This window comes from Muntiacus reevesi, chromosome 2 (assembly GCF_963930625.1).
Source record: "Muntiacus reevesi chromosome 2, mMunRee1.1, whole genome shotgun sequence".
Classification (NCBI taxonomy): Eukaryota; Metazoa; Chordata; class Mammalia; order Artiodactyla; family Cervidae; genus Muntiacus; species Muntiacus reevesi.
Window position 1 is genome coordinate 214292974 of NC_089250.1, and position 127165 is coordinate 214420138.

The window sequence follows — 127165 nt, forward strand, 5'->3', positions numbered from 1 at the left end:
GGGCCATCTCGGGGAGCCGCTGACCCGGGTACTTTTCTGGGGTTGAAGCCCCAGAAGCCTTTGCTGCAGTCCCAGGACATAGTGGGATTTGAGGTTGGGCCACCAGACCCCCACCCTGGCTTTCCACCTGGCGTTGCTCAGCCAGACCTGCAGGGCCAGGACCGCCACCCCTACCCCTGCCGGGGTGGGGCAGAGGAGAGGTCCCCATGCTGACGCCCCCTCCCCTCCAGTCCTAACCTGGCCTCTGCCTCCCAGGGGTTGAAACTCTGCTGAGCTCTTACAAACCTGCCCCCACCCCCCCAAAGAAGAAAAGGCCCAGGTCAGAGAAACCATTTTTGCTGACAGTTATTGCCCTCACCTGGGGGGCTGAGGACTTGAAAACAGGAAACCAGCGGGGATGGGGTTTTGTCACCTCACACATACACCGCGTGCCCAGACTTGAACATGTGCTGCCCACATCCGGAGCCCGCGGGGTCTGTGTGGAGATGCTGGTTGGAAGCCTAAGGATAAAACAAGCTGTGCAAAGACGGTGGCCCCCAGAACGCAGACATCCAACAGAGGGGGGGTCCCAGAGGCCCGGAGAGAAGGGCAGAGTGACCTGGGGTCCCTCTCATCGCACTCCTGAAGGCCCCAAAGCGGCTCTGCGCCCCAGAGGGTCCGGGAGCAGGATGCGGTCGGTGCGGGCGTGGAGCGGCCGCTTTTCTGCCTGAGCGTAGAGTCGGTTCTCGACCGAGATGAAGCTGCTGCGCGTGGAGGCCGGCGGGGGTGCCCAGGGGCCGGGGCTCTGGGGTTGGCGCGTGGCGTGGGTGGGGAGCGGCACCCACCCGGGCAGTGGCTGAGGTGGGGGGACCCGGTTCAGGGTTGCCGGGCTGAAGTAGTTGGCGGTCGTGGCGGTGGCGGTGGCATAGGGGACGTGGAAGGAGGTCAGGGAGGCTTGGCCGGCTGCCTGCAGGGGTGATGGGGACGGAGGCCCGAGTGAGGCTCCCTCTCCTGGCCCCCAAGCTGCAGCCCCCTCCGTTCCCCTCTGAAACCAGCCCCCATCCTCACACTGGCTCCCCAGTCTGTCTGGGCGCTACTGTGTCTGCGCGGCTGAAGCTTCATGATGGCCCTGGGGAGAGAGAGGAGGGTCAGAGGCAAAGCGTGTGGCCAACCTGGGAGGGGGGAGGTGGGGGGGTGGACTGGGCCCATCGGAGGCTGCATCTCACCAGTGCCTCTGCCGACGCAGGAGGTAGAGAAGGTAGATGCAGCCAGAGAGGAGGACCCCCGAGACCCCCAGGATCCCGGCCAGGTCGGCCCGCAGCACGGGGGCTGGACTGGCAGCAGGGAGCCCTGTGCACAGAGAGACATACCAGTCAGGTGGCCGGCGGCCCGAGTCCCCCCTGTCCCCCCGGACCCCCTCCTCACACGCCCCACCTGGGTCTGCGCGGAGGGACAGGTTCCCACAGGCCTCCTGGGAGCCCTCAGGGAAGGAGGTGAACTTGCAGCAGAACGTGGTGTTGGGACCGGAGCCCCTCCCTGCGGTGGGAGCGCTTTCCAAGGTGAGGGAGACGCTGGTGCTGGTTTCCCAGCGGGCCCGGCAGGCGGCTGTCCAGTTCTTGGTGCCGAGTGTGGGGTGCAGCACGGCCAGCGTGGTCCCCCCAGCACCGTCGGGGCCCCCGTAGCTCACAGTCACCAGGGAGATGGAGCCTGAGCCCAGGAATCCACAGCGGATGGTGACGGAGGCCTCGGTGGCCTCCCTCTGAACCTGCAGCCACACCTCCGGAGTCCCTGCGGGAGAAGGTGCAGGGACGAGGTCCGGGCCTGGGTCTCCACCCGGTCCCGGGGCCTCTGCTCCTCTGCGGCCCCCACTCACCGGCAGTGAGGCAGAGAGTCAGCAGCACCCAGAGCAGGCCCAGGGCCCGGGGCCTGTCCATGGCTCCCCTCTGGCCCGGGCTCCAGGGGGCTGTGGTCGTGGGGATAGCACTTGTATTTCCGGTGTCATCGCAGGAAGTTTTACGTATGAGGATGAGCTGGCCCTGGGAGCAGCTGCTGGGTACTCTGCAAACCTGCCCCACTTCCTTCTCTGAATCTGGGGTCGAGGAGCCCCCCTCCCCCCAAGAAATTTAAAGTGACAGTGACAAGGTTTTCCGTGTCCCCACGCTGCGCTCCAGTGTGAGCGGGATGGTGGCTCAGGTTCCCAGCCCTGCCCTGCCTAAGGGTACCAGCCCTGGGGGGGCTGGCTCTGAGGGGAGATACACTGCAGGGGGACCTCAGAAGATGTCCTTCCCTGGAGAGGGAGGGACCCCCTGGTTTGTCTTTAGGAAGAAGGCTGAGACACCCCCCGCCCAAGCTCACTGAAGGGAATGTGGCAGACCTTGGGGAGAGGAAGCGGAGCCCGCCAGGCCCAGCTGGGCTGTGACCTGCCTGCGGAGCTCCGCTCCATCTGCGCCTTCCTGCCCACAGCTGAGGGCAACTGGCTTCCAGCTGCTGAGGCCAGAGGCCTTAGCAACCCTTCACTCACCTCCAGCCTGTCACGAAATTCTGAAGGCTTCCCATCCTGACCACCTGGCTTCTTTTTAACCACCCTCACCCCCACCTCTTGGGCTCGCACCGTCTCTCCCCCTAAGAATCGCTCTGAATTGCTTTCCTGTGCACCTTCGTTTACAGAACACACACTGCCCAGAGTGCTGCTGTCAGCAGTGACGAGTGATCAGAATGTCTTGTCTTTCACTGAACTTGCATCTGGGCTGAGAGTGGCTTGTTGAGCTTAAGGAATAGAGCCACAGGCCTGTGTCAAGGACTCCTGTCCAGGGTGTGGAGAGAACTCAGAAGGCAGTGGTGCCAAGGCCTGTCCTGCCCACACGCCCCTGATTCAGCATCTCTTCAGATTCCGTGGTGCCAGCCATCAGCCCGCCGGTCTCAAGTGAACTGTCAGGCCATCCACACCCAAGAGCCAGAATAAGCAGGGCCTCCGGGCGCTTCATGGCCCCCAGCCCAGGTGGCGTGCATTCTCTTACCCTTTGACCTTCCCTCCAACCTGACTCAGACCTGCTCTCACCCGCTTTCTCCCCTCGTTCCCCTGAGGTGAGGGAGCCCTGCGCAGAGCTCGCCCGATTTAAGGAGGCCCAGCCCAGCGCGGGTGCCGAGCACCAGGGTGCACGGGGCCGCCGACTTCAGCCTCTAGCCTGGAGGACCCTTTCCTTCTCCCCGCTTGGCGAGGCCCAGGTCAAACGCCACCCACTCTAGGAAGCTGTCTCGAGAGCGCCTTTCCTTCATGGATAACCTCTTGCCCAGATGGTGGACCCTGCGTGATGGCTCTTTTATTAACCTCCACACAGTCCAAGTACGTAGAGGAGCTAATACTGGGTGACCGACGAGTGAGAACACAGTTAACTGTTCACCAGCAGTTTCCGTTTATTTCAGTCTTTAAGCCACGCTGTCCCCAGTAAGCTCTCATTGTAGGAGATTCAAACACCACGGTGGTGTTTTGTTCGTTGTTGTGTTTGAAGAGTAGAAAACATTACTGTTCTTCACCAGCATGCCTGCTCCCTTTTCCCTCTGCATTTTAATTTTCAGTAAGGTTAAGAATGTCCATCTTTTATTGTTTCTGGATTTTGTGTATTGCTTAGGAGGGCCAAATTACAACTTCATAGTTTTGTTTTTATGCTTAACTCTTATGAGGGTTTACTTGAATTCACGAAGAATTTTAATTTGGAGGTGGTGTTATTTTACAATTTAGGTGGCCAGCCAATGTCCCCAAGCCCCTTGTTGAATAGTCACTTGCCATCTTTTAAAATTATTATTGATAGTTGAGTTATAACATAGTTTCAGGTATACAGCATAGTGATTTAAATTTTTTATAGATTATACTCCATTTAAAGTTACAAAACATTGGCTATATTCCCTGTGCTGTACAAACCTTGCAGCCTTATTTTGTTAAATTGAGGTATAGTTTATGTACAACATTATATGTTTCAGGTGTACAACATAGTGATTCACAATTTTAAAGGTTATATTCCATTTATAATTATAAAATATTGGCTATATTCCCTGTATTACATACTAATATCATCCTGGCTTATTTAATACATAGCAGTTTGTACCTCTTAATCACCCACCCCTATCTTGCCCGTCTACCATTCCCTCTCCCCACTGGTAACCACTAATTTTTTCTCCATGAGTGCTTTTTTGTTATATTCACTAGTCTGTTGTATTTTTTAAAATTCCATTTATAAGTGATAATGTACAGTATTTGACCTTCTCTGACTTATTTCACTAAGCATTAATACCCTCCAGGTCCATCTATTGTGTTACTGTCAACTTCCCCCTTTATGTCGGTTAATATTAGTTTATGTATTTAGGTGTTCCTATGTTGGGAACACCTATCTTTAATTATTGTTCTTGGAGTGATCCCTTGATCCTTACATAATGTCCTCCTTTGTCTCCTGTTCGGTCTTTGTTGTAAAGTTGGTTTTGTCTGATGTAAGTATTGGGGCCTCAGCTTTCTTTTGATTTCCATTTGCACGGATACCTTTTCCCATCCCCTCCCTTGGTCTTTGTCTCTTCAGATTAGAAGTGAGTCTCTTGTAGGCAGCACAGGTCTTGTATCCATTTCGCCACTCTGTGTCTTTTGATTCAAACATTTAGTCTATTGACATTAAAGTAATTACTGATAGGTATGCACTTATGGCTGTTTTATTAACACATCACTGACTGGGGAATTTCTGCAGAAACGAACACCTGTGGTGTTAATGTTGACTGGGGGATTTTTGCAGAAACTAACACCTGTGGCATTACTGTGTCTCCAGTCCAAGTGGTGTTTTCTGCTTGTTTTTGTAGTTCTTTTGTTCTTTTTTTGCCTTATTCCCTTGTGAACTGATGACTATCTTTAGTATTTGAATTTGTGTGTGTGTGTATTACAGATTTTTGGTTTGTTGTTACCATGCGGTTTACACATAGCAGTCTGTATATATGTGTGTGATTAAGTTGCTGATCTCTTGATTTCAAACACATTTTAATGTCTTTTTGTTGTGCATCTCAACTGCTTGTGAGTATAGATGATTTTTACTACTTTTGACTTTTAATCTTACTAATAGCTTTGTATGTGGTTCACTTACTACTTTTCCTGTATACTTGCCTTTACATTAGTAAAGATTATATCTGAGTATATACTATGTGCTAAATTTGTAACTATGAAGCTAACATATGTGAATTGCTCATAAAACAACTACCTTAAGAGCAAATACTTTATCCAGCATCACAAAGCTAGTAGTACACAGTGAACAAAAGTTGTAGCTCCCAAACTCACTTTACTAACCACTACGCTCAGCTGCTTGTCCCAGTGAAAAATTTAAGTGGAATTATAATAGGTTTTTGTCACAAAAGCAGCAGCATCTGCCACCTCAGCGGAGAACTTGTGCTGAGTTCCCACCTCAGGCACTTTCCCCATCCTGATGGGGGAGGCCAACACACGACCCTGTTTCTCAGCTTCTACCACACCACTCAGTCCATGACTGGGTTTAATCTACTGAATTAAATGGATTGTCCTTTAGGTTTCCCTAGCATTCTGAGCTCCCGTTCTCTAGTTTCCTAGGTTCATCTTTGGTGAGTTTGCAGGCTTTCCATTTCTCTCCTGCCTGAGCACACTCTTCAGGGCCTATTTCTCAGCAATAACACTCAAGACATAGGGTTTTCAGGGAATCTGTGCTAGAGAGTGACTTGCTTTTTGGCGTCTTCTCAGGATCCTGATGTTCCCTTTTCCATGGGAAGGAACTACAGAGAAGACCTTGAAATGTATTTATGAAAATACCACCCCATTCTCTCATGTCATCCAGGCACAAATTCTCCTTTCATCCTGTAATTCCCAGGGTCAGTGTTGCCTGGAGTTCAAAGGACAAAGTGAAAACTTTAAATGTTTCTTAGCAGGCTTTTCTCAACAAACTGGAAAAACCCTCTTCACTTTAGGAGACAACACCAACTCCTCCAGGGCTTCCCAGGTGGCTCAGATAGTAAAGAATCCGTCTGCAGTGCGGGAGACCTGGGTTTGATCCCTGGGTTGGGAAGATCCCCTGGAGGAGGGAATGGCAACCCACCCCAGTATTTTTGCCTGGAGAATCCCATGGACAGAAGAGCCTGTACAGCCCATGGGGTCACAAAGAGCTAGACATGACTAAACACTTTACTTTTTTTCAACAACTCACCTTCTGGCAGAACTCATGGTTGCAAGGGAAGAAAATGTCTTAATGAAAAATATTTAAAATGATTTAAGCAGTGATTCAGCAGACAGGCCAGGCATAGCTACGCCAGTCCCCTGCAAGCATTTGGGTCACTATCAACACAGGAAGGTTCAGCCGTGCAGAGGCCTCCGCCTCTCCTGCCAGGACTGGCCTCAGCTGTGGGTCCATCCTGACCTGGGCCTGACTGACTGGAGCTGCTACTTAGGAAGCCCACAGCCCTGCCTCTGCCAGCACGGGGCTTACTGGCACAGAACCCTCCAGAGCTGCAGCTGTCAAGGTGGGGTGTCGGCAACTCAGGTGGTGCAAAATATCCACTGGTGTCATGTAGGAAAAATGAACATTTCTAATTTTCAAAGATAACTAATAAAAAGTTAACTTCATTGTATTTTCGAGTGACACAATGGTGCCCTCACTTGGTTACACATGCCATGGTTCACCGCTAACAAGATCAGTATCATAGGGCAGAGAAGCAAGCTCAGCTTGTGTGACCAGCTGCAGCTGAATGTGCTACAGGATCTAGTGGTTTTTGTCCCGAACAAAGTGTCTCTCCCTCTAAGAAGCTGTTATTTCAACTCGGAAATCACTTTCCCACCTGCTGACAAGTCTTCCAAATGAAGAGTCTCAGTGGGTTTTGACTCATCTGTTTAAAAAGTAACAAATGCAGCCAAAGAAGCACTTGTTCCATTTGGACTTAAATATGTTTGAAAGATTATTTTGATAGTTTTAAACAAACTTTTAACTAGAACTTCAGAAAATAAGCCATGATTTTAAAAATGTTTCTCAAAATAGGGGCAGAGATAAGATGGTGGAAAAGGACATGAGCTTACCTCCTCTTATAAAAATGCCAAAATCACAGTGAACTGCTAAACAACCACTGGCAAATACTGGGACCTACCAAGGAAAGATATCCTACGTCCAAAGACCAGGTCCCCACAAGGAGATGTTAGGAGGGGTGCAATCACGATAAAAATGTTTTCTCATGTTTCTCACTTTGCACTCAGTATGTTTCTTTTAGAGCAAAAAAGGGGTTTTTGTACTGTTAACCAATAAAATATTTAAGAACATTCCATCATAAATTCATCCATTACATGTGAACGCATAATAAAAGAGGTGGTAATTTTTTATTTAATATATAAATAATTTTTAAGCTGACAAATATGTTCAAAGCATCTTATGACTCTAAGGTTGTTTCAGTTACTAATGCTACATAACGAACCCCCCAAAATGGTGTAAACACCGTTGTTCAGTTACACTCTTGGATTCTGTGGGTCAGGAATCTGGAAGAGGTACTGGGGAGATGGCTTGTCTCTTAACTAGAGACAAGCCATCTTAACAAGAGGGGACCTTAACTAGAAGACTCAAAAGCTGAGCATCAGAATCACCTGATTCCTGTCAGAACCATGCCTGGTGCTCAGCACGGGCTGGGCCTTCAGCTGGGGGTGCTGGAGGGACGACGACATGTGACCTTTCCACATGGCTGCTGGGGCCCCAAGAATGAGTACCTCAAGAAACGGGATGTGGAAGCTGCCAGTTTCTTCAAGGTCTGGGCTCAGAAACTGGCCCAGCATCACTCCACCATATTCTGTTTACCTAGCACTCACAGAGCCCCTGTTCAAAGGGAAAGGACTTAGACCCAAACTCTCAATATGTGAAGAGTGGCAAAGAATTTGGGAAACATGATATAAAACATGTACAGATTCTAAGGCTGGAGCTCAACCTCCTACACTGGTCTGTTGGCTGCATAAAGATCTCCACATTTACAGAGCTTCCAACTTTCTTTTGATCTCATAAAGTACCAGCTTGACTGGTATTTAAGTAACTTGGGATTCTTTCTTCTGCTAGACCCCTAGTGACCTCTGTATCTTCACCTTGGTCTTCCCACTCGGCTCCCAGACCCCACAGAAAAGGCTCCTCTTGGGAACTGCTCCACTGAATACAGGTAAAGGTGCCCAGGGCACTCTGGCTCTCTAAAATGAAACTCACAAACCCAACTTCTATCTTTTATCTGGAGGGAGGGAGGAGGAAGAAATGAGTTTGGTTGAGTGACCTCATTACAGGAAACCATGCATCCTTCTGCAGAAACCACTAGACTGGCTGGATGCCTCTGTCCAGCCTGGGACACCACACAGCGAGAACTTGAGATTACGGCAGATGCCCAGGACGGGGAAGAACTGAAGTCGTATCTAAAAGGAGAGGCTGAAGAGTTCCTTAAGTCACACAAGGAAGCAGTCACAGCAGAAAAGTGACAACAGTGTTTTCAGGTATTTGATTACTTGTCAGAGGGAACGGAGAACAGCTGTTCCAAGAAGCTACACTGATGAGAAAAAGTCAGAGTTTCAAGAAGTCCAGTAGCCAGAGGCTATTCTATGGAGTCTGGGTGAGAGATGACGGCAGCACTGGCAGGAAAGAGAGCAGAGAAATTTTGGAGAATGACTTGCAAGGACTTGGTGAGGAACTATCTGGGGAATGAAAGGACGAGGAGAGGGTGGTGGTGAGGGTTTGGGGTTGGACATTCAGAATATCTTCTGAGTTTCTTCCCAACTCTCAGATACTGAGGTTCTATAATAAAGTTCCAGTTACAACAGCTGTCTCTGGGATGAGGGCATGAAATATTCCCAGAAAGAAGCACGTGGGTGGAGGCTGCCAAGACATGGGAACTGGCCTGGTCTCAGTGGAGGCACACAGTCCGCCCTTCGCCACGTTTCCCCTACCTTCCCTCTTCGACCTAAAATCATTCCACCCGACAGACTACTCGGAGGCAGCCGGTCTCCCATTTACTAAGCAACGCCTCCCTGAGAGCCAGCGCACAAAGCACGTGCTGGGGGCAGGGCAGTGCCAGCCCCTGTCCATGGCACACAGGGCTGGGCAGCGCTGCTTAAGACTCCAGCAACGAACCTGACGTCCCATCAGTGAAACAGTCTCAAGCCACATCCTGCAACTGACTCATACATGTTTATTGAGCTAAATCAATAGGGCACAAAAGAAGCTCAGAAACTTTCCCACAATACAGAAAGAATTATAGGCTCCTTATTTTCAACACAGGTGTGCGGTGCCCCTCTCCACGACCGAGGTAACGCCCCCCCCACCCCCGTCTCCAAACAGCAGAAAATAGGCACTTGCTCAAACAGAGGGACGGAGCCCCAGGAAGGACAGGCCAGGGTAGCAAGGCACAGCCCACCTCTTTCCCCTCAGAGACCAGGGGTGGGGAAATAATGATTCCCTTCATTCCATCTTCTGCTGGCCTTTTTCTAAGTGGTCATGTCGTGGAGATGGGGAAGGGCCTAGGGTTACATCAGAAATCCTGTAATGAGAAAGATAAAAGTAGAATACAGAGACCTAACAATGGACCAGAGGTCAAAGAGACGATCGCAATGTCCTCCAGGTGACAAACTCTCCTTCTCTTCCCATACCACCCCTCCCCCAGGACACGCTAAAGCCCCTGGCAACGGAGACGGCATCCCAGGGCTGCGGCCTCTTAACCTGTTTCTGCAGTCTGTTCTGGGGACACTCACCTCAATGTTCAGCTCTGTAGAATCTAAAAGGTCCAGCCTGTGCTCACTGGAGGAGGAGGACTAGACAGAACAGGGTCAAATGTCAGAACAGTTCCTCACCATTCCCATCATCTGCAGATAACAACAGAGGGGGCCTTTCCCTCTCACGTGACAAATTTGAGGCCGAGTAGGTCCCTGAAGCAGCCAGGGAGGGCAGAGGAGCAAAGTTAGAGTCACCAGGGCAGTGCCTCCTCTCCTGGCCTGCCAACTGAGACCTTACGTTTGCTCAGCTCGGGAACCAGAGATTGGGTTTTCCTGGGAGAACTTTAAAACAGCTAACAGAGGTCCTGCTGTCTAGGCTCTGGGTGGAACATTTTGTCTGGTTTTGCCTTCAAGCACAAGACCCCCCACTCCCCACCCCACTGTGCCCGTTCCTCCTCAAAAGAGCGGAGAAAGAAGCGAACAGCAGCAGAAACACAATCCTCTTCTGTTTATAAGGTGCCTTCTCTCTGTATCTTGCGTAAAAGGTCCATTTTAGATGAGGCTGAGAGGGGTTATGGATTTAACTTGATAAAGTAGGGGAACCTAGGACTCCTGTGAGACCTCTCCTCATTTGAATTCCATGTGCTTCCTACTGAACTGGCAGCACTTCCTCCTGCGGAAGCAGGCAGGCAAGGGCAGCCCTCTCAGGAGAGGAGGTCGGCTGAGCCTGCGCTGTGACAGGAGAGACTTGCTGCCAGGCTCCAAGCACTGGGTAACCTCCCATCTCTCTCTAGCTCAAGGGCTCCCTTTAATTCTGGGGCAATTAAGAAACTAAATACTTACATGGGGATTGAGAATGGGAGTGTGGGTCCAGTCCTTTTTGGTACTTTACTTTTTTAAGACGATATAGGGGAGAAATATTTTAAGTCCAAGCAAAGTGAACAGAAACTTAAAAACCCTTCCTCTTTTATGACTCTTTCAAAACGTCTGGGACAGCTTCCAAGGACAAGGCATCATCAAGACAAAGGAGAATCACTCTAGGTTCTCTCCCTCGCATCTGCTTCCAATTCTAAAGGGAGAAGGGACTGTTGGGTCCACTCACCTTGCCTGAACCTTGCCACTCTTCACTTGAGTCATTCTGAATATCGAATTCTTCTTCATCCTCTTCCATCAAGCTAAGCCTGGAAGCAGTGGCCAAGAGTAGAGGTTTTCAAGGACCCAAGAGTTTCTCAGGCACCCCCAGGGGAATGGGGAAGCGGGGGCAGGGCAGTAAGCAGACCAGGGGTCCAGATTCACACCCCTGCTCCCATCACAGCAGCTCTACTTCCATCCGTTTTATACACTAGAGCTCCACATGACACTGAAAGGAAGTGCTGTGTGGTTAAAACCAGTCCAGAAAGCACCAGCACAGCACCACTGATCCGGGAGAATCCCCTCGTAAGAGGGGACAGACCTGAAGTGAAGACAGACGATGATGGGAAAAGCTCACCAGGTCAGCTGCTTGCCCAGACCAGAGCCTGAAGGGTGGAGCGGAGTCTGGGAATGCTGTGGACTCAAGGACCTTGACCTTGGGTTGCCTAAAAGGTACAGGCTGTTGGGAATGAAGTTGGATCAGTGACAAGAGATAAAAATACAGGGTAAAAAGAGGAGGTAAAGTGGCCAGCATTAAAGCCAGCAGAAAGTTCAGAGTGGAGGGAAAGAGAGAAAATGAAAAGCTGAGAAAAGGGGAAAGGGCCTGGGAAGAATAAAGAGTGAGGGGGTCCTGTGGCAGGAACAACACAACAGAAACAGGGAGACACCAGACTGGGAAATCAGAGCCAAGTTTCCCGGGGACACACCCTTTGGGAAATGCCAATTCTGAGCTGCCGCCTTCTTCCATCTCCTCCGATGCCCTGAGGGGCTGCCCACTCTTCACAGCTGTGGAGGTGAGGGTAGGTGTGGCTGGGATGCTGTTCGGCTGTAGGCTTTCCTCCTGGGATGCAGAGACATCTTCTCTGTGCCGCCTGGAGGGCCCTGCAAGCAGCAGAGGCACATGCTTACTGGAGACCAGGTACCACCAGACACTTCAGTTTTTCAATACCTGCTCAGGATTTGGTAAGAAAAAGTTAAATAAGGCGGCAATGGAAAATCTAGATTGTCTCATTACAACATGACTAAAACTGAGCACAGCCCTACGTACTAAAATGTAGGGTTTATAGGCTTGTATCAAGGGGTTGTCCAGGAAAAATTCATACATACCTTAGAAAACAAGATGGAAAGAGACATACATTCCACAGATAAACAGTAATATACAAACACAAATGTGAGAGAGGGCTGGAGTCCCTGAGATTGAGAGGTCTCATTTAATCAATGAAGAAATCTGAGATTCCACTCATTCAAGGTTTTTGTAGTGAGAAAAAGTTTAGAATGGCCTGAAACTAGGCAGGAAGCGTGAGAGTTAAGGAGAAACAGAAAAATGAAATACTGGATTTTCTAAAAGCCAGGAAAAAAATGAAATGACTGTAATGTCAGCATAGTTCTAATATGAAGGGTAAGAGGAAGACCTGGGGCTCAAAATATAAAGGACTGTCTCTTATAGAGATTGAGGAAGGCAGAGGAGAAAGAAGCCAAAATGTTTAGAAAACCCAGGTAATGCTATTTTAAAACAAGTCAAATGGATATTAGTATTTATCAACTGGAAATACTCATATTCCCATTGTCTCCCTCCCCACAGCCTTGTCTGCACTCTGAAACCAGTAACCGGAGAGTGAGCTGCTTCTGGTGTAAGCAGAACATTCCCTAAACAGGGAAGAGCCACACCTGTGAGCTTGTCTTTCCAGAGAATAAACCTGAGCCCCCATGTGACTCCTAATCTCCCAGCCTATTTAACTGGTGTAATGTCCAAGGATTCAGCCTAGGACCTCTCCCCATCTCCATCCTTAGTGGCTTTCTTAGCCCTTCAGGTTCATGACTTAAGTACCAATTCCTACATATATCTCAAGCTTCTGCCTTCCCCCCTACACTCCAGACTCCTGTCTCCAGCATCTTCACCTATAACATACCAAAGTCCTGGTCTCACTTCTTACAGACTTCCCCCATCTCAGCTGCTATCAACTCCAATCTTCCAATGTTAGGCCCAAACCCTTGGAGTCATCCTCAACTCCTCTCTCATATTTTACATTCTTTCTTATTAGGAGGCTCTATTAGTGATAGCTTGGAAATATGCCCAGAGTCTGGTCACTTCTCACATCTGCCTCTCCCCAGTTCACTAGCTCCCGCCTGTCTGGGCCCTTACAGCGGCCTCCTCAGCAGTTCTTTGCCTTCAAGCCCTGCCTCTCCTTCAGTCAGTTCTCCACACAGCACCCAGGAGCCCCTTAAAATATAAGGCGGATCCTGTCACTCCTCTGCTCAAATCCCTAATGTTTACCCACTTCACTCTGAGTAAAAGCCAGAGTCTTTATTCTGACCCATGCTCGGGACCCCGACAAACTCTTTGGTCCTGTATCCTACACAGTCTCCACTCAGCAATAACTGGCCTTCTTAGCTATTCCTTGAACAAGCCAGAGACATCCCACCATGGCCTCTGGACCACTTGCACCCGCCTGTCTGCTATTCCCTTAGCTGCCCCTTTTTTAACTTTTTGGCTGTGTTGTGTGTGGGATCTTAGTTCTTCAACCAGGGATTGAACCCACAGCCCCTGCATTGAAAGCACAGAGTCTTAACCACTGGACCGCCAGGTTAAGTCCTCGTCTGCCGTTCTGATGTACACCAGGCACCCCTCTCACCTTCTCCAGTTTTAGCCCTGCATTCATACTCTCTGTGGCTTTCCCTGATTACTTTTTGTAAGACTGCAGTCCCTACCTCCCCACTATTTCCCCACCCTCTTCCACAGCACGTTACTATCTGACACTATTCCAAAGAAAGCTCACTCCTGCATTCCAAGCACAGCTGAATGCAAGGTGCCAATGAACAATGGAACCGATTTTCTCAGTTTTACCCTAACTTTACACACCCTCTGTTTTAGGCAAACCACTCTATATATTCATGTGCTTCGGCAAACACTGACCTCTGCTTTGCTTGTGCTATTCTGCTAGTTCATGGTACTTATTTTCTTTCTCTGTTCAGCTTATATAAATCTTACCCATTTTTCAAGATCTAGCTTAAATACCATCTTCTTGATAAAGACTTCATAGATCAACTGAACATAAAATGATACCTTTCTTCTCTGAATTCTATAGTAGTCATTTGTGAAACCCCAGGGAAGTTATCACTTACTGGTGACTTCACAGCTCAGATTTTCTATAAATGTATTTTCTTTCTTTTCTATTAGATGGTAAGCTGTTTGAGAATCTGTCATGGCCTCTAAAACACCTAATACAATATCTTGCACATGGTAGGTCCTTAACAAGTGTTACTTTACTGATTAAAACCAGAGTTTCCTGGTGGTATGAAAGATAATTTTAGGTGGTATACAGAAGACCTTAAAAAGAATTCACACCATATTTCACACCACACACAAAAATTAACTCAAAATGGATCACAGACCTAAATGTATTAGTTAAAATTAGAAAACTCTCAGAAGAAAACACAGGAATAGATTTATGTGATTTTAGATTAGGCAAGTTTCTTAAGATATGACATCAAAAGCACAAACAATGGAGAAAGCCCTGGCAACCCACTCCATATTCTTGCCTGGAGAACCCGATGGACAGAGGAGCCTGGCAAGCTTCAGTGCATGGGGTCACAAAGTATCACACTACTAACGCTACTTAGTTTGCACCTTCAAAAAAAAAAAAAAGCACAAACAAAAAACCATGTAAGTTGAATTTCATCAAAATTAAGAACTTTTGTATTTCAAGGACACCATCAAGAAAATGAAAAGACAACAAAAAATGGGAGAAATTTTTTCTGTATATCTGATAAGAGACAACGCAACAATTAAAAAAGACAACCCTATTTTTAAATGAGCAAAGAATTTGAATAGATATTTCTCTAAAGAAGATATACAAATAGCCAATAAGCATGTGAAAAGATGCTCAACAGTATTAGTACTTAAGGAAATACAAATTTAAGCTACAATGGATGAGATACTAATTCACAGTCACTAAGAGATGGATAAAATCAAAGACAAGTGTTGGCATGTAGAGAAACTGGGGCCCTGTCAATTTCTGTAGAAATTGCAAAACAATGTAGGCACTTTGGAAAACAGTTTGGTAGTTCCTCATAAAGTTACACACAGAGTTACCATATAATCCAGCAATTTCTCTAAAGAGAAGTGAAATCCTACATCCATGCAAAAGCTTACACATTAATGTTCACAGTAGTATCATGTGTTAACAGAATGTTGAAACAACCTAAGTATCAATTAACTGATGGATAAAATGACATATCCATACAAATGGAATATTATTCAGCCATGAAAAGTTATGAGGTACTGATAAATGCTAAGAATGGATGAACCCTAAAAACATGCTCATTAAAAGAAGACACAGGCCACAGACTATGATTCCAGTTACATAAAATGTCTACAATAAGCAAACCCAAGACAAGAAATAGGTACGTATACTGCCTAGACCTGAGGGAATGGGGTATGACTACCAGTATTTTAAAATGTACACTAGAAAACAAACTTACACCTCAGATTTGTGATTTCTAGGGTATTATCACAAGATGAAACTATATTTGAAAAAAATCACTTTAAAGAAAAAAACTTATGTAAATAAAACAGGTAATGATCTGAAGACTATAAAAATCATGAAGACTATAAAATGTTTAAAAATTGCAAAATAACTATAAGATGTCAACAAAAGGCATCATAAATGTACAGATTTTTTAGTTCAATCTTTGGTTTTATCATGAGTTTCTATTTAATTTTTCATAGAAGTTGGCTATTTTTACTTGGCTAGATAAACCTTGAAGAAAATGAGTAGCCTTGATGATAGTAGGGGCTCCATGAATATTTATTTGACCAAACTCAAGACTCTGAAAGAGGCAAAAGACCATATGCTGCTTCACTAAGCAGTGGCAATCAAGGCAGTAGCACTGAGAACCCTGATACCCACATTCATAGCACTTTACCTTCAACTCGCCTCTTCTTGGAGCGGGGGTAGCCCTGAGGGCTGACCTCTGCCGTGTTCTCTCCGGGGCTGAGGGAGTGGCAGTAGGTGGTGACTGGACCCCAGGGACGACCAGGTGCCTGGGAGACACGCTGCAGACACTTTTCCAGGTAGGACAGTCTAAGAAAGAGGCAGGATGGAGCCTGGCTGCAGTGGTCACAGCCCTCGCCACACCCTTCCTCTCTCATCCACACCTTTATCCACCCACCCCTAACTTACAGCAGCTGCTTGTCCTGATGGAAGAGTCGGGGGGAGAACTCCGAAAGGAGCTCCAGGAATGCCAGATTTGGGGGCTGACTGGAGGAGCCAGCTGGAGGAAGCTCAGACAAGGAGAACTTGATGCCTTCCCTTGGTTGAAAAGAATCATTTTAGGAAGACAGGCCCCTCCCAACTCTCTCCCAGAGCTGAGGCATCCTGTCCAAGTGCTTCTTCCTCCCCCTGGACCCAGCCTGTCACCCAGGGGTACCTGCTCACCCACGTGACTGCTACTCTTGGACCTGATGACCCTCCCTCTGAGATCTCACTCCCAGCTGATCCTGTACACAGCCTCTGGCGCAGCCCTCTCTGGAAGATTCAAGTACCTTGCTTTCCACCAATACTTCCTTACTTGTGTAGCATGACCACAAGGTCACGGTTCTGTAGCTGCTGGGGTCCAAAGCTCAAGGCAAATCTCCTGGCCAGGTCCCTCATCTCGACGAAAGCTGGAAGCTCATTCAGGCCCTGGGGCCCTTGTTCCTGCAGCAGTTCTGTGTATAACTGTCCAGGAGACAGGGCACATGTGGGGAGGGAGGAATAAGATAGAATAAGCAAGTACAGCATTCCCTTCTCTGTCCAGAAATGCTAAAGGGCTTGGGACACCATCTGCTGTTTTTACTTTCTTTCCTCCAAGGACACTGACCCTATTCCTGACTGCCTTGCACCAGATAAGACTTCACCATGCTCTGTAACAATAAATTAAAATGTCTGTAGTAACTGAAGGAGCTGAGAGACAACAGACTAGAAGAAAATTAGAAACTCCCTATCACTTTATTGTTGGTGCTCCCATGTGCTAACTCACATAGGAGTTCTATGGGATTGGGGTAGAAACTGCCCCAACAGTTAAATTACTTTTTATGGATCTACTAGTTATGAAGGAGACTGTCATGTGAAATAAAAGTCAAAATAAGTTAGAAACTTCCTGCTCTGAAAGATCTCACGTTCTGAACAGCTAGGGGTAGGCCGCAGGGAGGGTGCAGAAGGCCTGAGGCCCCCCGGCAGAAGGGTACCTGCTTGAGGCTCAGCAGCAGGATTCGGGAGCAGTGACTTCGGTCCATCTGCCTCGCTCTAGTCAATGTTTCCTTGATAATGTCACCATAGTCATTGTAGAACTGATGGGAAGGAAGTGGAGAAAACAATGTCGACCACAGGAAAGGACTGTTTCTGTTCTGATTTTTTCTTCACAGCCCTAACTATTACCTCCTTCCAAAAGAACCTGAGGTAGGGAATATGAATCTAAGCATGAAACAACTCATACTAGACCACATCTCCAGCCAGCAGAGACAAATCCCCAGAGAAATCATGGTTTAGGCAAATAATTAAGGGAAGAAACCCTGCCTGGAGTCCATTTCTTAGAGAAGAGTAGTAAACCTCCCAGAACACACTGTCACTGCACTGCAACCTTGGCTATTTGTCTCTGCCCCTAGAACAGAAGCTCCCGGGAGCAGGAACTACTGACTATTTTGTTCACTGAGGGGCCCTCAGTGCCTGGGATACTAGGTGCTCAATAAATAGAAATCAACACAGTGGTGGGTTGAGGAGATCAAGGTAGGTATCTAGGTACCTTGGAAGGACTGAAGCCTCTTCTGTTCTTTTTATTCCCCTTCTTACATTACCCCATTCCACAGACTAGGCTCACAGAAAGAAAAAAAAAATTTCTGGACAGGAAGATTAAGGTGTTTTCCCTCCAATGAATTTCTGCCTGACAGCTTTTTCTCCACAATTATTTACTACTAAGTCTCTTTGTCCCTTTATTCTAAACTACGGGCCTTCCCCCCGCTTTCCCTTTAAGCTTGGTACCATCACTTCCCCCCACCCTTCCTGCAGTGCTCCAGTGTCTGAAGTCCTGGGTCAGGCCATGCTCTGCCTGGCGCCCCGCTGTACCTTGTTGTAGTGTTTGAAAACATCCGAGGCTGCGTCCATCTCCAGCACCCCATAAAGCAACAGCTTGCAGAAGCCAGCCAGGAGGCGGCGCCGCTGGTGCAGCTGCTCAATCTGTAAGTGGTCCTCTTGGGAATGACCTGGCTCACCCCGAGTGCAGAGTGCAAACGTCAGAATCACAGTTCAGGCCTCCTGCCCTCCAACCCGAGGCAGGCCTGAGCCCCAAACCCTCCCTGAGCCCCGGTACCACTGCTCAGTTCCCCAGGCTGGATGAAGACGTGATCCATGAGGAAGCTGGCTAGCTCAGACTGCAGGGTGGCTTCAGGAATAAAGATAAGGGGCCTGAGGAACTCTCGTCCTCCTACAATCATCTGAGGGCTGAAGATGAGAAGCAGATCACTTAACAAGACAAAAGCCTGTTAGGGAAAAAAAGAATGCTTAAAAAGGACAGAAAATTGACCATGACAGAAATTATATTGCTAATTTCCCCTCAGAATGGGTTTCCTCAGACCATGGGAGCAGAGCTACAGACGACATGCATCCTTGACAAACGCTCACCTGCTCCTGGATCTCAGAATCCACATCTGAGAGGCAGCTCTGGCAGAGTTCGCAGAAGGCCACCATCCTGCCCTTCAAACCCAACAGCTGCTTCTGTGGAGACAATGACTTCAGGGGGAAGGAATGAAGGAAGACACTGGTACTCCATTCCTCTTCCCCCTCCTCAGACCCATATTCACCTGGGAAGCATCTGATCCAGAAATGTGGGTTAGTGTCCAAAGAATGGAAAAATAGACAAGCGTCAAGGCTGGCAGGGTCACCTGAGAACCACATGTTAAAAAGCAAAGGTCAGTAGAGTAACGAGCAGGTGGGGAGAGACATAGGCAGGCAGATACACATGAAGGAAAGAAGAAAAAAGCAGACCAGAGAGAGTGAGATGAGGAGAGACCTACATCCTTTTCTGGCGAAGAAAAAAGTGATTCTGGACAGTCTTCAGAGGAATTCTATCCTGAGCAGGAATGCCATCTCTTCCTGATTTAAAGTCTCCTATAATTCCTCAATATTATCTTTGACTCCCCAGAAGCCAGAGAGAATGACTGTTTTTAGGTGCTAGAAAAGTACATTCACCTTCCAAGAAGGGGACAGAAGGAGCAAATACACGATGGAGCTCTCTCTCACCCACTCCACATCCCTGGGACTGGAACCACCTGCAAGGTGGCCACCGAGAATGCGGGGCCCTTTAAACACCTGCTTCCACATTTCCAACTTGTCTACTTGCCTGGTGAGGAACCTCTCCTGTGTCCACAGCCTTTCGGAGGAGTTGGTAGCAGGGCTCATAAAGCTCCCAGCGGGTTAGGTCGTGGGCACTGTGGGGGGGGCGGGGTGGGAAGAGGGAAATGTTACACGGAACAGAACGAACAAGCATCCACCCCACAGACACCGGCAGCAATAGAAGCGGGAGCAGGAGGGGAGCTGCTCACTTGTAGAAGGCAGAGAGGCGCTTCAGAGTGGCTGCCAGACTGTACACCTCATCCTCATCTAGGAAGGACGACTGAGGAAGAAAGGAGGTCCATGTGGCATTTCCCCGAGAACTTGCGGATCCACACCCCCATATCTTTTGGCCTCTCCCACACAGGTCTGGGGAGTCCTGTCATACAGCCCTACTTCCAACCTGAAGCAGTTCTTCAAGCTCCTGCTGGAAGCGGTCGGTCAGGAGATCCACCAGCTGGCTGCGCGCAAAGTCTACCCGACTGAAGAACGTGAACTCCGGATTACACAGCAGATAGAGGGCGTGAGCGCCAGCCTCAAGCACTGCGGGCTCCGCGTGTTTCACCACCACCTCCTGGAGCTGCTGCAGGAGCAGCTCCAGGTGCTGAGAGAAAAGGTGGGAGAAGACAGTGTCGTGAGGGAGCTGGGGAAGAGAACAACTCCTGAGGGGACTAGAGACGGGGAGAAAGGAAACAGCATTGACATTAAACTTCAAGGATAAGATGCCTGAGAGAGGGAAGTCTATTGGTTTTTCTAGAATCCATGTCCTTAAGAAAAACCAGGTACTGGCAGTAGAATCTTTGGCTCTAGGACAAAAGCAGCAAGGAAGAGGGAATGTGTTGTCTTCTCCCCTCACTTTCTCCAAGCGCCTGGTACAGTAGATGTTGAGGTCGAAGTAGTTGAGAAGCTGCAGCAGGGGAGCCACCTTCTCTGCATCAGCTGAGAACTGCGGTGATTGAGAGGGAAGCCTGCTTATAACCTGCCACACTGCTCATTTTGAGGCCACTTCCTTCCACCCTCTCTTTCCCAGAGGCTGAGTGATGAGGCACCTCTACCTTGGCCAGGAGCTGGGGGAGCAGGGGGATGAGGTGCTCAGTCAGCTTCACCTTGTCGTCGGCTTGGATCTTACGTTCTTTTGGGGTTAAGCCCTGAAATTAGTCATTTGGGGATGGGGTAAAGGTGTATGTTTGTGTATTCCTATGCCTGATAATCTTATCTTCCTAGGAAGATAAGCAGCTCCCTTCAGATTTCTTTTGCTAGAAGTGGAATTCTTTGAGAGGCAGAGGAAGGAGCACCCTAACCTAAGACTCGAGGGTAAGGACAGACAGTACCTGCCAACAACCCTCAGCCCGCGCCCCTCACGCTGTACCTTCCTCCCCGTGGCCCGTCCCACAGGCGGGTGGCCCTCTGAAGCTTGCCGGACACTGGACACCAGGATTTCTACCAGCGTGCTCTCCTGTGCATCGCCCAGGTCTGGGTGGGCAGGAGGACAGAAAACAGATTCATAGACTAGCCACCCCCGACCCCTAAGAACCCCCTCCATCGCCCCCACCACCCATGACCTATGCCTTTTACAAGTCAGGAGAGCAATCTCTCCTGGTTTCCCACAAGGAGGGGAGAGGTCCCCTTCCCTGGCTACCAGCTGGTACACACTCTGGTCCTTCTCCAGCAGCAGGCTTGTCAGACTCTCCCAGTCCTTCAGCAGAGGCCCCGCACAGTCCCACAGGCTGTCAACTAAGTATGCGGCGTGGTCATGGAGCTGTGGGAGCAGGCAGACGTTAAGTCACTGAAGGCACATGTTAACATGCTAGAAGTGGCTCCCGATATATCATTTCTCCCCTTCCTGTAGAGCCAGCTCCCATCCTTCTCTACCTGCACATCTTAGCACAACAGCTCCTTTCCATACATCACCTCACTCTCCACAAAAAAGGACAGCAGAAGGTAGAAGAAAGTCCTCTGAGCACGTGGACTTCGGCGTCGCTCTCTCCCGCCCACCGCTCTTGTCTCACATTCAGGGTAGAAGAGCCTGGTAGAAGGGACACAGGGAAAGGGCACAGCACAGAAGAAAGGAAGGAGTACACGTTACCTTGGAGGGAGAGGATTAAAGGGGAAAGAGACACAGAGCTAAGGCAAGTCTCAAGGAATTGAGGAGGGAAGGAGACACCAAGGGAGACTAATGGGTTGGGGAGAGGAGCTTAGAGCAGCAGCAGAGGATGGAGGGGGATGGTGTTAAAGAAACAAACAAAAGGAGCCCCGCTCACTTCCAGTACAGAAACTCCCCTGCAGCAGAGGCCAGGGCTCTGTTAGAGGCGTACACAACAGGGTAGATGCTCTCACAGTCTGCATCTGTCAGCACCCCTTCCATGCTCCTGCCGGGAGAAAAGCAGAACGAGCAGGTGGATGTGGATGTTGTCCTCTGGCACAACTAAGGTTAGAAACAAGGCAAAGCCAACAAGGATGAACTCACAAAGAACGTGCAAACAGACGAATGGGAGACAGAGGGATATGGAGAGTTAGAGAAGATGGGAAAATTCCCCCCTGGAGCTCTTGCAACTTGGGAATGATCTCTGTCTTTCAACCTGTACATAGACAAGAGTCAACCTACAATGGGTGGAGGGAGAGAGACTCTGGAAGGGCCTGTCTGATACTGAAAAGATAACCTTGAGATGCCTCTCTCCACTTCCCAGGACTCACTTGAGGATAAGTATCAGCAACCTAACGGCCTCCACTGCCACGTCATACTCTCGGTCCATGACCATGGAAACCATCCGGTCCTGTAAGAAGGAGAACATCACTCAGTACCTCCTTGTATCCATCCCCAAACAGCATCCTCTTAGAATTTGAGAGATTCCTAAAGGGGGGGTGTAGACGCAGATACTGGGATAGCCACGGATACATAAAAGCAATAGAAGTGGAAAAATGAGGTGAGGAGATGGAACCCACAGACAGAGCCACGCACAGGAGCACGGTCCTGATTTTACCTTAAAGCGGCCGGTAAAGAGCTCCAGGCGCGCAGTCAAGTCTTGGTTGCCATACAGCCCTTGCAGAGCCTTCAAGCACTTCAGACGCACGTCTCGATGCTACTGAGGAGAATGGAAATATGAATGACTCCTCCTCTACTTACCCCCACTGGATGTCCGTACTTCCCTCTCAGATTGCTCATTCTGGGCCTGGGTGTCCTCTATATTGAAGACTCTGAGATGTCTCAAAGAGAATGAATGACTGTCTTCTCACTTAAAGCCCAAAATTCTCCTTTTCAGCAGAATCCAGCAATCCTGATTGAAAGGATCTTTTGGTTACCACCCCAGGACTTGTATTACCAACCTATCAATAACTTTCTTGCCTTTTCATAGGGAAAGTCTTTCTCCCCTCAACTCGCTTTTAAGGCATTTAATCCCCTAAATATACCCGTCTCTCCCCTAACTTCTCCTACCCTCCCCAGTACTAGGGGAGTTTTGAGGTTCAGTGTCTTGATGAGTTCATCACTGATCACTAGGGAAACACCTAAGTGGTGAGATCAGGAAAAGCTGAAGCATCCTGGGGCAGGGAAGAGGACTGACTCAACTCTCACCTTATCATGCAGGGTCCAGCCAATATATTTTAAGTAGCTGTCAGTGAGGAAAGAGGTGCTGTAGCTCTGCATCCAAGACCCAATCTCCTCAATGCAGATAGCACGGATCTCAGGAAGGACATCCCTAGGCACAGAGACAAAACTGACCCTTTTCACCTTCTCTCCAAACTGACCTTCCATCCTAGCAGATATCTGTTTGTCACAGAAGAGTCTATTTTCTTGACTAAACATCAAGTACTAGCCCTTTCACTTCCTCCTCCCAATGTAAATAAAATACATTAAAAAGTGAACAGTTCCCTTCTGTAACCAGTCATTAAAACTTATCTTCCATGCCCCTTTTAAAAACTGATTTTGGAATCTTAACTATCAGCCCAACTGCGTGTGTGGTGAACTGAGATAGCACTGATGTACAACATAAGTTTCAGGTGTACAACAGTGATTCATAATTCTTAAAGATTGTTTCATTTATTGTAAAATGATGGGTTATAGTCCCTATGTTGTACAACATATCCACGTGTGTGTGTTGATCCCACTTCAAGGAAAGATTAAATCAGCTGAAGGGTTCTGAAAAGGCAGAGGTTGAAATCTAGATAAGAGTGGGATACACTCCTTAACTTAATTCTACCAGCTGTTTACCCAGTATAAAACTCCCCTGCCTTTAGCACAGTGAAAGGCAGGGTGAAGTGGGCTGGGAAAAGGCCTGCAGAGCTGTAAACCCTCAGAAAGACCCTGCTTGGCTCTCCCCTCTTGTCCTCTCAAGGCTCAAGCCCCAGGAAGATGGGGGAGGGGAGGTCTTGGGCAAAGTTGGAGCAGAATACTCATCAAAGCCTAATGCTCTTGAATCTTCCCTCCCAGAAGAATTTATACAATCCTTTGTAGGCAGGGATAAATTAAACCTTATTTGGAACATTTGTTAAAGAGTTTTTTCCCAGCTTTGTGAGCTGTGGGACTAAACAGATAACATGGTTAGGAAGGGACCTCGTTATTTCTACAGACTCTGTAACTGAGGATCTAGCTGCTTCAATGAGAGGAGCCCAGAAACTCACCTATACCGATGTACAAAGACACCCCTGAAAAGGGCATTCATCATCCCCTCAATCTCCTCTTGATGCTCTTGAAGCTGAAGGATGGGGAGGAACAGGTCAATCTCTCATGTTCCCCAACAGTTCAAGGCCACAAAAATATTAGAAAAATATGACATTCACCTGTTTCCTATTAATTACAAGGCACAGTCTGAACCTCTTGTATCCTATGTTCCCTTTTAAACCTTCTTTATTTTCAGGTCATTTGACTTTATTTCCCACATGTTAACAATACTTCTATCTCCCCAAATAACTTTTTTCTCCACATGAAAAATACACATCTATAAATAAGGTATGAAAGTTACAAGCCACTTTCTCTCTTTCCTTTGAGGGTATGGACTAGATACCTTGGAAAAGAATATCACCTACTCATGCACATGTGATAGTGGATAGCCCAGTGAAGTCAGGCAGTCAGTAAGATACCTCTAAAATACAAAGCTGAGGAGAAAGCTGGTGTTGGCAAATGAAAGTAATTAAGCTCATCAGTCTAAAGCAGAGAAAAAGAAAATGTAGCCAATAAGTTATCAGAATAGAAAAAGGTTAAACCTTCTAATTCTGGAAGAAGCTGTATAGTCAAATAATGCCTCAGAGATTTGTTTTTAAAAAGTAATATCCTTTCTATGTCTTGTTATTTTGACTGTCTTTGGCTATTCAGAGGTCCTAGCTGGTAGTTATACATGTTTTTTTACAAACATCAATTGGGGAAATTTTTTTAATAAATGCAATTTGTTTGAGAAAAGAAATGGAACAAAAAAGGGAGAGAGAGAGAAGGAAGCAATTAGATCAGTGATTCTCAAATTGGGGTTCCCACAGGACTTTAGCAAAGTCTGAAGACAGTTTTGTTTATTACGACCTGGGTACTACCGCCACCTAGTGGATAGAGGCCAGGGATGCTGTGGGTTTGATCCCTGGGATCGGAAGATCCCCTGGGGGAGGAAATGGCAACCCACTCCAGTACTCTTGCCTGAAAAATCCCATGGACAGAGGAGTCTATCAGGCTACAATCCATGGTGTTTCAAGGATTTGGACACAACTGAGCACATATGCTGAAACAATGCCAGAACAGACTCCTAAATGGCACCTTTGAGAAACCCTAGATTAGATGTTATCTGTTACCCTAACAGGTAACAGGGAAGCAGAATTGCAAGGTGACATTCTTGAAGACAACTGGCCCAACTCAATAAATCAATATCCTGAGGGGAAAGTGGAGGCCGGGGCAGAGGTTCTGTACAAGATTAAGAGAGACTTAAGAAACAAAAAGACCAAGTGAAATGCACAGTCCTTAACTAAATCCTGGCTGGAATTAACCAAATATAAGAGGCATGGAAACAGTGAGAGATTTTATTTTCTTGGGCTCCAAAATCACTGCAGATGGTGACTGCAGTCATGAAATTAAAAGACGCTTACTCCTTGGAAGACTAGCTATGACCAACCTAGACAGCATATTAAAAAGCAGAGACATTACTCTGCCAACAAAGGTTCATCTAGTCAAAGCTGTGGTTTTTCCAGCAGTCATGTATGGATGTGAGAGTTGGATTATAAAGCTAAGCACAGAAGAACTGATGCTTTTGAACTGTGGTGTTGGAGAAGACTCTTGAGAGTCCCTTGGACTGCAAGGAGATCCAACCAGTCCATCCTAAGTCCTGAGTGTTCATTGGAAGGACTGATGCTGAAGCTGCAACTCCAATACTTTGGCCACCAAGAACTGACTCATTAGAAAAGACCCTGATGCTGGGAAAGACCAAAGAAAGGAGGAGAAGGGGATGACAGAGGATAAAATGGTTGGATGGCATCACTGACTCGATGGACATGAGTTTGAGCAAACTCTGGGTTGGTGATGGACAGAGAAGTGTGGCGTGCTGCAGTCCGTAGGGTCACAAAGAGTTGGACATGACTGAGCAACTGAACTGAAAAGGCATTTTGGGGACAAATGGAAAATTTTAAATAGGAGTTGGGATTAGAAAATATTAGGGAATCACTGTTAATGTTTTTGGATAGGAAAAGAGTATTGGGATAATACATGAACATGTGTTTTAGAGGACATATTCAAATCTTTAGGTTAAAATATCCCCAGGTGGCGCTAGTGGTAAAGAATCCGCCTGCCAGTGCAGGAGGTGCAAGAGATGTGGTTTGATCTCTGGGTTGGGAAGGTCCCCCGGAATAAGAAATGGAAACTGGCTCCAGTATTCTTACCTGGAAAATCCCATGGACAGAGGAGCCTGGAGGGCTACAATCCATGGGGTCGCAGAGAATTGGACATGACTGAGCACACACACACACATCCACAATTTAGTAAAAAAAATAGCAAGAAAAAAAATAAATGAAGTATAGTGAAATACATGACTGAGTGACTGAACAAAATAATAGTTGTTAAATCTAGATAGTCCATATGTGGTGTTCATTCTACCAGTATTATCTTTTTGAACATTTGAAGATTTTCATATTTAAAGGAAAAGAAAAGATAGAGAGGGAAGGAAGAAAGGTGGGTCCATCAATACCAAATTTTACGTAAGTCAAAAAGGGAGACTGAAAAAAGGCCATTGGCTATAGGGATTTAGAAGTTACTGGTTTGGAGAGAACAATTTGAAAGAAAAAAATGGGGATAGAAGCTAGGTAGCAAAAAGGATTCAGTTGGATATTAAGGAAGTAAGGAAATACTAAAAGGATAGAAATGGAGCAACTTATAGAGAAGGATTAAGGATAGAGTCAAACGCTTATATACATTTATAACTGAAGAGAGGAAACCAGTGGGGAGGGAGAAATTAAAGTAAAACTACAACTGATGAAGCAAGAGCCAGAGAAGTCCAAATAAAACAATCACACGAGTGTATATAAGATTTGAAACAGACTTAACATATACACAGTTTAAGATCACATTGACAGTGAAAATAGCAAAAGAGAATCCGGGAAGTAAAACGTTCCCTCCTCTAATGATTTAGCATGGAAGAGATCTTTGATGAGAGCTGGAAAACGGTCAGTTGGCAGAGTTAAGACATGGTGAGTCCTGCCAACCTCATGGTTGGGGAGGTCTCAGATACTCTGGAGAAGTGAGGGGAAAATCAGTGTTAAGTCTCATGACATACACAACTGTTTGAAGGTTCACACAGTGTAAGAGATTTTGTTGGGAGTTATGTCCTTTGGTGGTCTTCTTCAGGTTTAAAAGGAATCAAAACAAGTACCTACTATGTGCCTAGGTAGGCAATTTACTCGTCTCATTTAGTCCTCACAAAAATAATTACCCCTTTTTGAAAGGAAAGGACACTGAAGGTTAGAGGTTATGTAAGGCCATGGAGCTAGTAGCTAACTGGAACAGAATTTAAATCCAGGAGTGAATGACAGGCCTGTGTCCTTTCCATTCCTTGAAAACTTGGCCTCCTCCACCAGCAGTTGGCCTCCCAGCAGTCCTGCATACCATAACACTTGAGATGAAAGTCAGTACTTAATTCCTTGCACAAGATACAGGCACAACACTTAAACACTTGTGATAATGAATGCAGACAATAGAAACTGAGCAAAAGTGGAATTACAGAGAACTTTTAAAATTTACTCTAAACTAGAAATGCTCTCTTGAGCCCACATCCCAGAAACAAGCTGAACATACAATGACATCTAACAGGACGGGTCTATTAAACTACTGCCAGACTCCATCATTCATAGTCTGAAAGCTTGCCTGGGCACTGTGCCTGGGAGAAGCTGGGGGACTGATAAGGTACTGTGATAAGCAGTGGTGATGGAAGCGGGAGCAGAGCGGGAGGCGGGAAACGGCTCACCTCCCTGCGTTTCTCCAGCAGGCTCTCGAGCCGCTCAGGCGCTCTCTGTCCTGGTCCCTTGTTCCGTTCAGCATCGTACTGACGCTGATTGTTGTCCTTGTGCAGGCTCAGCTGGAGAGCAACTCTTACCAGGGAGGTCATCAGCTTCATGGCTTTGAGTCAGTAAAAACAAGGTAAGAAAATCATTAAGTGAGAGGAGGGATGGTATGTTCAGAAAAGAAGAAAAAAGGGGCAGTGAAATAGAAAAGCTAGAGCAGGGAAACCCTAAAATCCCAAGACTCACTGTTCTGGAGTGGGCTTTTTCTCTCCCTCTTTTGGGCTTGTTTTAATCCTTAGCCTGTTCTCAGTGAGCTCTGAGAAACATGTTAAAGCTGAAAATGTCACAGTGATCCACCCCTTTTTACAATCCCACTAATGAGAAACTGGATGAAGGTTCAGGACAAAATAAGCATGACCTTGAAGTAAAGAGCTAGAATGCAGGCAGGAAAGAAGACCCAGGACTAGAGAACAGAGGGAAGTTCCCATGAGAACATTTATAGAGTTAACAGCGACTGCTTACCAGCCAGGGTGCTAGTGTGACGGAAGGCACGGACCTGGGAGTCTGAGAGGCCAGTGAGCAAGGAGATGAGGTTGTCCATGGGGAAGCCATCGTAGAGGAGGCTGTATTGGCACTGGTAGACCAATGTTCTCACAAATTCACAGAAGCTGCCCTGAAACTTCTTCCAGGATGGGCCTGAAGCTGTCAGAGGATAGTCTCCTGAATCCTAAAGAAGAGTTTATGAAAAAGATGGGAGAGTTACTACCAGGTCCATGGAGTCATAGGTACTGGATGTCAAAGCCCAACCATATAGTAAAAAAATGTATCTCTTATATCTTATTCTCAACTCTGTAGGCATATTCGGATAATGTGTATAGGTCCCTTTTGCTCCCAAGAAATTAAACCCCTCCTTTTAAAAGCTATCCTATTTCCCAGAATCAAAAAGAAGAGGGTAATGGGCCTTGTATTTTGCAAAAAGACTGGCTAGAGGATCCTGGATAGTCTTCTTCCACCTCATTAAACTGCTCAGTTAGGTGCCGGATGATCTCTGAGTTAGACATCTTCTTGAACATCTCAGGGGTCACAGTGCCTGAGGAATGGAGGACATGAGGTACTTAGAAGGAAAACAACAGACACCATGACCATTTACATAAACATTTGAAGATGATCTTAAAAATATATTGAAAAGAACTCAGGTAGGGAATCAGAAGACCTGAATCCTAGTCATAAATCTGCTACCATCTAACTGGAATATCTGATATAAGGCAACCTGTCCAGAAAACCCCAGGAAATCAAACAGCAAAAAACTAGTTAAAAAAAAATATTCCAAACAAAAAGAAAGCAAGAAAACTATGCCAGGTTCTTATAATACAACCTGCAGTCTTATAACACTATCTGCCCCAGTAAATTAGGTCATGGCCTTTGGGGACCTGGGGCCACAGTTTCAGTAGAGAAATATGAGATGAAATGGCTGAGAAATAAGGGATAAGAAAATAAAAGATTACTTAGAGAAAAGAAAAGTCTGATGGTCCAAATCTGTAAACATCATCACATTAGTATGTTTGTTTATTTTTCTCCAAAGGAGTCTGTCTCCAAACCAATACATTTCATTACTGGATCACTTCCTGTTTACCAATCAACAGTGTACTTGATAGTAGTTAAATAAGGGAAACTTTTCTTACACTTTACCCTCTCTCTTTAGGAATGCCTAACCCCACTCACATTCACAAGAAAAAGTTTTATAAGAGAAAAAGGCTGGGGGTTAGAAAAGGGGGACGTTTCCTCACCTTTACACCCACAAGATCGGATGAAAAAGTTCACCAGCTCCAGGAAAGCTGCATCCTGGTCTTGCTTGTAGCTATCCAGCCACTCATCTACCAAAGACTAGGGAAACAGTGTGGATCATTTCTATTTCTGGCAATATGATAGACTAGAAATTCTGTATAAGCTTCCTAACTGAAACATCTAAACTTCTGATTAAAATATTAAAAACATCTTTTAAAATGTACTACTAAATGAGAATGAGAGGTAGAATTCCATAAAAACAAAAATGGAAGTGAAGGTAGCAATTCTGGGAGATAAGCAAGCTGAGTTTTGCTGAGGGTCTACTAAACCCCAGAAACCCTAACTTTCTGTCCAGATGGATGTATAGAATGTAGAGCACAGAAGACAAAGGCTAAAGGGCTTCCAAAGAGAGTAGTCCAAAAGGAGGCTCCTGCAAAGAGGCACACCTTCATGAAAGCAAGAATGAGAAATAAATGTACAGGTCAGAAGGGGAAGCAGGACAACAGCTTGTTATGACCTTAGTGTGGGGTAGAAGAAAAAAAGAATTGTTCCTTCAGAATTCATAACCATAAGCCAGTTCCCATATCTACATTTGTAGTCCAGATCCACCTTACCAATAAAAGCAGAATAATTTCGATCAGAATTTAATTAAAAGTGATTCTTCAGACTTCCTTGGTGGTCCAGTGGTTAAGAATCCACCTACCAATGCAGGGGACACGGGTTTGATCCCTAGTCTGGGAATATTCCACATGCCATGGGGCAAATAAACCTATGCATGCCACAACTATAGAAACCTGCCCTCTACAGGCCATGCTCTGCAACAAGAGAACCACCACAATGAAAAGCCTGCGCCCCACAACTAGAGCACAGCCCCTGCTTGCCACCACCAGAGAAAGCCTGCACACAGCAACAATGACCCAGCACTGAAGACCCTGACAAAGACCCCAACAAAGAAACAAGACACTAAAACTAACAATTAGCAGAAAAACACAGAATTACATTCACAGGCTTTAAACACTGAAGTTATCACAGATTATAAAATTATTATTTCCATGATTAAATAAAAGAGAAGCTTGAAAATACAAGCAAAGAACAATTAACTTTGGAAGGGGTCAAACAAAATGTGTAGAAGTGCAAAATATAATAAATAAAAATTGAAACTTCAATGAATGGATTAAAAACAGACTGGCTACAACACAACATGAGTGAAATAGAAGATTAAGTCAAAGAAAGTATCCAAAATGTAGCCCAGAGAGACAAATAAAAATAAGGAAAAAAGTTATTAAGACATGGAGAATAGAGCGAGAATTTCCAATGGTGTCTAATTGAATTCCAGAAGGGGATTAACAGAATGAGAAAGAGGCAACGTTGAAAAAGAATTCTGCATAGTTGTCAAAAGACACCAGTCCTCAGAGCCTGGAACCTAACTGATCTCAAGCATGAAAAGAAAAGTTTATACCTCTGAACATCCTATAATACATAAGAACACAAAAGCAAAACAGTCTGGAAAACTGTCAAGTAAAAAAAAAAAATTACTTACAAAGGACATGCATTTAACATTTACAAACAAAAACATTTACAAGTTAGATGTGCACAAAAACAGTCCCAGCTGTATATGGTTATTCAATTAAATCAAACATTAAAAATGTAGTTCCTCAGTCACACCAGCCACATATCAAAAATCCATGTGTGGCTGGTGGACTACTGTACCAGACAACAGTGATACAGACATCTCCATCATTAGAGACTGTTGTATTAGACAGTGCTTAGACTGATTGCTGACTTTCAATAGCAATACAGGAAATTAGAAGGAAGTGGAATAATCTTTTTAATATGCCGAGAGAAAAAAATCATCTTAGAATTTGATACCCAGCAACCTTTTGAGAACAAGGGTGAAAGACATTTTATACAAGCAAACAATGAGCTTGTTAATAAACTATTTAAAAGAAATTTTAAAACAAACTTTGGACAATGATTCTGTGTGGAAGATTTCAGATTTGAAAAGAAATGATGCAACTAAGAGTTTGCATACTGCAACAAAGATTGAAGATCCTGAGAGTCCCAACTAAGACCCAGCACAAATAAATACTTTTTAAAAGAAGAAATGATGAACAAAAAATGATTAAAATGTAGGTAAGTATAAACAAACATTATTTAAAACAATGATGTCTACTTGGAAGAGAAGGAAAGGACAGAACTAAAACACTGCACAACAAACAGCATGTAAGGGGACTTTCCTGGCAGTCCAGTCATTAGGATTCCGCACTTCCACTGTATGGGGCATGGGTTCAGTCCCTGGTCAGGGAACTAAGATCCCGAAAGTCATTTGGCACTGCCAAAAAAGAAAAACAAACCCAAACAGTATGTGAACTGTAAGGACTAACCAGAATTAAAATGTGCTTAGGTTCTTGTATGAGATAAAACATTCAAAAGGAAAAAAGAGAAAAGAGAAACAGAAAAGGCAGTATAAAGCAAAACCACATAAGATGGTACAAATAAATTGATATATATCAGTACTGACAATAAATGTAAATCAATCTCTCTTGTTAAAGGAGACACAGGCAGAATGGATAGGTATAATTGTCAAAGTGGAGCTAAAAGTGACAGGGGTGAACACGTTGCCACCCGAATCCAAGCTGCTTCTCTAAATTATCCAATGCCTTTCCTTGCCCCTTCCATCAATCAATAAAAGCAAGACCCACCCTCATCTGTGATACTATTAGGAAAGGAACATTCCCCTTCATGCAAGATCTCCCTTACATCACTCTAAGGATTCACCCTGTGGCCTAATCTGCCTTTCTTGATACCAGTTATGTTCACTGAATCAAGTTTGTAGCATTTGTTATCACTCCACCCAACAAGGAATGCAATGGTATCAAGAAACAGAGGTGAGATACTCTGTTTTACCTGCATGTCACTTTTGGCACCTTTCACAGCATCAAAGAGATCACTGGCTGGTGGCTCTGACACTTTCTGACCATGAGCATGTACTGTTCGGGACCTCTTCTTTGGAAGTTTTGCCTAGTTAGTATAAAGAAATCATGAATGTTTTTAAAAAGTAAAAGTGACATTAACACTTACTCTCATCAAAATCACCGTTAGGCTTAAGCTGCCAATTCCACAGCAGAATTTGAGTTACTGACTCAGCTTAGAAATCAAGGATTTTTGTATTGTAAACTTTATTATTTCTAGCCTTATCTCCTTTTAAAAGTTCCTTAACCCCATTCCTGTTCCTCTATACACTAATACTGTATTTTCCACTCTTCAAAATCTGCTTTCTTTTTACTTCTGTCCCTTAATACTCTTTAAGCCTTGTCCTTTCATCAAGCATATCACCTGAGCCTCTTTTAGGTTTTCTTTCACTGCTTCCCAGACCAGGTTCAAAAACAAAACTGACTCACTGGGGTTGGTTTGAGTGGCCGTTTTGCTGCTCTCTTCTTCCCATTTCGTCTCAAGCTGTCTTCGAAATCACTGCCTTCACCAGCTGACAAAGATTCACTATCCCTATGAAGGAGTGTGGTTCTGCTTAGATACAACACCCTAGTCCCTATATATAAAAGGGTAAATGAATTATAATTTCTCTAACGTATACCCCTCTCCATGAGAAAAATATATTCAGATTTTAAGGAGAGATGAGCTGACTGTTGCCAGGAAGTACAGACAATGTCTTAAAGGAAAACTTTCACTTAAAAGAAAACTTTCACTTAAAGAAAGCATTGGAAATGAAGAATGAGGCACTGAGGGAGATGAAGCACAACTTTTTCCTGCTGCTGCTGCTAAGTTGCTTCAGTCGTGTCCAACTCTATGCGACCCTATGGACAGTAGCCCACCAGGCTCCTCTGTCCACAGGATTCTCTAGCCAAGAACACTGGAGTGGGTTGCCATTTCCTTCTCCAAGCTCTTTCCTAATATCCACATTAAAAAAAAAAGATAAAGATATTCACGTAGGCAGTCAGGGGGATCACTGCTGTGTAGAGAAAAATTAGCATGGGTCAGGAAGTGGTGTTTGATTAATACTAATACACAAACATTGGAAAAGACCCTGATGCTGGGAGGGTTTGCGGGCAGGAGGAGAAGGGGACAACAGAGGATGAGATGGCTGGATGACATCACTGACTCGACGGACACGAATTTGAGTGAACTCTAGGAGCTGGTGATAGACAGGGAGGCCTGGCGTGCTGCGATTCATGGGGTCGCAAAGGGTTGGACATGAATGAGTGACTGAACTGAATACACAAACAGGAGATTATATATGTGCCTGGTGTTAAATTTCAGCCCTTAAAACAAATTCACCTCTTACTGACTAAAATGTACAAAATAAATATAACCTGGTCCTAAACAGCACAATGATTTAGAAGAGGCCAATTAAAATTACCAGGGGATATTTTTATAACTATAACTGAAATATAAACTTTAAAAATGGTGAATCATTATGTTGTATATCTGAAACTTATTTAATATCAAACATCAACTATACCTCAATAAAAAAAAATTACCAGGGGATAAATTAGACCTTGTATGAGACTTTTTTTTCCTGGAAAGATTAAAAAATTTTTTTTTAAACTCAAGATGTACTCTTATAACCATCACTGAATAAGCTCATAAATGCCAACAGATAAGGACTTGTTTTTATAATCCCAAATGAAGGAATTACAGGACACCAACTAAAAAGGATATACTAGCTTTCTGGCACCAAATAAAGAACTCTTTCCCCTTTCCCCCATGTCTGGGCCCTTACCAGAGGCTGTCCCTGCTGAACATACAAACTTGTTCAAGAAAAGTTTAGACAAGATGGATCATGGATTTATAACAGGATGGATTATTCTTGACGCTTCCAACACCTAGGGCAGCTGAAAGGCACCCAGCAGAACTGGGGGCAGGCGTGGGTCACTGTTCTGAAACAGCACAGCATCTCCTAGCTTTTCTGTCACACACGTGTTGCTCGTGTTTGGAAAAGTTTGCTCGTTTGGAAAATGAAAATGGGAAAAACCTGGGGACGACGCAACCATTTCTCACCAACTCCACTCACCCCTCTGAATTCTGCTCCGAGTCCCGGTCATTGCAGGGCATAGCGACAGACACAGAAGAACTAGAAGAAGCAGACACGCTCCTCCGTCCAGCCGCTACCGCTCTGCGCAGCGGCGAGGACGCGTTGCTCGGGGAGGAGGAGCTGTGGTACCGAGAGGAGGACGACCGATGGGTGGGCATGGTGGTCCAGCTTCGGAAGAGAGGGAAGAGGGGGGAAGGTGTCCTGACCTATCACGTCTCCATTCCCAGCTCCAACGATCCCCTTTCTTTACATGGGAATGGCTCGAATTCAGGGAGTGTGGGGGGGTTGCAAAATAAGAGGGATAATACACTGTAGATCAACTATACAACAATTAAATAAAAACAAACAGAAAAGCACAGCTTTATGGATAAACCATAAAGGAAAAGAATAGTTTTTTTTTTTTTTTTTTTTAACAAAATGTGTATGTTTTGGACTTTTCCGTCGGGTCCAGTGGTTAAAACTTCACCTGCCAGTGGGGGTGGGGGGTGGGCAATGGTTCCATCACTGGTCAGGGACCTAAGATCCCACATGCCTCCCAACCAAAAAACCAAAACATAAAACAGAAGCAATACTGTTACCAATAAAGACTTCAAAAATGGGGCTTCCCTGGTGGCTCAGTGATAAAGAATCGGCCAGCCAGTGCAGGTGGCATGGGTTCCATCCCTGGTCGAGGAAGACTCCACATGCTGTGGGGCAACTAAACCCATGCCACAACTAAGGAACCTGTGCTCTAGATCCCAGTAGCCGCAGCTACTAAAGCCCACTCGGCCTGGAGTCTGTGCTCCCCAACAAAACAAGCCACCACAATGAGAAGTCCTGGTACCGCAACTAAAGAGTAGCCCCAGCTCGCCACAACTAGAGAAAAGCCTTGGCAGAAACGAAGGCCCAGCCAAAAATAAAATAACGAATTATTTTTTAAAGATTTCAAAAATAGTCCACGGCAAAAATAAAATGCATGTCTGTGTATAACTGAGTCACTCTGCTGTAGAGCAGAGATTGGCACATTGTAAAGTTTTTTTTTTTTCTCAATACGTTTAAAAAAAAAAAAGCAGCTTAAAAAACGACCGAGAAGGTCCTGACCCAAGGTATCAGGGAGTTAAAGACGCCACTGCCCCAACACCATCCTCGGGTTTGAAGGTGCTCCCCAAGTCTCGAGCAAGGCACACACTAGGGTAGTATAAAACACACCCTTCTCTCCCCACGATTCAGAGGAGCCTGTGAAACGGAACCAGCTCCCACGGGACAAACAAAAGACAAGAAAAGTAAGAAAATAACTCCCCATCCCGCTACAGAAGCACATAAACTTCCATTTCTGCAAGGTTAGAACCTGCCCCTCACCCCCGACAAGGACCAGACTGGGACGCGCTTAACGATTTGGGTCTGGAGGCGCCATCAAAACTGGGCCGGAAACGCTGAAGGAGTCACGGAAAGCTCGCTTTCTCCACTTCTCCAGAAGAGAGGTTCTGCACCCCACCCTGGGCTACTTTATTTGGGTTACAGAGACGTCTAACCGCTCAAGAGAGTGATTATCTGTCTTCCGGGGCTGGGATTCCTGGCCTCTGTGAAAGAAGCCATGGGGAGGGAGGGCTTCTCTCAGGGCTGGAGTGCGGGGGATGGCGAACGCCTGGGTGAAAGGGGAGCCTCACTGTGACAGCCCGGGACAGCGACTTCTGGCCGAGCAGCGTTGAGGAAAAGTCACCGTCTCGGGTCCCTTAGGTCTCTGTGGTCACGCCCCCGTCCCTCTGGGTGGCAGACGAATCCAGAAAAACGCGGGAAGGCGCGAGCCCAACGGTTCGTCTCAGGTTTGCAAGTTGTCGCGAGACTTGAGCGTGTGCGAGCTTGTGCTTACCACGTTCTAGCCACGCCACTCCAGCAGCCTCGTGCGGCCACGAGCTCTCCAGCTTGCAGCCGTATCACGTGGGCTCCCGCGCGCTGGCCACCGGCTTTAACTCGGCTCCTCCTGGCTCCTCCCCAGCCCGGCCCCTCTGTCCCCAAATTCCCCCTCCATTGGCTGGGCTTCACACTGCCCCAGTAGTAACTCCTTTAATCTGGCTTCTCAACTACGATAGGCTGAGTTCCACTCAGGCCCCGCCTTTCTATGTAGATAGCCACGCCTCAGAGGAAGACCACACCCCTCCCCTAACCTCCTAGTCCTGCCGAGTCCCGCCCCGCGGCTGAGCTTCCCCAGTACATTGGCCTAATTTCTCCTTGACCCCGCCCCTAAACTCGGCTCCTTACCATTATTGGCAGGGCCCCGCCCCGGGCCCCGCCTCCTGTCCGGCTCCCCGCTCCCATTGTCTCGGCAGATGCCGCCTTGGTCCAGCGATCGTGCTCCCGGTCCACTTTTCAGAGGTCGCGCTCTTTCTCTGGCCGGCGGGACGGTCCTGTGGCAGAGAACCGGCTTTCTGAGTTCGGGCGGCTCTTCTTTCCTCTTTACGACCCACTTTGCGGTCCCAAGGTGGCAGCAGCAGCAGCTATGTACACGCTGCGCTCTCTTCTGCTTCTGCTGTTGCCCCTCTGTCCCGGTCCTGGTCCTGGACCCGGCATCGAGGCAAAGGTCACCCGGAGTTGCACTGAGACCCGGCAGATTCTGGGGGCCCGGGGATATAGCTTAAGCGTACTCCCTCCCGCCCTGATCTCAGGTGAGGAGAAAGAGGGAGACTAGAGAATTGGGGGCGAGGGAGGGGGCGGGGGCCGGTCCTCCCCATCTCACAATAACTCTCTTCCCTTTCAGAGTGGCCGTGGTAATAATCTTTTCCTCTCACGGTAATAATGTCTCTTCTCCTCCGGAACTTCTTTATCAGGATCACAATAACACTCCCCTTCGCATAACAGCTCTCTTACTCCACCCTCACCCCAGGAATCCCTTTCTAGTAATTAGCAACCCCTCTGTTCCTTTCTTCACAGCCTAATTTGTTTCCCTCGCTATTAACATGAGCCCCTTGTATGGTAGTGCTTTCTTTCTTACCAGGTAACCCCACCCCTCCAAACCCCATTCTTCCCATTGAAACCATCCTGTATGTCCTTTGAGGCCTGGGGTGTGTGGTGTTAGGCAGGCTACCTGAGGACCCTCTGATCACTAAATTGGCCCACTCCTATTTGATCCCATGCCTAAAGGCAGTGCACTTGGGATGGGTGAGGGGACAATGGGGAAGGGGTAGGACCAGGTGGGAATGAGGTGGCAGACAATAGAAAAGAAACCAGACAGCTGGAAGAGAAAGGATGGCCCCCAGAGATGGTCAGGAGAAGGACGGAATTTCACGACAGCACTTCCCACCATTTCTTCATGTCTCCTCTGTCCAGGTGAACACCTCCGGATTTGTCCCCAGGAGTACACTTGCTGTTCCAGTGAGATAGAGCAGAGGCTGACCTGGGAAACTGAGGCCACCTTCCGAGGCCTGGTGGAGGAGAATGGTTCCTTCTTGGTTCACACACTGGCTGCCCGACACAGAAAATTCGATGGTGAGGACCTGGTGTCCCCAAACCTGGCTTCATACCTTCTCTCTGAGCTCATGACCCCCACAAGCATCCTGTACCTACTCCTGACTTCTCCCAAAGGCACTCCAGCCCTGGTTTAGCCCCCACTTCCCCACCCTGTGCTCTCTCAGGGTCCTGCCCCACATTCCCCCCAACCCCAGTCTGCCCAGACCTCTAAGGGTTACTTATTTTCTAACTCACTTGTCTTTTCTTTTTTCTCCCCATGCCCATTTCCTCTTGCTTCTGACTTTTCACTTTTCCATCCTTCTCTGGCTTCACCCCACCTCACACCTCTTTCTCTGCACTTGCCACAGAGGTTTTTCGGGAGATGCTCTCCTCAGCCGAGCACTCTCTGTCCATGCTTTTCCACCGCTCCTTCGGCCGCCTGTATGCCCAGCACACCCCCTTGTTCAGTGGTCTGTTCTCTCGGCTACGGGACTACTATGAGAGGTCCGGTGAGGGGTTAGATGATGCCTTGGTGGATTTCTGGGCTCAGCTCCTGGAGAAAATGTTCCCCCTGCTGCACCCACAGTACATCTTCTCCCCCGACTACCTGTTCTGCCTCACACGCCTGGCCTCTTCTGCTGATGACTCTCTGAAGCCTTTTGGGGACTCACCCCGCCGCCTCCGCCTGCAGGTGAGGGGCCCCAAAGCCTGAGCTTCAGCCACCTTTGACCTAGTGACCTCTGAACTGTGTACCACTCACCTCCAACTCAGTGACCCCCTTTTCATGCCTCAGTCGCCCCTGACCTGGTGATCCTTATCTTGAGCCCCAGTCACCTCTGCCTGACCCAGATCTCCTTGGTTTCCTTTGACTGGAGCCCCGCACCCCAATTCTGTGTCCTAGTTTCATACTAGTGGTTGACCCACTCATCTGCTCTTGCTCCCCACCCCCCTTTCTGACAGCTCATCCCTATTCCCAATATCTTGACTTCCTCTGGTTCAGCTGTGTAGTGTGAGTGTGAGTTGCGAGTGTATTGAACGCTGGTTCAACACTAAGGATTTTCATTTATAGTATCTCATTTAATTGTCATAACTCTATGAAGTAGATGTTCACATTCCTATTTTACAGATGAGAAAACTGAACCTTGAAGAGGTTAAGGTCTTAGCCAGTAAGGGGTGGAGCTAGGTTTCACACTCAGGTCTCCTGGCTTCAGGTTCAGCATTTGTTAAAATAGAAGTCCCTTTATCTCCAAGTCCTGTAAAATGTAATCCTTCCACCTCTTCCCAAGCCCAGTTCCCCTTGGTCCTGCCAGACTCTGATTCTTTGATCTTCTTGAACCTGCCTCCCAGAACCACCTGACATTCCTAATCACCCCAAGATAACCTACAAACCTTACCCCCACTGCTCATCCCTTTGGTGCAGTCTCTTGGCCCCAGTGTTGACTGACCCTCAACAGTCCGGTGATTTTTCTCACCTTTCCCTTCCTCCAGATAACCCGGGCCCTGGTGGCTGCCCGGGCCTTTGTCCAAGGCCTGGAGACTGGAAGAAATGTGGTCAGCGAAACACTTAAGGTTAGAAGGGGCTTGAGTATGGGTGGGGCCCAGGGAGGGAGAGGAAGTGGGAGAGGCCCCATGAAGAAGAGTCAGGGGCCAGGTGGCAGGAGAGGCCTGGCCTTCCCTTAGCAACCGTGAAGCCCTGGCATCCTGGGTAAATCAGGAAGACTGTAGTCTTTCTAGCATCATGACCCATGACTCCTCCCACCTCTGACCCTCTTCTGCCCTCTGATGACTCTTACCCTCTGCCAGCCTCTCAGGACCTGCTCATCTCCACAGCCTCTCTGAGACTGGCCCACTGGCCCCCCTGGTTTTCTCCAGGGCCCCTCAGTGGCTCCCTCCTAGAGGCCAGATTCCTGGTTTGGCCTTCAAGGCCCTCTCTCGACTGCCCATTCTCCCCTTGGCCTCCCAGCCTTACTTCCTGCATCCTCATTCTCCCCTCAACCATGATGGGCTCACTCTTGTCCTTGAACCTTTTCTCAGGCCCCTCACTGCCCCCCTGGTCCATCTCTTTCAAGAAGCAGGATGTGCAACCCGGCCCCTAGGAGCCTCCCTCCTCAGGTCTGGCGCAGTCCTGGGGTCATTCCTGCTGCCATGTGGGGTCATCAACCCTAGGGGTTCACATCCAGCTCCACACTTAGAGCCTGGGAAGGGCAGGGTGGGGTATTTGATTTCTCTCTGGGTCCAGCACCAGGCTTGGCTGAGGGCAGCCAGTTGTTTGTGGATGACACAGCCTTGCTCTCTGCTCCCAGATGCCGCTGTCCGAAGGCTGCAAGCAGGCCGTGATGCGTCTGACAGGCTGCCCCCTTTGCCGAGGGGTCCCCTCGCTGCCACCCTGCCGGGGCTTCTGCCTCAACGTGGCCTATGGCTGTATTGGCAGCCAAGGACTGGATCCTGACTGGGGGCCCTATCTGGGTGAGGGGATTCAGGAAAGCCTGAGAGAGCTGTCTGTGTGGGGTGGGCAGGGTGGGCTGGGGAGGGAGTGTTCAGCAATGCTGAGTGGAGAGGAGGAGGGGGGCTCTTCTCATGTCAGTTCTCCCCCCAGTCTAAGACCCGCTGCTCGCCTCCAAGGCCTGGGTCAGGATTTGTGGGAACATCCCACTTCAGTGAGTATCTCCCTGGATAGCCCCTCATTTAACCCTTTCTCTGTCTTACCCTCTTTCAAGATGGTCTCCTGTTCCTGGCCGACAAGATCCAAGGCCCCTTTTCTTTTGAGCTCGCGGCCCAGTCCATCGGGGTGAAGATCTCAGAAGGCTTGATGCATTTGCAGGAAAATAGTGTAGGGGTGTCAGCCCAGGTACAGGGGCCACAAGAAGGGTGGGAGTGTCAGACTGGGAGTTGGCAGGAGAACAGGAGGGAGAAGCGTGGAGGGAAGGCCCTGGGGTGGGGGGACAATGTGGGGTGTTAGGGAGACACTGTAGGGTCTCTGGATAAACCGGGGTGTCAAGGACGTTTGGAGTGTTGGGGTGTGGGTTTTACCGCGGGATGACTGTGTGTGGGGTCTCTTCCCGGTGCCGAAGGTATTCCAGGAATGCGGGAGCCCCCAGCCAGCGCGGGCTCGCGCCCGCCGTGCCCCAGCCCCGAGGGAGGACGTGGGTCGCTTCTGGTCTGCGGCGGCGGCGGAGGATGAGCGGCCGACGACTGCTGCGGGCGCCAGCCTGCCCCGGCTGGTGAGTGGCGGGCGGCCGCGACAGGGGCGCGAGCGCGGGGGACAGGGGCGCGCGCTCCATCTCCGCCCGGCCGGCTTTCTTTACGTCCAGGTGTGGGAGCTCCGCGAGCGTCTGGGCCGGGTGAGGGGCATCTGGGCCGGACTGCCCCAGACTGTGTGCGGGGACCCCCGCGTGGCGGCGGACCTCTCACAGGAGGCGGCGCCTTGCTGGACTGGAGCTGGACCGGGCCGGTGAGAGCCGGGCGGTGGGCAGCGGGCGGGCGGGCGGGCGGGCGAGGCTGACTCCGGGGGCGGGGTGGGGCGGGAGTCTCCGGGGCTGCTCTGCTCGCAGGTACTTGTCGCCCGTGGTCGGCTCCCAGGCCGGGCAGCTCGACAACCCAGAGCTGGATGCAGAAGCTTCAAGCCCCGACCTCCAGACGCGGAAGCGGCGGCTGCAGCTCCGGGCCGCCACGACCAGGATGAAAGCGGCCGCCCTAGGACGCGACCTGGAGCTGGAGGACTGGGGTGAGACCCGCGAACACTGAGAGGACCTCGCTCCGCCCTGCTTTCCGCGATTGGACGCAGGCCAACCCGCAGCCCCGCCCCCTTCGTCTGTAGTCCCTCCCCTCGCGTCTCCGTTACCATTCATTCATTCACTCACGCAGTTCACACGCCTGTATTGAGCGCTTACCACAAAGGTAGGGAGTGGAAGACCAATGAGAAGATCTCTACCCTTGATTTCACGGTCCCTTGGGGGAGACAGCAAAACATTCTTACAGAGCGGTGGGAAGCTCCCGAGGGTGGGCTGTGGGAAGAGATTGTGGAGCACCGGCAATCCAGGGAGGCGGGGAAGTGGGGTGCGGGTTCCACGGGGCTGGCTCCCCAAAGTAGAATTTGCCAGAGATGCAAGGCACTGACGTACATTTTTTCCCCCTCTCCCCCACCGTCTCTCTTTGTCTCTCCTCCCCCACTCCTCTTCCCTCGGCTCACTGCTTCTATGTCTTTTTTCTCTGTCTTTTCCTGTTTATCCTCTCCCCCCATCTGTCTCTCTTTTTTGTCTGTCTCGTCTCTTCCTGTGTCTCGTTGCCTTGTTTCCATGTCTGTCTGATCTCTCTTCGCCTTCCTGTCACTCACTTTCTCCCTCCTCTCACCCTGCCTGCCCCTGTCCCAACCTGTTTTTTCTCGAGTTCTTTTCTTCCCCGCCTGTGGCTGTTTCTTGCACCGTCTCACGCTGCCCCTCTTCACCATCCCTGTCTGTTTCCGATCCTCCCCCTCCCTCTAGAGGACGCTAGCGGCTCTGGAGAGGGACAACACTATGCAGATGACTGGATGGCTGGCGCAGCAGCTGTGGCCCCCCCAGCGCGAGCTCCTCGCCCTCCTCGAAGGGAAGGTGCAGGGGGCAAAGGAGGTGTCATTATCCGCCACAGCCAGGACCGGAGCAGGACTGGAGGGACATCTGTTGGTTTTCACACACAACCCCTCCTCGTTCTCTTCCTCTTAGCGCTAGCCCTACTTGGACCTCGATAACAGGGGAGGGGTGCCCTGGCATCGGGAGGGTTCATGGCCCTTCCCCTCTCCCCCATCAGTTGGGTCGGGAGAGGAGTCGAAGGGGGCTGCAGAGAGGGTAGAGAGGGACGTTTCGGGTGAATGGCTGGGGCCCCAAATCCAGGAGATTTCCATTGGTGGGTTGGGGGTGGGTATTCACAATATTTATTTTTTCATTTGGTATCTGGGGAGGAAGGGCTGGGGGTATTTATTTAGGAAGGAGGTATGATCTCTCCAACCCAGCCTCTATAGTTAGGTTGGTGGTGAGCCCCAACAGGGAAAAAGGAAGGAGTTTTAGAGTTGCAGTTGGGGGGTGGGTGGATTGAAAGAAGTTGAAAGTGGGATGGGTGCGGCACCCTGTCTCAGAAACTCAGAAATAGACAAAGCTGGGCGCTTATGGGGTGCAGGGCAGGGGACTAAGATGTCAGGATCTATTGGCCTGGATTCTGTTGAGTTTTTCAATATCACTTTCTTAAACTAAAATATCAAAAAACAAAAACCCACATCTCATGGTCTCTGCCATCCACATCCTTCACAGGCATCCCCATTTCATGTTTCAGTGTTCAACTCAGTGTTTATTCTGTAAATAAATGGCTAATTTGTTGGACCCGGTGTGTGACTTTCTGTACCTTTAGCCCCAGAGTCTCTGTGACCAGCAGTTCATTTTCTGCCTCCTTATCTTGGAACCTGTCCCCTGGGATTGAATTTGGGCAAGCTGTCCACCCTCTGGGTCTGAATACCTATCTGCAAAATGGGGAGAATTCTGGAGACTAGCAAAACTCTTCTGGAACCAAGGCATCGTTAATATCACCATACTACTGCCCTCTGCCTTAAGGGTGGGTGGGCCCCCTCGGGCCCCCATCTCCTCCTCCTCTGTGAAGGTTCCTCTGACTACCTTGTCATATCCTTGATAATGTCTGCTTTCAACTGTTACCATCTTCTTTCTTTTTTCTTTCAGTTGCCTAAATGAGTCTTTTGTCCTGCAGAAAGCTGAAAGAAAAAGTACAATTGCCAAAGGAGGGTAGAAGTGTCTTCTAAGGGCAGGCTGGGTCCGCTGAAAGAGAAGGAAAGATGCGGGGAAGGAGAGACCCAGAGACGCCGCCGTCAAAGCCGAATCAGCGGCGCGGACTGGCGGGACAAAGGGAGGGAGGGGGAGGAGCCTGGGCGCTGAGAAAGTTTCTGGGGAAAGTTGAGCTGAGCGAGGAACCGGGCGGTGGCTGGGGCGGGCGGGAGGGCCAGACCCCGATTTCCCTGCTGCTCCTCAGGTGGCCTGGTGAGTGGGCAAGCGAAGCTGAGGCCTAGATCAGTGGAAGGACTCTAGAATTGATGGGAGGAATCGTGAGGGGTTTCACAGAGAGAACCCCAGAGGGAGCCAACCCAGGGTTGGCAACAGATTGAGCAATCCCCAAAGCTGGAGGGGTCCGAGGGCTGAAATTGGAGGTAATGGGAGGAGACAGAGATGGGGGGAAGGAAGACAAGAAATCTAAACATGGGAGGGGGTGCGGTGTGGGGCTGGACCCTGGGGCTAGGTTGGGGGAGGAAACGGGGGGAGGGGGGTGAGGGGGGTGATGCCAGAGGGGGCGGGTCTCTAGGTAGCAAGTGTGGGTTCTCTGCCTGGGGTCGCTCTGGGCTCATCCTGGAAGGGGGCTGTCAGGGCTTGCTGGAAAGACGGGCTGTGGCCCGTGGCTGTGGGTTGGAATGAAGGGGCAGGTCTGGACTCCCAATTGATTGGGAAGCTGGGGCCTGAGAAAGAATTCCAAAGCTCAGCGTTCGCTTTTTTTGTCTTGTTATCTTTGTGTCACAGAGTTTCTCTCCCCAGCCCCACCCTCTTGATCCCCTCTGGGTGCACTGCTGGGATTGGAAAGTGGAAACGGGGGTGTGTTTGGGGGGGAGGTTATGGCTGGGACTGGGCTTCGTAAGCAACCCTACACCCCCCAGGCCACTCTCACACACTGGCGTCTGCTCGCGCCCGCTGCCACCGCGAGGGAAAGGATGTCTGAGCTTAGATGAGCCGGTCGACTCTTACTCCTTACAAAGTCATTCCTGCGGTCTCACTTCCCTGGGTTTCTAAGCTGTGTGCCCCGTCAGGCCCTTCTTAAGGCTTCCCCTCTCAGCCTCAGAGAGGGGCGCCGCATCGGCCTTGTCACAGGCAGAGGGGCAGAGGAGGTGACCCGGGGCCTGGAGATGTCCATCTCCCTGGTACGAGTGGATTGGTCTGATCTTCCTCCCTTTCACTTCCAAATCCCTGGGGCTTGGGAAGAAACTGTCCTTGGAGGTTGGAGGGAGCTGCAGCTGACAGCAGAGCTGCAGTCATGGGGCACCTGGAAGATCTGGGTGTACAGAGAGCTCCCCTCCCGCCCCCCTGCCTGCAATGAGGTCGCGGCTGCCCGGCAGCAGGAGCGAAGGCTCTTATCCGCTCCTTAGATTCCCCTCCTTCCCCCTCATTTCCCTTCTAGACGCTGACGGAGGCAAAAATCTGCTAACTCAGGGGGCAGACTCAACCGGGGCTGCGAGCAGGCCTGGGGAATGAACCCCCGAACTCGAATGAGCGCCTTCCGCGGCTGCACGGCGGTCTCCAGCTGTCTCTGCCTCTGCGCCTGGCCCTTGCCTTGTCCCTCTCCAGCGTCACCCTTCCCCGGGCCACATGGGCCTTCTGTCTCCCACCAGGACCATGCGCCTCTGGGGGCCCCGGGGCCTGGGGGTGGCTCTGGGAGTCTTCATGACCATCGGATTTGCCCTCCAGCTCTGGGGGGGTCCCTTCCAGAGGAGGTGAGTTCCCATCTTGTCCCAATGGCCCCCAGATGCCCCCCATGCTTTTGTCTGTTCCATCTGGGTCTGTGACTCTTGGGGCCTCAGAGGACACTCCATGCCTTCCTGGCTCGAGACATCCATCCACCTGCTGGTGAGGGACAGGACACTTCCCCTCCCGTCTCTCCCCAGGCTACCCGGGCTGCAGCTCCGACATTTCTGGGCCTCATCCCCGGGACCAGCTGCTCCGTCGTGCCCACCGCGGCAGCACCTTGTGTTTCTGAAGACACATAAATCCGGGAGCAGCTCTGTGCTGAGTCTGCTTCACCGCTATGGGGACCGACACGGGCTGCGCTTCGCCCTCCCTGCCCGCTACCAGTTTGGCTACCCAAGACTTTTCCAGGCCTCTCGGGTCAAAGGCTACCGCCCTCAGAGTGGAGACACCCAGCCCCCTTTCCACATCCTCTGTCATCACATGAGGTTCAACCTGAAAGAGGTGAGAAGTGTTGAGGGGGTGGGGGGGACTGGGGAGAGATGGGCTCGGGCCTGTAGCCAAGACCACCAGGGGGGAGATGCCAGGCAATGGGGGCTCCCCAGGCATCTCCTTACCCAAAGGTTGGGCTGGGGGGCGGTCCCACAAATGTGGGAGTCCTGTTCTCCTCTCCTCAGCTGTCCCTTCCTCAGAATTTTCTGGCACCTGAAGTTCTGCCTTCTCCCATCTAGAATTTACTAGTCTCTTTCCTTGATCCATTTAGCCTGCTGGCAGCAGTGCCCTACCAACTCTCACCCCACCCCAGCAACCCTCCCTCCAGGTGCCCCTGGCCCTTCCTGGCCTCTCCCACTGATACCACCAGGGGCCCTGCGCAGTCACTGCCTTCGGACCCACCTTCCTCTCACACCCTTCACCATGTCTGCCAGATTCCGAGGATCAGCTATATGCCAAGCTCTAGCCCAGTCCCAGCCCCCCTTCCTTGCCCGCAGCCTCAGTTCTAAATGGGGAGATGCATGCACGCACTCACATGTCATCCACACACACACAGGAACCTGGGAGCTCTTGGAGGAGGAAATCAATGGGCAAATGAAAACACACAGGCCAAGAGCCAGCTTTCACTGACCACGTCTTGAGTGCTGGGTAGTCATCCTACCGTCACCCTGCCAGGAAGGCATAAGTGTCCCCACTACACAGATGAGGAGATTTACTCCCAGAAAGGCTAAGGGACTGGCCCTCTGTTAACAGAAAGCTGCAGACTAGCATTTGAACCCAGGCCCAGCTGCTCCGAAGTGCCTTCCATTGCACGTGTGTGCGTGTATGTGTGTTTGTTATTTGGAACGGTGGGGAGAATATTCATCAAAAGAGGTGGGGTTTTCTCAACAGGTGGGTTTTATAGGGAAGAGTGGACGTGACTTTGTAGTAAGGGAAATATCGGGTGTTCTCAGAGCAAAAACATCTCAAAGACACAGTGGCAGTGGGGGGTGTGTGTGTGTAGATGATAGTACTTCAGTGGTGGCTGCAAAGACAGTCCTGTTGGAGCTGGAGCTGAAGAAAGGAGCAGCAGCATAAACTGATCTAACGGGCAGCGAGGGGCACTGCTGAGAGTGAAGCAAGGACAGCAGTCACTGAGGCAGGTGTCTCTGGAGTTTAGGATGACTGTCACCACCATTCACTGACTACCTCTCATGTTCCATGCACTTGCACATTCTTCAAAGTGAGTATTAACCCAGATTTACTGATGGAGGAATAAAGGCTCTGAGAAGCACAATAACCTGCCCAAAGTTACACCATTTGATAAGTGGCTGAATTGGAATTTTATTCCAAGTCCCTCTGATGCCATGGACTGTTCTCTGCACTCTTCCCCTATGCCTTCAAAGACATACAGTTCACAGGCTTGTCCTTCAGGCATGCCCCACATCCATAGAACAGATTGGAGGACTTGTCAGGGAGTCATGGTAATGACCACAGTCACATTCAGAGGCAGAAATCCTTCAGGGAGCCCCAGAGCTGGATTCTGGTGTGGATCTGCCTGCTGGACCACACCAGGGTGGTGTGGTCCACCTTCCTTCTTGCCAACAAGTGGGATCTTACGTCCTAAGACTCAGAACAGCTCCTTATTGAATGGCCATGGTTGTTCACTGCCCATTTCAGGGATGTCTCTTGCTTTCCAAGATGCCAAGGAGCCTCCCAAGTGCCCTGACCTTCGGCCACGCTGGGCTTGGCCTGCCCACCTGACGCCTGTGCCTGAGATAGAATTATGGTTGCTATCTACTTGCTGCCAGTGATCCTCCTGAGGAGGCCTGAAGCCACTTCCTTTCTTGGAGCTGTAACCAAGAATCCCAGGGTAGACATGTTACAGGTTTTTGTTGGAGAAGTGAACACAAGGCTTGATTCCTAGAAGTGTTACCAACCAAAGCAAACAGAAAGGCCCGAGGAAATTAATGTTTTCCAGGAGCTCCCCATATTCTGGGTTCCTTCCTATCCTTATCTCATGTAACCTCCATAATCATCTGGGAAGGAAGGTATGATGGGTCCCATTTTGCAGATAAGTAAACTGAGTTTCAGAGATGTCAAGTACCTTACCAAGATCTGTGCAGCTAGTGAAGACAGCTGGGGGTTCCCAGCAGAGCTGTCAGAAGGAGGCTGGAGGCGGCCGGGGGGTCAGTGCGCACTGGGTTTGCTGTTAGTTTCTTCCTCTATAGTTCACTCTCTGTGCTGGTTTCCCTTCCTCCCCAGGTACTTCAGGTCATGCCTTCTGACAGCTTCTTCTTTTCCATTGTCCGAGACCCAGCGGCTCTGGCCCGCTCTGCCTTCTCCTACTATAAATCCGCGTCATCGGCCTTCCGCAAAGCACCATCCTTGGCTGCCTTCTTGGCCAATCCTCGAGCCTTCTACCGACCCGGGGCCCGGGGGGACCACTACGCGCGCAACTTGCTATGGTTTGACTTTGGCCTCCCCTTCCCCCCAGATATGAGGACCAAGAGAGGGAATCCACGTGTCTCCAGAGACCCCAACCCCCCCCAGTTACCTTCTGGTGCTGGCCCTCCAGCCCACACCCTGGATCCCAATGCTCTCTTCCATCTTGTTCCCACTGTTGCTGATGGTCATAGTCAGATGTCCAGCCCTGCCTCTTTAGATTTGGGGTCTTCATCCTTCATCCAGTGGAATCTGGCCTGGCTGGACTCTGTCTTTGACCTGGTCTTGGTGGCTGAGTACTTTGACGAGTCACTGGTCCTGCTGGCAGATGCCCTGTGCTGGGGTCTAGATGATGTGGTAGGCTTTATGCACAACGCCCAGGCAGGAGGTGGGCAGGACGGAAGCACCAATGATGATGGTGGACTGACCACTGAGGACAGGCAGCTGACTGCCCGGGCACGAGCCTGGAACAACTTGGACTGGGCTCTCTATGTTCACTTCAACCGAAGTCTGTGGGCCCGGATAAAGCAATATGGCCAGAGCCGGCTGGAGAGTGCTGTAGCGGAGCTTCGGGCTCGCCGGGAGGCCCTGGCTAAACACTGTCTGGTGGGGGGTGAGGCTTTAGACCCCAAGTACATCACTGACCGGCGATTCCGCCCTTTCCAGTTTGGGTCAGGTAAGGTTTTGGGTTATGTGCTCCGAAGTGGGCTGAGCCTCCAAGACCAGGAGGAGTGTGAGCGCCTGGCTACCCCCGAGCTGCAGTACAAGGATAAGCTAGATGCCAAGCAGTTCCCCCCAACAGTCTCTCTGCCCCTCAAGACTTCAAGGCAACCCTCCCCCTAGGCATCAAACCACTGCCTTAAGCTGAAGAGCAGTTAAGCCATAGGGCGCCAGTGATGAGTGTGAGGCACCCAGATGCCCTTTCGACTTCCCTTAGAAAGCTTGTCTGCTCCCCAGAGGACAAGTGGAACTTTGCAAGAATGTGGGTCCTACATCCTCCAGCCTGTGCCAAGGAATCCCAGACCGAGCAGCAGGCTTCCTCCCATTTTTGCCTCTTCCCCTTTCCCACCCCCGACCCCACCCCCAACCCCGAAGGTACAAGCTGCACTTTCGAAGGCCTTCTGGAGGAGCAAACCATGGAGTACGACAGAGCAAGTCTGGGACACAAGGGATCGGAATAATATGTCCACCTATGAAACACTTGTTACTGGGCTATGCTCATTTCACTATGAATGAAATGTTCAATTAATAAATAATTTGAAACTTCGACCTGCTCCAGAGCGACAAGGGAAGGGGATGGAGCATCTTCCTGGAAGAAACGGGGTTGGCGGGGGTTCTTTTCGTAGTCCAAGAACTCTAGCCTTCTACAGCAGCCTAACTCATGCCGCACCCGCCCCTCTCCTCCAAAGTCCGGTCACCTACAAATTCCGGCGCCTCCGAGGCCACGCCCCTTCCCTTCCGCTTCCGGTTTCTCACCAGTCATTCGGTCCCGCACCCCGGTTCCGGCCCCGTGGGGTCTCGGTTCCGGGTTCGTTGCCCCGGTTCCCGGCCCCAGCTGGTCTGTCGGGCCGGCCCGGCCGCGCGCAGCACCAGTCGGGACTCGGGGCTCCCGGAACCACCCTAGCGGCCCCTCTGCCCTCCGCCGGCCCCGGCCCACCTCGCCCCCTGGCCCGCGCCGCCCATGGAGTCCCAGTGCGACTACTCGATGTACTTCCCGGCCGTGCCGCTGCCGCCGCGCGCGGAGCTGGCGGGGGACCCGGGCCGGTACCGGGCGCTGCCCCGGCGCAACCACCTCTACCTAGGGGAGACGGTTCGCTTCCTGCTGGTGCTGCGCTGCCGGGGTGGCGCGGGGTCCGGCGCCGGAGGCGGCCCAGGCTTGGGCTCCCGTGGGGCCTGGGCGGAACTGGCGACCGCCCTGGCCGCCCTGGCCTCGGTCAGCGCCGGAGGCGGGGCGCCCGGGGGCGGTGGCTCGGGCGACCAGGACCCCGAACCCCCGGGGGGCGGGGACCCTGGCGGTGGGGGGTTGTTTCGAGGCTGCAGCCCCCTCCTCACCCACGGCCCGGGCCCTGCTACCTCAGGGGGAGCGACCACGGTGAGGAGCCCGGAGCGCCACGACACAGGGCGGAGGGGCGGTTTGCTGGGCTCCCAAGACCGGAGGGGAGAGGGAGGCTAGAGGGAAACTGGAGGCCTATGACGGATGAGGAGAGGGGAGGGCGAGAGCCACGTACCGTAGATCTTAAAGGGGACGCGGGCGCGGCGGGCGGCCTTGACTCTCCTGACCTCGTCACCCCTCTGGCAACCCAGCTGCCTGTGGAGGAACCAATTGTGTCCACAGATGAGGTCATCTTCCCACTCACCGTTTCACTGGATAGACTGCCCCCAGGGACACCTAAGGCCAAGGTAAGGTTAGCACGGGGTGGAGCTCTGTCTGAATTCAGACGCCCTTTCTCAGGTTGTTTCTCCTTAACTGTGGTCCCGTGTCCCCTGTGCTCAGATTGTAGTGACCGTGTGGAAGCGGGAGGTTGAGGCACCAGAGGTCAGAGATCAAGGCTACCTGCGCTTGCTGCAGACCCGATCTCCTGGGGAGACCTTCAGGGGCGAGCAGAGCGCTTTCAAGGCCCAAGGTGGGGAGGAGAATGCAGAGAGGAAATGCTAGTGTCTGGATTTTGTGGGGACGCTGGCGGGGTGGCACCAGCAAGTGCCCGATCCGGGGAGAGGAAGACTGGACCTGTGGGTTGGAGGTGAGGTGCGCCCAGCCCGTCATCTCCAGCCTCCGCCCTCTCCTGCAGTGAGCACCCTGCTGACTCTGCTGCCCCCTCCGGTTCTGAAGTGCCGCCAGTTCACTGTGGCTGGAAAACACTTGACTGTGCTCAAGGGTGAGCAGACTGGAGGCTCCAGTCTTGGGTAGCAGCAAGGGTGCCGACTGGGTGGCAGTTACCCTGGACAATACGGTGGGGATCGCTCCGTTTTAGGGGGGGAGTTGGTGTGGTCCGAGGAGTTCAGATACTCTGAGCTGAGCTGGTTACCTCCCACAGTGCTGAACAGCTCCTCCCAGGAGGAAATTTCTGTCTGGGATATCCGCATTCTCCCAAACTTCAATGCCAGTTATCTACCTGTCATGCCCGACGGCTCTGTGCTGCTGGTGGACAATGTCTGGTGAGGCCCTGGGAGGGGCGGGGCCACAGAGTGCTGGGCACGGGTGCAGGGCCCAGACTCTGGCAGCGAAAGGTCCAGCTCTGGTCCCTTTCTTCTCAACTAGTCACCAATCTGGGGAAGTCTCCATGGGCTCCTTCTGTCGGCTCCCTGGTACCTCTGGCTGCTTCCCCTGCCCACTTAGTGCCCTGGAGGAACATAACTTCCTGTTTCAGCTCAGAGGGGGTGAGCAGCCCCCTCCAGGGGCCAAGGAGGTGAGTACAAGGGACTGGTGTGTTTAAGGAGAACGGCTGAGAAAATGCAATGGGAAGGGAGAGGCCAGGGAGTTGACTAATGGGAGAGGGAACCTCTCCTTCAGGTCATCACACACAGGTGATGTTTCTGCTCATCCCTCCAACAGGGCCTAGAGGTTCCCCTGATCGCTGTGGTTCAGTGGTCCACGCCGAAGTTGCCCTTCACCCAGAGCATCTATACCCACTACCGGTGAGTTTGTGGGACACCCCCCCCCCGCCCCATGCTCCCCACTGGACACCATCCTGTTCATCTCTTTCGAAACACACACATCCTGCTTCCTTCTCTCTCTCTCACTGCTTCTAGCTTGCCCAGCATCCGCCTGGACCGCCCGTGCTTTGTGATGACTGCTTCTTGTGAGTCCCCTGTTCGGACCTATGAGCGTTTCACTGTTACTTATACGCTGCTCAACAATCTCCAAGACTTCCTTGCTGTAAGGCTCGTGTGGACCCCAGAGCACGCTCAGGCTGGTAGGTAGCTGCTAGGAGGGGGAGGGAAAGGAAGATGTCATGGAGGCGGGTGACTTGTGGCAGGCTGCTTCAGCTGTGTACCTGGGTGGTCTCCACGGTGTCATAATGGAGAGTTTAGAGAGGCTGTGGGGCAGAATGATTTTAAGGGAGTTGGGTTCCCTGTTTGACTTGTACATCTCCCATTTCTTAGCTGTGTGACCTTTAGTAGGTTACTTAACCTGTCTGAGCCTCAGATTTCTCATTTCTAAAATGAAGAAAATAATACCTCATGGGGCTGTCACAGCAACTTAGTAAGTTAACATATGTGAAGTGGTTAGAATAGATCTCAGCACACAGTAACTATTAGCTACTGTTGTTTATAAAGTTCAGCAAACAATAGCATATAGTCAGTTTACTCCACAGAGTGGCTCTGAGCAGCAAATAAGACTGTGCTCGTGAAAGCCCCCTGCAGCCCGAGAAAGGCCACACAGACTGTTTCCCAGCCCTGTTCCTGCCCCTCAGGAAAGCAGCTGTGTGAGGAGGAGCGCCGGGCCATGCAGGCAGCCCTGGACTCCATCGTCTGCCACACACCCCTCAACAACCTCGGCTTCTCCCGGAAGGGCAGCGCGCTCACCTTCAGTGTGGCCTTCCAGGCTCTGCGGACCGGGCTCTTCGAGGTGGGCTGGGTGAGGCCTAGCGTCGGGTGGGAGGAGTCAGGGCTGCTGGCTTCTGTGGCTGAAGGGTAAGTGGGTGGGTGCTACAAAGGCGGGTGGAGGGAAGGTGGGCTTTAGATCCCACTTTGACCTGTCAAGTGGGGAAGATGGCCTGAAAGGAGGTCGGGGCCTGGCAGCCGAGCTGCCGGCTGACCTGTGTCTCCCCGCCCCAGCTAAGCCAGCACATGAAACTGAAGCTGCAGTTCACTGCCAGCGTGTCCCACCCGCCGCCTGAGGCCCGGCCCCTCTCTCGCAAGAGCAGCCCCAGCAGCCCTGCCGTCCGGGACTTGGTGGAGAGGCACCAGGCCAGTCTGGGCCGCTCTCAGTCCTTCTCCCACCAACAGCCCTCCCGTAGCCACCTCATGAGGTATGGAAGTGCATGGGGAGGGGCCCGCGGGATTGGAAAGGGAGCAGCACGGGACCCTGGGGTCTGGCCAGAGCCCATAGCCTCCACCTTCCTCCAGGTCGGGCAGTGTGATGGAGCGCCGGGCCATCACGCCCCCTGTGGCCTCCCCTGTCGGCCGGCCCCTCTACCTGCCCCCGGACAAGGCTGTGCTGTCTCTGGACAAGATCGCCAAACGCGAGTGCAAGGTCCTGGTGGTGGAGCCGGTCAAGTAGACCACCCGTCCGCCTCCCTCTCACACTCCCAGAAATGGACAGCCCCCAGCGTGGGTGCTCCCTCCAGGCTGCGCCTCCCCGGGGAGCCTCCCACCTAGGGTGAGGGGGCCCCCGCAGGGCCGCGTGTCTGTGTCTACTGATGAGGGACGAGGGACGAAGCTGTGAAATGGCTGGGGATGGCTGCAGCGTGAAGCCAACAGTATTTCCTGGACTTCCTGGGGGGGCTGGCCCCACCCCGTGGCCAGGGCAGGGGCTCCAGGAGCTCCCTTGCCCCCCGCCTTGCACCCTGGTTCTAAGTTTACAAAGTGTTTTCCTTGTTCCTCTTATGTTGTCTTCCCCGCCTCTGACATTCCCTCCCTCCCTCCCACCCGCAGGGCTGAGATCAGAGGGTGGTGACGGTAAAGGGACCCGACAATGACACGACCCTCCTGTCTCAGGTCAGGGGAGAGAGCTAGGTGGCCTCCCCTCGTCCTCCTGTTTACGTTTGCAGCCTGAAGCACTTTAAGTTGTGTGGGATTTTTGGTTTGGGTTGGTTTTTTTTTTTTTTTTTTGGTCTGTCTGTCCCTGTAACTTATTCTCCAACTACTGCTTCCAACTGAAATAAGACTATTAAATGCCTGTTCAGGAGGGAGAAGACTGTTACTTGTGCGTGGGTTGGCAGCAGCAGAGACGTAAGGGCTCAGAAAGATTCCCTCCAGCCTGTACACCAGATAGCTCCCTTCCCACCCATTTTTTTTTTTCTTCTGATTCCCAGTTTTCTCTGTCCACCCCGCTCCTCTGGACTGAGGCCCCGGAAGCTGAAAGACACATGGGGTATGACCCTCCTCCCCCAATACACACAACACATCCCCGGGCCCAGGAACATCACACTCATGTTTATTAGGGAGGGTGAGAAGAAGAGAGGTCCTTTCACCTTCACTCTCCTTAACAGAGTACAAAGTTCCCGAGCCTCTGCCCTTCCAGGTTGGGGTGGGGAAGCGGGTGAGCAGACAGCTTTAGTTCTAGTGGCACAAAGAGAGAGGCCGAGGAGGTTCCCATCTTTCTTGTCACAGAGGCTCCTCCTCTGCCCCTCGCCCTTGGGCAGGCTCACACGTCAATGGGCTCCCGGCCTCGGTTCTGCCTCTTCACCACAAACACCCTCTGTCCCGAGACTGTCACCAGCAGCGTGTGTTCTCCAAAGACCACTGGAGGGGAGACGAATCTTCCCCCGCCCCGGGAGAGGGAAGGGAGCAGAGAGTTAGTGGGTTGTGGGGGCCTCCCTAGGGGTCGCACACAAACTGGCTAGGATCCAAAGCCAAAGGAATTCAACAGTTCAAAGCTCAAACATTAGAAGATGGAAGGTCTCCATTAAATCCCCTCCTTTCTCTTGCTCTTCTCATAGTTCTGATACAGGGGTAAATACCAAGGGGAAGACACGGATTCCAGAGGAGATGGTGGGAAGTTGGTAGAGGACAGGTGTCTTTCCCCTAGAAGAGTGGCCCTGGGGAGCAGCACCGCCCCCTCCCCCCCACCAGAGGCCGAGGCTCACCCGACAGACGCTTGAAGGGTACGCTCATGCCTTGATGCAGCCGGAAACCGCAGGCCGTGCTGACGAGCTCAGATATGGTGCTGGCGGCTTGCTCATCATTCTCCAGATCCCCAGATGACTGCACACAGAGGGAGGGCGGCAGGAATCAGGGAACAGAACTGGGAGGCAATTCCAAGAACACTTTGGTGCTAGCATGTGTAACCTCTCTGTCTCCCCTTTCCAACACCCCTACACACCCCTGCTACTGCTAAGTCGCTTCAGTCGTGTCCGACTGCGACCCCACAGATGGCAGCTCACCAGGCTTCCCCATCCCTGGGATTCTCCAAGCAAGAATACTGGAGTGGGTTGCCATTTCCTTCTCCAGTGCATGAAAGTGAAAAATGAAAGTTAAGTTGCTCAGTCGTGTCTGACTCTTAGCAACCCCATGGACTGCAGCCTACCAGGCTCCTCCGTCCGCGGGGTTTTCCAGGCAAGAGTACTGAAGTGGGGTGCCATTACCTTCTCTGTACATCACCCCTAGTTTTGGAAAAACCTACACCCTCCTATGACATTGTTGCCCCTCTTGATGCCATCTAGTTTGTCATCCTTAAAATACTGGGCTTCCCCGAGGAAGCAGGAACTCTCATCCATTTCTTCACTGACCCTGTTTCCCCAATCCCTGAATCTTGGTTTCTCTCCCTGTCTCCACTTATTTGAAAAAAACCACATTCTCACATATCAGTGCCCAACCACCACAGCTAGAGTGCTAGGCTCCATCTTTTCCCGTTTCCCATTTGTCACCCTGTCTGTAGAACCTGACACATAAACATCCCTTTTGTCTCTGAACCCCTTCGGACTACTTGGCCCTTGAGTAATGACGTCACAGCGGCCTGGGCTTCCTCTTTTCTGATAATGAGCTCAACTTCTTTTTTTTTTTTTTTGAGCTCAACTTCTTACCTCCTCAATATGGCCCTCCTGCTGGATTCTATACCTCAGTTTCCTCATCTGTAAATTGGGGACATCGGTACCTATCTTACGTGCTTGTGAGTGTCACAAGAGTACTGGCAAGACGCTCAGACTAACTCCTGGCATTATCTAACTGCTATTCAGTTCAGTTCAGTCATTCAGTTGTGTCTGACTCTTTGCAACCCCATGGACTGCAGCATGCCAGGCCTCCCTGTCCATCACCAACTCCTAGAGTTTACCCTATTCTATATCAAACTCAAGTGTTTAAAGCCAGACTATCAAAATCCCCGTTACCTCTCCCCCTCCCCAATCAACTTCCTTTCTTAGGTCCCTGCTGGTCTAGGCTTGCATACAAAGTTGTACAGGATGGAAAAGTATCCCCTTTATCACTGAGCTCTAGTCATTACAAGGGCTTCCCAGGTGGCTCAGATGGTAAAGAATCTGCCTGTAACGCAGGAGGCCACAGTTCGATCCCTGGGTTGGGAAGATCCCCTGGAGAAGGGAATGGCAACCCACTCCAGTATTCTTGCCTGGAGAATCCCATGGACAGAGGAGCCTGGCGGGCTACAGTCCATGGGGTTGCACAGAGTCGGACACGACTGAGTGACTAACATTAAGTCATTACTAAGACAATTCTTCCTTTAAAAACCCCTTCTCTCCTTGCTCCTCGTTGCAACCAGAGGTTTCATACCTAGATTTCGGCAACAGCATCGCTGCTTTTGAATCCCGCCCCTTCTGGCTTACCTTTACACCTAACAGAACAATGCCACTCAATCACTTCATCAGCTTGTTTCTGTTCAAAAACCCTTCAAACCTATTACCCCCAAGATTAATCCAAATGTGTTAACCCAGCCGTCAAAGTCCTTCAATCGGACCTTTCCCTACCATATCCTCCTCTTCCCCCAAATGTTTCCAATTCTTTTCAACATAACCCCATCACCAATTCAGGCTGGTGTTACACTCCTGCAAACATGTCCACCTCCCAACCCTGAATATTCTTTCTTTTCTGCCATCTATCCATCTTTTAAGCCCAGATGAATTCTTACCTCATCCAAGGAAGGTTCCTTGCCAAAACACAAGTTATAGTATAAAGGGCTGAATCCTTCACTTTCTCGACCCCTTCAGCTGCGTTAACCACATGCACTACTTTGAACTTTTAGTCTTAAGCCTTGTCTCTCTAGCTAGATTGAAAACTTCTAGAGCTGACATTGTATTGTACTACAGAACAAAATACCAAGCCTCTTCAATAAATACCAAATAGACATACTCAAGAGTAACTTGGGTATTGTCAGTTATCAACAAACCTGTAACTAGCCTGACTTTGGTAAAGTCAGTAAACCTCTTTACCTCAGGACAGTTACAAGACTAAGAGTCCAGAGATTGGTTAATTGATTTAATTCCTACATGCCAGGCGTGATACCAGGGAAAGATCAAAAACAGAGACAAATCGGGCCAAACAGGGCAACATCAGAAGGCATCCTAGGGTCACGTGTACTTGGAGCACGCCCCTCCCGTTTCCAGAACGCACCGCCAGCACCGCGCCTTCACTTAGCACCAGGTAGCCAAGCTGGTCGGGGATTCGCTCCAGCCCCTGGGTCAATGCCGAAGTCTAGTGGGTAAAGATGCAATTAGTGAGGAGTAGGCCCAAAGGATGGCCCTTGGGAAACCCGAGTCTCTCTCGACAGTGCCCCCTGCCCCCGCTCCAAGCCTCTTTATCCAGCCAGGGCCCTTCCAGACCCTCTTCCCTCTACACAGCCTTCAACACTGATCCTCCTGAGCCTCTGTCAGTTCTCTCCTCCGCCCGGGGCTCCACTAGCTTTCCACACGTCCCCTCCGCTACCCTTGGGCCCCCTCCCCAAACCCACCTGTGGCCTGCGCCTCCCCCTCAGCCCATCCCCAGCCTCTACACACCCTCCCAGCGACTTCTCCTTGGCCTTCCACGTCGCCACCCCTCCCTTCTCCATTCCCTCCCAGTCCCGGGGAGAATAGGAGGTGAGGCCGGAGGGCACGCTCTGGACGCGGCAACCAAAGAGAATGGGGGACAGGGGCAAGGTACCCCCGGCGCCGCGCGTAACTCTGCGCATGCGTTCTCACTCACCATCGCAGCTCTAGGTGCTGGGGGCGCTTGAAGCCGACCTAGCTTCCGGCTCCAGACCGCGATCACGTGCATACACCCGGCGGTCTCCTCCTCCGGCCCTGCCCTGCCCGACTTTAGTCCCGCCCCCAGGATGCCGATTGGAGAGTGGCTACGTCATCAGACTTACTCTGCCAGTGCGGAGCGCCGCTTTCGAGACGCTTGTGCATTGGCCGCACATCCTCTTGAACATTCCTCTCCCCTCCCCTGAGCCTCAGAGCGCGAAGGTGGGGGGCGTGTCGGCGGAGGGCGGGTCTAGGGGCGGGGCCGGAGGGAGGAGGCCGAGCTGAGAAGTTTGCGCCTGCGCACACGGGGACGAGGGGGGGGGAATGGGGGCGGATTCCAACAATGCTAGGCGGCTTGCAGGTGGAACCTTGACAGAGCCGAAAGACGTAGATAAAGAGCCCTTCAGATGCTATTGTTGTGCCTACTTCAGGCAGCTCTCTGACAGGAATTTGTTCCAAAGCGATTTTTCGTCCCGGGTTTCTGTAAGAAATTATGTGATAGAGCATTATCCCTCCCTAGCCAAGGCAGCTGTAATACTGAATATTCTCTGCCAAGAATAATTAGAAAATGACCTTGGGGTAATTTTTTGAATATATGAGTGACATATAGAAATTTTCTGTTTTAATTTAAGTAGTTTTTAGACCTGCTGCAATATTAATATGAGGCAAAATGATGATAAACTAATAAAAAAGCTTGATGAGGATTTGGAGACATTGGAGCCCTCATACATTGCAGGTAGGGATGTAAAATTGTGCGTTTGCTGTGGGAAACAGATTGGTGGTTCCTCTGAAACTTAAATATAGAGTTACTATATTTGTAAATGAAAGTTAAATAGGACCTAAAAATTCCACTCCTAAATACATACCTAAGAGAACTGAAAACTGTATGTTTACACAAAAACTTGTACACAGATGTTTATGGCAGCAACACTCATAATCGCCCCCAAATAGAAAGCAACCCAAATATTCATAAACTGAAGACCAGGTAAAGCAATGTGGCATATCCATACAATGGAGTATTATCCAGTTGTAAAAAGGAATGAGGTACTGATCTATGCTATCACATGGATAAACCTTGAAAACATCATGCTAAGTGAAGGAACTCAGACCTGCCAGGCCACATATCATCTGGGTATATCTGTGAGATGTCTACAGCAGGCAAATTCATAGAGACAGAAAGCAGATTAGCTGTTTGCTGGGGGCTGAGCAGAGGGGGAAATGGGGAGTGACTGCTAATGGCTGTGCTGGATGATGAAAATGTCCTGGAATTACAGAGTTATGATGGTTTCACAGCCTTGTGGATGTAATGAAAACCACAGAATTGTACACTTTTAAAGGGTGAATTTTACAGTATGTGAATCATATCAATAAAGTAAAACTAAGTGCTGTTGCTTGAGGAGAAAACCAGTTAGAGAAGATGGATGCCTTTTTAAAAATCAGTTATGATTATAATATGCAATTTAAATTGGAGGGGGATGTAGAGAGAGAAAGTTCTGTGGAGATGCTTGATCTGCAAAACCTTCCATGGCCTTGTGGTATTTTTTTTTTTTTTTTTAGCACACACTCGTTCCAAGCATTTTCATCTATACACTGGCCAAACCCTCATTAACCATCCTTGTAATAATATCCCCAGATACTATACAGATGAGGAAGTGGAAACTCGAGAGAGATTGAGTCTTGCTCACGGCACACAGCTGGCAAGTGACAGAGCCAGATTCCAGTCTAAGTCTGCTGTTGCTGAAGCTGATGCTTTTTCCATTACTCCACTGGCCAACTTTTTTTTCTTTGAAGTTACACTTGATTTTACCTCAGAAATTCCGGGTTCTCGTTGTTCTTGACAGAGAGGAACCTTCCACAGGACAATGCTCATCAGCCATCGCTAGAATTGTTCCATTTTCACAAACAACTTGAATCACACTACTTATGAAGGGAGCAAAGTCTTTCATTCAACCAGCGTTTATTGAGTGCCTTCTGTGTACTACACACTGTTCTTGAAACTGGATTTGTAGCAGTGAATACAAATAAGACATATTTTTTTTTATTGTTTTCAAGGCGCTGTGGGGCAGAGGGTGAGTTAGATAAAAAATAAATAAGAAAGTAAGTATATTGAGCAGTGAGAAGTGCTATGCAGAGTTCTGCATAAAGCAGAGTTCCATTTACAGGACTTAGAGCTAGAGAATTCTGTAAAACAGACCTTATTAAAATAATTTCTATCTTTCCTTAGCCTCCCCACAGCTTAGTCACTTTTCCTTAGTTGCCTCTTTTTCTTCTGCCTGCTATAAAAAGCACATAGATTTGTCCATTTCATTGGGCCTTCATTTCCTTGTGAGGGCTCCCATGTCATATAAAACTTGAAGTAAGTAAATTTGTACGCTTTTCTCCTGCTAATCTGTCTTCTGTCAAGTTAATTCTTAGGCCCAGCTGAAAACCCTAAGAGGGTAGAGGTGAAAACAAAAATGCCTCCCCTACACTGTGAAGGTGCATCTAAGGTAGGAAGAGTATTCAATTTTGAATAAAGCACATTGGCTTCCATGATATGAATGGCCTTCATCCAGTCGACTGAAGGTCTTAAGAGAAAAGACTGAGGTTTCCGGGGAAGAAGGAATTCTCATCAAGAATTTAATTACATAGAAACGCTCCTGAGTTCCAGCCTGTTGCCCAGCAGATTTCAGACTCAAAACTGCAACATCAGCCCTTTCCTGAATTTCCAGTCTGCTGGCCTAGCCTACAGATTCAAGACTTACCAGTCCCCACATATTGTGAGCTAATTCCTCAAAATAAATATGTTCTTTCCCACCCACCCCATCCCCTTATTCTCCGGAGAATCCTGACTAACACAGTGGTTATGTTATGGCTGGTTGCTGTGGGTTTGGCATCTTTGCTGCCTCCCTTTGCATTTTTTTTCTTTTTGATTCTGATTTTTGGGGGTTGTTGTTTGCTTTGAAACTAGACCTCCTTGCCTGTCACACACAACCTCCTTTTCTCTTATTTTCCTAGAACAAATTATTACCCTATCAAACAGCCATCAACAGACTTCCCAGCTCCAACTCTGCCTTTCCTGGTTCTCTTCACCCTGATGACACCAGTTCAACCAGCACTTTTCAAGGGCTGCGGGGTAAGCATCATGTGCTTTGGGAGTAAAATGGTGAAAACACACAGCCCTGACTCATGAGTGCTCAACTTGTAAGTGAACAAGGCAGGCGCGGAGTCACATGAAGTGTAGTAAGAGTAACACTTAAGAGATGAGCCCCTTCAATCCCCTGGGACAAGCCGTGTGCACTGGGAAGGGTTGAGTTAAGGGTGTATAAAAGAATGCATGGTTTCCAGTCCGGAGGCTCTGCTAGGCTGAGGGGTGGAGGTGGGGGGTGGGGTGGCGTTAGGATCTTTTGGCAACGGACTCAGACAGGAAGAAGCAGGCCAGCTCTGCCGCTGAGATGGATGAAAACATGTTATTTTACACCTCGGGATTTGTTCCCTCCTTTTCAAAAGAAGGAAGGGCAAAGAGCAGAGTTAGAGATCCAGAGGCCATAATAAAAAAGTCTCCAAAAACCAGAAGGGAGAAAAGCTGGGACAATATAGGAAAAAATAATTTAATTTGCAAGTTAGCATAGATTCTGGGGATCTAGAGGTGAATGCTTAAATGGAAAGTGTTCAATTCTTCAAGCCCTAACTAAAGGAATGGCCTTATTTAAAACCAAGAAAATGGTGCCCGAATTATACACACCTTTGTAAGTCTTGGAAACATATTTATCCTTGGAAATTAATAAATTACAATTTGGCATATAGGAAAAAAGTTTTGCAGGTAGCAGTGTGCTAGTTACTGAGGTAGACACTGGAATTTCAAAGGTGGACCAAGTCTTCATCTTCAAGGAACTCACTGTCAAGAAGCTCAGTGAGCACTCACAGGATATTCTTTTTTAATATGTATTTACATTTTTGAAAAATTAAATTGTGGATATTACAAATGTTATGTGTCATTCCTTTGGGCTTTGCCAGTGCACCCTGGTGTAAGTGGAGTACCAGTTCTCATGGCCTTGTTGCCTACAGATGAAGGTGCAAGTTCAGGCCCACACTTTACCCTGCTGACATCAGGTGGGGGAGTGCAGTGCCAGCCAGCGTTTCTTCACTCCATTTTTTCCTGCTGTTTTGTTGCCATGTGGGAACAGACACTCAGATCCCTCCTGGAGTCAATTTTATTTTGATTAGTATGTATGTTACTTTGCATTCTTTACACCCTACAAAGAACCCATTAGCTAGCTTGCAAATGGAAATATTCTTTAAGAATACTCAGTGGATGGAATACATCACAGAAGGGATACCACTCTAGAGCGAATTAGTAAAGTGAAGAATTATTCCAGAACTCACTACTGTTCTTTAGAACTCTCTTTAATCTGTTACAGTTAATAATTCTTTACATTAACTTTCCCTGTTCAGATTAACATCTGATTTCTTTTTCTCCTGATTGAACATAAATGGAAAACACTAGTAATTACTAATAAATCACGTTTTGACATTTCTATTTTTCTCAGTAATAAAAATAGCCCTGGAATTTCAGTGGCTGTTTGACACAAATTTATTTTCAACTCACCTGAAGTCCCGCCAGTGTCCGGGAGCAGGCTTTTACACTGCTGTCCTCCAAGCTGCCACATAGGAACCCAGGTCCCTTTCATCCTACAACTCTACTGTCCCCTCGGGCCTCCCCAGAGGTCACTACTGGGTCCTCAGCACTCAGCGCACTGGTGAGCTGACAGAGACAGAGACAGAGAACGAAGGATTGCATGAGATGTTTTGAAGCCAGGCATGAAAATGGTGTGCATCTTCACTGCCCAAGTTCCAATGACCACAACCTACTCGTGGTCCAAACAGGGAATTTGGGAAGCATTGTCTTCAGGAAAAGAAGATGCAACTAGCTAACTCCTCCTTCCCATCTTTCTAATGTATTTACATTAATTTTGTGTTGTTATTGTTCAGTTGCTAAGTTGTATCTGACTCTGCAACCTACATGGACTGCAGCATGCCAGGCTCCTCTGACCTCTGTTATCTCCCAGAGTTTGCAAATTCAGATTCATGTCCATTGAGTCAGTGATGCTATCCAACCATCCCAGCCTCTTAGACTTAGTAATCTGTGTTTATATTTTATAATTATATAAATATTTTCCTCTTCGTAGTCAAAACAAATACTATCGTTTAGTTTCTTGTGTTTCCTTGGCTCTCTCTCTCTTTCCTCTCTCCCTTCCTTCATTTCTTTCTTTCTTTCTACTTTTCATGAGTAAATAGCACCTGTGGTGTCCAGGCATTCTTCTAGGTTCTAGGAACATAGCAGTGACCACCACCAACAACAAAAGATTCCTGTTTTGTGGTACATACATTCCAGTGAAAAGACTCAGAAACAGGTAACAAAATAAATTAGATTCTGAAAATTTTTCTGCCAGAAAAAGTAATGTGAAAGTGCAAGATGGTGAGGAGGAGGAAGATAGTCAGATTAGATGGTCAGGAAAGATGCTTCTGAGGCAGTTTCATCTGGGCTTGGCCCAGAGATAAGAGGGCTTTCCTGGTGGCTCAGATGGTAAATAATCCACCTGCAATGCAGGAGACCTGGGTTCAATCCCTGGGTTGAGAAGATTCCCTGGAGGAGGGCATGGCAACCCACTCCAATGTTCTTGCCTGGAGAATTCCCAGAGGATTCTCCTCCGAACAGAGGAGCCTGGCGAGCTACAATCTGTGGAGTCGCAAAGAGTTGGACACGACTGGTGACTAAGCACACACACACATACAGATAAGAAGCAGCCAGCTCTGTGATGATCTTGGTGATCATCTCTGACTCATGCAACCCTCTGCCTCTTTCGCAACCGCACCTGTGCATCAGAACACGCTTGGAGAAAAAGTTCTCTCTGAACTTTCTCACTGACTGTTCTCACTTTAGAGTCTGACCACATACTTCAAGGGGGCCCTACTGCTGCACAGTAATCACAGTGGTTCTCAGAAAGTGATCCCCAGGCCGGCAGCATCAGTGTCACCTGCAGCTTGTTAGATATACAGTTTCTCAGGCCCTGCCCCAGACCTACAGAACCAGGACTCCTGGAATCGGGACCGCCAGAATCAGGAGGAGCTCAGGCTTCCCAAGTGACTCGTGGTAAAAGAATCCTGCCAATGCAGGAGATGCGGGTTCCATTCCTGGGTCTGGAAGATCCCCTGGAGGAGGAGATGGCAACCCACTCTAGTATCCGGTGAGCTACAGCCCAGGGGGTCGCAAAGAGTCGGACATGACTGATCGACTGAGCACGCACACACGGGGGAGCTCAGTCTGTTTCAAGAAGTCCTCCAGGTGATTCTGAAGCGCACGAAGTTTGAGCCACCGCCCTAGTGCCCCTCTATTTCTCCTCTTTCCTGAAACCTTCTGCATTCCCATACTCAGCTGATGACCTAACCTACTTTCTTGAACAAAATGAAGCAATAACTTTTCACACTCCCAGCTACCACTTCATCTCTACGCCTTATCCCCCCGTGCCTACTCAAGAGCATCACTCAGCCAATTTCTCCCTTTTCCTCCTAAATCATCTTTCCTCTTAACAGCCTTCTTTTCATCACATTCCCATCAGCATATAAACATGTTACTCTTTACTTTATTTGCATGTACTTAAGTATTGGAGACAGGGATCAAGACCATCCCCATGGAAAAGAAATGCAAAAAGGCAAAATGGTTGTCTGAGGAGGCCTTACAAATCGCTGTGAAAAGAAGAGAAGCAAAAAGCAAAGGAGAAAAGGAAAGATATTCCTATTTGAATGCAGAGTTCCAAAGAATAGCCAGGAGAAATAAGAAAGCCTTCCTCAGTGATCAATGCAAAGAAATAGAGGAAAACAACAGAATGGGAAAGACTAGAGATCTCTTCAAGAAAATTAGAGATATCAAGGGAACATTTCAAGCAAAGATGTGTTCGATAAAGGACAGAAATGGTATGGACCTAACAGAAGCAGAAGATGTTAAGGAGAGGTAGCAAGAATACAGAGAAGAACTGTACAAAAAAGATCTTCACGAGCCAGACAGTCACAATGGTGCGATCACTCACCTAGAGCCAGACATCCTGGAATGTGAAGTCAAGTGGGCCTTACAAAGCATCACTACGAACAAAGCTAGTGGATGTGATGGAATTCCAGTTGAGCTATTTCAAATCCTGAAAGATGATGCTGTGAAAGTGCTGCACTCAATATGCCAGCAAATTTGGAAAACTCAGCAGTGGCCACAGGACTGGAAAAGGTCAGTTTTCATTCCAGTCCCTAAGAAAGGCAATCCCAAAGAATGCTCAAACTACCGCACAATTGCACTCATCTCACATGCTAGTACAGTAATGCTCAAAATTCTCCAAGCCAGGCTTCAGCAATACGTGAACCGAGAACTTCCAGATGTTCAAGCTGGTTTTAGAAAAGGCAGAGGAACCAGAGATCAAATTGCCAATATCCACTGGATCATCGAAAAAGCAAGAGAGTTCCATAAAAACGTCTATTTCTGCTTTATTGACTATATCGAAGCCTTCGACTATGTGAATCACAATAAACTGTGGAAAATTCTGAAAGAGATGAGAATACCAGACCACCTGACCTGCCTCTTGAGAAACCTATATGCAGGTCAGGAAGCAACAGTTAGAACTGAACATGGAACAACAGACTGGTTCCAAATAGGAAAAGGAATACATCAAGGCTGTATATTGTCACCCTGCTTATTTAACTTATATGCAGAGTACATCATGAGAAATGCTGGGCTGGAGGAAGCACAATCTGGAATCAAGATTGTTGGGAGAAATATCAACAACCTCAGATATGCAGATGACACCACCCTTATGGCAGAGAGTGAAGAAGAACTGAAAAGCCTCTTGATGAAAGTGAAAGAGGAGTGTGAAAAGGTTGGCTTAAAGCTTAACATTCAGAAAACTAAGATCATGGCATCTGGTCCCATCACCTCATGGGAAATAGATGGGGAGACAATAGAAACAGTGTCAGACTTTATTTTTTGGGGCTCCCAAATCACTGCAGATGGTGACTGCAGCCATGAAATTAAAAGACGCTTACTCCTTGGAAGAAAAGTTATGACCAACTTAGATAGCATATTAAAAAGCAGAGACATTATTTTGCCAACAAAGGTCTGTCTGGTCAAGACTGTGGTTTTTCCAGTGGTCATGTATGAATGTGAGAGTTGGACTATAAAGAAAGCTGAGCGCCGAAAAATTGATGCTCTTGAACCGTGGTGTTGGAGAAGACTCTTGAGAGTCCCTTGGACTGCAAGGAGATCCAACCAGTCCATCCTAAAGGAAATCAGTCCTGGGTGTTCATTGGAAGGACTGATGCTGAAGCTGAAACTCCAATACTTTGGCCACCTGATGGGAAGAGCTGACTCATTGGAAAAGACCCTGATGCTGGGAGGGATTGGGGGCAGGAGGAGAAGGGGATGACAGAGGATGAGATGGTTGGATGGCATCACCGACTCAATGGACATGAGTTTGAGTAAATTCCGGGAGTGGTGATGGACAGGGAGGCCTGGCATGCTGTGATTCATGGGGTCGCAAAGAGTCGGACACGACTGAGCTACTGAACTGACTGAAGTATTTTTGAGTGAATTTCAGACATCATGATGTTCCACCCCCTAATATTTCAGTATAAACCTTTAAAAATCAGGATAACCAAAAGTAGATTCTACATAACCAAAACTAGATTCTTTTCATCTAGTATCCAGTTCATAATTGAGTTTCTTCAGTTGGCCTTCAAGAGTTTATGCAATTGTTTTTTTCAAAGCCAAATCCATTCTGGGATCTGGCTGTTCTGTCCCTTGATTTTTTAAATTTATTTTTATTTATTTATTATGTGACTGCGCTGTAAGCTTCCAGCACGTGGGAACTTAGTTCCCTGACCAGGGATTCAACTCATGTCCTCTGCACTGGAAGGTGGCTTCTTAACCACTGGACTGCCAGGGAGGTCCCCAGTTTGTGCTTTTTATAGTATATGTGCTGCCGAAGCGAGCACTAGTTTGTGCTTTTTAATGAATTGGTTTATTCATTAGTTCAGTTCTGTTCAGTTGCTCAGTCATGTCCAACTCTTTGCGACCCCATGGACTGCAGCACGCCAGGCCTCCCTGTCCATCATCAACTCCCGGAGTTTACTCAAACTCATGTCCATCGAGTTGGTGATGCCATCCAACCATCTCATCCTCTTTTGTCCCCTTCTCCTCCTGTCCCCAGTGTCTCCCAGCATCAGGGTCTTTTCCAATGAGTCAGCTCTTCCCATCAGGTGGCCAAAGTATTGGAGTTTCAGCTTCAACATCAGTCCTTCCAATGAACACTCAGGACTGATTTCCTTTAGGATGGACTGGTTGGATCTCCTTGCAGTCCAAGGGACTCTCAAGAGTCTTCTCCAACACCACGGTTCAAGAGCATCAATTCTTTGGTGCTCAGCTTTCTTTATAGTCCAACTCTCACATCCATACATGACTACTGGAAAAACCATAGCATTGACTAGACAGACCTTTGTTGGCAAAGTAATGTCTCTGCTTTTTAATATGCTGTCTAGGTTGGTCATAACTTTTCTTCCAAGGAGTAAGCGTCTTTTTATTTCATGGCTGCAATCACCATCTGCAGTGATTTTGGAGCCCCAAAAAATAAAGTCTGACACTGTTTCCACTGTTTCTCCATCTATTTGCCGTGAAGTAATGGGACCAGATGCCATGATCTTAGTTTTCTGAATGTTGAGCTTTAAGCCAACTTTTTCACTCTCCTCTTTCACTTTCATCAAGAGGCTCTTTAGTTCTTCACTTTCTGCCATAAGGGTGGTATCATCTGCATATCTGAGGTTATTGATATTTCTCCCAGCAATCTTGATTCCAGATTGTGCTTCCTCCAGCCCAGCATTTCTCATGATGTACTCTGCATATAAGTTAAATAAGCAGGGTGACAATATACAGCCTTGATGTATTCCTTTTCCTATTTGGAACCAGTCTGTTGTTCCATGTCCAGTTCTAACTGTTGCTTCCTGACCTGCATACAGACTTCTCAAGAGGCAGGTCAGGTGGTCTGGTATTCCCATCTCTTTCAGAATTTTCCACAGTTTATTGTGATCCACACAGTCAAAGGCTTTGGCATAGTCAATAAAGCAGAAATAGATCTCAGATGTCAGATTTATGTGCATGGAGCTGTTTGCAATATTCCCTTTTTGATGTCTGCAGAGCCTGTAGCCATAGCCTCTGTTTCCTTCCTGGCATTGTTTATTTTTGTCTTCTCTATTTTTTCATTTGATTTTCCTATATTTTCAATCAAATGTGATTAGGTATGGATTTTTCAAAAATTTCTGTTTGGGCTTTGTTGAGATATTTGAGACAGTAGATCCATGCCCCTCATTGTGTCTTTATTTCTGGGAAATTCTCAACCATTATTTCTTCAAATTTTTTTTTTTTCACTGTTCCAAGCTCAATTAGATTCTATTTGTTTATTTTTGCTTTTATTTCCCTTACTTTAGGAGATGGACCCAAAAAAACCTTGTGATTTACGTCAAAGAGTATTTGTCTAAGTTTTTATGAATGAAGAGACAACCTACTGAGTGGGGGAAAATATTTACAAATTATATGACCAATAATAAATTAATATTCAACATATCTAAACTGATCATACAACTCAACACCAAACAAACAACCTGATTAAAAAATGGGCAGAACTGAATAGACAGTTTCCAAAGAGGAACGGCATATGGCTAACAGGCGTGTGAAAAGGTCCTCAACATTGCTAATCATCAGGGCAATGAAAATAAAAACCACAACAAGATATCATCTCACACCTGTCAGAATGAAAAGAACACAAATCATCAAAAAGAACACAAATCATCAAAAAGAACACAAATAACAGATGTTGGCAAGGGTGTAGAGAAAAGGGAACCCTCATACACTGTTGGGATGTAAACTGGTGCAGCCACTGTGGAAAACAGTACGGAGGTCTCTCAAAAACTAAAAATAGAACTACTTCATGACCCAGCAATTCTACTCCTGGGTATATCTGGGGGAAAAAAACCCACTAATTTGAAAAGATATACACAACCCCTGTGTTCATAGCAGCATTATTTACAATCACCAAGATGTGGAACCAGCCTAAGTGTCCATCAACAGTGCATGGATAAAGAAGATATGGTGTATATATGCACAATAAAATACTACTCAGCCACAAGAAAGAATGAGCATTACACTAAGTGCTCAGCTGGTAAATAATCTGCCTGCAATGTGAGACCTAGGTTCCATCCCTGGGTTGGAAAGATCCCCTGAAGAAGGGAAAGGCTACCCGTTCCAGTATTCTGGCCTGGAGAATTCCATGGAGTCCATGGGGTCACAAAGAGTCGGACATGACTGAGTGACTTTCACTTCACTTCACTTCACACTAAGTGAAATAAGTCAGCTAGAGAAAGATAAGTACTGTATGTGAAATCTAAAAAATACAACAAACTGGTGTATATAACAAAAAAGAACTGGACTCACAGTTGTGGAGAACAATCCAGTGGTTACCAGAGATGGCGGGGGGTGGGGTGGGGGGTAGCATTGTAGAGGCAGGTAGAGGAGTGGGAGGTATAAATTATTGGATGTAAGATAGGCTACAAGGATGTATTTACAACACATGAAATATAGTATTTTGTAATGGCTGTTAACCGAAGTGTAAGCTTTAAAAATTGTATTAAAAAATAAAACCAAAATATAATGCTGTTGGAAAAATGGCACCAACAGACTTGCTTGACACAGGGTTCCACCATCTTTAATTTGTAATAAATATAGTATTTGCAAAGTGCAATAAAACGAGGTATGCCTGTGTACTACCCTCTCTGCTCTCTGAGTTTTTTCTTTGTGAATTGTTCTTATCTGGTCTAATCTAATAATTTGCATTATATCTTTTGGAAGTAGAATTGAAATAATGTTTTACTATGCGAACCTTGGAATTAAAAATTTCTCTTTTCTCCCAACCTCTCCCCCATTTCCTGCAGCCACAGCGTTTGGAGTCCTCCAGCTTAAGCCACCTCTCTCCTCTTAGTACTGAGTGCTACATACAAGGCAATGAAAATTGGTGGGGAAAGCACTCAGTCTTCAAGCAAGAGCACCGTATCCCATCCCCTGCACTTCCCTCATCTGCTTAGGTATGGACTTCAAGTCGAGTTTCTTTCTAGAAAGGAGAGATGTATGGCCCTCTCCCAGGGCATTGCTTTGTTCCTCAGACATCAGTAGAAAAGGCTCCCCAGTGAGTGGGAAGAGGAAGTCATTCCTCTTTGTCTGGGGTTTGGACCACAGTGTTCTAAGGTGATTAATTTCTTCCTGCTGCAGCCTTATTCCCACGTTCCTTTTTGACTGTGTGTTCTCAGTCTCCGAGTTTATTCTAAGGAGCATGGCTCTCTCTTTCCTACTGCAGCTGCCCTCGATCTACATTTGACCTCATCCTGGGGGCCTGACTGGCCATGTCATCTACCTCTGTGGTGATGCCGTACCTTGCCAGTGGCCGCAGCATCAACAGGGTGTTATCCTGTGAGGTAGTGTGAAGACAGGAAACAAGACTTTGGGGGTTTTGCAGAGGACGGAGAGAAAGAACAAGAAGAGTCGAGGGGTATCCTGCGATTAGGTAAGAGGACTTAGACTTCAGAAAGGAAATGTAAGTTGGGAGTGGACTCCTGGGCAGACTCAGGTTCAGGGAACGGGGCACTGAGTCCACTTGTTGTGCGACCAGGATGGATTGAAATCACAGTCTGGGCAAAGTACTGTCCTTGGTGTTGTGTGAGGTACGAGGAAGCTCACAAGATACGGTGCCTGATTGTGACAAAGTGACATGTACAGGGCTTAACAAAGAGGACACGGGGTCATATCCACAGATGAGGGGTCAGGAAGACAGGAGACTCAGGTACACATGGAAACCAGAACTGGGCAGGGCTTCGGGCTGGAGAAAGTGGTCGACAGTTTAAAATGGTGCTGAGAATTTGAGAAAGATACTGGAGAAAGAGATCTCAGAGACGACAGTTAACACTGGTAAACCTGAGAAGAACTGGAAGTAGATTTGTGGTTGGAGGGGGGGGTGGTGGGAAGGATAGATCTTTTGTTTCTAGAAGATTTGGAATATCTGGGAATTTAGGGATTCCCAGGTGGCGCTAGTGGTAAAGAGTCTACCTGCCAATGCAGGAGACTTAAGGGACGAAGCTTCGATCCCTGGGTTGGGAAGATCCCCTGGAGGAGGAAATGGCAACCCACTCCAGTATTCTTGCCAGGAGAATCCCATGGACAGAGGAGCCTGGTGGGCTACAGTCCATGCGGTTGCAAAGAGTCAGACACAATTGAAGCGATTTAACACGCATGCCCATAGGATAGGATACTGGCTGTCTGCCTGCCAAAACCACCGGCTAGTGTTCAACTGGGTAGAGTCAGGAATGAGGGCAAGGCATCATCCCTGACTTGGGGCTGTATCAACAGGCCCGTAGCTGACCCTTGCTTCTGTAGGCCATGCCATGATACCCCTGTGTGCTCATTCTTATACATGAACTAGGCCAAAAGGAAGAGGAAGGTGACATTGGGTGGTGGCAGGCACCCAGACACTATCGTTCCCTTTTCCTTTTTTGCTGCTTCTGACCACTGCCTGATGTACAGCGATGTCTGGATGGTCCTGAATACAGTGCTGGCTGGGGGACCATGCACACTGATTGCCACCCAAATTCCAACAGTGAGCTCAGCTCTATGTAAGGCAGTGACTTCATCCATCAGTGGAACAGAGTTCCCTGAGATGGCTTTCTTTGCTGGTATCCCTTTGTGGTTTGCATTATGGTATCAAATTGACCCATCCCTGACCACCACTTATAACTATGCAGTCCTCTCTAGCTGAATGTACCGACCTCGGTCCTGGGGCTGTGCTGGGATGAAAATGAGGTCTGCTACCTAGTCCTAGGGGTGAAAAGGGTCAGCTGAGTGGTTGGATGGCTGGAACTTCTAAGGGAGGATGGTCCGGATTCCTGGGTTCTTACTTCCCCAAGAAGTAAGCGCTGAGGAGGACTTAAGCTTCCTTCTCAAAGAGGGGCTGAAAGGGAAAAAATAATAGATAGCAGTTGCTCTGTCCCAGGTTAAATTCTCTCACTAGTATTTGCCTTAGGTTTGTTAGGATGTTGAATAAACATGACGCTGTAATTCTGGAAGCAGACAGTGTAGGAAGACCAGATTTATTAGAGCACTGTGGGTGGCTTTCTTACTTTAAGGAAGTCTGTCCAACAGTACAGGTGCAAGGAAGCAGAGGTAGAATTTCAAGGTGCTTAAATGGAGATGAGGGAGGTGAGTAGGTGGATAGAACTTAGGAGCTAAGATTCCTGTGTTTCAAGACAAGAAGGAAAATGGGAACATATTTGGAGTTTGTGATAGCAGCTGGGGGACTGGATCTCTTTCATACACTTCTCCCTGCCTTCCATCCTCATTTGGGTGGAAGCTAAAATCTGCCCAGGTGCCTTGTATTGCTGTTACTACTGTATTACTGCTGTTGCTCTTGCTTTACATTTTTATGGGCCCTCATAATTTTAATTGTGCTGGCATATGGGGAAGATCCCATGGAAGAGGGCATGGGAACCCACTCAAGTATTCTTGCCTAGAGAATCCCATGGACTGAGCCTGGCAGGTTACAGTCCATAGGGTTTCGAAGAATCGGACACGACTGAAAAGACAGCACACACGCATGCATCATATACTTACTCAGTAGCCACAGGGACATTGTTGGAGTCAGTAATATGGATAATTACAGTGACATTGGTGACACTACTCAATTGCCGTATGACCCTCTGGCTCAGAGTTCTTTGATGCTTTGGATCAAAGCATTTGGATTAGAGGATGGGCAGAAATGAATGCAGAAGGTCAAGAAGTCTCTGTCTATTCAGCTTGCTGGTCCCCCATCCTCATAAATAGCCAGACCGTCACTGAATCTGGCAGCATTAGCTCTTTGAAACTCCTAGGATTCAGGATGGGCAGTGGAAGGCCTGCTTTTCAAGCTCCAGACCAGGATTCCAATGGATGTATCTCTCTCTCTAGTTCTAGACAATCTTAAAGAGCCCTCATCCCCATATGCCCCAAGTAAGTAGCCCTCTGAATTCTTCCTCAGCTTTGCTCCGAGACCCTCAGGTCCTTCTCCAGCTCCTTCCTCAAGTATTTGGTCATTCCCTACTTAAACTAGGGCTTCCCTTGTAGCTTGGTCGGTAAAGAATCTGCCTGTAGTGCAGGAGACCCAGGTTTGATCCCTGGGTTGGGAAGATCCCCTGGAGAAGGAAATGTCAACCCACTCCAGTATCCTTGCCTGGAAAATCTCATGGACAGAGGAGCCTGGTGCGCTGCAGTCCATGGGATCACAGTCGGGTACGACTGAGCAACTAACACTTATTTAAACATGTCACCAGCCACCAAGACAGTACATAGGGTTATACCTGTCTTTTTCCCCACCTAATCCTGCCCTTCTGTGGGGTCCAGCCTCAAAGAAGGAAGAAAACAATTCCTCCATGCAAGTATACTTTTTAGTTTGAGAGGCTCTTTCTCTGTGTTTTCTGGGGAAGTGAGATGTTCACTGAGAGCATACGTTCTTTTTTTTTTTTTTCTTCAAATTTTATTTTTGGCTGGGCCTTGAGGCATGTGGGAACTTAGTTTCCTGACCAGGGTCACGCCCCTGCAGTGGGAGCGCAGAGTCTTAACCACTGGACTGCTAGGCAAGTCCCAAGAGTATATGTTCTTGATTGCATTCTGACTAATTGTTTTGTTTAACTTATTTACATTAACAAAATTTTACTGGAATACAGTTGCTTTACAATGCTGTGTTAGTTTCTGCAGGACAAGGAAATAAACCAGCTATATGTGTGCACATATCCTCTCCCTCTCGGACCTCCCTCCCACCTCTCCTGTTAGAGCGCCTGGCTGGGCTCCCTGCGCTGTGCTCAGCTTTCCACCTGCTGCCTTTTTTACACACGGTAGTGTGTATGTATCAAGGCTACTCTCCTAACGTCACACCCTTTTCTTCCCCTAAACCTATTTATGTTTATTGCAATGATAGCTTCTTATTTCTTCCAGCTTGTTTCAAGTCCCCCATTTATTGTACTTTCTCTTTTTCCTCTTTCCCTACTTTTCAATAGGTGAATCAAACGTTTTTCAGATTTAAACGTTTTACATTCTATTTTTAATCTTATATTGGTTTCTTATGTTTACTTACACCTGTTGATTTATCTTATCAATATCTCTCTGTTTCTCCCTGAACCCATAAGAGTACTTTAACATACTCTCACATCTCTTAATCTTACCCAATGCAACACCTCTGGATGGTGATAGTGCCTGGAATTTAGTCAGTAGTTTTATGAATGTACTTATTTGTCTTTTCTATTATCCTGTTTTTTTAAATTCTTTTTATTGTAGTGTAATTTATATAAAGTCAAATGCACAGATCTTAAGAGTATAATTAATTTGGACAAATGCATATACCCATATAACCATCACCCAGTTAAAGATAAAGGGCTTTCCAGAACCCTGTAAGTGTCTCTCATGCCCCCTTCCAGTCAATGCCCTCCCCCAGTGCCAGCTGCTGTTCTGATTTCTATCACCATAGGTTGATTTATCTCTTCTAGAATTTCTTATTAAAGGAATCATATAACACGAACCTTTTGTGTGTGGTTTTTTTTCCACTAAGCCTGATTTTTTTTTCAGTGAATCATTCATATTGTTGGATTTATCAGTGATTGTTTTCTTTTTATTGCTAAGTGGTATTCGATTGTGCGAATATCCAAGACTTGTTTATCTATTCTTCCACTGGTGGATATTTTTCTTTTTTTAAATTTGAGAATATTATGAATAAGGCTGCTACTGATAGGGACGAATAGATGATTAAATAGTTAATCCCACTAGGGGATTGTAAGTAGGAAAAATTATAGGAGACCCCTGTAAGTTAGATTAATAATAATAATGATGATGATTAATGATTATTCAAGGAAGTAGGTTTGCTTAACCACAAAACCAAGCAGGCCTGGAATTCCCTGGTGGTCCAGTGGTAAAGAGTCTCTCTTTACCAGGGTTAGTTAGTGGCAGCTAACCCTGTGCACTGCAACCAATGAAGCCCACACACTCTAGAGCCTGTGCTCTGCAACAAGAGAAGCCAACGCAATGAGGAACCCGAGCACTGCAACCAGAGAGTAGGCCCCACTCACTGCAACTAGAGAAAGTCCATGTGCAGGACCCAAGGCCCAGTGCAGCCAAAAACAAATTAAAAAAAAAAAAAGCAAATTTTCGTAGCAACAAAACCATGCAACTGAAGCACAAGTCATGACCCCAAATAAAAACAATGGCGGCATGAGCCCCACATGCCCAGTGAGCTCAGTAAGTTAATGATCCTTAGGGCATGTTCTCTGCGCACCATGAAAACAGTAATTTGTGGGGATTCTCCTGGGGGCTCAGTGGCTGAGACTCCATGCTCCCAATGCAGGGGGCCTAGATTTGATCCCAGATCAGGTAACTATGAATAGATCCCACATGCCACAACTAAAGACCTTGCATGCCTCAACTAAGACCTGGCACAGCCAAATAAATAAATACTTAAAAGAAAAACACAATAATTTATGAAAGGTGACATTTCAAAATGAGAGGTGCTCATTGTACTGAGACCTGAAATGATTTTTCCACAGCACCATGAAAGTCCTGGCTTGACCATGTAGAGACAAAAACACTCCCCTCCCCACCTGGAAGAGGAGTTGATGATGGAAGCATGATGTCTACCCAAGAATAAGGAAGAAAGTGGTTTCTGCTCTTCCACACTTTTCCTTTGATTATAAAACTGTAGCCCACCAAGTTCTCTGGGCGGCACCCTCTCACTTGCTCACCTGTAAGCCTCACAAGAGTCCTATTCTAATAAGTCACTTCTTATCTACCACTTTGCCTCTCACTGAATTTTTTTCTGCATTGAGGGTATGAGGATCAGAGCTCTTCAGAGGCCCCCAGAAACGCCAATTGGCGGTTTCACTATGAACATTCTTGTGTATGTTTTTGTACATACATGAGAATTGCTGGATCATAATTGCCCCAAGTGTGTGCTGGAACTTCTTCACTGAACACCCAAACTTCTACAAAAGCCCTCTCAGCCATATGGGTGATGTTAGAGAACTGTTGTTCTTTGGTGGGGAGATGGTAGGAAACTCACATTGCATCATGCTTATGATGTCACTCCTTTTACTTTTACACTTTTATCTACCTAGGGTCTTGGTCACATACCAGATGTCTAATAAACAACTCCAAGCTTCCACAGACCTATTCTTCAGACAGTTCAAGTGGCCCAGGACTGTGGCTGTGGCATCCGTCATTGCAATGTGTGTAAGTATAGTCCTTTCCGCCTGTCCTATCCATCCGCAGAACCTGAACCAGTTACTTTCATCTAGAAGGAGATCAGGACCACAGAATAAAAACACAAATTATCAATATCAGGAATGCAAAAAAAAAAAATCAGGAATGCAAGAGGTGCCATCAATATATACCTTACAGATATTAAGATAATAATGAGATGCTATGAACAAATTTAAGCCAACAAATTACAAATCTTTGATGCAATTAACAAATTTCTTGAAAGACAAAAAACAATTAAAAATGACTCAAAAAGAAATATACATCATGAATAGTCCTGTATCTATTGTGGGAATTGAATTTGTAGTTAAAACATCTGCCAGGGAGAATACATCATTACCAAGTTGTTTACCCTAGGTACATTGGGTACCTAGGTAATGTACCTGGTACATTAGGTACAGTGGGTACCTAGGTACATTACCAAGTGGTTTACCCTAGGTACAGGGCTGATGCAACATTCAAACATCAACCAGGATATTGTATATCAAAGTATATTCCACCATATTAAAAACAAATGATCATCTCAACAGAGGCAGAAAAAGCATTTGATGAATCTCAACATCTATTCATGATTAAAAATCTTAGCAAACTATAAATAGAAGGGAATATACTTAAGATAATAGAAGGAATCTGCTTAATCATTCTTAATAGTGAAAGACTGAAAGCTTTCCCCAAAGATCAGGAACACAGCAAGGCTGTCTGCTCTCAAAACTTCCCTTCAATGTTGCACTAGAAGTCTTAGCCAGTGCAATAAAGCAAGGGGAAAAAAAGTATACAGTTTGGGAAGGAAGTAATAAAACTTTCTCTTCATGGAAGATATTATTTTATACATAGAAAACCCCAGGAAGTCTACCAAAAGACTCCTAGAATTAATAAATATGTTTAACTCTTGATGTTGTATTTCGAGCATCTTGTTATGTGAGAAAAATAAGACCATCATTCTTAAGTCACTGTGTGTGGGGTTTTCTTTAAATTGCAGCTAAACTATTCCTAGATCGTATAATATAGTTGAGCATTTTTTTCCTGATGTTTATTTTTATAGTTCTGTTTCTGTAAATTGTCTATTCATACACTGCATATTTTTCTATTGAACTATTTTTTTCATGTTGACTTGTGACCATCCTTCCTATTTTCTGAATAGTAGTCCTTTGGTTATAATATATGTTGCAAGTACCATATTTGATCAATTCTAAGATGAACATCACATTTCATTGATCAATTCTAAAATCATTTCACATTTGAACATCTCTGAAATTGAGACATTGTCTTGTAAATTATGGTATATCACATTGCAGTCAGCTGGGGGTGGAGTGGGCATTGCTGTGATTACAACCTGAGGCATATTTGCCAAGAGGGTAGTGAGGCTCATGGTTCAGAGTCCTTCCCTTGCAAAGACCCCTTCTGATGCCCTGGGAGAGGCACTATGTGTCAATCTGTTTTCGTAAAATTTACAACAGTAAAATATTTTAACCTCATTCTGTTAAGGTTCTGTATCTTTCTATTACAACTTCCTCCACGTCAGATGATGTGGGAGTGGTCACAGGCATTTTTTTTTTTATAGAGCCTGTTAAGGGGAATTTGAGTTGAGGAATATTTAGCTTTGACTTAACATGGTTTCAGTCATTCCTGTGTATAGTTCAGTTAAAGCTAAACGTCTCAGTCTAGGAACGGCTTCCAGGAACACTCCTATGCCACTCAGTGCCAACTCAGCATCATGCCCTGAAGAGACGGCCAGCAGTCCCATCACAGTATGTGTGCTTCCTCTGACACCCAGCATCAGAAGTATGTGAGCAGTGGAGGAGAAACCTGGTTTGAAATGGCCTTTCCCTTCTTATCTTGAGAAGGTTGATGCATTGCCACACACTGAATCCACATCCCAGGTGGAAATAAGATAGTCCCAGCTTCACTGGTCTTTTTTATTAGGTGGAAATAAGATAGTCCCAGCTTCACTGGTCTTTTTTATTAGGTGAGTGAAAGCTGGCCCTGGTATTTCTCATCAGACCCCTCCTTATGCCTTATTGGAACTCAGAAACTCCTAAGATTGGGAAAGTGTGGGATGTGGATGTCATGACTGACTGAGACCAATAATAATATATTACATGATAATAATGTGTCACCTGTGGCTACTCCAAACTGAAATGAGGTCTTGGATAGGCAACAACAGTGTCTGACATAAACAGCTCCCCCAGGTCTAGACCCCAGGAAGCCTGCCTTCAGGAGAGCCTGGATTTGCACGAGAGACACGCTTATAGAGAATCACGGTCTCACGTACACCAGCCCTGAGAGTCCAGAGATGGAGCAAGAGAGAGAAGGACAAAAACGAGTTGCAGAGTTAGCAGGACTCTACAATCATCATTGCACTAGGCCCACACTTCTCGAAGTCAGAAAATGATAGCAAATTCCCATCCCTCTGAGCAGTTAGCCCAGAAAACAGTGTTCCCAGAGCCCAGTACTTATCACAACCCAGTCTCTGGTTTTGCCAAAGAAGGAAGCTGAGCTTCAGAGGGAACTGAAGCCAGGTGAGGAGCAAAGAAGAAAAAAGCTCCTCAGGTTCAGCCTCGTCTGATCACCAGTTGGCCTGCACTAGTTGTCCAACACCTACAACCTATGAACCTAAATTTCATTGGGAGGACTTCCCTGGGGGTACAGTGGGTAAGAATGTGCCTGCCAGTGCAGGGGACACGGGTTTGGTCCCTGGTCAGAGAAGATCCTAAATGCTGAGGGTGGCCAAAGCCAGTGTACCACAACTGCTGAGCCCACATTGTTGAGTCCCCAAGTCGCAATTACTGAAGCCCACGCCCTGCAGCTGATGAAGCCTGTGCACCTAGAGCCTGTGCTCTGCAACAAGAGAAACCATCTTGATGAGAAGCCTGTACGCCGCAATGAAGAGCAGCCCCTGTTCGCCATGGCTAGAGAAAGCCTGAGTGCAGCAACAAAGACCCAGCGCAATCAAATAAATGAATAGATGTCATTGGAAAATTTCTCCCACCGAGAGTGATTGTTTCCTGAGTGTACAGTCGTGGAGGAAACCCTCACCTGTGTGCTGCCTCCTTCACAAGAGAATGGGGTGTAGGACATTCCTTTCTTTTTGAAAAATGTGGAAATGTGCATTAACAAAACCCTCATCATCAGATCTCACTTGAGGGGCCCATCGTCCCCTGCTGTCATGTCTGTTCAAAATATTTTGATTTCCTATTCCCCATCGATTTCCATGGTCCAGACATTCAATTGCGTGTGGGTTCTGCAAATGGCGCAACAAGACAAATGCATTACTGTACTTTGTGTGAAGGCATCCTCTGTGCTCGGTTCAAAGGCTGTGGCCTCTTCTTTTCCATGTTCCACGTGACAGAGCATTGCTTTGTCACATGAAACATGCCGCCTGACTGTAGTTTCTCTCTCAGCCCCACTAATTTCACTTTCAGCAGATCTCTAAATTACATCTTGTAGCTTCAAAGCTTTTGCCTCATTTTAGCATTTAGAAATATGCACCCATTCTTCCTTACTAGCAGGGAAAGGTGGGGAGGACTTTATGTCCAGACTCCATCACAGGCACAAGGGGGTCAATGATTTACAAACAAAGGTTGTTGGGTGGGATTTTAAAAGCCCTTTGGGTGCTCTGCTTTTCCTCTTCCTGCTGCTCCAAAAGTGAATGTGATGGCTGGTGCTTCAGCAGTCTTCTTGGGGCCATGAGAGAAATGCCAAGAGAATCACAGACACCTTGCCCTGACTTCCTTAAGAAACTGAACCAGACACTCATTGTGAGAAAAGTAAGCCTTTCTTTGCTCACACCACTGAAGTCCTATAGGATCTGTCACTACCGGCCAGAAGCAATTTCTAACTAACACGTATGCTTTTCTTCTGCTGTTGAATTTTCCAGTGTTGGAGTAACTAATGTGCTATTTCTCTGTGTCACATCTGTCTTTGTAGAAGAGGGTTTATCTCTGGTGTTATCTTCCTCTCTACTGTTCCCTAATCATTTCAAAAAGCTTCAGACAAGTTTCTGATAATCTAACGCACTTTTAAGATTGGTCCATTTTCCTCTCCTTCATCACAGCCCTTACATGTCATCTTCTCCTTTACATTCTTTTTTAACCAATCCTAATTTCCCGCTAAAGCAGGACCTTGAATCTTTGTTGCAGCATGTAGGATCTTTTAGTCACAGGTATATGAACTCCTAGTTGCAGGATCTAGTTCCCTGACCAGGGATTGAACCCAGGCCCCCTGCATTGGGAGTGCAGTCTTTAGTCACTGGACCACCAGGGAAGTCCCTATAATAACTTTAAATGGAGTATAATCTATAAAAATATAGAATCATCACGCTGTACATCTGAAACTAGTGTAACACTGTAAATCAACTAGACTTCAATAAAAATTATTAAAAATTACAAAATAAACACAAGGTGGTGTCTGCAGATGTGTGTGATAGTGGCTCAGACACCAGCTTCGGGTCAGAGCAGCATGAAGCAGGGCAGATGGGATTTCTGCCTGAGACCACCAGACACTAAGTCTGGTGAACTGAGAACTTCTTCCCAGAAGGAGAAGAGACACAAACCACTGATGGGCTTGTCTTTCTCTGCCCACAGGTCTTCTGCATCGGGGTTTCCTGGCCTGACCGCGCCGTCCCTCTGCCGCCAGGGCCCCGCCCTGCCCACAAGTCATCCGGCTCTCTCCCCCAGGGGTTCTCAGGCCTGACCCATCTTCTGCACTGGCCTCTGACCCCAGGAGATGGGGGGGACCTTCTGGCTTCCACCAGCCCCCAGACTTCCACCTATCACCTGAGGAGTCCTGCCCAGACCAACTATGCCCTGGGAGGCTACCTGGAGGCCATCCTCATCGCCAGAGACCACCAGGGCAGGCCCAAGGCCCATGGTGGGGATCTGTTCCGGGCACAGCTGCTGGGTCCTGACCTGAAGGCAGGCGTCCCCGGAAACGTCACGGATCTGGAGAACGGCACGTACCTGCTGACGCTCCCCCTGCTCTGGGCTGGGCAGGCCGAGGTGCAAGTGCGGCTGATCCACTCCAGCGAGGCAGTCGGGGTTCTGCGGGGGATCTGGAGAGACCAATGGGCCACGATTGATTTCACGGGCTACTTCCGGGGACCCACGGGATACGAAGAAACTGTGACTTGCAATGTTAACCCCCTGTTAATTGGGGAGGAAGAGGGCACCTGTCACTACAGGGATGAAGATTCAGGTGAGCTCTGGTTCTGTGCTCGACCTCCGACCCTGCCCTGTGACTCACTGGTAGGACATTCAAGTGGACGCTACTGGAACGTGACCACACCACACGAGGAGGCCCTGCTGGCACGGTAGGGGACCCAGTGTCGTCCGGGTGTCTGCCCCAACCCCTGAATCCAGTCCCTGTGGTCATTCTGCCTGAGCCCCTACCCTTATCATTCACCTACTCATGTCTATGAAACAGGTTTCAGAGAACCTACTATATACCAGGTCTGATGCTAAGTGCTGAAAACTTTTACGTAGTGGTTGGCATCCCTGCCCCGTAGGAGTTTTCAGTGAGGGGACACGGGGCCTTTTAAAACATGCACTGGAGTGAGTGCTTCACTGCAGGATTCACTGAGGGTCTAAGGATACGGAAAAGGGCGCCCCGTCTGGTGTAGGATCGTCAGAGCAAGTGACCGGTGAGCTGAAGCTTGAAGGAGACCTGCAGACCTCCGGCCACAGAGCAGTGTCCTGGCCCCTCTGCCGTGCTGATGGCCTGCAGGGAGAGATGTCCATTAAAAATTACCAGCAGCTGTGGTCACGGAGTGGGGAGGATGGATGCCAGCCAACTGGGTGAAAGTGGAGCAGAGGGTGCAGCCTAGAAGCCAAGCGAGATCAAAGCTGAGACTCGTCCTCGGCCCCAGGGGACGGTTGGGACCATCAAGACTGGGAGTGATGGGGAGGAGACTGTGAAAGTGGACTGGCTTCTGCCCCTGGGATCCGAGGCTGGGACTGGGCTAGAGAGACCCCAGAGGAAAGAAGCATTTTTAAAGACAGGAGAAGCTGGGCATCTGGTCTCTGGGACAGACAGTAGGGGAAGGAGGCAAAAACAGGGTCCCAGAGGATGGCTGGGGGCAGGGCAGAGGGGGAGGGACACCCACTCTGGAAGTGGAGGGGACCAAGGAGCTGTGGGAGAGGTGGAGGTGGGCAGGTGGGAGGAGTGGTGCAGCTCTGAGGCCCAGGGAGCAGGGAGGTTCCCACTGGCTCTATGAGGATGGGAGAGGCAGGTGGGCTTGAAGCACCGAGGCGCCAGCTCCACCAGACACCCATCGCCAGAGGCTCTCTGCATTGATTAGTGACTTCCCACAGCGTTTAGGATTCCGCACCATGAAACCTGGTTCTTTCCAGACCAAATTTTGTACTCCCTTTGGTCAGATGAAAAGAACCACACATCCTTTTTGCATTGGTCGGCAGGAAATAATCTAAAATTCAATACAGGAGCCATCTCAGGACGTCTCTTGAGGTAAAGACCAGCTGTCTCTGGAGCGAGACTGCCTGGGTTCAAATTCCTGCTCCACCTGTTTCTATATTCCGGCTTTTATTCGTGGGATCTCTGGCAAGCTACTTAACCTGCCTGCACCTCCAGTCTCTCACTAGTAGAAGGGGACAACGTTAGTACCTCCCCTGTGGAGTTGTGGTGTGGTTCAGATAAGTTACTGTATGCTATGTGCTTAGATCAGGGACAGCACAGTAGGCTCTGTCGGCTCCGAGAACCTGCTCTCAGGCGTTTGCTGCTGTTGAGCGGCACCCCCAAAACCGCCTCTGTACCAGACACTGTCCAGGGTCCTGGGGGTCCTGGACAGGAGAGCAGGGCAGCAGGGCCCCGTCCCTCAGGAGCCAACACTGGGCCCATCAAAGATGGGCATTCAACAGACAACCACACACACCTGAGAGTGTAGTGCACATGGATTTGCAACCCCAAGGTCAGGTGTTTTCTTTACAACAACCTTTTAAAAGGTATTTATTTATGTATTTGGCTGCGCTGGGTCTTAGTCGCAGTCATGTGGGATCATCAGTTGCAGCATGATCAGGGATTGAACCTGAGCCCCCTGCATTGGGAGCAGCGAGGAGTCTTAGCCACTGGGCCACCAGGGAAGACCCCAGGGTACATTTTAAAACAATTCTACTTTCTGCAAGGATGCAATCCCTGAGGTCCTGGAATTCAAAGAACCTGGATGCCTGACCTCCAGCTTCCAGTCCCTCCCCAGGCCCCTAACTCTCTGTGTCCCAGGATCCCTGACACTGGACAGATGACCTTTACCCCTGAGAACTTCCTTTCCTCCAAGGACCCCTCCTTCACCTCAGCGCAGGATTCCTTCTCATCACACACTCCCCTCTGCCCACTGGTTTCTCTTCAGGAATGTGACGAACAAGACCCTCCCTCAGGGCATTCCTCCAATCTGGGTGGCCCAGGAGAACAACAGAAGTCTGGGTGAGTGGCCCCGGGGCTGGCGGGAAGGGCAGCCCTGATTCAGGGCCGTGGCCTTAGCCTCCTGTGTTCTCACCGATTGTTTTGCTCGTGAACGATGGCTTACAGTCCTGTCCCCTCCGCAACCCTGCCACCCTGGGATCCCAGCCCCGAGGCCCTCTGGATTCTACCACCAAAACATGTGGCACTCACTGTCCTGCTCTGGCCGCTCCTTCTCCACCGCCGACAGCATCCTGGGCTGCCTGGCTGGCCGCGTCGTCCACATGATGGGGGACTCGACGCTCCGGCAGTGGTGGGAGTACCTGCGTGACACCGTGCCGGGTGAGCAGCCGCGAGGGGCCAGGGCAGCACTGGTCTGGTGTCCCTGAGCTCGAGTGCTGCCAGGGGCTTCCTGGCTACCAAGTCTGAGGACCCAGTCCTAGTTCTTGGGCTCCCCGGCCCCCTGGAACAATTTGTTCCATTGACTTTTCTTTGGGAAATGTCTCCTTTCTTTGCGGTGTCTTGTCCCTCTCTGCTTTCTGACCGAGCGCGCCCACTTGGATTCATCCTAAAGACTGGCCTCAGGCTAGAGATTCTGGTTGCCCGGTTTATGCCCTTTCCCAGTGGAGACCAGGCTCAGACCGGGCCAGAGGGTCCGGAGACCCAGTGTGTTCACTTAGCTGTGTGCTCTGACACATTCTTTGCTCCGAGCAAAGAATGACCGGAAAGGGAGGGGGAAAATGGGGTGACGTAGTGTGACGGGAGGCGAGAAAGGAAGGTTTCAGGAGAAAGGCAACCAGCACAGGGAATTGCACACCAGAGAATTAAAAGCAAACAGAATAGGAGTTTGGATGGATAATAGGGAGATCCTTGGCAACCCTATAAACTTGAGCCAGGGGCAGCCCTACGGCTTGGGGGAGAAGGTTTATGTCCTGGGAAGGTGGGGCTATCGTTAGCATTCCGTCCAAGAGGATGGTGCAGGGTCCTGCATTCACCCCTGAGCCTCCGCTCTCTTCCCCGTGCAGCCCTGAAGCCGGTGGATCTACACGCCGCGTACCACACGGGGCCGCTAATGGCCGTGGACACCGCCCGGGCCATCGTGCTGCACTGGCGCGCCCACGGCTGGCCCCTGCGCTCTCTTCGCACCCCTGTGGCTGCCCTGCACTCCGTGGTCCGGGAACTGGGGGGCCTGGCTGGGGGCCCCCACACTGTGGTGGTGCTGAGCCTGGGCGCCCACTTCACCACCTTCCCTCCGTCCATCTTCGTGCAGCGGTTGGCAGGGGTCCGGGCCGCTGTGGCCGCGCTGCTGGCCCGGGAGCCCCGCACCCTGGTGGTCATCAAGCTGGCCAACACCGGCTACAAGTCCGTATATGGCAGCGACTGGTTCACCCTCCAGGTGAACCGGCTCCTCCGAGCTGCCTTTGCCGACCTCCGTGTGGCCTTTGTGGACGCCTGGGAGATGACCTCCAGCCTGGCCCTGCCCGACAGCATCCACCCGGGGAGGTGCGTCGTCCGAAACGAGGTGGACTTCCTGCTCTCCCACGTCTGCCCCGCCTGAGCGCTCCTGCCGGTCCTGGGGCTGTGGGTGAAGAAGCTGGTGCGATGATCAAGCCTGGGAGCCCTTCCCCTCAGCTGTAGGTACCTCGTCTCTCACCACCTTCCAATGCACCGGCAGAGACCTGGCAGTCCTCCAATGCATCTTAAGAGCTTCTGCCCTCACGTGAAAAGCTGCGTGGAGGGGTTGAGAGTCCGGGGGCAGAACGCAACACCTGCTCCATCAGTGAGCATGAGCACTGTGAAGGTCCGTTTCGGGCTCTCTGTTTAGAGCGTCAAGGAGCCTTGCAAAGATAGGAGATGGGTTCCATTTCAGTTATCAGTGGCCACCCAAATAGAAAGCCTGACTCTCCATATAAAGACTTGTATAGATTGATTTGTAAAATAAAATATGTTTCCTAATTGTAAAAAGTAATATATGCTCTTTGTAGAAAAACTGAAAAAGTACCAAAAAATGAACAAGCAAATCTTTGATTGCCATCCAGAGAGTGAACTGATATGCTTAGGTGGGGTAAATGAACAGTCAGAACACAGCCCTGCTTTTTTGTGTGAGGATGTTAGTGCTAATAAAAGATGAACGCTGTTTTCCTTACAGGGGATCCATAGATGATGTGTTGATAACCCTTGTTGCTCCAGTGAACCATACAGCCATTATTTTCTAATAGATATGGATGAAATGTTGAAGAATCAGGTTACAGAAGAATCCCTAGGGTGTGCTGGCTCCCGTTCCCTGCCTAAGCATTAAAGTCTAGGCATTTTATAATATTAGAGAAAGAAACAGAGAAATGCAATGGATCCCATATTTTTACATTCACTAAAAAAATTTTTTTTGGCTACATCACACAGCATGTGGGATCTTAGTTCCATGAAAGTGAAAGTGAAGTCGCTCAGTCCTGTCCGACTCTTTGTGACCCCATGGACTGTAGCCTACAGGCTCCTCTGTCCATTGGATTTTCCAGGCAAGAATACTGGAGTGGGTTGCCTTTTCCTTATCCAGATCTTAATTCCATGACCAAGGATAAAACCCACATCCCCAGAAGTGGAAGCGCAGAGCCTTAACCACTGGACCATCAGGGAAGTCCCCTACATTCACTAAAATTTCTGCTGTGGAGTCACTCCATCCATAAAGCCCCAGCGTGAATATGATTAAGGATGATCAAGGCTTCCTGAGAATCTGCCCTGTAATGAATCAAGGCATTGCCAGTCAACCAACGAATCCGGGCAAAGCAAATGAAACTGACTACAGAAATATTTACAGAAAGTCGCTGTGCACACAGGATAGCTAGGAGCTTTTCTGCTTGTTACACGAATGGTACAGAATCGTATTGCAGCAGAAAATTAAGGAACAGGAATTAATTACATTAGGGAAAATTACATTTCCAAAATTAAGCATTGTTATTGCTGTTTCCTTAGGGACTGTATTTCTGGTCCAATTATTATGTTCCTTCTTTCAGATCAATTTATAAATTCACATATTTTTATTTTCTGTAAGATGAACCTAGTGTGTTATGGAGGCTAGAAAGTAAATAAAGCCTGTACGTGAATCCCCTCAAAAAAGTACTTGGTGAAAAAGCCACATTTCTCAGACTTCCTCACAACTAGGGGTTATGCCATGTGACATACTTCAAGCCAGTGACATTTCTGAGTTGGGCTTCAGGAAAGCGCTCTAACAGGCAGAGAGACTTGGCTGGTGAGACTTTTGCCCTTTTCTCTTTCTCTTCTTGACCTCCTTAGATGCAGTTAAGGTGCGACACCTTGTGACCATAGGAAACAAAGCAATGCTCACCCCCTGACCGCTTCGTGGTGGGTCCCTCAGTCCCACCCCCACCCACTGCAGCTGGCCCGGTTACTTATATGTGGAATCTAAGAAGATGATACAAATGAACTTGTTTGCAGAACAAAAACAGATTCTCAGGCATAGGAAACAAACTTGTGGTTACCAAAGGGGAAAGACGGAGGAGAGATAAATTAGGAGTTTGGAATTAGCAGATACAAACTACTATATATAAAATAGATAAACAACAGGTCTTACTGTATAGGGCGGGGAACTAAATTTAGTATCTTGTAGGGCTTCCCTGCTGGCTCAGTGGTAAAGAATCTGCCTGCCAATGCGGGAGACATGGGTTTGATCGTTGATCCAGGAAGATCCCACATGCCACAGAGCAACTAAGCCCGAGTGCCGCAACTATTGAGCCTGTTGTGCTCTAGAGCCCGGGGGGGCCGTAACTACCGAGCTCACATGCCGCAACTACTGAAGCCCGAGCCTCTGAGAGCCCGTGCTCTGCAACAAGAGAAGTCACCACGATAAGAAGCCCGCACACCACAACTAGAGAGTAGCCCCCATTTGCCGCAACTAGAGGAAAGTCCGTGCAGCAACAAAGACCCAGCACAGCCAGAAATAAATACATAAATAATTTTTAAAAAAATCTTGTAATAAAGTATAATGGAAAAGAATCTGAAAAAGAATATATGTATAACTGAATCACTTTGCTGTAGACCAGAAACTAACATAATGTTGTAAACCAACTATACTTCAAGGGAAAAAAAAAAAGATAAACTGCAATCAGTGTTAAATACATAACCAAGTGCATAACAAGTTACACTGATCAGGTTTGGGGGGTCAGGAAAACTTCCCTGAGGTGGTGATATTTGTGTTAAAGTCTAAAGAAGCCACAGGAGTTAGTAACAGGAGAAAGTGGATTAGAGAGGAGAGGAGTTTCAGGTAATGCAAACATCAGACAAATGCCTTGTGGCAGGAAGTTGCATCAAAGTGTGAAGAACTGTAAGAGCAGCAGGTTGCCTGGACCCAGAGAACAAGGGGAAGGATAGGGAGATGAAGGGAGGGGTGAGGAAGGTGAAATAAGCACGGACACTGAAGGCCATGGCTTTAAAGGTTTGATCTTTCATGTCATAGGAAACCCTTAAAGAGTTTTTTTAGCAGGAGAAGTTGAGGCTCATGCTCAGAACTCTGTGTATTTTGGGATAATTTTTGGTAAACCTAAAACTGCTCTTTAAAGAAGTCTATTAAGGGCTTCCCTGGTGGCTCGGTGATAAAGAATCCACCAACCAATGCAGGAGACATGGGTTCAATCCCTGATCCAGGAAGATCCCACATGCCTCAAAGTGACTAAGCCTGTGCACCACAACTATTGAACCTGTGTTCTAGAGTCCGGGAACCACAATCACTGAAGGCTTCATAGCCTAGAGCCTATGCTCTGCAACAAAAGAAGCCACAAGAAACCCAAGCACCGCAACTAGAGAGTAGCCCCCACTCGCTGCAACTAGAGAAAAGCCCAGGCAGCAACAAAGACCAAGCACAGTAAAAAAAAAAAAAAGCCTATTAAACTGCTTGAATTAAGGAGGAAAAAAAAAAGCTAAGATTCCCATTTGCTTCTTCTCCCACACATCCACTCTCTCAACTTTTCCACCTTACACTCCCCAGGAGGCTGATTCCTATGGACCACGTCACCCAGGTGCCCTTGCCTCCTGGCTTCCTACTGGGACCTGCCAGTGGAAGGCACCTGCTGATCAAGGGGAGAAGACCACCCTCCTCACTGAATCACCCTGGATTTTGCTGTTCTCCTCCACCAACGTCCCTCTCACTATAACTGGGGCTACTTATTCCCCATTCTGGTAATTGTTCCCTCTCTTTGCTCCTTCAAGCATACGGGCAACAGGGACTCCACCCTTGCCCGTCCAATGTGCTCCACCTTCTCTGCCGGCATCCCATAATCCTTCCCACTCCTTTGGAAATGATCCCTTTTAAACTCCCCTCCAGTCCCTCCATTTGAGAATGTCATCTGTCTGCTCCCCTGACTGATACAAACTTAGAAACTAATTTCTCAGAATTTACTAAGGTCACTTTATTTAATTTAAAAAGAGAAATTACTTGATTGCATAGCCCTGTTGAGTACCAACTAGAAGTAAGAGAAACATGTAGATGCCTTATAACAAAAGATAAGTACATCAAAGACAAAGAGAACTCTTAACTTTCCAAGTGAATGCAAGTCATGTACATAGAAATAAGATTAAAATTGTTATAACAGCAGTGACAATGAAATAAAGTATTGTATTTAGGTTGGTACAAAAGTAATTGAGGCTTTTGCATTGTGAAATTTGCCATTTGATATTGGAATACATTCTTAAGTAAACGTGGTTATGTTGTACATCATTTTAATACACATTTCTCACTTTTTTTTTTTGCTAATGACTAATTACTTGCTGTTTATTTTACATGTATTTTAGACTATGAATATGATGTTAGACAAAAAGCATACTTGAGCGATTTTCTTATTTGAGTTCAAAATGGGTCATAAAACAGTGGAGATGTCTCACAACATCAACAACACATTTGGCTCAGGAACAACACAGTGTTGGTTCAAGAAGTATTGCAAAGGAGACCAGAACCTGGAAGACGAGCAGTGTACTGGCCGGCCATCGGATGTTGACAATGACCAATTAGAGCAATCATTGAAGCTGATCCTCTTAAAACTACATGAGAAGTTGGCAAAGAACTCAACATTGACCATTCTATGGTCATTCTGCATTTGAAGCAAATTGGAAAAGTGGAAAAGCTCAATAAGCGTGTGCCTCATGAGCTGAACAAAAATTTTTAAAAATCGTCACTTAGAAGTGTCATCTTCTCTTATTCTGTGCAACAACGACAAGCCACTTCTCAGTCAGATTGTGACCTACAATGAAAAGTGGATTTTACACGACAACTGGCGATGACCAGCTCAGTGGCTGGACTGAGAAGAAGCTACAAATCACTGCCCAAAGCTAAACTTGCACCAAAAGAAAAGGTCATGGTCACTGATGGTGGGCTGCTGCCTGTCTGATCTGCTATAGCTTTCTGAATCCCAGTGAAACCATTCCATCTGAGAAGTATGCTCAACAAATCAATGAGATGCACTGAACACTGCAATACATGCAGCCGGCATTGGTCAACAGAATGGCCCCAATTCTTCTCCATGACAATGCCTGACCACACGTCACACACACGTCGCACAACCAACGCTTCAAAAGTTAAACGAACTGGGCTACGAAATTTAGACTCATCCATCATACTCACCTGACCCCTCATCAACCAATTACCACTTCTTCAAGAATCTTTACGCTACAGGAATAAATAACTTTATTTCTCGTTGGCAAAAATGTGTTGATTTTAATGGTTCCTATTTTGATTAATAAATATGTGTTTGAACCTAGTTATAATAATTTAAAATTCAAGGTCTGAAATCACAATTACTCTGCAACCAACCTAATAAAGAATCATCTTGAACCGGGTGCCCAAAGCCAGCCGTAAGGTACCACTAGGTGGCGCTACTGACACCCGCCGGGAAGTGGTCACTTGGGGCGGGCACCCAAAGGGTTCCCTGGAGGTCCCACTGCAGAGGACGCCAGCTCCGCTGGGTGAGAAGAGCATCCTGGGAGCCACTGTGGGGGTCGTGGGGTTGGGAGTTAGGCCAAAATTTACAATGCCTGTTGAAAAATATAAGCCCAAAATGTCATTTAAAGTGGCCCTAGATGGTTGTACACTTGCACCCAGCAGTGTACACTGCCCTCTGGAGGAGGGCACAGCACCAAGGTCTCAAAGAATTCACAAGGATCAAGTTCCAAGTAGGATGAAATATAAATTTTAAAAATCATCAAACACAACAAAACAAGTGATCACGAGCAAAAGAACTACAGAAACAATTAACTGCAGAGTTAGAGCTTTAAAGGCTGCTAATATTAGTATTATCTGACACTGTTCATAAATCAATAGGTGTAAGGAAATAAGATATTGGAAGTATGATTTAAATTTAAATCATAAATCAATTTAAATCATAAATCAATTTAAATCAATTTAAAACTGACCAGGCAGGTTTGGGAGGTGGGGTGGGGTGGGGTGGGGGGAAGCACATATAGAAACTCTTCAAATGTAAAATATAAACACTGAAATAAAATAGTAAATGGATAAGTTAAACAGCAAATTAAATACAGTGGGAGATAAAATTGTCAGAAGGCAGCCTGGATGCACAGAGAAATAAGATACAAAGGAAGAAAAAAGTCAAATATAAAGGACAAATATAAAAAGCTATGATTTTTCTAGTAGTCATGTAGAGATGTTATAATTGGACCATAAAGAAGGTTGAGTGTCGAAGAAATGATGCTTTTGAATTGTGGTGCTGGAGAAGACTCTTGAGAGTCCCTTGGACAGCGAAGGGATCAAACCAGTCAATTCTAAAGGCAATCAACCCCGAATATTCACCGGAAGGACTGATGCTGGAGCTCCAAAATCTTGGCTGCCTGATGGGAAGAGCTGACTCACTGGAAAAGACCTTCATGCTGGAAAAGATTGAGGGCAGGATGAGGCAGGGGCAACAGAAGATGAGATGGTTGGATAACGTCACTGACTCAATGGCCATGAGTTTGAGCAAATTCCAAGAGAGAGTGAAGGGCAGGGAAGCCTGGTGTGCTGCAGTTCATGGGATTGCAAGAGTCAGACACAACTGAGCAACTGAACAACAACAACAAAGGACAGAGTGAAAAAGGCCTGATGTGTCAAATAATACGACCTCAGAAATATGGACTCGAGAAACTGGGAAATAAACAGTATTTGATGAGACAACAGACTTTCTAGTATTGACTCAGGAAGCCCAATAAATTCCAAGCATAATAAGTAAAAAGAAGTCACAGCCAGAAACATTCTAGTTTAATGGTAAAATACCAAAACCAAAGAGGAGATGTTAATAGTAAGCAAAATAAAAAACCTGGTATCTATAGAAGCACCACAAACAGACAACTAACTTCTCACCAGAACCCAAAAGAAAGTGCAAAGTTATCTTTGAAGTGTTGAGAAAAAAAAAACTATGTCAACCTTGAATTATGTACCCAAATAAGCTATTTTCAAGAACATTAGTAAAATAAAGATATTTATAAACAGAATAAGAAATAACAGAAAGAAGTAAGCTCTGAGGTACAAAAGAGAATGGTGAGAAAAAAGAAGCAAGCATACAGGTAAATCAAAAGTAATACTGAGCTTATAAAAGAGTAACATGATGCCTAATTTGTGTGATTGAAAATACCAAGGTAGGAGTCCCAGGTCTAGTTAGGTGAGTAAACACACTCCACCCTGTCTCTCCCCCACTGATAACCACTAAAGCCCTGGACAGAATACATGGAATTATTGGAGGACTCTGAAAAATCAGTTACAGGAGACTCGGAGAGAGAAATCAGAAGTCATGGAAAGGTATGGTGGTGAGTTTATGGTTTTGTTTTGTTTTATCCTCCCGTGTCTCTCATCCCAGACTCAGAGCATCCTAAATCCCAGGACTGCACAGCAGACACAGGAAGAAAAATTCCAACAGAAACTCTCCTTTACTGATCAGAGGACTACGACAGACAGACTAGAAGGAAAATCGTGGTTTTATTTGTAATTGCACCCCACCCTGCCCTGGGTTAAGACCCAAAGAAGCATGCTCATGCAGTAGGGGTAACCCAGTCACAGAGCAGTCATGGCCACTGTGAGAAAAACTAGAAGAAGGATAGGTGTTAGCTCTTCTCTAAGGTTTTGGTAGAATTCAGCTGTGAAGCGTCTGGTCCTGGGCTTTTGTTTGCTGGAAGATTTCTGATTAGTTTAAACTTTTGTGCTTGTGATGGGTTTGTTAAGATTTTCTATTTCTTCCTGGCTCAGTTTTGGAAAGTTGTACTTTTCTAAGAATTTGTCCATTTCTTCTGACTTGTCCATTTTATTGGCAAATAGTAGCTGATGGTAATCTCTTATGATCCATTGTATTTCTGTGTTGTCTGTTGTGATCGCTCTAATTTTGTTGATTTGATTCTTCTCCCTTTGTTTCTTGATGAGTCTGACTAATGGTTTGTCAATTTTATTTATCTTCTCAAAGAATCAGCTTTTGGCTTTGTTGATTTTTGCTTTGGTTTCTTTTGTTTCTTTTGCATTTATTCCTGCCTTAATTTTAAAGATTTCTTTCCTTCTACTAACCCTGGGGTTCTTAATTTCTTCCATTTCTAGTTGCTTTAGGTGTAGAGTTAGGTTATTTATTTGACTTTTTTCTTGTTTCTTGAGGTAAGCCTGTATTGCTATGAACCTTCCCCTTAGCACTGCTTTTACAGTGTCCCATAGGTTTTGGGTTGTTGTGTTTCATTTCCATTCGGTTCTATGCATATTTTGATTTCTTTTTTGATTTCTTCTGTGATTTGTTGGTTGTTCAGCAGCGTGTTGTTCAGCCTCCATATGTTGGAATTTTTAATAGTTTTTCTCCTGTAATTGAAATCTAATCTTACTGCATTGTGGTCAGAAAAGATGCTTGGAATGATTTAAATTTTTTTAAATTTACCAGGGCTAGATTTATGGCCCAGGATGTGATCTATCCTGGAGAAGATTCCGTGTGCACTTGAGAAAAAGGTGAAATTCATTGTTTTGGGGTGAAATGTCCTATAGATATCAATTAGGTCTAACTGGTCTATTGTATCATTTAAAGTTTGTGTTTCCTTGTTAATTTTCTGTTTAGTTGATCTATCCATAGGTGTGAGTGGGTATTAAAGTCTCCCACTATTATTGTGTTATTGTTAATTTCCCTTTTCATACTTGTTAGCATTTGCCTTACATATTACGATGCTCCTATGTTGGGTGCATATATATTTATAATTGTTATATCTTCTTCTTGGATTGATCCTTTGATCATTATGTAGTGTCCTTCTTTGTCTCTTTTCACAGCCTTTATTTTAAAGTCTATTTAATGAGTGTTGCTACTCCTGCTTTCTTTTGGTCTCTATTTGCATGGAATATCTTTTTCCAGCCCTTCACTTTCAGGCTGCACGTGTCCCTTGTTTTGAGGTGGGTCTCTTGTAGACAACATATATAGGGGTCTTGTTTTTGTATCCACTCAGACAGACTTTGTCTTTTGGTTGGGGCATTCAACCCATTTACATTTAAGGTAATTATTGATAAGTATGATCCCATTGCCATTTACTTTGTTGTTTTGGGTTTGAGTTTATACACCCTTTCTGTGTTTCCTGTCTACAGAAGATCCTTTAGCATTTGTTGAAGAGCTGGTTTGGTGGTGCTGAACTCTGTCAACTTTTGCTTGTCTGCAAAGCTTTTTATTCCTCCTTCATATTTGAATGAGATCCTTGCTGGGTACAGTAATCTGGGCTGTAGGTTTTTCACTTTCATCACTTTAAGTATGTCCTGCCATTCCCTTCTGGCATGAAGAGTTTCTATTGAAAGATCAGCTGCTATCCTTATGGGAATACCCTTGTGTGTTATTTGTTGTTTTTCCCTTGCTGGCCTTAATATTTGTTCTTTGTGTTTGATCTTTGTTAATTTAATTAATATGTGCCTTGGGGTGTTTTGCCTTGGGTTTATCCTGTTTGGGACTCTCTGGGTTTCTTGGACTTGGGTGACTATTTCCTTCCCCATTTTAGGAAGTTTTCAACTATTATCTCCTCAAGTATTTTCTCATGGTCTTTCTTTTTGTCTTCTTCTTCTGGGACTCCTATGATTCGAATGTTGGGGCATTTAACATCATCCCAGAGGTCTCTGAGGTTGTCCTCATTTCTTTTAATTCTTTTTTCTTTTTTCCTCTCTGCTTCATTTATTTCTACCATTCTATCTTCTACCTCACTTATCCTATCTTCTGCCTCCATTATTCTATTGTTGGTTCCCTACAGAGTGTTTTTGATCTCATTTATTGCATTATTCATTATATATTGACTTTTTAAAATTTCTTCTAGGTCTTTGTTAAACCTTTCTTGCATCTTCTTGATCCTTGTCTCCAGGCTATTTATCGTAATTACAATTTTCTTTCAAGACTTTGGATCATTTTCATTATCATTATTCAGAATTCTTTACCAGGTAGATTCCCTATATCTTCCTCTTTGGTTTGATTTTGTGGGCATTTATCCTGTTCCTTTACCTGCTGGGCATTTCTCTGCCTTTTCATCTTATTTATGTTGCTGTGTTTGAGGTGGCCTCTCTGTATTCTTGCAGTTTGTGTTTCCTTTTTATTGTGGAGGTTCCTCACTGTGGGTGGGGTTGGATGGGTGACTTGTCAAGATTTCCTGGTTAGGGAAGCTTGTGTCAGTGTTCTGTTGCATGGAGCTGAATTTCTTCCCTCTAGAGTGCAATGAAGTGTCCATTTATGATAAATGTATGATCTTTTTAATATGTTGTTGGATTCTGTTTGCTAGAATTTTTGCATCTATGTTCATCAGTGATATTGGCCTATAGTTTTCTTTTTTTGTGGCATCTTTGTCAGGTTTTGGTATTAAGGTGATGGTGGCCTCATAGAATGAGTTTGGGAGTTTACCTTCCTCTGCAATTTTCTGGCCTGTATATTGAAACTCAGGGCTATGTTCCTACTCAAACTCTTTCAGAAAATTGCAGAGGAATGTAAACTTTCAAACTCATTCTGTGAGGCCACCATCACCCTAACACCAAAACCAGACAAAGATGCCACCAAAAAAAGAAAACCATAGGCCAATATCAGAATCCAATAACATATTTAAAAGATCATACATCATGCATGACCAAGTGGGTTTTATCCCAGGGATGCAAGGATTCATCAATATCCACAAATCAATCAACATACTACACCACATTAACAAATTGAAAGATAAAAACCATATGATTATCTCAACAGATACAGAGAGAGCCTTTGACAAAATTCAACATCCATTTATGATAAAAACCCTCCAGAAAGCAGGAATAGGAGGAACATACCTCAACATAATAAAAGCTATATATGACAAACCCTCAGCAAACATTATCCTCTATGGTGAAAAATTGAAAGCATTTCCCCTAAAGTCAGGAACAAGACAAGGGTGCCCACTCTCACCACTACTATTCAACATAGCTTTGGAAGTTTTGGCCACAGCAATCAGAGCAGAAAAAGAAATAAAAGGAATTTAGATTGGAAAAGAAGAAGTAAAACTCTCACTGTTTGCAGATGACATGATCCTCTACATAGAAAACCCTAAAGACTCCACCATAAAATTACTAGAGCTAATCAACAAAAATATAGTAAAGTTGCAGGATATAAAATTAACACACAGAAATCCCTTGCATTCCTATACACTAACAATGAGAAAACAGAAAGAGAAATTAAGGAAACAATTCCATTCACCATTGCAATGAAAAGAATAAAATACTTAGGAATATATCTACCTAAAGAAACAAAAGACCTATATATAGAAAACTATAAAACACTGGTGAAAGAAATCAAAGAGGACACACATAGATGGAGGAATATACCGTGTTCATGGATTGGAAGAATCAATATAGTGAATATGAGTATACTATCCAAAGCAATCTATAGATTCAATGCAATCCCTATCAAGCTACCAATGGTATTTTTCACAGAACTAGAACAAATAATTTCATAATTTGTATGGAAATACAAAAAACCTCAAATAGTAAAAGCAATTTTGAGAAAGAAGAATGGAACTGGAGGAATCAACCTGCCTGACTTCAGGCTCTACTACAAAGCCACAGTCATCAAGACAGTATGGTACTGGGACAAAGACAGAAATATAGATCAGTGGAACAAAATAGAAAGCCCAGAGATAAATCCACGCACCTATGCACACCTTATCTTTGACAAACAGGCAAGAATATACAATGAAGTAAAGACAATCTCTTTAACAAGTGGTGTTGGGAAAACTGGTCAACCACTTGTGAAAGAATGAAACTAGAATAGTTTCTAACACAATACACAAAAATAAACTCAAAATGGATTAGAGATCTAAACATGAGACCAGAAACTATAAAACTCCTAGAGGAAAACAGACAAAACACTCTCCGACATAAATCACAGCAAGATCCTCTATGACCCACCTCTCGGAGTATTGGAAATAAAAGCAAAAATAAACAAATGGGACCTAATTAAACTTAAAAACTTTTGCACAACAAAGGAAATTATAAGCAAGGTGAAAAAACAGCCTTCAGAATGGGAGAAAATAATAGCAGATGAAGCAACTGACAAAGAATTAATCTCAAAAATATACAAGCAACTCCTGCAGCTCAATTCCAGAAAAATAAACCACCCAATCAAAAAATGGGCCAAAGAACTACACAGACATTTTTCCAAAGAAGACATACAGATGGCTAACAAACACAAGAAAAGATGCTCAACATCACTCATTATCAGTTCAGTTCAGTTCAGTTCAGTTGCTCAGTCGTGTCTGACTCTTTGCGACCCCATGAATCGCAGCATGCCAGGCCTCCCTGTCCATCACAAACTCCCAGAGTCTACCCAAACCCATGCCCATCGAGTTGGTGATGCCATCCAGCCATCTTATCCTCTGTCATCCCCTTCTCCTCCTGCCCCCAATCCCTCCAAGCATCAGGGTCTTTACCAATGAGTCAACTCTTCGCATGAGGTGGCCAAAGTACTGGAGTTTCAGCTTCAGCATCAGTCCTTCCAATGAACACCCAGGACTGATCTCCTTTAGGATGGGCTGGTTGGATCTCCTTGCAGTCCAAGGGACTCTCAAGAGTCTTCTCCAACACCACAGTTCAAAAGCAACAATTTTTTAGCACTCAGCTTTCTTCACAGTCCAACTCTCACATCCATACATGACCACTGGAAAAACCATAGGCTTAACCAGACGGGCCTTTGTTGGCAAAGTAATGTCTCTGCTTTTTAATATGCTATCTAGGTTGGCCATAACTTTCCTTCCAAGGAGTAAGCGTCTTTTAATTTCATGGCTGCAGTCACCATCTGCAGTGATTTTGGAGCCCAAAAAAATAAAGTCTGACACTATTTCCACTGTCTCCCCATCTGTTTCCCATGAGGTGATGGGACCAGATGCCATGATCTTAGTTTTCTGAATGTTAAGCTTTAAGTCAACTTTTTCACTCTCATCTTTCACTTTGCAAATCAAAACCACAATGAGGTACCATTTCACACCAGTCAGAATGGCTGCTATCCAATAGTCTACAAGCAATAAATGCTGGAGAAGATGTGGAGAAAAGGGAACCCTCTTATACTGTTGATGGAAATGCAAACTAGTACAGCCGCTATGGAGAAGAGTGTGGAGATTCCTTAAAAAACTGGAAATAGAACTGCCATATGACCCAGCAATTCCACTACTGGGCATACACACCGAGGAAACTAGAATTGAAAGAGACACGTGTATCCCAATGTTTATCGCAGCACTGTTTATAATAGTCAGGACATGGAAGCAACCTAGATGTCCATCAGCAGATGAATGGATAAGGAAGATGTGGTACATATACACAATGGACTATCTCTCAGCCATTAAAAAGAATACATTTGAATCAGTTCTAATGAGGTGGATGAAACTGGAGCCTATTATACAGAGTGAAGTAAACCAGAAAGAAAAACACTAATACAGTATACTAACGCATATATATGGAATTTAGAAAGATGGTAATGATAACCCTATATGCAAGACAGCAAAAGAGACACAGATGTATAGAATAGTCTCTGGACTCTGTGGGAGAGGGTGAGGGTGGGATGATTTAGGAAAATGACATTGAAACATGTATATTATCATATGTGAAATGAATTGCCAGTCCTTGTTCAATGCATGAGACAGGGTGCTCGGGGCTGGTGCACTGGGATGACCCAGAGGGATGGGATGGGGAGGGAGGTGGGAGGGGGGTTCAGGATGGGGAACACACGTACACCTGTGGCAGATTCATGTCAATGTATGGCAAAACCACTACAATATTGTAAAGTAATTAGCCTCCAATTAAAATAAATAAATTTATATTAAAAAAGAAAAAGAAAAACTAGGAGAGAGAGAGAGAGAACAACAACAACTCTTCTCCCTGACCACAGAAACTAAGAAAGGGAGACCTTGTGGTTGAAAGAACCTGGGAGGAGCTCCCTTGCTTTTCTCTCTCCCCTCCCTCTCACTGTTTCCCTGGAAGGAAAGTGCATGTAAAAGTGATGAAGAAGCTAAAACCTGGGCTTTCTAATCTTTAAGAGGAAGAAGCTTGAAAGAGGGATTCCATCAGCTGCATATGGAGTCCCAAGGTCTCACCTAAGATAAACATCAATGGAACTGACCCTCAAGAACATACTAAAGGCTTTGTGAACTAAACTGTGATGTAGACCCCCACCCCAGTCCCAGGGTGTCTCATGGGCAGTGGAGGGGCAGGGGGTGAAGGAGAGGAAGGGGGTGGGTGCACACACAGGACAAACTCCACAGCCAAGTTTTTGAAAATGGAAATGGCTTTGGAACCACAGCCCGGAGCAGGCATGTTGGGACTCTGGGCTGAAGACTCAGGGAAACTCATTGCCTAAACAGCAATCAACACTCTCCAAAAGATTCTAACAGGACCCAGCACCTCATAGAACAATAGTTACAATGTCCAGGATATAAAGCAAAGTTACTGGAGGTAGAAATAAAGAGAAAAATCTCAACAACCCACAAGGCACGCCCACCTCGATGACACAGATGTTGGAATTGCTCAACAAAGACTTTAACACAGCAGTGACAACCTTGCTCTATGAAATAAAGGTGAACAGTCTTGAAATGAATAGAAAGACAGACATTCTCAGCAGGAAATAAAATCAGTAAGAGCCAAATGAAAACATTCAAGTTGGGCGCAGCTGGGAACCGCGCAGGTCACCATGGTGGAGCTGCAGCAGCAGCTCCGGGTGCAGGAGGTGGTGGACTCCATGGTGAAGAGTCTGGAGAGGGAGAATATCCAGAAGATGCAGGGCCTTATGTTCTGGTGCAGCACTGCCTATTGTGAGGAAAGCCAGGCGTCCATGCAGCAAGTACACCAATGCATTGAGCGCTGCCATGCACCTTTGGCTCAAACCCAGGCCCTGGTGACCAGCGAGTTGGAGAAGTTCCAGGACCGCCTGGCCCAGTGCACTATGTATTGCAATGACAAGGCCAAAGATTCGATAGATGCAGGGAGTAAGGAGCTTCACGTGAAGCGGCAGCTGGAGACCTGCATGACCAAGTGTGTGGATGACCACATGAACCTCATCCCAACCATGACCAGGAAGATGAAGGAGTCTCTCTCTTCCATGGGGAAATAGCTGTCTGCTAGTGGCCATCAGAGCTGAGGGCAGGAATTGATTTAAAAAGAGGAAGAAGCTTGAAAGAGGGATTCCATCAGCTGCATATGGAGTCCCAAGGTCTCACCTAAGATAAACATCAATGGAACTGACCCTCAAGAACATACTAAAGGGTCTTTTAAGGAGAGTTGATGAATGAGGAAAGTAAGGATGGCAGCAAGTCCAAGGCCTGTGTTTCTTTCCTCTGGATGCTGGTTCCTGTGTGTTTCATCCTAGAAAGTGAAATGGAAAAAAAAAAAAAAAAAAAAAAAACGGTGCTAAAATTTGGGTCACAGATAGCACAGGAGGTTTGTTGTGAGCCTGAATTTCACGTGGCAAGTACTTCCCCTGCCAATAGGGAGTCTCCCTTGTCCCAAACCAGGGCCCTCCAAGGTACCAGATTCTCTTACTGCACAGATACCAAGAGGCCAGCAGGTTCATGTAACCTGCTTATGGTCTAGTGGAGTATGAAAGGAGGTGTTTCTATTTGTTGCCCACCTACTGTTTACCAGAAGGATCACTACAACATTTTCCACAAACTAATAAAATCCATGTAGTCACTAATGTCGAAAGGGGCAGGGGACTTCCAGGGGGTTTGTTTTCCTTGTTAATCTTTTATAGACAAAGGCATGATGTTAAGATGTAAAGTTGGGAGAGGCAGTTTGGATAAAAACTTTGAAAGGGTCCGTGCAGGTACTCATTTCTCCATCAAGATATGGATGTGTGTTCCTTAAAATTCTCACACATTACACCATTCAGCCTGGAGACTCTGCAGAAATGTATTACGCGATATCACACTGGTAAGGGAAGCAAGTGTTCCCTCTCACTGGCAGCCTTGGTGGGCCCTGAGGCCGCCTGCAGCAGAGTCAGCCAAGCGACAAGACAATCTTACAGTGACACTCAGTCTTGAAGGGAAACGGGATTTTGACATGCTCATATTCAGGAATGAACAGTGAAAGGGGAACTATTAGCTACTTAAATAAGAGGGTTGTGAAGTACAGGCTTTGGAAAAATCTGTTTTTCATGAAACAGAATGAAAGCCTAAACCCAGTGTTGCTTACTCTGCCTCCTGAAATAACAGAACTTTGTTGAGACAGTCCCCTGGCAACAAAAAATGTCAAGGGAGGAAAAGTAAGCAATTCAGGGATGAAATGTGATTCCTTTAGAGCGATAAAGGGACTGCCCTCCATTACCAAATACCACTTTTACCAGGGCCTTTGCTACATGCATTGTTCTTGCCCCAGTTCTGGCCCCTTATCATTTTGATAAGGACCTTGTCTTTTTACCAACTTACTACTTGAAATGATAATATTGTCTGTTTGCTGTTTCAAGACTGTGATATATTTTCCTAGTGGTTTGGTTTTCAAAATAAATAAGACTTAAAAAAAAAAAAAAAGAAAAGAAAACATTCAGCTGACAAACATGATCTTGCTGGAACAAAAAGTTAACTGGAGGAGTTCAGTAGCAGAATGGAGATAACAGAGGAAAGAGTCAGTAAACTTAAAAATAGATCAAAAGAAACTATCCAACCTGAACAGCCAGGAAAAATAAGATTTATAAAAATGAACAGAGCCTATAGACCTAGGGGAAAATAAAAAAGGTCTAACACATGTGTCACTGGAATTCTGGAAGCAGAGGAGAAAGGGATTGATGCAGAAGAAAACACTTGAACAAACAATGGCTGCAAACTTCTCAAATGCTTGAAAGAGATCAATTTAAAGATGTAAGAAGCAAAAAAAAAAAAAAAAAAAAAAAAAAAGTAAGAAGCTCGGTGAACTCCAGAGAGGACAAACTCAAAGAAAACCATATCCAGACACATCATAATCAAACCAGAGAAAACTAAAGATAGATAAATCTTGCAAGTTGCCAGAGAATCACAAAATACTACACACAGGGGACAATGATTCAAATGACCACAGACTTCTCATCAGAAACCATGGAGGACAGAAGACAGCAGAACTGCATGTTTAAAGTGCTGAATGAAAAGCAGTGTCAACCCAGATTCTGCCTCCAGCAAAAACATAGATGTTCTCAAATAGAGAAAAACTGAATGGACTCATGGCCAGCAAACCTGCTCTAAAAGAGATGCTAAGGGAAGTTCTTCACAGGGAAGAGAAACGAAATCAGAGGAAAACTTGGAACTTCAGGGATCCAGGACCAGTGACAAAAATGGTAATTATCCTGGTGAATAGAAGAGGTGGTTTTCTACTCTTAAGTTCTTTAAAATATATATGACTATTGAAAGCAAAATTATAACATTGTTGGTGGGATTTTCTGTGATTATAGATACAATACATATGATAATTACCACATAAAGTGAGTGGTAAAGAAAACTCCATGGTTGTGAGGTGTCTTCGTGTCTCTTCAAATGATAAAATAATTTTAATTTTAACTAAACTGAAGAATTAAGTACACATATCCTACAGCAACCACTAAAAACTACACAAGTTTTCTTTAATAAATGGTGCTGGGGGAACCGAATATCTATATGCAAAAGAAGGAAGTTTCTGTATGGCGAAATGGAAAAGAGGTAGTGGTGATGGTTGTACAACATTGTGAGTGTAAGAATGCCACTGAATTGTACACTAAAAAAGGGTTAAAATATAAAATTTTATGTTGTGTATATTTTATCACAAGTATTAAAACTTAATAATGTAGTATACCAAAACCATAGAACTATACACTGTTCATGAGGCTGATTTTTTTTTTAATGGGACCAAAAAATCTTAACTACATATACTGGGAAACAAAGAGTTGTTTTTTCTTGTTGTTTATTCACCAAGTCACGTCTGACTCTTTTGCAACCCCATGGACTATAGCCTGCCAGGCTCCTCTGTCCATGGGATTTTCCAGGCAAGAATACTGGAGTGGGTTGCCATTTCCTCCTCCAGAGGACCTTCCTGATCCAAGGATCAAACCCGTGTCTCTTGCATCTCCTGCCTTGGCAGGTGGATTCTCTGTTGCTGAGCCACCAGGGAAGCCAGAAAATGAAGACACACTCTTAAATAACTCTGGGATTAAAAAGAAATTAAGAGGGAAATAACAAACCTCTCAGGAAGTAGTAATAAGGACAACATGTCACCAAGACCTTGCCCACAATGAGCGTGAATGCAGAGGAAAGTGTCCTGAGTTAAAGGCATTTGTGGTCAAAGAAGAAAGATGAGGGATTTCCCCGGCAGTCCAGTGGTTAAGACTCTGCTTCCAGTGCATGGAGCGCAGGTGCGATCCCTGGACAAGGAACTAAGATCCCACATTTGGTGTGTCGAGGCCAAAAAACAAAAAAGGAGAAAGATGAAATAAGTAAAGGATGAGAATACTTTGGGCTCTAGGATTATAATATGTGCTTAATTTTTCAGTTTACTTAAAATTAGTATTTTACTATTTTAAGGGACATGAAGACACCTCACAACCATAGAGTTTTCTTTACCGTTCACTTTTTATGGTAATTATCATATATATTAAATCTATAATCATGGAAAATCCCACCAACTATATTATAATTTTTCTTTCAACAGTCATAAAGTGTAGGGGTTTGGCAGAGACTCTTATGTGTTCCTAAAGATCTAGCTCGCTTTCCTACCAGACACACGGAGGTGTGGGCCTTGAGGTGCCTGCTTTCACGTGCTTTAAAGAAATATTTTCTTGGACACACCCCACGGCATGTGGGATCTTGGTTCCCCAACCAGGGATTACACTTGCACCCACTGCAGTGCAAGCGGGGAGTCTTAACCACAGAACAGTCAGGGAAGTCCATCATGTATATTTAATGGCTAATTTTTAACAGAATACTGAAGAACTGAAAAAATATTGAAAAATTGAAAAGGTCTATTAAAATTCACATTATTTTAAGTTTAAAGTTTCTATTTATATCAAAACCAGAATTTATTATAATTTGACGTCCTAGCTTTAATAGAAGCAAGCATCAGTAAGACACTCAAAACCGACTGAGTTCTTTGGCATCCCCTGAGACCCTCAGTCTGAGGTGAGTGCTCCGCCTGCCTCACCCTAATCCTCTTCCCACATCTAAACACATTTCCCAGCCTCTCTACACACAGATTGGGGTCAGGCAACTGATCCCTGGCTGATGCAGTGTGGAGGGAAGTGAAGCATGTAACCTCCACAGGAAGTGGTGTCAAACCCCCTCGAGCAGCCCTCTAAGCTCTGTCTCCCATCTGCAGGTGAACAGAGAGGACATGAAGGAACTTGCGAAGGTGAGACGGAAGGAGCCGGGGCCCCTGAATCACCGATGGGAGCAGAGACGCCCTGGAAGCCTGTGACCAGGAGCGTCCACACTGGAACGTTACAGGACCCAGGACAGAGCACCCACTGTGTTCAGCCACCCGCATCTTGGGCTGTTTGTTACACAGTCGTACGGATTTACCTTACCACGTGCACTCCGGGTCCAAGAATGAAGAAATACAGTCGCCATTTCTTTAGTAGACTCCAGACCCCTTTCCTTCCTGCCTACATTTTCCAGTCCACATTGTGCTCTCATGCAGCAGGGGTTTTCAGCAATAAATGAGACAACAGTCGTGAGCACCTCTCTTTCTATCTACCACACCCTGGCCAATGGTGAATTCAGATTCTATCATGAAGTTGGGGGTTCCTGGCGGAAACAGGAGGCTCTCTCAGATGAAGGCAGTTGGAAGAGAGCTGAAGAAAGGGATGCTTAAAGAAGAAGGGGGCGGGCAGGGTGTTATTGTTGTCTAGTTGCTAAGCTGTGTCAGACTCTACTGCGACCACATGGATGGTAGCCCGCCAGACCCCTCTGTCCGTGGGATTTCCCAGGCAAGAATACTGGAGTGGACTGCTTTTCCTTCTCCAGGGCATCTTCTTGACTCTGAGATCAAACTTGCGTCTCCTGCATAAGCAGGCGGCTTCTTCACCACTGAGCCACCTGCGAACGCTCAGAGACAGGGTGGTGGCCCACGGCCAGGCCAGCAAGTCTGATCTTATACCTGCCGTCCTGGGGGGCGGAGAAGAGAGAGAGCCGTGGGAGGGGCTACTTCACGGGTCCTTCCCAACGTTCAGACATCATCCCTGGACTTCGGAGAAGCCTTTCTCTCCCTTGGTCCTGCTGTTGCTGCCCTCACTCACTCGTCTCTGCAGAAACAAACTCCCTCCCTGCTCCCCCAGGTCTCATCAACTCTCACATGCCTGTGTTGTCTGCAGTTCAGTGTTAACTATTTTCCTCAGAATTTCGATTTGCCCTTCAGAGGATCACGTTAGAGCCATTGATCCAGATTTGTGAACCAGGAACGCAATGGAGCCCAGTCGTAACACGAAAGAGTAGACATGGGGACGTCCCTGGTGGTCCAATGGTTAAGAATCCTCCTGCCAGTGTAGGCGACATGGGTTCTATCCCTGGTCCGGGAAGAGCCCACCAGGCGTGAGGGAACTAAGCCTGAGTGCCACAAGTACTTAGCCCGCGCTCTAGAGCCTGAGGGCAGCAACTACTGAGACCCGAGCACCTTCGCGTCCTGAGAAGCCACTGCCATGAGAAGCCTGTGCACCGCAATTAGAGAGCAGCCCCTGCTCGCTGCAACTAGAGAAAGCCCTCATGCAGCAAGGAAGAGCCTGTGCACCCCAACAAAGACATGGAGCAGTCAAATAATAACAATAATAATTTCAAAAAGAGAGCTGCGAGACAGAGATTGAAGCAATGCATCTACAAGCCAAGGAATGCTGAGGACGCTGGAAGAACCAGCAGCAGGAAAAGTCTGGGAAGCATCTCCCTCCCATATGCTGTTGGGAAGCGTATGGCACTGCTAACTTTGTGATTGTGGATTCTGGCCCCCAGAATTGTGACGGACACATTTCTGTTGTCTTAAACCAAAACCAGATAAATATGAGGGGCCAGTGACATGCAGTAACACTACGTTTTGTCGGCTGAGATGAACTGTATCTGGGGTTCAGGACCTTGGCTGAGATCCATTTGCCAATTCAGGCCTTGTAAGCAACTCTCACTCAGCTGTTCAGGATGAGTGTTTACTAAAAAGATATTGTAAAGAAAGAAGGAGGGAGTGGGAGAGACGGAGGAAGAAAGGGGGAAGAGGAAGAAAAAGGAGGATTTTTATGTCAATCATAATTCATCATAAATTTGAATTCTTTGCAATGCACATAAATAAGATCACTTCATGACTTTTTATCCTAAGTTTGCTGACCAACCTGAGGATTGGTGGGGAGATCCCATAGACAGGGATTTGCTGGAGTTGATTGTTAAATTTGGGGGAATGTTGCAAGCCAGTTGTTAAATACAGCCTTGTTAAAAATTAAATAGTACGTGTACAACAGTGACTTAATGCCACTTAAATGGTGAAAATGGTAAATTTTATGTTCGGTATATTTTACATAATTAAAAATCTTAAGAAAAAACATGAACTTAAAATTAAATGTGTGCATGTGCTAAGCCCTTCAGTCCTGTCCGACTCTTTGTGACCCCACGGACTGTAGCCCACTGGGCTCCTCTGTCCATGGGATTCTCTAGGTAAGAACACTGGAGTGGGTTGCCATGCCCTCCTACAGGAGATCTTCCTGACCCGGGGATCAAACCCACGTCTCTTAAGACTCCTGCATTGGCAGGTGGGTTCTTTACTACTAGCGCCACCTGGGAAGCCCTACAATTGGATAAATCAAATTAAAAATGAGGGATGCGCATCCCTGCCTACTTATTTCATCATAGTTCACTACCTTCTCTGCTTTCGTGGTTGCTGTGCTACTGCACCTGCATGGTGGGAAGACCGCACACGGCAGGTACTGCACATTTCTTCCCGCCTCACTTTCAGTGACTTCACATCGGTAGCTGTATCACCTGCTTAGGCTGCCAGGGCCAAATACCACAGACAGGGTAGCTAAAAACGAGAAATTGATTTCTTACAATTCTGGAGGCTGGGAAGCCCAAGACTCTGATGCTCACAAGGCAGGTTTCACTCTGGGGCCTCTTCCCCTGGGTGTGTAGGCGGCCGCCCTCTTGCCATGTGTTCACATGGCCTCTGAGTGTAGGCGGTGCTCTGGGCTCACTTCTGATGAGGACACTGATCCTATTGGGCCGGGGCCCCCTCCTGGTGACCTCATTCAACCTCCAGTATTTCTTTAGGGCCTTCATTTCCAAAGACACACTGAGGGGTTAGGGGCTCAACATATGAATTTGGGGTGAGGGGGGACACAGTCCACACAATAGTTAACTTGACTTTGTGGGAGTGTTTACACATGGAAATTGTAAAAACCTACAAATCAGGACACCTTTTCTGAAAACTGGCGAACACTCACCAGCACACTCCTCTGAGGGGAAGTGCAGACAACAATCCCCTGGTCCCACTCTTGTGATTGTCCTTCACTTCTCCCAGCCCGGGAGCTCAGCAAGGTCAGGGGTCAGCCTTTACTCCCCAGTTCTTTGCCCTCTGTTCTCATGTCCTGGAAGCCTAATCAGCATTTGTCAGGTGGATCAGGAGCTGAAACGCATCCTAGTGACGTGAGGAAACCTAGTCACACAAAGATGAACCTTGTGAATGTGACAGAGGCAGGAACTGCAGATGCAAGCTCTGGAGCCAACTGTGGGGCAGAGGACTTCCCTTCTCTGAGCTTCTGGTTTCTCCTCTGCAAAGTGGGGGTAATAACAGTACCTCCCTTGGAGGGGCCCAGTGAGGACAGGATGACACAGAGGGCTCTGCACACGGCCTGGATACCTACATGGATTATCACACTGATACCCATTCTTTAAAGATCTCTCCTTTCCATACACATTAGGTCCTCACCAACCACCCCACACCCTGTGCTGGGTGACAAGGACCCAAAGCGCCCTGAGCCACTGTCCCATTAGATCCTCAAGCATCTCCCTGTGTAGCAGGAAGACAATACAGAAAAGGGAAGCGTTGGTTGTTAATACGGCCAGAGGGCTGCTGACCTTTGCCATTGCATGGGGAAGTGGTCGGGAGCAAGGGCTCTGGGTTCAGACCCAACACCACCACCAACATTCACATGCAATGTGACTTCTGTTGAATCTCATAGTCTCACTTGGGGCCCAAGTTTCTTCCCGCACAGAATGAGGATCAAGATAGACCCTGCCTGCCTCCTGGGTTTAGTGGGAGAGTTAAAAGAAGTTGTTAATTTTGATGAGCTCTAATTTTTAAGTATTTTCTTTTATGGGTCATACTTTAAGCTCTGAATATAAGAAATTTTGCCAAAACCAAGATCTCAATGACTTTCTCCTGGTTTTTTCCCCACAGTTGTATAATTTTAGGACTTACATTGATATTATTAAAATACTAATATAAAATATTTTTATATTTTAAAATAAAATCTGGATTTGTTTATTAGGTATGGTAAGACAAACACACAAATGACTGTTATGAAGGAAGCAGTTTATATTTACCACTCCTTAAAAACAAGATGTCCATCACTCCATGCATGGAAGCACCAGGATCAGTCAGGAAGCAGAGAGAGGAAGGGGGAATCATGGGCAGGAGCCTTTGCTGTCTGTTCTTTGAGAAAGATAGGCAAGGGAGGGCAGGGAGATTTAGGATTGGCTGGTTTGAGTAGTGTCTACAGGTCTGGGGATTAGGGGCTGTCACTGGTAACCTGGTACCTGGCCCTGGAGTGAATAAGAAAGAAGAATATGGGCCTCGTGGAGTGTAAGAGCCAAACGGAGGAAGTGGTGGGGAGTGTGGGCTCTGGACTGGTTGGTTTGCATTTGACAGGCGAGCTCCTGGGCACGTCCGTTGCTCTTCTAAGAACTGGCAGCCTAGGAGGGACAGTCTCTTCCTGGTCACTGAGGCCCCAGATATCAGGCCATCAAGAATACAGCAAATAAGAAAACACAGTCAATGTGGGTACAAGACACCCAGTACACAGTAAGTGGGAGATGCCATTCCTGCCTGTTTCAAAATTAACTTTGTGGGGCCTGGGTCTCCCTCTGCTTATTTCTTGCTGTGGGTCTTCCCTTCCCAGCTGGACGCTAGGTCCTGGAGGGCTCACTGCACGCCTGCACCCAACCAGAGCACGACAAGCCTTCTCTGGGCCCCTTTCCCAGGGAAAACAAGAGGAAATAAAGGGTACTGATGTCAGCAGAGGCCCGTGAACTGTCCTTGGGGAGAGTAGGGACAAAGACCTTAGCCCTCCTCTCTCCTCTGTCCCTGTCCTTCCGAGAACCCCTCATCATCTTTCTGTGTCTCGTGTGTCCTGCCTCGCCTGGGCCCGGACCACGCTCACATCACTCCTGCCTTTGTTTCTCCAGACCCTGAGAAGTGGCCAGCTGAATGGAGTATAATGAATAATCTCCTCTAGTCTGGCCTGTGGGAGGAAGGAGAAGTGAGGGAGGGTAACTGGGGGTGCTTGGTTGCGGGGGGGCAATCTGGATAAGAGTCAGGTTCACAAGGCAGATGGACATGAGTGTGGTCCAGGTCCTGTCCTGGAGGAAGCAAGAGCCTTCAAGGTGACCTCTGTGTGGATCTTGAAGATGTTTGGGCTGAACTCATGACAGGAATTCATCTTCTCTTCCCCTGATAGGAATGGGAGAGTTGGGGACTCTCTATGACATTAAGGTCTGTGCCTCAGTTTCCCCCAGGGATAAAAGGGATATAAGGGTGCATCCACCAAAGAATATCCTAAAGCTGGAAGTGAGAAAAAGCATGTGTAGGGCTTGAGTCAGATAAAAGGGTTCCATGGAAGCGCAGAATCTGTCCTCTCCCACCTGGAAACACAGGTATGTAGAGATAGCATGGCTGCCTGGCTGGCCATGAGAGAAGTGTGGAAAAAACTATTAGGACTGGGTGGGGGGAACTGAGAAAAGGAGAAAGGAAGTCAAAACGGTGTCTTCCCACCACTATGGTCCATTCAGTACGCAATGAATGCCAAGCTCATCGTGGAACTGGTGAGCGTAGCCTCCTTCACAGGCAGCCCTGGGGATCACCAAGATCACCAGCCCCCCGTGTCTCACCCCACCCACCACCAGTCACAGCTGGCAGTGTCTCCCTCAGAGATGATCCCAGGGACTGTCACCAGGATGACCCATACTGCTCTGACCTTCCTCCTTTCTGTCCAGGGAAGGCCCTGGATGAGCCAGGGGCTCACAGCTGCAGATGGAACCCCCTGAGGAGTGTTATTAACTGCAGCCTCCTGGGAGACACCTCCCAGAGCTCTGCACTCAGAGGGTGAGGCCCAGAGAGTCTGAGGTGCGACCAGGAGGAAGCTTCCAGAGGGAGCAGAAGGCTCTGTGGGCTCAGCAGGACTGGAGCTCAAGGGGTAGTCCCACCACTCAGAGTGCTAGACGTGGGCCTTGGTTCTGCCTGAAGACTGGGAGGGGGAGACACTGCAGGGGAGACCCTGCATGGAGGGAGAGGCGCCCAGAGCAGGCTGGTGCCCCCGTGTCTAAGGGGGGCTGAGCGTGACCACCAGCGGCTCCCCCCTGCTTCTCCCTGAGGGGCTATAGCTGGGCGGGGACCCGGGCCCACCTCTCCCTGAAGGAGCCTGAGCTGGTCCTGCTGCCGCCCCTTCCCCTGGGAGGAGAGACACTCAGAGAAGCAGAGACCAGGAGAGACACAGAGACGGCTAGCCAGGGAGATGTGAGGCGGGAGACAGGAGCTGAGGGGGGGAGGCCCAGTGGGCATAGGTCAGGACCAACCCCCAGCGTGAAGATGGGGGCGGGGAGCCCCAGACCATGGCTCCCTCTGCACTGAACACAGGGAGGCCCTTTTGCAACAAAGGAAAAGAAGAAGCCAGGTTGATAAAGGAAGTGCCCGTCACTGTCGGGTGGGCGGGTTTGGGGAAGGCCCCCACCATCCTCCGTCTTCTGGAGGAGCCTGGTCCTCCCTCCTGGTGCTGAGTCTCCCCCAGGGCCCCCCACAGTCCTCCCGTCTGGCCTTGAGGGCTCTGCCTGTCCTCTCACCCGGGAGGGGGGCAAGGCCATGGGGCTGCCCCTGCTGCTGCCCGGGCTGCTCCTGGCGTCTCTGCAGGCTGGTGAGTGGCTGGGCATGTCCTGCTCTGCCAGGGACCCCGGGGAGGGGCTGTGGCTGGGTGTGTGTAGAAGGGTCCCCTGGGGTAGCTGGCCAGGCCCCCAACAAACAGAAGGGGTCCCACAGTGCGGGGTCTCCCAACCCTCACCCTCCTGCCTGCCCCAAGCCTGGTAAGGGGATCACCCAGGCCACAGGGCCAGTCCTACCCCCCGTCACACATCCCCCTGCAGGTGAGAGTGCCCGACGGTCTGGGGTCACCTTCTGTGTCTCTCCTGGTGGCTTCAGAGTCTCTCCCTCCCTCCTCTAGGTCACTGGGCACAGAGAAACCAGAGCCTCTCTTTGGGATGAAGCAACCGAGGCATCTCTCAGCCCCCGAGGGTGGCTCCATCCTCATCCGCTTCTCCTTCTTTCCCCCCTGGGAATTAGCCAAGGATCCCAATGTGAGAATATCCTGGAGATGGAAACACTTCCATGGGGAGTACATCTACAAGACAACCCCTCCATTCATCCATGAGAATTTCAAGAACCGGCTCTTCCTGAATTGGAGAGAGCCTGAGAAGACCAGCTCCCTCTGGATCTCACACCTGCGGAGGGAGGACCAGTCTGTGTACTTCTGCCAGGTGGCATTAGACACACTGACAGACGGCAAGCAGATGTGGCAGTCCATCGAGGGGACCAACCTCACCGTCACCCGCGGTGAGTCCCGCTGTCCTGCCTGAGGCTCTTGGAGGCCACTGATGCCTTGGGCCCTGGGCCTGGCTCAGGCACCCTCTTCCTGACTCCCCTCTCTCAAACTTCTCTCCCTGCCCACCCCCTACTCCTCCCCAGGGCTTCACCAACTTTACCCTTTTCACTTTTATCTTCCCGAACCCAGGACCACCTCCCTTGCCCATCCCCCCCCTGCCCTCCAGGTCCAGCCCCTCCCCCATCCCCAGGCCCCCGCAGCCTCTGTGCTCCCAGCTGTCCTCCCTTCCCGCTCCAAGCTGGGCTCCCCCCGGCCCCTTCCCGCGCCCCACGTCCTCCAGGTGACTTGACATCTCGGGGTGCGGCTCCTGCCCTTTGCCCTGAGTCCTGTGTGGAGCCCCAGCTGCCCCATGTCTGTCCCCCCAGCCATGAGCTCAGCCCGCACACACAGCAGGTGCCGAGGGGCCCCATGTCCCCATCACCTGATTTCCCGTCTCCCCTTCCTTCTCTGCTCTGCCCCCCAAAACATCAGTTTAACCATCATTCCCTCATGTCATCTCTTTCCTCGCTTTCCATCTCCTCCCTCCTTCCATCCCCTTTACCTCCTTCCCTCTGTCCCCACCCCCCCATGTGGTCCAGTCATCCTGTCCCGTGTCCACCCTGACCTTGCCCTCTGTCCTGGTCATGACGAGGCAGCAGGCCCGGCAGCTCCCCTGACTGTGACCTGCATCCTGGCGGGACACCTCGGCAGCATCGCCCCAGCCGACCTCCCCACACCCGAGGTAACAGTTGGTCCTGTTGCCTTCCTCGCACAGCAAAACCTGCCTGAAGTGATTTCTGGTGCAGCTGGGGTCTGACCCCAGTTTAACCCCAGAACATCTTCTCTTAACCATGAGCCTCTCAGCCTTACCTACTGACCTGTCATCGCGTTGTCTTGACTGTTTTTAACCTAACAATGGACGTGTTGCATTAACAGATCTCCCTCTGTCAATCAATGGGCCGTGGGAACTTGAACCTCAATTTGTTTAACCTCAATTTATTTGTCTCCAAAGCAATGGGGGTGGGGTCCTGTCTGACAGTCACAGGCAGTAAGGTAGTTGTTGTCTGTAACTTTTTAGAAAACTAGTGAATGACTAATATAGTTTGCTTTTTATAATCACTTGTGCTGGCAGTTCTAAACAGTATCCAAGAGGGATGATGGCTCTCAGCTGGGAAGGGCACTCTCTCTGACCCTTGGAAAACCACTGCCCCTTCTTGACCACCATGCTGATTTCAAAGCAAACAGTGCCTCGGAATCTGAATTCACCGAGACAGACCCAGATTAATGTTTCCTGTGTCTCCTCCATCTATCCTTAAATGACCTTTTTTGAGGTTTTTGGCCTCCTTAGATCCCTCTTCTTCCTTTTCTAATTCCCTAACTTCCTCTCCATTCTTTGTTTTCATTATTAGTGTGCAACATTATCTTTTGAATGTTTACTTTTTATAATTTAAGTTGTAAAAGTAAAGCATAAGTCTTGGCCAAGATGGAGAGATATGCACATGTTTATCTCCACTCCCTCTCTAAATCTAATGAATGACAGCGAAGGGAGTTTTTAAGACAAAAACCAGCAACAACAAAAAATTTGTGATCTAGGAGGACAAAAACAAAATTGGGGAAGCTGGAAACAGATGTATGTAACTCACTCGGGAGATCATAGGAGTTTAAGCCAGCAGTGGGGACAACCAGGAGGAAAGCAATTCACACAACGAACCCCCTAAAGGGTCATAAATGTGAACCCCTAATATCCCTGCTGGGAAAGATTGACAGCAGGAGGAGGAGGAGACGACAGGATGAGATGGTTGGATGATGTCACCGACTCTATGGACATGAGTCTGAGTAAGCTCCGGGAGTTGGTGATGGACAGGGAAGCCTGGTGTGCTGCGGTCCATGGGGTCACAAAGAGTCGGACACAACTGAGCAACTGAGCTGAACTGAATATCCCTGAAGGAGGGTATGAAGCAGTCCAGATTATGACTGGAGATTAGCATAAGGTTTATGCTTTTGTTGCTGTCCAGTAACTAAGTCGAGTCTGACTCTTTTCAACCTCGTGGACTGTAGCAAGCCAGATTCCCCCGTCCTCCACTATCTCCCATAGTTTGCTCAGATTCATGTCCATTGAGTCACTCATGCTGTCTAGCCATTTTATCCTCTGCCATCTCTAAATCCTTCTGCCTTCAATCTTTCCCAGCATCAGGGTTTTTTCCAATGAGTCAGTTCTTTGCATCAGGGGCCAAAGTATTGGAGCTTCAGCTTCAACATCAGTACTTTCAATGAATAGTCAAGGTTGATTTCCCTTGGGGTTGACTGGTTTGATCTCCTTGCTGTCCGAGGGACTCTAAAGAGTCTTCTCCAACACCACAGTTCAAAAGTGTCAATTGTTAGTCTCTCAGCCTAGTTTATGATCTAGCTCTCACATCTGTATATGACTACTGGAAAAATCGTAGCTTTGACTATGGGGACCTTTGTCAGCAAAGTGACATCTCTGCTTTTTAATATGCTGTCTAAGTTTGTCATAGCTATCCTTTGAAGGAGCAAGGAAGGAAATTTCATTTCATGGCTGCAGTCACCATCCACAGTGATTTCAGAGCCTAAGAAAATAAAATCTATCACTGCTTTCATTTTTTCTCCTTTTGTTTGCCATGAAATGATGGGACCAGATGCCATGATCTTAGATTTTTTAATACTGAGTTTCAAGCCAGCTTTTTCATTCTTGTCTTTCGTCGGTCCTCATTAAGAGGCTCTTTAATTCCCCTGCACTTAATGCCATTAGAGTGATATCATCTGCATATCTGAGGTTTTTGATATTTCTCCCAGCAATCTTGATTCCAGCTTGTGCTTCATCCAGCCCGGCATTTTGTATGATGTACTCTGCATAGAAGTTAAATAAGGAGGGTAACAATACGCAGCCTGGTCACGCTCCTTTCCAATTTTGAACCAGTCAATTTATTCCATGTCAGGTTCTAACTGTTGCTTCTTGACCCGCACACAGGTTTCTGAGAGACAGCTGAAGTGGTCTGGAATTCCCATCTCTTTAAGAATTTTCCACAGTTAGTTGTGATCCACACAGTCAAAGGCTTTAGTGTAGTCAATGAACCTGAAGAAGCTGTTTTTCTGGAACTCCCTTGCTTTCTCCATGATCTGCCTCCTCAAAGCCCAGCCCGTACATCTGGAAGTTTTAGAATTAGAATTCCATCATTTTCTGTATTTCTATGTTCCGGAACCTTCTGTCTGGGAATTATCCACTCCTTGAATTTTCACCAGAATTTAGCCATTAAACCTTCTGAGCTTGAAATCTCCACAAAAGGTAGTTCTTTAAAACTGGCCTCAATTTCTTCTTTGCCCATTAAAGTTTACTATTTTTTAATTCTTGTCAACTTTTGTTTGTCTCAGAAAATCAGACATTTCGCAGAGCTTTGTAGATTTCTCAATGATTTTTTGAATGCATGTATGATTTCAATCCTCTTTTGACACTGTTAGGTTTGTAAGAGTCTTCTCTGCTTTCTGGTTTGTTTTTCTCTGCCTCCTGCATTTTTTATTCCTTCTGCTGTTCTATTTCCTTAAATATGTATTCAGTCTAGGTTTTCATTACTTTCAAACTGCGCGTGTCCTTAGAGCTGCCTCCTCACTGTTTTTGTTACTCGTTTCTCGGATGCTAATCTTTCATTCATTTAAAACATCTTCACATTTAAAATAATGAAAGTTTATAGAAGCTTTAGTTTTGTAGGGTTTTTAATGTGCATTCCTATCACTTTTATCTGATATGTTAGTAAAGTTAAGTAATTTTTAATTTAAAAAATCTTAGTTGAGGGATGGTATTTACACTTTTATTATTAATTTCTAATAAGAGTGGACATGAATTTGGTCCACACTAACCAGAAGACTTCATTGGAATTTGGGATTTTCTTCCCTTTAGTGGGGTATTAGTAATTTTTCAATTATCTATTTAAAGAGGTACAATCTATTTGTAGGACTTAGAAATTAAGTTAACCTTAGAAGTGCATTTCAGTATACGTTAGGTACAGACACAAACTGTTTGATTCCACTTACAGGAGGTCCCTAGAACAGTCATATACACAGAGTCAGAAAGCAGACTGCTGGGGGCCAGGGGCTGGGGGGAAGGGGAAAAGGGGGACAGGGCTTCAGTTTATGAAGGTGAAAAATTCAGGAGATGGATGGTGGTGAGACTTGTACAATAGTGTGAATGTACTTAATGCCACTGAACTATACAGTTGAATATGGTTAAAATAGTAATTTCCATGTTATTTTACCACAATAAATTTTTTATCCTGTGATTTAGTTCACCTATGGGTAGGTGGTAAAATGAGGTTCTGAGGTCGTAGCACTGATCAGTCAGAGTCAGGATTTAAAAGAAGTGAAGAGGATTCAAAGCTTCCAGCGTCACCTCTTGTTACTCTGCTCCCTGTGGGAGAGCTTCAGAGACCTGCTCCCCACCCCCACTTCCCCCAAACTAGGGAACAAGATCTGACAACTTCACCCAGATACCTCCAGCCCTTTAACGAAGAATTTGCATATTTTTCAGCCACCAAAACAACCACCTGGGGTCCTATCACCACCACCCCCACAGCCGGCCTCGGGGGCTCAGAGGGCAGAAGGAGTTCCAAGCTGTGGTCCCTGACCTTGGAAGTTACAGTCGGGTTGGCACTGGCCAGCGTTGTGCTGCTCAAGATCCCGATCGTGGGACTGACTGTGTACCTTGGGTGGAAGAGAAGCAAAGGTAAGTGGTCCAGGACTGCTAGCCTCTCCCCAAGATTCCCAGCTCAGTGTTTCTCAGAACCTACTGCACCAGAATGACCAGGGGTGCTCAGTTAAAATGCAAGTCCCTGCTGGACCTGAGGAATGGTCTTTTTGTTCTTATCCTGATTGGATTGAGAAACAATGGCTGGAATTCTAGCAGCCATAATGAACCATGAGGTGGCCTTCGGACGAGAAGCCAAAATGCAGGACAGTGAACAGAAAAGTAGGACCCTCGGTGCTTGTGGATGCAGCTTCTGCTCTCTGGCTCCACATTCTTTTATATGAGGGGGAAAAGTAAACTCTTGTTATTTAACTTAACATTTCCTCCTGGATTTTGGTGCTAACGGTTGTACGAAGATTCTAACCAGTAATTCCTAAATGCTTCTAAACCTGCATGCTTGAATACTGCTGGGGGAAGACATAACTATGTGCAATGATGTTTTTACCCATTTGTGGTTTCTCATCTGAGTTGATCCTCAAATACCATTTTGCATTTCCACAGTGACTATGTCACATTTTCTCTTCATCTCTGACCCTCATCCTCACTCTCAGGAGACAACCACTGTGGTTTTCGCTCTGCAGAATTAATAAAACAATTTGTATGTATTTGAATTTGTAAATATTTTTGTTATGGCTTTGGATATTTTGTCATACTTAGGCCAGTCATCTTCAACCCATGGTTGTAAAATAAGTTTCACCTGCTTTCTACTAGCACTAGGGTTATTTTTTCCTCCTTTATATCTTCAATTTTGGTGCAAATTATGAGGCAGGGAGCTGATATCATTCTCTCTCAGCTGTGACTCCATTATTCCAGAGCTACTCACTCTTCCCTCTTGATTAGAAATGCTTCCTTTTAACCTACTAAATTCCTGCATATATTTGGATCTGTTTTTATCCTGCTTGTATCTGATTTTTCACTTTTATTCCATTTGTTTACCTATCATAATCCAGAATTACATAATTTTAATTGCCGTAGCTTAATTGTAATTGCTCCTGCTCATATAGCGCTTACTCTGCTGCAGGATCTATTCTAAATGCCTGTTGTTTGTCATGACAACACCAGGGAAGTACTGTTTTCATTTCCATTTTACCGATCGGTAAGTTCAGGCTCACAGCAGTAGTATTAGTGTGCCAGAGTTTACCAGGCCAGAGTGTGAAGCAGGATTTGGCTGCAGGCATGCACAATTCTGTGCTTTTCAAGCTCTGAGCTTTACAATCTGACAGGGCTCATTGCTCACTACAAATTTTAAAAATTATTTATATATTTATTTTGCTGCGCCGCGTCTTATTGCGACAAACAGGATCTTTGTTGTGTCATGTGTGATCTTCCTTGTGATGCACTGACTGTGTAGCAGTGCGTGGGCTTCAGTAATTTTGGCGTGGAGGCTTAGTTGCTCTGCGGCATATGGGATCTTACTTCTCTCACCAGGGATCAAACCTGCATGCGGCTTGTGGAATTTAGTTACCTGCGCCCCCACCCCAGCCCACCCCCACCACCCAGGGATTGAATCTCCCTTGCATTGGAAGGCAGATTTTTAACCACTGGACTACTCGGAAAGTCCCTTATGGGTTAGATTTAGTTATACATCCTACATCTGTCTGTTGTGGGTGGGGGGGTCACCCGGCCACTCCAGATAAAATCAAGGTTCTGTAACTGAACAAGGAGAAGTGAGTGGATTTGGGGCAACATACAGTATCCCCTGCCCCGGGGCACAGCCACGATTGCAGATGTGTCAGCAAGTGTGGCAGAAGCTCAGGGGAACCCAGGGGGTCAGGGAGCCCGTGAGAGGGCACAGGTGGAGAGGAGGGGGCTCAGCGGGGGCTTGGGTAACCTGAGAGAGAGCGGATCGTCAGGACAAGAGTGCAGTGAGATCACACACAGGTAGAGAGGGATGATGACCGAAGAGAGCCGGAAGGAAAGATAGCTGGAAGGAAAGATAGCTGAGCATAAAAACACTAGTGTGTGCTATGTCAGAGTTCTCAGTCCCAGTGATTCAAAAAAAGAGGAAAGAAAATGACCCAGGGTGTGGCTGAGTGGACCTGCGGTAGCCTGAGCTGGGGGAGGCCAAGACCACCGTGTTGAGAGAGTGACAGGGCTCTGGGTGCGGGAGGAGCTGCTACCCTGACTGGTGTGGGGGACGAGGCAGCACAGGTGCAGGCAGCCTCGGGGTGCCGCCGGGCGGGGGGTGGTGTGTCAGCTCTGAGTCCCAGGCCCTTCCCTGGGAGGTTTCAGCTGCTCCAGTCTCTGTAAGGATGGACTCAGAGTGGGACCAGCCAGAGAGGCGGGGAGGAGACAGGCCTCTGTGGACGGCTCAGTGACACGCTGTTGGTCCTCCTACAGGTGCGCAGACTGAAGCCGGGACCCCAGCCAGGTGAGCGCTTGTCCTCCAGTATGGGGGGTGCGGTGGGACGGGGCTGTTTATGAGCAAGAAGTTTCCTCCTGAGAGCAGCACCAGGGAACCTTTCACGGGCCTCCCCTCCTGGACCTCCATCCACATCCTCCAAAATCCCCACAGGCCAGGCTCTTCACTTCCTGAGGCTCCCGATCCTTAGAAAGTCAGAGCAGTGGACCGGCTCTTTCTCTGACTCTCTCCCAGAACATATCCCTTTGTCTGTCTCTGGCACCCGCCTTTCTTCCTTCCATCCCCAGGTCTCAGCCTTTCCCCCTGTTCATCCTGGTCTGTCTCCCGATTGAACACTGTCCTTCCAGAACACACCCACCCCCTCCATGCTCTGTCCCCTTTCTTGCTCCTCATCCAGTCTGTCCTCTGCCCTGTGACTCGGCTCTGGCCTGTCTCTCCTCAGAGTGGCTCCCTCTCGGCCCCAGCCTGGCTCCCTCTCCTCTGGCCCCGGCTCCTCTTCCTTCCCTGACACTCACCCTCCTCACTGCCCACCGCGTTCCTTTCTCATCCTCTCTGCCACGTCCAGGCTTTTCCTTCTCAAAGCCCCTCCCTCTTTTCTCGCCTTCCTGACTCTTGACAGTGTCCTCCCGGGACCCCTCCCCGGATGGCGTCTCCTCGGGAACCAGGGCCTGAGCACCGCCCAGGGGACCTGAGAGAAGCTCCCTGGTTCTCACGCTCCAGTTTGGACCCAGGCGCTGCCGCAGAAAGGACAGGCGCCCCCTCCTGCTTCTCCTCCCTGAGCCCCTCAATAAAGCCGCTTCTCTGCAAGAGTCCACCCCAGTCAGCTCTCAGGGACGGTGCTACACTGCAAATGGCCCCCCAACCCCATCCAGGCAGCCTCCTCCTGAGAGCCCCAAACCTCTGCCTTCATGTCTGAGTGTGACCAGGCAGGTCACAGAGCCCCCACCGAGAGAAGCGGCCCGAGGCAGGTGGCAGCTCTTTCCTGCCCAGACTCTGACACATCAATGCCCTCCTGTTCCCACTCAGGGAGTCCTCCCAAAACGCGGAAGAGAATTACGAGAACACCTTTACAGGTAAGTCCTGCCGCCATCATCCTCGCTCTCACCTGGGGCTTTCTTCTCCCCACACCCCCTCCCCACACAGGTGCCCTCAGCATCCTCCTCTCCCCTGCCTCACCCACCCTCCCCTGAAACCCTGGTCCTGACCTAGAGATGACCTCACTGCTGGAGCCCCTGCCCATTTCTCTACCCTGGCTGCCTGGTCACCTGACTCTGGGACAATTGTTTTTTTCCCTAGAACAACATATAGAACTGGAGCAGGACCATAAAATAAGCAGCTCAGGCTAGGACCCGCAAGGATGAGAGGGAAGTTTGGAGAAGGTGGGGTGGATGGACAGAGGGACTGTGGTGTCAGTGGGGCACCAGCTGTGGGATCGTGGCTCTGAGACAGAACCCCTCCCCTCTGCTGTCTCACCCCCTCCCGTTTCCTTCTCCCCCAGGATGATGCTGGAGTCCCCAATGCCTCCCTCACTGTCTCCAGCTTGACCTCACCAACTCAGCAGCGCCTCCCCTCCCCCCTCCCCACTGGGAACCCCAGGAAGAGACCCTATACTCTGTCTTAAAGGCCTAAGCAGTGGGACTGAGTGGGGACCTCCTTCGAGTCAGCGGCGCACAGGGATCTCAGCTCCTCATAATCTCCTCGGCCAGACGCAGACAGCTCAGAGGCCAGCAGGTGCGGGGCCACCAAGGACCTGAGAGTCACACAGCCCCCACCCCGATTCCCTCTTCACCTCCCCAGCCTTTCACCACAAAAATAAAAGGACCTGTGTAATCTGCCTGAATGCATCTGCGGAGAAAGCTGACGTCACCTTCAACTTCTGTCCTTCCGGAAGTTGATAAAATGAACCATGATAGATAGCTCACACCCAGATCCCTCCCCTGGTACTTCTGTCCAGTGCCTGCCTCAGGTCAGGGACCAATAAATCCTCAAACACTGGCAATCAGACTGGAACCCAAGGTCTGCCCCCTAATATGACAATTCTACTTTCCTTAGGGTCATAACTAGCATGCATTGCGTTTGTGCTCTTCATGTGACACCTCATTTCAAGGTCATTGACACCTCTCTATAGCACTGGATGGGGTTCCATTCCATATCCAAGATACACAGCAATGGGACTAATCCTAAAAACATCCTGATGGCTTTGAAGAATCCTGCCAGGGCAGAAGACGCGGTTCCCATCCCAGGTCTGGGAAGATCCCACGTGCTTCGGGGCAATTAAGCCGCTGAACCACAGCTAGAGAACCTGTGCTCTAGAGGCCGGGAGCCACAGCTACTGGGCCCAGCCACTGCCGTAACTGAAGCCTGCAGGTCCTAGAGCCTGGACTCCACAGCAAGAGAAGCCACCGCAATGAGAAGCCCCCACCCCACAATGAAGAGTAGCCCCTGCTCACTGCAACTAGAGAAAGCCAGTGCAGCCATGAAGACTCAGCACAGCCAAAAAAATAAGTAAATAAATAAAATTATTTTAAAAATTGAAAAGTAAAAATAGTTTAAAAGCTTTGAGAGCTAAACTGTGATGCAGACCCCCACTCAGTATCAGGGTGGTACATGGGCAGTGGAGGGGCGTGCAGAGGGTAAAGGAAAGGAAGCAGATGGGATGCACATACAGGGCGCATCCAAACTCCACAGCCAAGTTTTTGAAAATGGAAATGGCTTTGGGATCACAGCCCACAGAGGACATGTTGGGACCCTGGACTGAAGTTAGTCAGCTCAACTCGTTGCCAAAACAGAGAAATCAACAGTCTCTAAAAGGTTGTAACAGAACCCAGCAGCTCATAGAACAATAGTTAAATGTCGAGGATGTAATCCCAAAGTACTTGAGATAGAAAGAGGAAATCTTAGCAACCCACAAGGCGAAAGATGGTAACCTCGGTAAGATATTAATCTTGGTCTCTACTAGATAAAAACTTTAATAAAGCCATTAAAACCATACAATGAAGGCAAACAATCTTGAGATAAATGGAAAGGTAGACCTTCTCAGCAGAAATAAAACTCCTAAAGGAAGAGCCAAGTGAAAAATGTTAAGCTGACAAGTAAGATCTGCTGAAACCAAAAGCTAATTTGATGATTTCAATAACAGAAATGAGAGGAGAGAGGAGAATCAGTATACCTAAAAATAGATCAAAATAAATTATCCAGCCTAATCAGGAAAAGTAAGAGTTATAAAATGAACAGAGCCTTAGAGATCCAGGACACAATATGAAATGGCTTAACACATGTGTCATTGGAATTCTGGAAGAGGAGATAGAGATCAATGCAGAAAGCGGTATTTGAACAAACAATGGCTGAAAAACTTTGAAATGCAGCAAGACAGACAGATTTAAAGATTTAAAAATCTCAGTGAAGGAGAGTCCCTGGTGGCTTAGTTGAAAGGAGTCCGCCTGCCAGTGCAGGAGACATGGGTTCGATTCCTGATCTGGGAAGATCCCACATGCTTTGGAGCAACTACAGCTGTGTGCCACAGCTATTAAGCCTATGCTCTAGAGCCCACAGGCCACAGGTACTGAGCCCATATGCCACGACCACTGAAGTCCACATGCCTGAGAGCCTGTGTTCCACAAGAGAAAGCTCACATGCAGCAACGAAGACCCAGTTCAGACTCCTTAAAAAGCTGTTGCCGTTCAGTCACTCACTCAGTCATGTCTGACTCTTTATGAACCCATGGACTACAGCACAAGAGGCTTCCCTGTCCTTCACCATCTCCTGGAGTTTGCTCAAATTTAGTTCTACTGAGTCGGTGACACCATTCAACCATCGCATCCTCTGTCGTCCCCTTCACCTCCAACCTTCAGTATTTCCCAGCATCAGGGTCTTTTCTAATGAGTCAGTTCTTCGCATCAGGTGCCCAAAATATTATTAAAAAATAACTGATTAATAAAAAAGAAAGAAACCTCAAAAGCTGCCAGAAAACCACAAAGCATTCATTCTATACAGGGGAACAAGTATTCAAATGACTGAAGATTTCCCATCAGAAACCTTGAGGACAGAAGACAGCAGAACTGCTAGTTTAAAGTGCTAAAAGGGAACAAAGGTCAACCCAGATTCTACATCCAGCAAAACATCCTTCAGTAAAGAAGACAGAATAGAGATTCTCAAAGAGAGGAAAACTGAATGGACTCACAGCCAGTTCTAAAAGAGATGCTAAAGGAAGTTCTTCACAGGGAAGAGAAATGAAACTACAGAGAAACTAATTATGCAGATGAGTAGAAAAGGTTGCTTTCTCCTCTTAAATTCTTTAAAATATATATGACTACTGAAAGCAACATTGTTAGTGGGATTTTCCATGATTATAGATTAAATACATATGATAATCACATCATAAAGAGGGTAAAGAGGACTCTGTGGTTGTGAGTTTTCTTCATGTCACTTGAAATGGTAAAATATTAATTTTAATTATATTTATAATTAAAAACTTAAATACATATATCATAATCCCTAGAGAGACCACCTAAAAACTACCCAAGTTCTCTTCAATAAACGGTGCTGGGAGAACTGGATAACTACATGCAAAAGAATGAAGTTTTTGTCTCGGGTAATGGAAAGTTTGTAAATAGATAGTGGTGATGGTTGTACAACATTGTCAGTGTAAGAATGCCACTGAATTGCACACTAAAATGGTTAAATGAGAAAATGTTATTTTATGTATATTTTACCAAAGTTGCTAAAATTAATGATGTAACAAGCCAAAAGCATTGAATTTTACACATTAAAGTGTGAACTATATGGTGTGTGGATTACAGCTCAATAAGGCTGTTTGTTTTTAATGGGACCAACTTGGTATACTGGAAAATGCAGAGACATACTGTTAAAAATAACTCTTGGATCAAAGAGAAATTTAAAGGAACTTAACAAACTTCTTAGAAAGCAACAACAAGGGCAACACATCACCAAAACCTTGGATACAATGAGAGCTATGAAGAAAGTGTCTTGTCTTAGTGACATTATTATTTAAGAAGAAAAATAAAAATTGAATAGAGGAGAAATAAAGTGTGGGGACTTGGCATAGCCTCTTATGGGTCCCTCCAAACCTAGACCACTTTCCTACCAGACACAGAAAAGTGTGGGGCCTCTATGAACATGCCTCCATGTATTTTTTAATGATTGATTTTTAACTATTATTTTGAAAAAGAAAAAGTGAAAGATTGAAAGGAGGTCTATTAAGACTCAATTGTTCCAGTACCATTTCTTTAAAAGACTACTCTTTCTTCACTGACTGAATTGCCTTTGCATCTTTGTTGGAAATTAATTGCCTATAGATGTGTGGGTCTCTTTCTGTGCCCTCTATTCTATTAGTTCTATTCTACTGATCTATTTGTCTTCCTTGATGCCAATACATAGTCTAAGTCCTCCAGATTTGTTCTTCACTTGTAAAATATTTTGGCTATTTAGGGATTCTGAATTTCCATAAAATTTTAGAGTTGGCTTGTTAATTTCAAATAAATAAATAAATAAATAAAATAAAAAACCCACAAAAAACAAAACCCTACCCTGCTAGGAGTTTGATTGAAATTGTGTTGAATCTACATCCTATTAGGGGAGAATGGACATTTTACCATTATGGAGTCCTGTCATGGATGACATCCTCATTTGTTCATCTTGTTTAATTTTTTTCAGCATATTTTATAGTTTTCCCTGTCCAGGTCTTGCACATCTTGCATAGTATTTATTCCTCAGTATTTCATATTGTTGATACTATTGTGAATGGCATTGTTTTCTTTTCAATTTCCAATTTTTGCTATTAGTATATAGAAATACAATTGATTTTGTATATTGATTTTGTATCCTGCAAACTTGCTTAATCACTCAAGGTTCTAGTAGCTCTCTTGTCAATTCACTGACCACATACATAAACAATCAAGTCATCTGTGAACAAACACTGATTTTACTATGTCCTTCCTGGTAGAATGCCTTTGGTCTCAACTGTTGGATCTCAGCATGTTAATTCAGTCCTCCAGGTGACTGAGTGATGATTCACAGAGATTAATGTCATTGAAAGATATTTATTACTTATATTTTCCAAGGGGAGGGGGCATGCATACAGGGCCACATGAAGCAACTATGTTATTCAAAAGGTGAAAAAGAGCCAGGGGAAAAGCACAGACCACCTTCCTTATTGTATTTTCTGCAGGAAGAGCAGGACAGGACACAGAGGCAGCTTCGGATTACCTAGTTTGAATACTTCCGGTGGGCTGTGGGCTACAGGTGCTGTCCTAGTTGGCTGGTCCTGGCCCTGTGCTGACTCAGGGCAGTGGAAATACTGGGTTGATGTGTGAGAATCAGATAAAGGAGGAGGTTTAAAGCAGAGCCCTGGGTTGGTTGGTGTGCATATGAAAGGCCCACTCCCAGGAGAGCCCTCTGCTATCTCTAAGAACTGGTTAGTCCTGGGTGGGGCAGTCTCTCCAAGTCAGGTAGGCCACAAGTGACCAAACGCCAGGACTATAGAAAACAAGAAAATAGAGTTAGTACTATTGGTCCCACGATGAATGGATGCCAAACAGACAAATACAGAATCTAAGAATATATACTTAAAACTGTTTGATTTCTTTTTCTTGCCTTATGGCATGAACTAGAACCTTCCAGAACAATGAATGGAGGTAGTGAGAACAGGTGTCTTTTTCTGGTCCCCAACCTTGGCGGGGGTGGGGAACAGGAGGTGCCATGGAGGGGAAGGGGTGGGGCAGTGATGGACGTGGTCAATGGGGAAAGGAGGTTGGAAGCTTGGGAGAAGGTGAGAAGACCTGAGTCAGTGGGTCTCGCGCTGTGGTCCACGGCTCGTAGCCCTCACCTGTTCCTGCTGTGGATCACACAGCTTCTGGCTTCTCAGGGTCACCCGCTGGGCTAAAGGGCTGCATTTAGGCTCTGCCCATCCTTGAATCTCGAACTCCAGGCCCCCCTCCTCCCACAAAACTCCTCTCTCAGTAGAGCCACAGGACCAGGTTGATTCTCAGGCCCTCCTATACCTGTTGGGGGAAGTAAGGATGAACGAACCTGGAGGCAATATGCCATCCCTGAGCCGAAACCACACTTCACAAATCCTAGCTTCATGGGGATCCAACTCCACCCCAGGCCTGAGGGTGACATGAAATGTGCAATCTGCATCTAGGGACACTTTCTGCAGAAGCAGCCGGGCCTGAGGGCACCTGGAAAGCAGGTCATCTGCAAAGGTTACCCAGGACCTGTTTGTAAAAGTTCCGTGCTGGGGAATTCTCTGGTAGTCCAGTGGTTAGGACTCCATGCTTCTACCGCACAGGGCACAGGTATGATCCCTGATCGAGGAACTAAGGTCTGTGCGAGACAGGGCCAAAACCAAAAAGAGACCAATCTGAAAACAGAGTGGATATATGTATATGTATAACTGATGCACTTCGCTGTACAGCAAACATTAACACAACACTGTAAAACAACCGTACTCTTGAATATTCTTCATTTTAAATGCTGTCCAACAGAATAGGCACTGGCGCCCCCTGGTGGTCTCCAGTCCCCGCCTTTGGAGGTCAGGCAAGCGGAGAAATTCCAGGTCCCAAACCAAGTGGGGTGAGGCGGGAATGGAACTCAGGTGTCACGCCAAACACAGGACAAATCACCCTCATCCCCAAACTCAACCTGGGGTGGGGTGGGCAGTGAGCACAGCCTCCTTCTCAGGGGGGTGTCTGAGGGGAGCTGAGCTTGACCGCCAGGGGCTCCCCCCTGCTCCTCCCTGAGGGGCTGTAGCTGGGTGGGGACACGGGCCCACCTCTCCCTGAAGGAGCCTGAGCTGGTCCTGCTGCCGCCCCTTCCCCTGGG

General features: G+C 47.4%; 7 protein-coding genes and 1 pseudogene across 11 annotated transcripts; 5 read left to right on the forward strand and 3 right to left on the reverse strand.

The window, feature by feature from the left end:
• Nucleotides 1-397: 397 nt before the first annotated feature.
• On the reverse strand, nt 398-1973 carry PVRIG (PVR related immunoglobulin domain containing). Of its 2 annotated transcripts, XM_065920415.1 has the most exons (5): nt 1853-1973; nt 1414-1767; nt 1206-1329; nt 1048-1108; nt 398-946 (listed from the first exon to the last, which is right to left on the reverse strand). In XM_065920415.1, the coding sequence occupies exons 1-5, from the start codon at nt 1911-1913 to the stop codon at nt 611-613; spliced, it is 936 nt and encodes a 311-aa protein (XP_065776487.1). In that variant the 5' UTR covers nt 1914-1973; the 3' UTR covers nt 398-610. The 2 variants fall into 2 exon arrangements, with proteins under 2 accessions (XP_065776487.1, XP_065776486.1); XM_065920414.1 differs by having other exon boundaries at nt 1206-1767.
• Nucleotides 1974-9337: 7364 nt separating this feature from the next.
• STAG3 (STAG3 cohesin complex component) lies at nt 9338-36195 on the reverse strand. The gene is made up of 34 exons (XM_065920416.1): nt 36127-36195; nt 34460-34648; nt 32832-32934; nt 32338-32451; nt 29433-29529; nt 28659-28735; nt 28168-28372; nt 27609-27760; nt 23803-23876; nt 22757-22880; nt 22167-22265; nt 21880-21959; nt 21447-21554; nt 21097-21211; nt 20839-20944; nt 20555-20658; nt 20241-20333; nt 20042-20131; nt 19589-19789; nt 19398-19468; nt 19196-19283; nt 18657-18737; nt 18478-18570; nt 18167-18335; nt 17923-18059; nt 17049-17150; nt 16391-16539; nt 16003-16131; nt 15746-15903; nt 11527-11701; nt 11178-11279; nt 10791-10869; nt 9728-9787; nt 9338-9516 (listed from the first exon to the last, which is right to left on the reverse strand). The coding sequence occupies exons 2-34, from the start codon at nt 34636-34638 to the stop codon at nt 9508-9510; spliced, it is 3723 nt and encodes a 1240-aa protein (XP_065776488.1). The 5' UTR covers nt 34639-34648; nt 36127-36195; the 3' UTR covers nt 9338-9507.
• A 761-nt stretch (nt 36196-36956) lies between these two features.
• GPC2 (glypican 2) lies at nt 36957-42629 on the forward strand. Its single transcript, XM_065920417.1, has 10 exons — nt 36957-37122; nt 37784-37942; nt 38272-38594; nt 39392-39472; nt 40207-40369; nt 40621-40751; nt 40975-41124; nt 41215-41354; nt 41455-41627; nt 42385-42629. Exons 1-10 carry the CDS (start codon nt 36957-36959, stop codon nt 42627-42629), a joined length of 1731 nt encoding a protein of 576 aa, XP_065776489.1.
• Nucleotides 42630-43873: 1244 nt separating this feature from the next.
• Nucleotides 43874-49160, forward strand: GAL3ST4 (galactose-3-O-sulfotransferase 4). Of its 2 annotated transcripts, none has more exons than XM_065924962.1 (4): nt 43874-43920; nt 45104-45416; nt 45588-45891; nt 48124-49160. In XM_065924962.1, exons 2-4 carry the CDS (start codon nt 45292-45294, stop codon nt 49144-49146), a joined length of 1452 nt encoding a protein of 483 aa, XP_065781034.1. In that variant the 5' UTR covers nt 43874-43920; nt 45104-45291; the 3' UTR covers nt 49147-49160. The 2 variants fall into 2 exon arrangements, with proteins under 2 accessions (XP_065781034.1, XP_065781035.1); XM_065924963.1 differs by lacking the exon at nt 43874-43920 and adding an exon at nt 43995-44087.
• Nucleotides 49161-49473: 313 nt separating this feature from the next.
• TRAPPC14 (trafficking protein particle complex subunit 14) lies at nt 49474-54154 on the forward strand. 2 transcript variants are annotated; one of them, XM_065924961.1, is made up of 11 exons: nt 49838-50395; nt 50608-50703; nt 50798-50927; nt 51093-51179; nt 51339-51459; nt 51563-51710; nt 51857-51939; nt 52054-52217; nt 52719-52873; nt 53083-53276; nt 53374-54154. In XM_065924961.1, exons 1-11 carry the CDS (start codon nt 49985-49987, stop codon nt 53525-53527), a joined length of 1743 nt encoding a protein of 580 aa, XP_065781033.1. In that variant the 5' UTR covers nt 49838-49984; the 3' UTR covers nt 53528-54154. The 2 variants fall into 2 exon arrangements, with proteins under 2 accessions (XP_065781032.1, XP_065781033.1); XM_065924960.1 differs by having other exon boundaries at nt 49474-50703.
• A 227-nt stretch (nt 54155-54381) lies between these two features.
• On the reverse strand, nt 54382-58209 carry LAMTOR4 (late endosomal/lysosomal adaptor, MAPK and MTOR activator 4). The gene is made up of 4 exons (XM_065924964.1): nt 58099-58209; nt 57529-57609; nt 55056-55173; nt 54382-54711 (listed from the first exon to the last, which is right to left on the reverse strand). Exons 1-4 carry the CDS (start codon nt 58168-58170, stop codon nt 54614-54616), a joined length of 369 nt encoding a protein of 122 aa, XP_065781036.1. The 5' UTR covers nt 58171-58209; the 3' UTR covers nt 54382-54613.
• Nucleotides 58210-70545: 12336 nt separating this feature from the next.
• LOC136158600 (NXPE family member 3-like) lies at nt 70546-87119 on the forward strand. 2 transcript variants are annotated; one of them, XM_065920418.1, is made up of 6 exons: nt 70546-70762; nt 76380-76494; nt 81105-81829; nt 83879-83952; nt 84058-84270; nt 84954-87119. In XM_065920418.1, exons 2-6 carry the CDS (start codon nt 76399-76401, stop codon nt 85484-85486), a joined length of 1641 nt encoding a protein of 546 aa, XP_065776490.1. In that variant the 5' UTR covers nt 70546-70762; nt 76380-76398; the 3' UTR covers nt 85487-87119. The 2 variants fall into 2 exon arrangements, with proteins under 2 accessions (XP_065776490.1, XP_065776491.1); XM_065920419.1 differs by lacking the exon at nt 84058-84270.
• A 12975-nt stretch (nt 87120-100094) lies between these two features.
• Nucleotides 100095-100514, forward strand: LOC136158601 (protein FAM136A pseudogene; annotated as a pseudogene).
• The last annotated feature ends 26651 nt before the right edge of the window (nt 100515-127165 follow it).

Coding starts and splice junctions, on each gene's coding strand:
- PVRIG (XM_065920414.1), bottom strand. CDS start 1,913: ATGGACAGGCCCCGGGCCCTGGGCCTGCTCTGGGTGCTGCTGACTCTC. Junction 1,768..1,852: donor GACTCTCTGCCTCACTGCCG/GTGAGTGGGGGC, acceptor CTTCTCCCGCAG/GGACTCCGGAGGTGTGGCTG. Junction 1,109..1,205: donor CTGCGTCGGCAGAGGCACTG/GTGAGATGCAGC, acceptor CTCTCTCCCCAG/GGCCATCATGAAGCTTCAGC.
- STAG3 (XM_065920416.1), bottom strand. CDS start 34,638: ATGCCCACCCATCGGTCGTCCTCCTCTCGGTACCACAGCTCCTCCTCC. Junction 19,284..19,397: donor CGCCTCTCTGCCTTCTACAA/GTGAGCAGCTCC, acceptor CCCCCCCCACAG/TGCCCACGACCTAACCCGCT. Junction 18,060..18,166: donor GCCTGGGGAACTGAGCAGTG/GTACCGGGGCTC, acceptor GGGGTGAGCCAG/GTCATTCCCAAGAGGACCAC.
- GPC2 (XM_065920417.1), top strand. CDS start 36,957: ATGTACACGCTGCGCTCTCTTCTGCTTCTGCTGTTGCCCCTCTGTCCC. Junction 41,125..41,214: donor GCGCCAGCCTGCCCCGGCTG/GTGAGTGGCGGG, acceptor CTTTACGTCCAG/GTGTGGGAGCTCCGCGAGCG. Junction 41,628..42,384: donor CCTGGAGCTGGAGGACTGGG/GTGAGACCCGCG, acceptor CCCTCCCTCTAG/AGGACGCTAGCGGCTCTGGA.
- GAL3ST4 (XM_065924962.1), top strand. CDS start 45,292: ATGGGCCTTCTGTCTCCCACCAGGACCATGCGCCTCTGGGGGCCCCGG. Junction 45,417..45,587: donor GGGGGTCCCTTCCAGAGGAG/GTGAGTTCCCAT, acceptor GTCTCTCCCCAG/GCTACCCGGGCTGCAGCTCC. Junction 45,892..48,123: donor TGAGGTTCAACCTGAAAGAG/GTGAGAAGTGTT, acceptor CTTCCTCCCCAG/GTACTTCAGGTCATGCCTTC.
- TRAPPC14 (XM_065924960.1), top strand. CDS start 49,600: ATGGAGCATCTTCCTGGAAGAAACGGGGTTGGCGGGGGTTCTTTTCGT. Junction 51,180..51,338: donor ACACTTGACTGTGCTCAAGG/GTGAGCAGACTG, acceptor TACCTCCCACAG/TGCTGAACAGCTCCTCCCAG. Junction 51,460..51,562: donor CTGCTGGTGGACAATGTCTG/GTGAGGCCCTGG, acceptor CTTCTCAACTAG/TCACCAATCTGGGGAAGTCT.
- LAMTOR4 (XM_065924964.1), bottom strand. CDS start 58,170: ATGCACGTGATCGCGGTCTGGAGCCGGAAGCTAGGTCGGCTTCAAGCG. Junction 55,174..57,528: donor GTGAAGGCGCGGTGCTGGCG/GTGCGTTCTGGA, acceptor CTCTGTGTGCAG/TCATCTGGGGATCTGGAGAA. Junction 54,712..55,055: donor ACCCTTCAAGCGTCTGTCGG/GTGAGCCTCGGC, acceptor TCTCCCCTCCAG/TGGTCTTTGGAGAACACACG.
- LOC136158600 (XM_065920418.1), top strand. CDS start 76,399: ATGTCTAATAAACAACTCCAAGCTTCCACAGACCTATTCTTCAGACAG. Junction 83,953..84,057: donor GGAGAACAACAGAAGTCTGG/GTGAGTGGCCCC, acceptor GATGGCTTACAG/TCCTGTCCCCTCCGCAACCC. Junction 84,271..84,953: donor CCTGCGTGACACCGTGCCGG/GTGAGCAGCCGC, acceptor TTCCCCGTGCAG/CCCTGAAGCCGGTGGATCTA.